Source organism: Carcharodon carcharias, chromosome 23, assembly GCF_017639515.1.
Source record: "Carcharodon carcharias isolate sCarCar2 chromosome 23, sCarCar2.pri, whole genome shotgun sequence".
Taxonomy (NCBI): Eukaryota; Metazoa; Chordata; class Chondrichthyes; order Lamniformes; family Lamnidae; genus Carcharodon; species Carcharodon carcharias.
Window position 1 is genome coordinate 17,325,512 of NC_054489.1, and position 132,993 is coordinate 17,458,504.

The following is a 132,993-nucleotide window of genomic DNA, read 5'->3' on the forward strand; positions in this document are numbered from 1 at the left end:
AGAAGAGTTGAACTCCAGAAGTGAGGTGAGAGTGACTGCCCTTGACATCAAGGCAGCATTTGACTGAGTGTGGCATCAAGGAGCCCTAGCAAAATTGAAGTCAATGGGAATCGGGGGTAAACTCTCCGTCGGTTGTAGTCACACTGAGCACAAAGGGAGATGGGCCTGAATTTTTTGGTTGTTGGGAGCACATGACCAGTGGGCCTTGGAGCGGCCGGGAAATGGACCGTCAAACATGATCAGCCCCAGATTGCGATTTCACGCTGGCTGGCCAATTAACGGTCAGCCAAAGTGAGACACGCACTGAAAAGCTTAGTCCTGCCAGGGTGGGGGCAAGTAGAGGGCTGGCAATGACATCACTACAGGTGTGGGTGAGCACTGCAAGAGAGTTCCCTGGAGACAGACAACTGCCTCAGGGAGCTGCAAACTTGCAAATAATGAATTAAAGCTATAAAAAACTGCAATAAAATGTCCATGCATCACACTCAAGTATCTGAAAGCATGCCTCATTAAAATGCTGTCCCCAGGTAATTATTTTTATTTTATTTCCTAACAGAGATTTCATCCCGCCCTTGGATGAGGTTTCATGAAAAATGCAAAGCCCGTCCAGCCAATTCGCCTGTCCATTGACCATAAGGTTGGACAGGCCACGAGAAATTGCAGGCAATTGCGCCATTATTGGGCTTAATTGCCCTCATAATTATCAGCGAATGCACTTTCGACTTTTGAATGTGCCTGCTGAGCGAAATATCGTGCTGGTGCGTGATGATGACGTTGGGACATTTGCCCAACATCATCTTGCGCGATTTCACCCCTGATTGGGTCAGGTGCCCGCCTGCCCATGGGATGTAACATTCTGCCCATGGGTGTGGTTGTTGCAGGCCAATCATCTCAGTTCCAGACCATTACTGCAGGAGTTCCTCAGGGTAATGTCCTCAGCCCAACCATCTTCAGCTGTTTCATCAATGACTTTCCTTCCATCATAAAGGTCAGAAGTGGGGATGTTCGCTGATGATTGCACAATGTTCAGCACTATTTGCGACTCCTCAGATACTGAAGCAGTCACTGTCCAAATGCAACAAGACCTGGACAATATCCAGGTTTGGTCTGACAAGTGCCAATTAACATTCATGCCACACACGTGCCAGGCATTGGCCATTCAATGGCATTTCTGTTGCTGAATACCCCACTATCAACATCCTGGTGGTTACCATTGACCAGAAACTAAACTGGACTATCCATATAAATACTGTGGCTACAAGGCCAGGTCAGGGGCTAGGAATCCTAGGGCAAGTAACTCACCTCCTGACTCCCCAAAGCCTGCCCACCAGCTACAAGGCTCAAGTCAGGAGTGTGATGAAATACTCACCACTTGCTTGGATGAGTGCGGCTTCAACAACAATCAAGAAGCTTGACACCATCCAGAACAAAGCATCCTGCTTGATTGGCGCCCCTTCCACAAACATTCACTCTCCCCACCACCGACACACAGTGGCAGCAGTGTGTCCCATCTACAAGATGCAACACAGGAACTCACCGTGGTTCCTTAGACAGCACCTTCCCAACCCACAACCACCACCATCTAGAAGGGCACATGGGAACACTACCATCTGCATGTTCCCCTCCAAGCCACACACCATCCTGACTTGGAACTATACTGCCATTCCTTCACCATTGCTTGGTCGAAATCCTGGAACTCCATCCCTGACAGCACTTTGGGTGCAACTATTCCATATGGACTGCAGCGGTTCAAGAAGGTAGCTCACCATCACCTTCTCCAGGGCAATTAGGAATGGGCAATAAATTCTGACCTAGTCAGTGACGCACACACCCTATGAATGAATAAAAAAACATGGTGGAAAGGCTTTTGGGAGTCAGGAGGTGAGTCACTTGCTATAGAATATCCAGGCTCTGTAGCCACAGAATTCATATTACTGATGCAATTAAATTCCTGGTCAATGGTGACCCCCAGGATATTGATGGTGTGGTGGACAGCGATGATAACGCAGCTGAATGACAAAGTCAGGTGGTTACATATTCTTTTGTTGGTGATCGCCATTGCCTGGCATTTATTTGACATTTATCAGTCCAAGCCTGAACATTGTCGTGATCATGTTGCATGTGGGCTTGACTGCTTCATTATCTGAGAAGTTGCAGATGGAACTTAACAATCAACTGTATACATCAGAACTTCTGTCCTTATAATGAAGAGATGGTCATTGATAAAGTACCTTCTGATGGTTGGGCCTAAAGGAGACTGCCCTGTAGAACTCCTGCAGTGATGTCCTGGGGCTGAGTTGATTGGCCTGTAACAATGACAGCCATTTTCCTTTGTACTAGGTATGATTCCAGGAGTGGAGAGTTTTCTCCTCATTCCTATTGGCTTCAATTTTACTAGGGCCCCTTAGTGACCAACTTGGTTAAATGTTACCATGATGGCCATGACTCTCATTATGGTCAGACCTAGGGTGGTAGAATGGGGGAGTCATTTTGCCCATCCTCACATTGTTATAACAACATCATATTAAAAAAAAACAGCTGGATATCCACTTGAAGTGATGTGTCCTACTGGGCTACTTGACAAAGCACTGGAAAGTGGGATTGGCTGGATGACTCTTTCTTGGGCTGGCATAGACACAACACGTTCGGCTCTCCAAATTTTCCTATCCTTCCTGCAACATGCTTGCCATTACCTGGGCTGGAAAATCCCGGCCTATGTTTTGATGTCAACTTTGAAATTCAACTCTTTTGTCCACATTTGGACTAAGGCAGTAACAAGGTTTGCAAATGATAAAGGGAGACAGTGACATAGCAGGAATGTCACTGGAATAGTAATCCAGAAGCCTAAGCTAATGCTCTGGGGACATGGGTTCAAATCCCACCAGCGCAGCTGGTGAAATGAATCTGGAATATAAAGCTGTTCTTAGTAATGGTGACTGCTGTTTTGCATGCATGTAGTCATGTGTTGTAGCTTCTTTGGTTTGGCACCTCCTTTTTGGGAATGCCTGATTCTGCTCCTGGCAAGCTCTCCTACACTCCTCATTGAACCATGGTTGGTCTCTTGGTTTGGTTATTGTAAAAACCCACTCGGCTCACCTATGTCCCTTTAGGGATAGAAATCTGCCACCCATTGCTTGCATGTGACTCCAGATCAAGTTGATTCTTAATTGTCCCCTGAAATGGCCTTCAGCTCAAGGACAGTTAGGCATGTCAGTGATACCCATGTCCCATGAAAGAATGAAGCAAAACAAAAAAACCACGTGGGTCCTGATGGAACCCAAACAGAGCAGTGGTGAAAAATGAGTAAGTGCCACTTGATAGCACTATTAACAACAACTTCCATCACTTTTCTGATAGTTTTGGGCAGGCTGAAAAGGTAGCAATTGCCAGGATCGGATTTGCTTTGCTTTTTCCGGGCAGGACATACCTGGACAATTTTCCACTTTGTCAACTAGATGCCAGTATAGTATTTATACTCAAACAGTTAGAGGCAGGGCTAGTTCTAGAGCATAAGTCTTCAGTACTACAGCCAGGAGGATGTCAGGTCCATAGCCTTTATTGTGTCCAGTGTGCTCAGCCTTTCTTGCTGTCATTGGAGTAGATTGAATTGGCTTAAGACCAGCATCTATGATGGTGGGGACCTCAGGAAGAGGCCAAGATGGATAATGTATATGGCACCTTTGGCTGAAGATGGCTGGAGAAGCATCAGCCTTGCCTTTTGCACCTATGTGCTGCGTTCCACCATCATTAAGAATGGTGATATTCATGGAGACTCCTCCTCCTGTTAGTTGGTGAATTGTCCACCACCATACATGACTGGATGTGAACAGGACTCCAGAGTTTTGATCTGATCCATTGGTTGTGGGATCACTTAGTTTTGTCTATAGCATGCTGCTTCTGCCGTTTTGCATGCATATAGTCATGTGTTGTAGTTTCTTTGGCTTGGCACCACCTTTTTGGGTATGCTTATGCTGCTCCTGGCAAGTTCTCCTACACTCCTTATTGGTTTGATAGTAATAGCAGAATGAGACATATGCCTGACCATGAAGTTGGGCATACCTGTGTTATACCAGAAAGCCGGTGTTTTCAATCTTAAATCTATATTGAAGTTGTCAGCCTTTGCTAGTTTTTTAGATTGGCGTGCATTTCACAAGTAATGTGGAAAATGGTACCTGCAGTGAACATGTCAACCAGGGATTGTAACTAAGCGGACAAATGACTATTTAAAAGATTCAGACCTGTGCTGTTAACATAAATATACAAACAGCTAAATGTCAGTCAGAATGACTGTACTGCAGAATGCGTACTATACCACGATATACATCTTGAGTCAACTCTTGTGGGCACATTTGCAAAGCCTGAGCAAAGCTGTTTGATGCATCAACAAATTCTCTTCTATACAAAATCAATCTACGACCCAAAGTTGAAAAGTTGTACAGGATGGGTTGACCCCATGGTTGATTGTAATGTTAAATGAGGGGTATGATAGGCCATAACATTACAGACTGGGATGGAATACAATTCTGTTGCTGTGGTTGAAACAAAGCACCTCATGTATGCACTATTTTGAACTGCTAGACCTGTTCTAATCTATCTCATTTAGCACAGTGGCAGTACCACTCCTACTAATACTGTCATGTCTCTGTGACAGGTAGCTTGGTGAGGATAAAGTCAAGTAGTTATTTCCTTCGTGTTGGTTCTGTCACCGCTTGCCACAGACCCAGTATGACAGTATGTCCCTCAGAGTTCAATAAGCTCGGTCAGTATTGCAGCTACCAAGTTACCTTAAGTTATAGATATTGAAACCCCCCAGCACAGTACATTTTCTGCCCTTGCCACCCTTCATGCTTGTTCCAAGTGCTGATCAACATGACTCATCAATGAGGGAGGGCAGTAATCAGCAGAGATTTCTAATTAAGCAGGTCTTTTGCACAGACGAAATGAAACTCTCTTTCAACTGAGCCTTAACCTTACATGTAGAAACAAAAAATGCTGAAAAATCTAAGCAAGACAGGCAGCATCTGTGGAGAGAAACAAAGTTAATGGGCGGAATCTTTCTGAGGGGTTGGGGTTTTCACCTGCCAACTGCAGGCTGTAAGAGACCCATGATGCCTCTGTTCAGGAAGGCCAATCAGGCAGCGGGCCTTCTCCCCATAGGGTGCCAATTAGAGGCCAGCAGCTTCTGTGCTCGGCAGCATCACTGGCATCGAGGCATGTCTGCTACTAGAAGGACAGACACCTGAGTCCCAGGGTCGTGGACAGACCCAGGCCACAGGTAAGCAATGTGGGAGACTGTTCGCAGGGTAGGAGTCATGGGGAGAGGGGTTCAGGGGGGTTGGCAGAAAGTGCAGGAAAGTAGCTCTCAGCAGGCACTGCCCGCCACCTCCCTCTTCTCCCCAACACACACCCTTCCTGATGTCCAGTCCCTCAGATCAGATGTCCAGTCCCTTGATCAGGATGTTAAAGTTCATCATCATAGTTTTTAACCTACATTTTTGGAAGGGATAATAACTAATACTCTCACTTTGGCATTCTACAGAATAATGTCACAAAGATTGATGCTGACATATGCAAAAGGGATCAGTGTACGTGATACATGTGGTAACAGCTGTGCAAAAATCTAAGGAGGATGTTCGTGGCTTGAGCGATGAAGCTTTTCGTTGATTATCTGAAATAATTAGCTTCCAGGCTGAAGATAAATGAAGGTCAGTCATTGAAAAAAATGTCAATATGCAGTGATAGCAAAATATTTATCAGAGAATGGTCATGGATGCAGTCAGAAAAATTAGCACAAAACCTCACCAGTCCCATTTCTAAAATGTTCTAAGCCACAACAGCAATTATGAGATGAGATGCTGCTGAGTAATTACTTTCAATTGGTGCTTTCATTCCAGTTCCCAAAGTTCACTTCATTCAGACAGTAGTAAGTACTGATTCAATGCTGTCTAGATGACAGATAGATGACAGTTAGTATAATTATAAAACTCATCTGTGGATTAGCTCCAAGATCATGGTTTATCCCGAACTGTATCTAGCTACAGTTACTGTCTGCAAATATTTGCAAATCCTGGCAAATCTCTTGTTATTCAGCAGCCAATCAAGCATCTCTGATAGTTTTAGAGAAGAACAGCAACATGTGGATATTGATACAAGTCCAACATTGCAAGTAAAATTCTGATTGTGTGAAAATTCACTATTTTGCTGTAAAAAGGTGTCATCTGTATGATTTTACTCTAAGGGGTCAGACACTAGAAACTATCTAGATGGTTCAGAACAGTACACACCAGGAAGAGCCCAGATTAGCATCCTGATCTCTATTAAATTAGCTTGGGTCAGTCATAGGCAGCTATAGACAAGAAAGGGAAGACCAGCCATTGCTCCAGCACCAAACTGCTGTACAGACCTTTAATGTAAGGATGTGTGTGTGTGAAAATTGGTTGAGGAAAGCATTGGGGTTGACTGCAATGTCTTCTCGCTAATAAGATTCATACATGAATTAAGGTCATTGGGCAAGGCACTGGGAACCATTGGAACTATACCTAGTGAATGAGTCATAATTTTCAGAAGAGAAAGGGAGACACTGGAGAGAAAATTAAAGAAAGGGTTCAAGGTTCAATTTTCTGACTGCGCAGTAGTTTTTGTTCTTGTTACTATTTCCTTCAATATGTTAACACTGTCGTTCTGCAACAGCTACTGTTAATTTATCTAGTTGAACAGGGGCAATTATAATATCTCAGTTTCTTCATCTCAATTGCTATGAGTTTCTGTACTGAATAGAGGATGGAGCTTTATTCAAAAGACATGATTGATCCCGAGCTGCATATTTAAAAAAGGACCACTCCAGCTTCAGAAGGACAGGATCAATTCAGGATTGGTGTAAAAATCAGTGGGTAAATCACTCAGGGTATTTTAACTGTCCTGGTTTCTGCCAGCTGGGTAGAGTTTATGGGTGGCATTTTACGCCAATGGGTTTTTCTGGTCCTGCCGAAGTCATTGGACTTTTGAATGGCCTGCCCCCACCACGAAGGGTCACAAAATTTCACCCATAGAATCAAAGAATGGTTACAACACAAATGAGGGCTATTTGACCCATTGTGTCTGTGCTAGCTCACTGCAGGAGCAACTCACTTAGCCCCACTCCCCTCCCTTTTCTCTGCAAATTCTTCCCCTTCAGATAATTATCCAATTCTCTTTTGAAGGCCCTTTTCAACATCCCTTTAAACTTTCTTGTACTCTATATCTCCTCCAGTTGACTTCAGTGAGATTAATAACTCCTACTGAAAGCCTGTAGGCAGCAGCTTGATATTACAATTCAGTAAAAAATACATTGTACAGCCTGAAAATCAACAATTCTTTGTTGGCAACCCCGAAGAGGATTCATTCAAGACCACTTGCTTCCTTAATGATTTGTTAGAGACATTTTTGTAGACCAACAACCTTGTCTCATAGCTGGAGAGTGCACAATATGATGTGGGTGATTTTGTATGTAGTATTCTGTTAGTCATAGAAACATATATAAAAACATAGAAAATAGGAGCAGGAGTAGGCCATTTGGCCCTTCGAGCCTGCTCCACCATTCATTATGATCATGGCTGACTACCCAACTCAATAGCCTGCTCCCACTTTCTCCCCATATCCTTTGATCCCTTTTGCCCCAAGAGCTATATCTAACTCCTTCTTGAAAACATACAATGTTTTGGCCTCAACTACTTTTTGTGAATTCCACAGGCTCACCACTCTCTGGGTGAAGAAATTTCTCTTCATCTCAGTCCTAAATGGTCTACTCCATATCCTCAGACTGTGAACCCTGGTTCTGGACTCCCCCACCATCGAGAACATCCTTCCTGCATCTGCCCTGTCTGGTCCTGTTAGAATTTTATAGGTTTCTGTGAGATTCCCCCTCATTCTTCTGAACTCCAGCGAATATAATCCTAACTGACTCAATCTCTCCTCATATGTCAGTCCCGCCATCCCAGGAATCAGTCGGGTAAACCTTCGCTGTACTCCCTCCACAGCAAGAACATCCTTCCTCAGATATGGTCATTAAATTTCCTGCCTTTTTGACTTTTTGGTTGCTATCCAGGACTATGAATTATGTTCATCTGAAAAAAAAATACTGATTATTGGGACTCATTGATCTAGTTTTGTTTCTCTGTGGACCATTTGATCTTTCCAAGTTACACAGTTGCTGGTGGGTGGGAGTACTAAGATGCTTAATTGCACAATGCAATTGCAACATGTTTGTTCCTTTGCAGTCCTTTCAGACCTCTTTAATTTGTGTGTTTGGGACTGCCAGCATAAAAAGAGAGAAATATATATTGTTGTGTAAGTTGGCATTGTTAATATAATCTGAAGAAAATGTGGTACTAGAATTATTAATATTATAGGACGTTTTCCGCATGAATCTTCATTTCTTTATTTATTCAACTGGCTAATATTTATCCTTCAATCAACATTGTAGAAACAGATTACCCGGCCATCATCAGATTACTGTTCGCAGAGCTTACTGTAGGCAAGTTGGCTGCTGCATTTCACACATAACAACAGTAACTATATTTCAAGAAGTTCTTCATTTGTTGTAAGTCCTTTGAGACGTCTGATGATCATGAAAACTGCTCTATAGATGCAAGTCTTTCTTTCTTTGTCACTTAATATAAATCCATGAATTTTAAGATCTGTGGTGACAATCACCAAAGAAGAAAAGGTAGATCCAGAGTGCTGTTGCTTTTGTTTTGCAGCAATTATGAGGCCATGTACTCGATGAACCCCAATGGCGCCAGCTAATACTAGTGCAAGTTTTTGTTGATGGGGCCTGTGCATAAAATGTACTGGGTGTGTAAAAAGCTCATGAAGGCCTATTATCCCTTTAACCGCCTGCCTCCCCGCCCCCCCAAAACTGCCACTGGAACACCTGAGCAGTACTTCAACTGATAGGATCTATTTGGGCATCAACAAAGGCACATTGGAGAATGTGGGGGGCGGGGTGCGGTTTGGGGGATGGTGGGAGTGCTGGGCTGTGTTACTTCTTTGCTGCTGCTGTTTTAGGCCTTCAATGGTCACATTGAGCAATGAGACTTATGTTCATGGTAGTAGATTAGCATATAACATTTGGAAAGTAAAGGAAGATTTTTAGTCCCCAATGGGGTGAGCATAGAGGCAGGCGGGCTTGAAAATTCAGCCCACTGACCAGCTACATCCCACCCCTGGGTCATGGGGGTTAGCATCAGGGCTCCCCCCCCCCCCCCAAAAGTGGCAGGTAACCAATTCAACTAATTAGTGGTTCATTATTAGAGGCCGACTGAAAATTTCCAGTTGGCTTCCAGGTCCACGAAGGCAGCAGAGAATGGCAAATGCCTGGAGGTGGACTCCCAGTGGTACATCAGGGAGCCAGCCCTCCAGATGGCTTAGAGGCCCTCCCTGCCAGCCTGGCTTCAGGTAGAGCCACATGCCACCCTTGGGGGAAGAATTCCCCCATTCTCCCTGAGCCCACCTTCCACTCCCATCCCTTCCACCAACCCCCCAACCACCATGGCATCCTGCTGCTGAGCCCATCATCTATCATTAATTGGCCAATTTGGGGAAAATCACAGATGAGTGAGTATTCCTCACACATTGCTGGCTTCTGTTCAGGGGTCAGGGTGCTGAAGGCCGTGGGATAAATCTTACCCCTTATATGTTAATTCAACAGCTTTTTACTCACTGCTGGCCGCTGGTATTCTGGCCTTGACCTCTTGATACATCATGTGTTATGTACTCAGAGTGGCAAGAAAATTAACTGAGTTGGGTTTGTGTGTTGAGGCATGGTTAACATTTTAGGTGCCAGGACCTCAGAGGCCGCAGTCCCTGGGGTAGTATTGCTGGAATCACATTAATGGCCATCTATATGTTAATTTTCGAGGATGTTATCAGAATTTATTTATTCTGCCTCATGAGGCAGATGATCTGTCTTGGAGAAGAGCCTGAAGACCTCCATTCCATCGTGACAACCTTTTGAGAATGGTGACTGGTTGTAATGTTACTCGACAGCTCAAGGAAGTAAAACATGTACTCTGAGAAAAGCTGTTGCAAAAGGCTGGTTACTCAGAATGCTCTTGTGACAGGAAGCTAATTGACTGCATGTGACTAGTGGTATTCTGCAAGGATCTGCTTTGAGGCCTCAACTTTCCACTGTATTTATTAATGGTTTAGATAATGGGTTAAAAAGTGACATATCCACATTTGCCAATGACACAAAGATAAGCTACACTGTAAACAGTGCAGACAGAAGCATAAAATTACAAAGACACAATGATAGGTTCAGTCAATGAGCAAAACTGTGGCAAATGGATTTCAATATATGCAAATGCGAAATCATCTACTTTGGACTTAAAAAGAATAAGGACAGGTTACTTTCTTAATAGGGAGAGGCTAGAAAGAGTGGAGATCCAAAGAGATTTGGAGGTCTAGGTACATGTCATGAAGAGGTACAGGAAAAAGTCAAAAAGGCTACTGGAATGCTGACCTTTATATCTCGAGTTAAATGATACAAGAGGGTATAAGCCATGCTTCAGCAATATAAAACTCCACTTAGACGACACCTAGAGTTACTGTGAGCAGTTCTGGGCACCACACCTTGGGAAGGATATGTTGACCTTTGAAGGAGTGCAATGTAGATTTATTAGAATGGTATCCCAATCCCAAGAGTTAACTTATGAGACACAAGCTAGGGTTGTATTCCCTGGAATTTAGAAAGCTAAGGGGTGATTTAGTGGATGTTTTTAAGATATTAGGAGAAACAGATAGCTTAGATTTGGAGATTCGAAGGCGAGAGTCTAAAGATTAGGGCCAGACCTTTCAGTCATGAAAATAGGAAACTTTTCTTCATGAAAAGTTTCTTTTTATTCTTTCATGGGATGTGAGTGTCACTGGCAAGGCCAGCATTTGTTGCCCATTTCTAATTTCCCTTGAAAGGTGTTGGAAGCTGCCTTCTTGAAATGCTGCCATTCGCGTGGCGTATGTACACTCATGGTGCTGTTAGGCAGGAAGTTCCAGGATTTTGATCCAGTGACAGTGAAGAAAAGGTGATAAAGTTCCAAGTCAGGATGGTGAGTGGCTTGGTGGGGAACTTGCAGATGGTGGTGTTCCCATGTGTCTGCTGCCCTTGTTCTTTTAGGTGGTAGAAGTCACAGGTTTGGAAGGTGCTGTCTAAGGAGCTTTGAGTAGTTGTGCTTTGCATCTTGAAGGTGCCACATGCTGCTGCCACTGCACCTCAGTGGTACAGGGAGTGAATGTTTAGCTTGGGGATGGGGTGCCGATCAAGTGGACTGCTTTGTCCCGTATAGTATCACTTTGCTTATGTGTTGTTGGAGCTGGACTCATTCAGGCATGAAGAGTATTCCATCACACAGGTTCAGTGAAGATTGGAACTATCTTCTGCAAATGGAATTGATGCCAGGTCAATTTTAAATTTTAAATCTGAGATTGATAGATCTTTATTGTCCAAAAGTATTAAGGGATCCAGAATGTAGGCAGATATATGGAATGGGGCCACATATCAGCCATAATCTGATTGAATAGTGGAACAGGCTTGAGGGGATAAATGGCCTCCCCCTGTTCTGATGTTCCTATGATATAGGGATAATTATATTCTAATTGACTTATTGTCCTCTGACCAGTCCTTGCTCATCTTTCACTGTGCACTTTTACATCACTTTCCTGTAGCTGTATTCTCCTTCAGAGTTTCTAATGTCAGTGCGGTTCTACAAATAGATCAGAACTGTTTGCTGTTAAGCAAGGGAGTTACGTTTTCTCCAAGGAGGGTCTCTGCTGAGCTGAGGACAGAGGAATCTAAACTCATCAATATATTAGTTTTATGCGGTATAAAAGCTGATGCTTTTTTCCTATTTTTGTCCATTATGTCTCTCACCAAAAAGGACATGAATGAACCTGCTGCATTGTTTCTCTGAGCTCAGCTGTAATGTTGATCTTTACCTTTCACATTTTAGGGCCATATGTTCACTGTAATATGCTTTTCTCCTGAAAGGAGTAAATGGGCAGCCTAGGATAATGCAGTTTTTAGATGGAATCTATTGTTTATTTTAAATGGGTGTTGTTTACTAATATGGAACACATTGGTCCACTGAAGTATTACACTGGACCAATTGATAAAAAGGCAATGGTACTATACAGCGGAATAATACAATACTTGGAGTGACTTATATTAACAGGATCCAAGCTGGTTGATGAAGCAGAAACCAAGACAAAGAGCTTTTCTTTATCAAGAGAGTTTATTGACTTGTTTAGTCTCACAGCTCTCCTCCCACAGAACCCAGTGTCCCAGCTATCCCCTATTTATACTCTGTTAGCAAAATAAAGATCAGTAAAATCAACAAAAATCAATAAATGAGAAGGGGTGGCAGCCCCTGGTGGGGCATTGTAACTATAGCAAAAACATGAATGGAAACTTAACTAATTAAACAAAATATCATTCCTGGGAGTGATGATGACTCATCCCCTGTTTAAACACTCTTTTGTAAAACAAAATCAATAAATTAAACTAAAAATCAATAAATCAGAGTGGGTGACAGCCCCTGGTGGGGCATTGTAACTAAAACAAAAATGTAAAAAAAATTTACAAAATCAAACCAAAATTTCATTTCTGGGGATGCGCCCCACCCCCATCAGTGCCCACTGATCGCAGAAGTGCCTCTAGTGTACAGGTGGACACCGTGTGCTCCCTCTCCAGGGCCTCCTGGCCATGAACATAGCCATGGAAGAGAGGCAGGCAGTTGGGCAGGATGAATCCCCTATTTATTGAACAAAATTAATAAATTAAATTAAATCAATAAATCACTAAGGGAAAGCAGCCCCTGGTGGGGAACGGTAACTAAAACAAAACTTCAAAGGAAACTTACAAAATCAGATCAAAATATCATTACTAGGAGTGATGATGCACCCCAGCCCCCACAGTGCCCACTTATCAAAAGATGCCTCTAGTGTACCAGTGGATACCGCATGCTCCCTTTCCGGGACCACACAGTGGTGAACGTAGCTGCGGAAGAGGAGCAGACAGTCGGACCAGATGAATTCCTTATTTATGTGTGCTCAAAGACATTTTATACCCATCACCTGTTTCTCTTAACCTTAATAATGTAATTGACATTAACAAACCTTAACAAGGTAATTGATAAGTCATTGACAAATATATTATTTAGTTTGAGACTGCTATGGTCAGTGCATTTAATATTATTGTTTTGTGGTTTTCAACAGTTTTTATGCTAGGATATTTCACATAGAACTAATTGAAGTATAAGGATAACTTCAAGTTCCCAATATAAAAAAAAAGGCATCAACATTATTGATAATTTTAGCTGGGTTACATGTTGTGCCACTTTTTTTCCATTTTTAAATGATCATTTAATGAGGGTTTCAGCTTCCCTTGTTTTGTCCATTTTTTCTGATTACATCTTGTGTTTGTTGATTTGCTTCAAGGCCTCCACCAATAATGCACTCCAGCATAATGTGAGGCATGAGAAACTAGCCCAGTGGTAATGTTGTCTTTGATTTCTCTTCCAACTTGCTGGGAGGTACCTGGTTTCTTGTCAGTCCCTTGGTACAGCCGATCAGAAACTCAGTAGAGTGGGGATCTAATCTGGAGGGTATACTGCTGGTGCTTTCTCTAACAAGCCTGAGCTTGCCACTCGAGTCATACAACCTTTACTTCTACCAGAATTGCCATTACAAAGCCCTTTAGAGTGCAGACTCCTATAGTAGTGGGGTCTGCTAGCCAGACTGAAAGCAGATATGTGCTAATGTATAGTCAAAAACAAAAACAGAATTACCTGGAAAAACTCAGCAGGTCTGGCAGCATCGGCGGAGAAGAATAAAGTTGACATTTCAAGTTCTCATGACCCTTCAACAGAACTGTTGAAGGGTCATGAGGACTCGAAACGTCAACTTTATTCTTCTCCGCCAATGCTGCCAGACCTGCTGAGTTTTTCCAGGTAATTCTGTTTTTATTTTGGATTTCCAGCATCCGCAGTTTTTTTGTTTTTATGCTAATGTATAGTACCATCTGTCATTATAAACCTTGTCCACATTGAGTAACCTGCACCTCACTGGTGCTTATGTTTAGACAATGTGAGGCCAGTTAGGGAAAATATGAAACATTTCAGCAGCTCAATGATAATTTGTCCACACAATTATTTTTAGAATTGGGCAACATGGTACAGAACAGTTAAGTTCTCTGAAGACTATTTCACAACAAACTATTGCCTGTTAGTTAGATTGTTCAGATTCCATCAATGCATGCTTCAAGTGATATTTAAATAAGCTTGAATGTTTTATAAACTTCTAGGTGGCTGTAGGAAATTGTGGCTGCTTTCGAGTAATTGGGAACTGAGAAACTGGAAAGTGTCTGTTCAATTACACCCCAGTACAAGTCAGTCAGAGTAAAGAAGCCAAAATGGGAGAATATTAAGTGAAAAGTCATCAATTTTAGGAAAGGAGAGTTACTATGTTAGATCCACTTTACATGGTAGCTCTTTTACTTCATGATGTAAAAAAGTGGTGATTGTATTACTATAGATACCTTAACACAAAGGAATAATACAGGCCCACAAACAATGACCTCTTGTATATGAGATTGTTTTTTATTATGAATTGTTAAGCATTTGCCTACATTAAAAATACAATATATAGAAGGCAAAGATTTAAAGTCTCCTGCGAAGTGTATATTCATAAACACTGTTGTTGCATTGAAAAATTGTAAGCTCAATAGCAATTCTGTTTTTCTATGTTTTTAGTACATACAGATATTACATATATGCTCCTTGCTTCATGCTGATCTCCAGGATACAGTCATATACTTTACCATATACATGTTATCCATTTATCAATTTGCATTCAGAATCAAATTGACAATTGGTGGAAATGTACATTTTGGAAATTTAGATTTTGCTGCAAAATACTTTTTACAAAAATGGAACAGCCACTTTGCAACACTTGCTTTGCATTCAAACTTGCATTGAAATAACATCATAACAATGATCCATAAAGCTAATCTAATTTTAACCAGGAATCTGTGAGATGCAAAGAGGTATCAATGCACATTGGATCACTGCAAATCAGTGTTGTGCATTGATGAAAAAAATGGACAATGAAACATATGCTGTGGAATAGTAAAGACCACTGAAACAGATAGTATAAATGTGACAAATAGCCAATTGGGTATGTGTGTGGTGAGAGGAGGGATTGTGGCATATGGTGAGAGGGCAGCAATGTCTATGTTGACCTATGGAGATGGGTCAGGCATGTTAAATATAATGGCCTTTTCCAATCCCTTAAAAGTCTTCGGGTGTTACACTGTTTCCGAGAGTCAAAAATCATTTAGATCTGAGACAAATTGTGGCGCATTTTTCAAGTACGGTGTTTGGAACATGTTTACTGTTTACAAGTAGCAAAATATATAATTCCAAAATGTTTGAGCTGCCCACTTCCAAATAAAAAAATGGGAGACTGTTCATGGAATCCAAGTTAAACCAATATTTGGAATATCAGCCTTGAAACCATATTGCACAATATTAACTACAAGGATTTAATGCGCTTGTGTGAAAATCCTTCGTCTGTTATTTGAAGAGAGAAAATAACTCTATACCTTAAACAAATTAACTAACCTGTTGAACTAGCAGACAACAGAATTTCATACAAACACATTAAGAATTAATATGCTAATATCATGCAGTATAATTCCAATTTTTTTCTCATATTGTCTGCTAAAACATTACTTATGGTGTTACGCATGGACAGTAAAGACCAAGTATGACCTTTATGGAAAGCAGGATTAATGAGCAGGGGGTAATTAAATCAAGGTGCACAGCCGTAATTTAGTTGTCATTTTAAAGTTATATATTGTGTCTTTATTTTTAAAATAAATTCCTCTGCTCACATTTATAGTGTGCACTGCCAAGGTAAACTTTTCATGCTGTGATTAGACCTTCCTGCTAGAGATGATGCCACATATCTTCTACTGGCAGGAAGATGTCATTACAGCAGCTATTATTAAATGTGCACAAGAGGAATTTGTAATGGCAAAAAGTTAACAGTATGTGCAGATATAAGGTCTTTAATATATTCTAGATAGATGCAAAAATAACCTTGTATAATACTGAATGTAATTAAAAAACTGTAGTGTAGGATTTCTGTTTGTAAAATTGCCTGAAGAAATATAAGTTTAAAAGTATTTGGGTATGGTGCAAAATCTCCTTTGCAGAAATCAAAAGGTTACTTCCACAAATCATCAACTAACTTCTATGATTTATAACTAACTGCTACAGGAAATTGATATAATTATGTATATAAATTTTTAAAATGAATTATTATTATACAGTAGTGATGCAGTTTTAATGCCTGTAACATGCAATGCATTACACCTTTGCCTATTACTATGGTTACTGTGTATAAAAGCAAATTAAACAAAACTGCGAAGGTAAGATATGCCATCTAATTGATATACCAGCTGTATGATGAATGCAGAACATGTTTCACTTTATATAGACAAAAGCATTGACGCCATACAAGGTCTCTCGTTCTCGCTCGTTGGCAAGAGCAATATTTCGTTCTACTTTTAACAAGTTCCATTGCCATAGCAATATGATGCACAATCATCTTCTGAATCATTCTGAATTCGCTGGCCTTCTTTCCACATCCTGATGCATCAAGTCAACTCCTTGTTTGTAACAAAATTAATTTCGCCTTTGCCCTGGCCTGTGTTGTATCAGACAATGCTTTGTCCATACTTTCAGCTGTTACCATAAGCTATTGTCATTTAAAATCAGGTTAGAAAGGCTTTGAGTTACAGTATATCCTGCATTGCTGCTTGATGATTTAGTTCTTGATGGCAATATCTGTTGCCAACTAGAAAACAAAGCAAATAATATCTCATTTTGCACTAAGGTTGACGAATATTTATGAGTTTGTAATTGAAAAAGCTGGCCAGAACATAATCATGTTACTCAGGAAAATTAATCAATAAAATAAGATTATGAATTCCAAAAGAAAATATGGTTGACAGAGTCATAGAGTCATACAGCACAGAAACAGGCCCTTCAGCCCATTGTCTCCGTGCTGGCCATCAAGCACCCATCTATTCTAATCCCATAATAATCTGCATTAATCTGCATAATAATTGAAAAAATCTCATTACCTTTAAAATCTTTAATAATATACAAGCTTCTCCACAAAAATAAAAGTACAAATTGTAAGAATTCTCATGATTACAACTTTCATATCAGTTTGGAAAGCAAGCATTAATTTTGCTGATTTATTTCTCATTTCTGAAAACAAGATTGATCCCCCTCATGTAGGATTATTATTTAATATGTTTATAATTTAGATTAAAAAGCCATAAGTGTACTTTTAGATAGTTGTTTATTCAAACTGAAATGATTTGGAAATGGAATCCTGTTTAGTATTTTAATGGAGCTGGTGACACAAAACTTGCTTTTTCTGATCAAAGCAATGCTTACTGGTAACAAGTTGGAATAATTAAAACCAGGGGATTACCATGTTGCACAACACTCATTTCTTAATTTATTCATACTTTACAATCAACTATTCCCAAAACTTTTTACTCCTCCATTCTGGTTTATTTGCTTTAGCCAACTAGCAAGAGTCTCATGACGTCACTTCCAATAAACAAAGTCATTACTCAATTCCTCTTTTCTGAAGCAGAAGGAGTTCAGTCTCTTCTGAATCTCTATCTTCCTCCAATGATTCCTCAGGGATTTCTTCAATAAGAAGCTCAGTGTTGTCTTCATTTTCTATCATGTGGTCCTCGCCCTGACCTTCCATCATCTCCACCTCCTGTACCACCACATCCCCATCTCTCATCTTCTTAACCCAAAATGTAAATGGTGGAATTCTGTAGACGGTTGTCCGACACCTTGCTGTTTTCTGATGACCTGGTGTAAAGGACTTCTTCAGCCTTGCTCTTGAGTCCTTCATCTTCTCTCTCCTTTCTTGTGTCACTATCTTGTTGCCGAGCTTGTTCATTTTCTTTTCAAATGTGTGCTTTGTCTTTTGCAGGTTTTCCCTTGTCGCTTGTCTGGTCCTCTCCATGTTCTCCTTTGTTCTCAGTCGGGTCTTCTGTAGATTTTCCCTTGTCCTTTGCTTAGCCTTTTCCACTGTCTCCTTGGAGAATGCCTTCTTGAAGTCATCCATACGCTTCATGCTACTCCTTTTCAGGCGGACTGCTGTTGTTTCCTCTTCAATGACTTCGAGTTCCACCTCTTCATCAGAGGAGAGTGAGATCGTTTCACCCTCAGGGTGGTTCTCATTGGTCACAAGTTCTCTTCCTTCGGCACTTTCCTCTGGTGCTTTCATGTGCTCTTTTACAGATCTGCTAAGGCTCAGTTTTGCAGGCATAGGTGTATCATCCTGAAAGATACAAAATACAATATTATAGCAAAGGAAGTTTCTTTGACAAAAATCCTATAAAAGCTATTCAGTTTTAATATTTGATAATATTTTGCCCAAGTTAGCTCAAAGGTTTTCGCTGGTAGTGAAATCCTTCTATCTATCAACATGATATGTTTCGATGAATTATAATATTTTGTCTTCTAGCTTTCCAGCCTGCACACTGTTACAATCCTGTTAGGCACCATTAATGTTTGAAGAGAAATATGAACACCCAATAATTAACTGACAGAACTCTGCCAGGATAGGTTGAACAGGCTGGGCTTATTTCCAATGGAGTTTAGAAGGCTTAGGGGTGACTTGATTGAAGTATATATGACCCTGAATGGTCTTGACAAAGTGGATATGGAAATAATGTTTCTGCTTGTGCGTGAATCCAGTACCAGGGGGGACTGTTTTAAAATTAAGGGGTGTTCTTTTAGGACAGGTGTGAGGAGCAATATTTTCTCTCAGAGGGTTGTACAACTTTGTAACTCTCTACCTCAGAAGGCAGTGGAGGCAGGGTCATTGAATATCTTTAAGGTGGAGGTAGATAGATTCTTGTTAGGGAAGGGGGTCAAAAGGGCAGATGGGAATATGGAATTAGAAATACAAACAGATCAGCCATGATCTAATTGAATGGTGGAGCAGGTTCGAGGGGCCAATTGGCCTACTTCTGCTCCTTTGTATGTTCATACACATATATAAAATATTTCACATTTTTAAAGAGAAACAAAAAGAATTAAACTGAGTAAGCACAATTAACTTAAGACTATAACTTAAATACTTATGCTATAAACTCAGTTCTACTTTTTACTTCCTCCAAGCATTTTCTTGTCTTATGAAATCTTGAAGGTTTATTCACATTTCCTGGGACCAACCCAAAGGTATGCCACAATCCTCTGGAATTTACTTTAATTCTCCTTAATATTCTAGCTATTCCTCGAGGTACAATTTTCATGGGGATCCTTCCAATAGCTTTTGGATGAGCAACATTTCAGTTTTCTTTCAGGACCTTGCAACTTCAGCTCCTTGTTCTGGCTTTGGGCATACAAAAATTGCTTTTCTTTCCCAGTTTTCTTCCACAGCTTCTGTACAGCTCTTTCTAGGCTAACTATTCAAACTGATTGCTTTCTGCCTCAAGACTCTATGAGGACCACTGCAGATTTATCCCACTAGCTGTAAGCATGATTTGGGATGATTCAAGCAGAAATTCAAACAGATTGTTTTACTTTCAAATAACTCTTTGATTCTGCAACCCATATGAATACTTTATATTGCTAATGGAGCTTTTTGACTTTCTTTCCCAGAATTGTGAGCTTTTATTTTCTTCTATGGAGAGAACGATAGACATCCAGGCTCTTCTAAGAGGTTCAGAAATGGGCCACCTCTTTTTTAATGTTTACACTTCTAACTCTGATCTTCACTTAAACATAGGTTATCTTTTAGTTGCAATTAACTTCAAGCTTGTTTGAATTGCATTTACTTCAGGGTTGTTTATCAGTTTCTCAATCAGATGCCCCTATTTTTCTACAGTTAAAATTTTAATTCCTAAAACTAGAAATTATATTCTAAAACATATGACTTATGAACCAGATTTTCACAGCGATGCTATGATTGCTTTTGATTGTTCTTGTAGCCAAGGCAAAGAGGAGGACATGAACAGGCAGAGTATTTGGAGATAGAGAGAGTGAGATGCTATAGCCATTCATACTGTAGAAGTGAAGAGAGTTCAATTCCAGTTCCAATGCCAGATTGTCTCACTAAGATGGTGTACAGTGACCCCAACAATTTCAGTCTTATGTAAGAACAATCTACCCCATCACTCTCCTGACATATTCTGCACTTTCTCAGGTTTGTTGAGCTTGCTTCCAATGGTGCAAAGTGTAGCAGAGTGTTTGTGGTGAAAGGTGAATCTCTATTATAGTGAAACAACACAACTCAGTTTCTCAGAAATATGGGGCACATGCCATTCAGAGTGTCTGGGCCTCCACCTTAGAATAGAAACATACCAAGCAGTTTGCATGCCATGCTGAGAGGCTCATCTCACCAGGTGCAAACCACAACCATGAACAGGGAGAGATAGACTATGGCCAAACAGAAACTGGAAGCACATTGTCACTGTCTCTCATGGCCAACCCAACAACATGACCTCTGCATCTATTGTCTGACAGTTAACGGTGGAAACAATAGGAAAGGGTTTATATCATTGGAATAGTAATCCAAAGACCTGGACCTGGATCCAGAGACATGAGTTCAAATCCCACCACAGCAGCTAAACAATCTAAATACAATTAATTAAATACATTTGGAATTATAAAACCAGTGCCAGTAACATTAAACCAATGTTGATATACAATTGGGAAGGAGTGGCCTTCAGCAGCTTAAAACATTGACCCCTGATCCGATGAAGTCTCAGGGAATCAGGTCAAACATAGGCAAGGAAACCTCTTGTTGATTATCACCTACTATCCTTAATTGACAAATCAGCACTCTCCTGTGCTGAACACTACTTAGAAGAAGCACTGAGGGAAAGCTGGCTGGGTCACATTAATGTCTACCACCAAGAGTTGTTCATTTGCACCACTACCGACCAAGCAGGTCCAGGTCCTGTAGGACATATCTGCTAGCAGGCGAAGAGAAAACCAACACAAGGGAAAACAAAAGCAAAATATTGTGGATGCTGGAAATCTGAAATAAAAACAGAAAATGCTGGAAAAGCTCAGCAGGTCTGGTAGACAGAGAAACAGAATGAATGTTTCGAGTCTTCCTCAGAGCAGGAACATATTTGACCTTGTTCTCACCAATCAATGTGCCACAGGTGCATGTCCATGACAGTTTTGGTAGGAGTGGCCACTACTCAGTCTTTGTGCAGACTAGGTACCTCCTTTCACACTGAGGGTACCCTCCATCATGCTGCGTTGCATTACCGCAATGCTGAATGGAATAGGTTCGGGACAGATCTAGAAGCTCAAAACAACCATCTGTGAACTGTGTGCTATGAGCAGCAGCAGAACTGTATTCTGGAACAATCTGTAACCTCATGGCCTGGCATATCCCTCACTTTCTTGTTACAATCAAGCCACGGGCCCGATCATGGTTCAATGAGAAGAATAGAGAGCAAACCAGGAACAGCACTAGAAACAGCACCGGGAGCAGCACCGGGAACAGCACCAGGAACAGCACCAGGAATACTATTAATGAGATACCAACCTGATGAAGCTACAACACAAGATTGCATGCTTTCTAAGCGGTGGCAGCAACATACTGGGGAGAGAGCTAAACAATCTCACAACCAACAGATCAGGTCAAAGCCCTTCAGCTCAGTCACATTCAGTCATGAATGGCGATGGACAATTATGCAACTCAAAGTAGAAGGCGCTACTACATCACCATGATCAATGATGGCAGAGCCTAGCGCGTAAGTGCAAAAGACAAAGAGTGTTTGCAGCTATCTTCAGCCAGAAGTACAAAGTAGCTGATCCATCTTTGCCTCCTCCTTAGGCCTCTAGCATCACAAAAACTAGTCTCCAGCCAAGGTGAATGACTCCAACTGACATTAAAAAATAGCTGAGTGCACTGGACAAAGCACATTGTAAAGACTAGGGGTTCTGACAACATCCAGCCACAGTGCTGAAGACTTGTGCTCCAGAACAAGTCGCGTCTTGACTCAAACGGTTCCAGTACAGCTACAATATTGGCTTCTATCCGACAAAATGGAACATTGCACAGGTATGTCCTGTCCACAAAAAAAACCACACAAAAAAAAATGGACAAGGGCAACAGGTGCTTGGGAATACCACCACCTTGTAGTTCTTCACCATGTTGCACCACCCTTACTTGGAAAAAAATACCACTGTGTTTCATCGTCACTGGGTTAAAATCCTGGAACTCCCTCTCCCACAGCTCGGTGGCTATACCTTCTCAGGAAGGCCACGCACCACCACCATCTCAAGAGCAATTAGGGATGGGCAACAAATACTGACCTTGCCAGTGACACCCACATCCCGTGAATGTATAAGTAAAAATACATCCCTTTTAATTACTGCCTAAATTGTGTCATTATGTCTGGTAATTTGACTTTGTGAATCAGCAGGTAACACGCTCACAGGGAAAACAATTACAATTTAAACCTAAGGAACAGTGAGCTCTTCAGTGTAACACCAAGGGAGGTGCTGTTTATCAGCTGAGGTATTAAACTGAGATCCTGATCCTCTCAGGTGGATTTAAAATGTGCCATGACAACTTTCAAAGAAGGGAAGTGGAGTTCTCCAGGCTTCATAGTCAATATTTATCTCTCATCCAGCACCACATCAGTAGATTATCTGGTCATTATCCCATTGGAGAAACTCACTGTGTATAATTTGGCTGTATCTTGCAGACTATGAAAATTTTTTGCAGTTGGGACCATTTTTCGGTCCTGACCCCTCTTGTAGCAGTGACGGGACTTCAGGAATGATCTCATGGAGCTGGTCACTGATGAATGTGCCTCAGGGGTCACCGTCCAATTAGGGAAAGTGGGAAGGCTGAGGATGAAGGAGGGTCAATCAATGCCTGCAATATGATGGTGGCTGACATCTTCACGGTTACAGCAGTGAGAGTGCTGCTGAAGACTCTGGGAGACAAGGGGGAGAACAACACGATGAAAGGGGGATGGGGTTGCTGGTGCCAGAAGGCTTCCCTTTATCCCGAGCACCCTCCATGTCAGCATTGTCCATATGAAATTGCTTCTATAGCATTCATGTGCCCATGAATGATCACTGTCTTCTCATTTTTGCAATAAAGATATCAGATTGGTTTCAACCTTAAACATTTAGAAAACCTTTAACTTAAAAATTCAAATGGCTGGTGAAGATGCCTGATAATTTCCTCATTAACAACCTCAATTGCATTCCTGCTGTTGCCCCATGGATATCGGACATTGCATTCAGTCCAATCCAGGGAAAAGTGACCAGAAGCGGGAACCTAAAACAGGCCCAAGGTATTTTTTTCAGATTTTCAGGCCCCATCCCCTCCATACCTGGCTTCAATGGCATGGAAAATAACCCCCCTCCCCCATGTTTCGCTACATTGCTGTACTCAAATGCCCTCTTTGCCCTCAGTGGGGGAGGCGATGGTGTAGTGGTATTGTCACTGGGCTAGTAATCCAGAGACCCAGGGTAATGCTCTGGCTCAAATCCTGCCACTGCAGATAGTGGAATTTGAATTCAATAAAAACCTGGAATTAAAAAGTCAGATAATGACCATGAAACAATTGTCAATTGTTGTAGAAACCCACCTGGTTCAGGTTCACTAATGTCCTTTAGGAAAGGATATCTGTTGTCCTTACCTAGTCTGGTCTACATGTGACTCCAGACACACAACCCCACAGCAATGTGGTTGACACTTAAATGTCCTGACAAACCACTCAGTTGTACAAAGTCACAAAAAAGTAAAGGAATAAAACCGGACTGGCACTGGAAACGATGACGGCAATCTCAGCCTTGTTGACCCTGCAAAGTCCTCCTCAGTAACATCTGGGGGCTAGTGCCAAAATTGGGAGAGCTATCTGACAGACCAGTCAGCCTGACATAGTCATCCTCACGGAATCATACCTGACAGATAATGTCCCAGACACCACCATCACTATCCCTGCCTATATCCTGGGACAGGCCCAGCAGAGGTGGCACAGTGGTATACAGTTGGGAGTGAGTTGCCCTGGGAGTCCTCAATGTCAAATATGGGCAAGGAAAGCTCTTGCTGATTACCACATACTGCCTTCCCGGAGCTGATGACACTTGGATTAAGCAGTGAGGGTGGCAAGGACACAGAATGTACTCTGGGTGAGGGACTTAAATATCCATCACCAAGAGTGGCTCAGTAGTACCTAAAGGACATAGCTGCTAGACTGGGTCTGTGGCAGGTGGTGACAGAACCAACAAGAGGGAAAAGCATACTTCACCTCATCCTCACCAACCTGTCTGCCGCAGATGCATCTGTCCATGACAGCATCAGTAGGAGTGACCACCACACAGTCATTGTGGAGATGAAGTCCCATCTTCACTTTGAGGATACCCTCCATCGTGTTGTGTGGCACTACCACTGTGCTAAATGGGATAGATTTCAAACAGATCTAGCAACTCAAGACTGGGCATCCATGAGGTGCTGTGAGCCATCAGCAGCAGCAGAATCATACTCGAACACAATCTGTAACCTCATGACCCGGCATATCTCCCACTCTACCATTACCATCAAGCCAGGGGATCAACCCTGGTTCAATGAAGAGTGCAGGAGGACATGCCCAGGAGCAGCACCAGGCATACCTAAAAATGAGGTGTCAACCTGGTGAAGCTATAACACAGGACTACTTGTGTGCCAAACAGCATCAGCATCAAGTAATAGACAGGGCTAAGAGATCCCACAACCAACGGATCAGATCTAAGCTCTGCAGTCCTGCCACATCCAGTCGTGAATGGTGGCGGACAATTAAACAACTCACTGGAGGAGGCAACTCCACAAATATCCCCATTCTCAATGTTAGAGGGGTCTAGCACATCATTGCAAAAGGTAAGGAGCATTTGCTGCAATCTTCAGCCAGAAGTGCTGAGTGGATGATCCTTCTCCGCTTCCTCCGGAGGTCCCCAGCATCACAAATGCCAGTCTTCAGCCAATTTAATTCACTCCACGTGATATCATGACATGGCTGAAGGCACTGGATACTGCAAATGTTATGGGCCCTGACAACATTCCGGCAATAGTACTGAAGACTTGTGCTCCAGAACTTGCCACACCCCTAGCCAAGCTGTTCCAGTACAGCTACAACACTAACATCTACCCGGCTATGTAGAAAATTGCCCAGGTATGTCATGTACATAAAAAGGAGGACAAATCCAACCCTGCCACTAACCGCCCCATCAGTAAAGTAATGGAAGGAAACTTAGCTATAACCTGCTCACTGATGCCCAGTTTGGGTTCCGCTATCTTCTGACCTCATTACAGCCTTGGTTCAAACATAGACAAAAGAGCTGAAATCACGAGGTGAAGTGAGAGTGACTGCACTTGACACCAAGGCTGCATTTAACAGAGTGTGGCATCAAGGAGCCCCAGCAAAACTGGAGTTAATGGAAATCAGGGGGAAAACTCTCCACTGGATGGAGTCAAACCTAGCACAAAGGAAGATGGTTGTGCTTGTTGGAGGTTAATCATCTCAGCTCCTGGACATCACTGCAGGAGTTCCTCAGGGTAGTGTCCTAGGCCCAACCATCTTCAACTGCTTCATCAATGACCTTCCTTCCATCATAAGGTCAGAAGTGGGGATGTTCGCTGATGAGTGCACAATGTTCAACACCATTAAATACTGCATCAGTATTTACTCAGGAAACTGGCATAGTGTACAAGGAAGGAAGGGAAACAAGCAGTAGTGTCATGGAACATATAGAGATTAAAGAGGAGGAGGTGCTTGTTGCCTTACAGCGAATAAAAGTAGATAAATCCCCTGGGCCTGACATGATATTCCCTCGGACCTTGAGGGAGACTAGTCTAGAAATTGCAGGGGCCCTGGCAGAAATATTTAAAATGTCCTTGGCTACGGGTGAGGTGCCGGAGGATTGGAGGGTAGCTCATGTTGTTCTGTTGTTTAAAAAAGTCTCCAAAAGTAAACCAGGTAATTACAGGCCAGTGAGCCTGACGTCAGTAGTAGGTAAATTATTGGAAGGTGTTCTGAGAGATCGGATATACAATTATTTGGACAGCCAAAGGCTGATTAAGGATAGTCAGCATGGCTTTGTGCGTGGTAGGTTGTGTTTAACGAACCTTGTAGAGTTTTTCGAGGAGGTTGCCAAGAAAGTAGATGAAGGAAAGGCTGTGGATGTTGTCTACATGGACTTTAATAAGGCCTTTGACAAGGTCCCACATGGGAGGTTAGTTCAGAAGATTCAGACACTTGGTATCCATGGAGAGGTTGTAAACTGGATTCGAAATTGGCTGTGTGGGAGAAGACAGAGAGTGGTAGTAGATTATTGCTTCTCAGACTGGAGGCCTGTGACTAGTGGTGTGCCTCAGGGATCTGTGCTGGGACCATTGTTGTTTGTTGTCTATATCAATGATCTGGATGATAATGTGGTAAATTGGATCAGCAAGTTTGCTGATGACACTAAGATTGGAGGTGTTCTGGACAGCGAGGAAGGCTTTCAAAGCTTGCAGAGGGATCTGGACCAACTGAAAAAATGGGCCAGAAAATGGCAGATGGAATTTAATGCGGAAAAGTGTGAGGTGTTGCATTTTGGAAGGACAAACCAAGGTAGGACATACACAGTAAATGGTAGGGCACTGAGGAGTGCGGAGAAACAAAGGGATCTGGGAGTTCAGATACATAATTCCCTGAAAGTGGCGTCACAGGTAGACAGGGTTGTAAAGAAAGCTTTTGTCATACTGGCCTTCACAAATCAAAGTATTGAGTATAGGAGTTGGGATGTTATGGTGAGGTTGTATAAGACATTGGTGAGGCCAACTTTGGAGTATTGTGTGCAGTTCTGGTTGCCTAACTACAGGAAGGATATCAGTAAGATTGAGAGAGTGCAGAGAAGATTTACTAGGATGTTGTCGGGTCTTAAGGAGTTGAGTTAAGGGAAAGATTAAACAGGTTAGGACTTTATTCCTTGGAACATAGGAGAATGAGGGGAGATTTGATAGAAGTTTACAAAATTATGAGGGGTATAGACAGAGTAAATGCGAGTAGGCTCTTTCTACATAGATTAGGAGAGATAAACACGAGAGGACATGGCTTTAGGGTGAAAGGGGAAAGGTTTAGGGGGAACATTAAGGGGAGCTTCTTCACTCCAGGGAGTGGTGAGAGTGTGGAACGAGCTACCATCTGACGTGGTAAATGCGGGCTCACTCTTAAGTTTTGAGAATAAATTGGATAGATACATGGATGGGAGAGGTCTGGAGGGTTATGGACTAGGTGCAGGTCAATGGGACTAGCGGAATAATATTTCGGCACAGAATGGCCTGTTTTTTGTGCTGTGGTGTTCTATGGTTCTATGGTTCATTCGCGACTCCTCAGATACTGAAGCAATCCATGTCCAAATGCAGCAAAACCTGGACAGTATCCAAGCTTGGGCTGACAAGTGGCAAGTAACATTCATGCCACACAAGTATCAGGCAGTGACCATCTCCAACAAGTGAGAATACAATCATCACCCCTTGATGTTCAATACTATTACAATCACTAAATCCCCCATTATCAACATCCTGGGGGTTACCATTGGCCAGAAACTGTGGACTAGCCATATAAATACTGTGGCTAAAAGAGCAGGTCAGAGGCGATGAGTAACCACCTCCTGACTCCCCAAAGCCTGTCCACCATCTACAAAGCAAAAGTCAGGAATGTGATGGAATACTCCCCACTTGCCTGGATGAGTGCAGCTCCCACAACACTCAAGAAACTTGACACCATCCAGGACAAAGCGGCCCACTTGATTGGTACCACTCCAGAAACATTCACTCCCTCCACCATTGACACACAGCGGCAGCAGTGTGTACCATCAACAAGATGCACTGCAGGAATTCACCGAGGCTCCTTCAACATTCCTTCCAAACCCATGACCACTACCACCTAGAAGGGCAAGGGCAGCAGATAGATGGGAATACTACCACCTGGGAGTTCCCCTCCAAGTCGCTCACCATCCTGACTTGGAAATACATCACCGTTCCTTTAATGTCGCTAGGTCAAAATCCTGGAACTCCCTCCCTAACAGTGCTGTGGGTGTACCTACACCACATGGACTGCAGCGGTTCAAGAAGGCAGCTCACCACCACCTTCTCAAGGGCAACTAGGGATAGGCAATAAATCCTGGCCCAGCCAGCGACGCCCACATCCCGTGAATCAATAAAAAAAACTCAAATGCATCTCAATGGCCGTGAAGCACTTTGACTCATTCTCCAATCCTAAAACCCAGAAGGGAAAAACAGTTCAGGCCAGCACTCTTATTTCCCAGTTTTTACTGTTTTTTCATTCTGGGAAGGCCCATTGTACATGCAAATTTGCCCTTTCTTTCATGATATCACTGAAGGTAAGATCTTCAAACAAAATCTCTTGTTTTCAGGCTGCCTCCGACCTGCATAAGCTATCAGAACAAAGGAGACCTGAGAAACACTATCTCCCTTTCAGAATGAGGTGGCCTTTCGTTTTGTGGTACAAAATGATTTGTTATTGGTTGTTATTGCAGTTGCCCGTCAATTCCACGCCCATCTCAGAAAATTGAACAATCATTTGATCTTTCAAATAAACCCTATGAAGAGAACTTATTAAAGGACATTTGCAAAGAAATTTCCACACATTTTGGCTGATGGGATTTTCCCTAGAGTAGGTGGGAACAGATTTACGGCCAGTGACAACATTACTACTGAGGGGAAATCCCACCCCTATCAGTGAACAATCAAGTTGTTTCAGTACATCAATATGCAGTGATAATCCGCTGTGCTCCTTTGTTACTTATTGTACCCTATCAACTATCTTGGTGGCAGAAGAACAGGATTTACATTTGTTGCCGGGCACATACGCTACACAGTATTAAAATAACCTTTTTAATATTCACCTACACAGAAGGAAACCCACAATCCATCCTGAGAAAGTTATCCATGGGGGGCATGAATATGTCATTTTGTAATCTCGTATTCTGTCACCTTCCTGTATCATGATTAAACTAAGGGCTGGACTGTCCCAATTGCGCTGTGGGGGGGTGGAGGAAGTCGGTGTAGGGCTTCCACTCCCGGTGACATCAATCTAGTTTTTACCTCGGGCATCATTACTTATACTTGCCAAGCCACTTTGACCTCCATCACCAAGAGGGAACCCACTGCTATTGAAAAGGGCCAACAGAGCTGCAGCACTACAGGACAGAGCCTATTTAAAGGGGGAAGAGCACCCATAAAAATGCAGCAAGCTTTTTTCACTTAAGCTGAGCCCTGAAGTGGGGGGAAAGGGGAAGGGGACACTTATTCAGCGCTCCTTCTGCCTTCATCTTTGATGTTATTGGTATCAGGGAATAATTAATAAGTAGAGAAATCAAGTGGGTTTCACGGAATGTGAGAATGGAAGTGCTGCAGATTGAACGGTTGTGTATACACTCAGTTAATCTGTGGTTTACACAAAAGGATCCTTTTGTGTTTTTTCTTCCTCATTTGCTTCCTACCCTTCCCATTGCCCTTGATATCATTGACCAGTTTCCTCTATCAGACTTCCAGGCGTACCCTTCTTGACTGGTCCATTAGGTGACACATGAACGATACTGACATGACTCTATTCATCCCTTGGTGGATTGGCAGCCCACACAGCTAACCCATGGTTTTTCCTTGTCCTGTTTGTGAAGATTTACATTAGGCTTAAAGCTGATGCTACCATTCTGCACAGTGACATTAGGCTTGTCTGTTAAATCATTGTCTCGGGGGTGAAGGCAAACTGTTGTCGAGGCTGGCAAATCTCTAAATGATGGTGAAATTTGTTTTAGTCTGCAGAGAACAGGCAGGGGCCAAACCACTGGTCAAACATCTTAGGCTTGTAGGCGTGAAGCATTCACACTGGGTTTACTAAGTAATGGGCTTACTTTTTTAAAAGCCATGGTTTTTTTCATGCAGAATTCAAACACCTGGCATAAACATAGTCTGGCTTTTTTCACCTTTTCTGTAATTTTTAACCTGATAACACCTTCAGATATACTGAAGCTAATGGTCTCCAGCAAGTATCTGTGGAATCTGTTGAGAAGTCAACAGGCCAAAGTTATACAGCCAGCTGTGGGTCACACTCCAGCCAAAAAGAAGCTCGCTACATGACTGCTTAGTTAATTCTTAATATTGGGAGAGTCTGTTTGCCCCTTAACAATACAAAGCATTGAGAGCAATGAAGTGTCCAGGAGATGCAATGTTTACTTTGCACCAGGATAGTTATACTGCAGCCGGTGAGATGTCCTCCTGAAAGCAGTTCTCACATCTCTTTGCTTCTATTTGTAGAAGTATTTTTGTAGGTAAATAAAAACAAGATAAACAATGTTAAATTGCAGTAGTTCAAGATTTTGAAGTCGATATAATTGCAGAGAATTTCAATCTAAGCGGCAGAGCCGGTCCACACTGCACCCGCAAATCACAAGTGAATTTACACAGCTTACACGCGCCCTCTGCTGACAGTAATTGAAAACTGTCACATAATCCTCATCCTGAGAACTAATATGAAAAAAACTCCAACAGAAAATGCTGGGAAACAGGCAGCAAAAAAAGGTTTTTAGATATTTTCATAGGCCGAAGTGGTCTCTGATTTAAATCCCTTGTACATTGTGATGTTTTCCTCTCTGCGTGGTCAATTTCATTTTTCGTTCTGTGTCATGGCAGAATTTTAAAATGAGAAAGGTTATGTAACAGTTAGAATGTTTTAAAAGCTTTGTCCTGGTGACATTATTTTAATAATTGCTGTGGGGCAATGGGCGTAAGAATTGGATGTGATATATTAACGTCCTCGTTGCGTCAAAAAATTAGCGATGACGCGGCTCAGTTGGTTGCCACCCTTGCTTCAGAGTCATAAAATTCTGGGTTCCAGCCCCACTCCAGGGGCTGAATTTTATGTGCCCCTGACAGGCGTGTTTCCCGTGGGGTGCGCTGCATAAAATAGAGGACGGCACCCAAAATGGGGTGGCGCCCACCAACTTCCCCCATAATACATGGGGTGGGCAGCACCAAAACCAGCACCAGCTTGCCATATTTAAATGAACAATTAAGGGTCAAGTAGGCTTCTTATCAAACCAATTGACCCTGATAATACGCTGCCCACCCATAAATTGTTTGGCACGGGCAGCAGGGTGGGAGCGGACAACCTGATTTTTTTTTACCTCAAGTACTTAAAAGGCGGGAAGGGAAGCGGGGTTCGCTCTTCAGGGGCTGCCCTTTGCCAATCACAGGGTGACCCTCTCCCTTAGGTTGAACAGCAGCCACCCCCCCCACCTTCCTACCTGCTCCCTCCATTAAACCCACCCCCTTCCCTTCCCCTGCCCCTCTCCCTACCCTACCCAAACCCTCCTGGCCCAAGGTCTTGGGCTTATCTGCTCCAGGGATCCAAGGTCTTAGGGTCCTCTCGTCTCCGACGTTCCTGCAGCCACTGATGCCACCCTAGTGCTGTCGGGACGGATGGAGCTGCTGGCTAATTGGATTGAGGGGTGACAGGTCCCAATTGGCCCTCATTAGTCCACCCCGCAGCGCTTTATGGCTGTGGGTGGTTTTCGGGGGGACATGCCATCCACCCCTAGCCCCCTCATCCCCCTACCCCTGCCCCTACCCCCCCAACCCCCCCACCCCCGTCCCTGGCCCCGCCCCTGTGTTATTCAGCTGCAAGTCTGGAGCATAAAAATCAAGGATGACATCCCAGTGCAGCACTGAAGGAGTGCTACGCTGTTGGAGGTGCTGACTTTCAGATGAGATGTTAAACCGAGGCCCCATCTGCCTGTTCAGGTGGATGTAAAAGATCTCATGGCGCTATCTCGAAAAAGAGCAAGGGAATTATGACTGATATTTCTCCCTCAATCAACATTACAAAACAGATTAGCTGGTCATTATCACAGCTGCTTGGTGTTTGCTGTGTTCAAAATGGCTGCTGCATTACAACATGAACTACACTTCATTGGCTGTAAAGCACTTTGAGAGGTCATGAAAAGTGCTATATAATTACAAGACTTTCTTTTGTTTTAAGAAAATTGCAACATCTTTGTCGCCATTCTGGACATAAAAAGGCAATCGGCAGGCATGGATACTCAAATGTATAAATAGACTGTGTGGGTTCAATCAATTTTAGAGTGAGTGTTGTTAACACCAAGTGATTAAGCTGAACCTTTGCAACTTGTACTCCTGCGTGGATTTTAAAGATTTCCCCCTGTAAGACACAAGCACGTACAGACATCATGTCCTTGATTTTAACTCTGTGCTACTGGGTGGGTTTTGAATGAGTTAAGATCTTTTTCTAAAATTTCTGTTTTCATGGTTGAAAGATATCAGGGGTGGAGAATGCTCCATGCCCTTGAGATTGGCTACTTTAAACTTTCTAATTAAACTTAAAACTCACACAAAAGCTGTTGTTTGAACATTAACCCCAGGAGATCAATCTCAAAAGTGACAGAATATGACTTTTGGGGTCTAGGCAGTCGGATGTAAAGAATTTATGGCCAGGATTTTCTTTGGCTGGTCCGTCAAGTTTTCCGTCCGGCCTGTGAAGATTCCTGGCCGATGGCTACAAAGGCCCAAATCAAACAGCAATGGAGAGGGAGGGTACACCCTCATTCTACTTGGAAGCAATGAGATTTTAATTTTCTTTTGCAGCCTTGCCAAGCTCGAAGGCTAGTTGATGAAGGGGATTCCAGGACTGAATTGAATTAACTAAAATTGAATTAACTTAAATTGTCTCATTACTGTACTTGCAATGAATACCGCAGTGAAACTTAACATTTAGCATAGAATTACGTGGAATTTGTAGCATTGTTACAGACCATTCAGCCCAACAGGTCTTTCTAGGTATTTCTACTCCACATGAACCTTCTCACATTTGGTTCACCTTTCTCAGTCAGAATATCCTTCTGTTCTGTTCCCCCTCTTGTGCTTACCTAGCTTGTCCTAAAAGCATCTCTGCTTTGGCCTCAACTACCCATTTTAGGTAGCAGGTTCCACATTCCAACCACCCTCTAAGTGAAGAAGGTTCTCCTGAATTCTTTACTGGACTGAGTTGCCGGTCTGTGGTTCATTGCTGATTGAACGTGAATTTATTCCTGAAAAAGCTGATGATAGGGGAGACAATGTCACAGGACTAGTAATGCTTTGAGGACATGGGTTTAAATCCCACCATGGCAGCTGGTGAAATTTGAATTCAGTGAATAAATCTGGAATATAAAGCTAGCTTCTGTAATGGTGACCATGAAACTATCACTGTTTATTGTAAAAACCCATCTAGTTCACTGATGTCTATTAAGGAAGGGAATCTGCCATCCTTACCTGATCTGGTCTACAGATAACTCCTGGCCCACAGCAATGTGTTAGACTCTTAACTGTCCTTTGAAATTACCTAGTAATTCCCCTCCCTAAAGGACATTAGTGAATCAGATGGGTTTTTACAACAATCAATGATAGTTTCATAGTCACCATTACTGAGACTAGCTTTATATTCCAGACTTATTAATTTATTTTAAATTCCACAAACTGCCTTGGTGGGATTTGAACCCATGTTCCCAGGGAATTAGCCTGGGTTTCTGGATTAGCAGCCCAGTGGCCCCCCTACCCTGCTATCCCCTCTGTCAGCACTTCCAGAAAACGTCCACGAATTATTCTGCCCACCGTTGGAGGCAATATGAAAGAAGATGCCACTGCAGGAAAATTGTTTCTTCTGCTTGTTTTTTTTCAGTCGTTCATGAGATGTGAGCATCACTGGCTGGGCCAGCATTTATTACCTATCACTAATTGCCCTTGAGAAGGTGTTGGTGAGCTGCCTTCTTGAACCGCTGCAGTCCATGTGGTGTAGGTACACCCACGGTGCTGTTAGGAAGGGAGTTCCAGGATTTTGACCCAGCAACAGTGAAGGAACGGCCAATATATTTCCAAGTCAGGATGGTGAGCGACTTGAAGGGTAACTTCTAGGTGATGTTGTTCCCATGTGTCTGCTGCCCTTGTCTTTCTAGATGGTAGTGGTCATGGGTTTGGAGGGTGCTATATAAGAATCCATGGTGAGTTCCTGCACGACATCTTGTAGATGGTACACACTGCTGCTACTGTGGTCAGCGGTGTTTGTGCATGGGGTGTCAATCAAGCAGGGCTGCTTTGTCCTGGACATTGTCTAGCTTCTTGAGTGTTGTGGGAGCAGCACTCATCCAGGCAACTGGAGAGTATTCCATCACACTTTTGACTTGTGCCTTGTAGATGGTGGACAGGGTTTGGGGAGTCAGGCGAGTTAGTCGCCGCAGGATTCCTAGCCTCTGACCTGCTCTTGTAGCTACAGTATTTTTCTGGCTAGTCCAGTTCAGTTTCTAGTCAATGGTAACGCCCAGGATGTTTATAGTGGGGCATTCGGCGATGGTAATGCCATTAAATGTCATGGGGCAATGGTTTGTTTGGAGATGGTCATTGCCTGACACTTGTGGTCTGCATGTTACTTGCCACTTGTCAGCCCAAGCCTGGATATTGTCCAGGTCCTGCTGCATTTGGACATGGACTGCTTCAGTATCTGAAGAGTCGCAAATGGTGCTAAACATTGTGCAATCATCAGCCAACATCCCCATTTCTGATCTAATGATGGAAGGAAGGTCACTGATGGAGCAACTGAAGATGGTTGGGCTAAGGACACTACCCTGAGGAACGCCTGCAATGATGTCCTGGAACTGAGATGATTGACCTCCAACAATCAGAACCATCTTCATTGGGCTAGATATGACTCCAACCAGCAGAGAGTTTTCCCCCTGATTCCCATTGACTCCAATTTTGCGAGGGCTCCTTGTTGCCACACTCGGTCAAATGCTGCCTTGATGTCAAGAGCAGTCATTCTCACTCTGGAGTTCAGCTCTTTTGTCCATATTTGAACCAAGGCTGTAGTGAGATCAGGAGTTGAATGGCCCTGACGAAACCCAAACTGGGCGTCAGTGAGCAGGTTATTGCTAAGCAAGTGCCGCTTGATCGCGCTATTGATTCCATTACTTTACTGATGATCGAGAATTGACTCATCGGACAGTAATTGGCGGAGTTGGATTTATCCTGCTTTTTGTGTACAGGACATACCTGGGTTCCTTTCCATACTGCGGGTAGAAGCCAGTATTGTAACTGTACTGGAACAGCTTGGCTAGGGGTGCAAGGGAAACCTTGTGAGGTACAAGAAATCTCTGATTCAGGCAGTAATACTTTTGACAGATATAATGACAATGCCCTTTCAACTTTTCTTCAGTGAGACAGATGGCAAATCTGGCCTTCAATCAACCAGCTGTGACTACAAATACCTGGGCGTTGTCCAGATGCGAAAACTTAATCCCTGGGAACTAACGTGAACAACCGTAGCCAAAGGCATCATGTTTCCACTCTCCTACCAACTGACCGTCAGCCTAGCCTAGAGATTTGGAGGAAGGATTAAGGAATCAATTCAGCAGTGAGCTGCCTCGTGTTTACTATCCAGTGATTTCAAAGGAAATCTGTCAGATTGAAGTTAATTCAAAACATAAACTGTGTAGATGATCTCCAGACTCAACAAGTGGTGCTAATAAAAGAGACAGAAGAGTACGTGGGAAAATGGAAAGGCATTTGTGCCCATCTGAATGCAGCTGGCAAGCAGAGGGGCCTTTGCCGGAGCTTGGCAGATGTGGGGGCATGGGGAACGACTGGCTCCTGTTCTGAATTGGCAGGGAGGCTGGGCCTGGAGTGGTTAGCGGGGTGAACAAATTCTGGAAGGGGGTGCATGCGTGGGCCGATAATGGACCATTGTACTTTTGCTGATTTGTACTTCAAAATTGCAATCGAGCTCCTATAAGCGCATAGGATTCCAACTTCCATTTCTTACCAAAGATAAAAGCAAAATACTGCGGATGCTGGAAATCTGAAACAAAAACAGAAAATGCTGGAAAAACTCAGAAGGTCTATCAGCATCCATGGAGAGAAAGACAGAGTTAACCTTTCTCTCCATAGATGCTGTTAGACCTGCTGAGTTTTTCCAGCATTTTCTGATTTTGTTCCATTTTTTGCCAGCCTCCCACTCAAACAAAGGAGGTGAGTTATGAGCTCGTTTACAGATCGGCATCAAGTGAATCTTGGCAGTCCAAGAGGCAGTCCAGGATCCTAGCTCTCCCAGCTGCATGTTACTCAGGTGAGAAATAGGCCGGTGACAGATGAAATCCGTTGCCACTGCCTGAGGCCACATCGAATCAGGATTAGGAGCAGGTAGTGCACTCTGGACTTGCGCTGCAAAACCTCTGAACATCTCAAAGCACTTCACAGCCAATTAATTCATTCATTTTCCAAGTATAATTGCTGCTGTAATGTAGAGAAAAGCAACAGAAGGGAGATGGTAGCACAGTGACACTGACACTGGACTAAAAATCCAGAGGCCCAGGCTAAAGCTTTGGGGACTGGGTTCATATCTGACTATGGCACCTGGTGGAATTTAAATTCAATTAATAAAAAAAACTGGAATTCAAAGCTAGTCTCAGTAATGGTGACCATGAAACAATCAATGATGGTTGTAAAAACCCATCTGGTTCACTAATGTCCTTTAGGGAAGGAAATCTGCCACTCTTACCCAGTCTGGCCTACATGTGACTCCGGGCCCACAACAATGTGGGTGACTCTTGGTTGCATTTTTTGCCCTATGAAATGGCCTAGCCTGTCACTCAGTTCCATGGCAATTAGATGTGGGGGACAAATGCTGGCTTTGCCAGCGATGCTTACATCCATTGAAAGAATAAATAATCCAATTTGCACATAGCAAGGCACTGCAAACAACAATGAGATAAATACTCAGATCAACTGTCCTATCAACGATGGTTGATAAATGCTGGTCACTGGGGTAACTTCAATGCTTATCAATGAAGAGTGCCATAGGGTGTTTTACACCCAGTTCAGAGGGAAACTGGCTATTTCACTTAACATTTCACCAGAAAGATTCCCTCTGTACTGAACTGAAGTGCCAGCTTAGATCACAGGCTTACTGTAGATGTAGGTGCATAAGTCGGCCTTTGAAGTCTCGAAAGATCCCTCCAAAATAGGGATCAACTCATATGCCTAGTATAAAAGTGAATCCCAGGCATGGATATGTGTAGTCGCCATTTGGAAATATCATCGTAAAGAATGGGTATGTCCTAAACTCCTATGCATCTTCACGACACAGCCTGTAATGCCTACTTGATCCCTTGTACCTAGTTATGCAGCATTAATAAGTAAAACATGCACGTGAGGTGAAAAATTGAGGCTTAAGTGAATGCGAGTGTAGCTAAAAAAGGTGGGTCGGGGGTCCCCTTATACACTCAGTGTTTGCAAAAACATGATTTTTGGGGCCAGGAGAATGGGGTTGTCTCATTTGCTGGGTTGACTTATAAGCGACGATTTATGGTAATTCTCAGGAATGTGGCTTGAATATGAACTTCTGAGTCAGGTGAGAATGTAACTACTGAGCCAAGGCACTTGGTGACAAGAGTGGGTAGCACACCCTCAAGAATTGTGGAAAGCAATCCAACTTTCCAGATGGCATATACTTGAAGTTTAGGGGGAAGTTCAGACTGAATCTCCTGCCTTAGTGGAAGGGTTTTGTCAGTTCTAAACTCTGCTACTACATGTAGGCTCACACAGCAATCAGTGTCCCACCCCATGGGCAGGAAGATTTTGGACATTGTCCAACTTATCAGTTCCACTCCTGCCATCGAACCAGGTTGTGGGATTGGTGCCAGCCACAGTGCCATCTCTTCATCTCAGCTGGAGGAGGGAGAGGAGCAGGAGCTGTGGAGAACGTGAAGAAGAAATGTAAAAGAAAAAGAAATAAATCTGCAAAATAACATTTAAAAAGTTACAGGAATGTTGGACAGCAAGAAAAAGTGGGAGTGTCCAGAATGGAAGCTTGATGGAGCTGTTATTCATGAAGAAACAGGCGGCCTGTGTGCTGTAGCCCCAATTTCTGATAATTAGATTTTGCTGCATTTTTCCACAAGCTTCTACTCATGCTTTTAGAATTAAACAATTAAAGCAATAGCTTCAGCCCTGTAAGGAATTAATACTTACAGAAAGCAAAGAAATGGACCAACTCAAAGCTCATCAGAGGTAAAGAGCAACCCCATCAGCAAGAGAGAGAGTGAACATTCCAACAATTAAGGTCATTTTAAATCAAATCCACCTGACAGAAAACTTCCCTGGTGGTCTAGTGGTTAGGATTTGGTGCTCTCACTGCCGTGGCCCAGGTTCGATTCCCGGTCAGGGAATGTCAAGTTATTGATCCAACAGAGGATGCTGGTGAGAAGTGACTGAAGCATTCTGGGAGAAGCCACCGTGACTCAGGAGGGAATCGAGGAGAAGGACTCTTGAACTCAACAGGAGGAAGGGCTTCCAACAGTGGGCGCTGGTGAGAAGTGACTGAAGCATTCTGGGAGAAGTCACCGCGACTCAGGAGGGAATCGAGGAGGACCTATTGTCAAAGAACGGAATAGCCCCAAACATTACATTGCTGTAATGTTTCCATCACTCCCTCCTCCTCAAACTTAACAAAAAAGAGAGAGGAAGAGGCAGTGCCTTCAGGAGTGCACCAGACCCGTGAGGGACACTCTTCTGAAAGTGGATTTTAAAGAAAAAGCAGCTGATTGGTGAGTAAATCCTGGGAGCAGACTCGGAGGGAGGAGCACTGGAGCAGTGAGTATAAGTCTAGCTTACCTCGGGGATTTGCAGCCTTGTCTCTAGGGAGCAGATTCAGAGGGAGGAGCACCAGAGCGGTGAGTATAAATCTAGTTTACCTCAGGGATTTGCAGCCTTGTCTCTAGGGAGCAGACTCGGAGGGAGGAGCACCGGAGCAGTGACCTCGGGGCACAGAATAACTGAAGTCAAAACTGAAAAAGTGATATTACAGGAAAGCTGTGACCTGATTGGTTGGTAGGAAATCTGAACCAAATTTGAAAAAAAACTGCAAAGTTAATTAATAAACTAATTATCTAAGTCGAGATGGCTGGGCAGGTGGTGTGCTGCAGCTGGATGATGTGGGAGCTGGCAGATCCCATTGTGAGCCGCAGTGACCATAACTGCAGCAAGTGTTGGTTGCTGGAGGAACTCTGACTCAGAATTGATGAGCTGGAGTCTGAGCTCCAGACGCCGTGGCACATCCAGGAGGGCGAGAGTTACCTGGACGCTTTGTTTCAGGAGGCGGTCACACCCGTTAGATTAAGTATCTCAAGTTCGGTCAGTAGTCAGGGTCAGCAGGGTGTGACTGCAAGTGAGGCAGGTAGAGGGATCCTGTGTTCAGGAACAGAGGAGCCTCAGCTCTTGACCTTGTCCAACAGGTACGAGGTACTTGCTCCCTGTGTGGATGAGGAACAGGGCTGTAGGGAGGATGAGCCAGCTGACCACAGCACCATGGCACAGGAGGCCATTCAAGAGGGGGGAGCAAAAAGACAAGTGGTAGTTGTAGGGGATTCTATAATTAGGGGAATTGATAGCTTCCTTTGTAAGCAGGATCGAGAGTCCCGCATGGTATGTTGCCTGCCTGGTGTCAGGGTGAGGGACATCTCTGACCGGCTTGAAAGGATATTGGAGAGGGAGGGGGAAGATGCAGTTGTTGTGGTCCACGTCGGGACAGGTAACATAGGTAAGACTAGGAAAGAGGATCTGTTTGGGGATTATCAGACACTAGGAATTAAATTAAAGAACAGGTCCTCAAGGGTTATAATCTTCAGATTACTACCCGAGGCACATGCATATTGGAATAGGGACGCGAGAATAAGGGAAGTAAACAAGTGGCTAAAGGAGTAGTGCAGGAAAGAGGGGTTCCATTTCGTGGGGCACTGGCATCATTATTGGAACAGGAGGGATCTGGACCGTTGGGACGGTCTCCACCTGAACTGATCAAGGATCAATGTTCTAGTGAAAAGGGTAAATAGGGTGGTCAACAGGACTTTAAACTAGAAAGTTGGGGCGGGGTGGGGAGGGGGGGGGGTGTGGAGGGAAGGGTAAAACTCCAAGAAGTATGACTAATGGGAAACAAAGCAGCAGGTTAGCATGTTGTGGGGGAGGGGGTGTGGGGGCGGTGGGGGGTGGGGGGGGGCGTGGATTCAACTTCATGGAAAATTATGAAAAAACTGAAAAGAAAGGAGAGCCCAGGAGAGGCTATTAAAGTCTCCAGAACACAAAATAGGACAGAGTGTTTGGAAAGGGCTAGGAATCTAACTTCAAGCATATCAGATAAAGGGACAACAATGAGAAAGGGGACAGGAAATACAGGACTGAAGGTGTTGTATCTGAATGCACGCAGTATACGAAATAAGGTAAATGAGCTTGTGGTGCAGATTGAAATTGGCAGGTATGATGTGGTGGGCATCACGGAGACATGGCTGCAAGGGGATCAGGACTGGGAGCTAAATAGCCAAGGATACACATCCTATCGAAAAGATAGGCAGGTTGGCAGAGGGGGTGGTGTTGCTTTGTTAATAAGAAATGAAATTAAATCGATAGCAAGAAATGACGTAGGGTCAGATGATGTAGAATCTGTGTGGGTAGAGTTGAGGAACTGCAAAGGTAAAAAAAACATAATGGGAGTTATGTACAGGCCTCCGATCGGTAGTCAGGATGTTGGGTACAAGATACACCAGGAGATAGAAAAGGCGTGTAAGAAAGGCAAGGTTACAGTGATCATGGGGGATTTCAATATGCAGGTAGACTGGGAAAATCAGGTTGGTACTGGATCCCAAGAAAAGGAATTTGTGGAATGTCTACGAGATGGCTTTTTGGAGCAGCTTGTGGTGGAGCCCGCTAGGGAACAGGCAATTCTAGATTTAGTGATGTGTAATGAGGCAGATTTGATAAGGGAGCTTAAGGTGAAGGAACCCTTAGGAGGATGTGACCATAATATGATAGCATTCACCCTGCAATTTGAGAGGAAAAAGCTGGAATCAGATGTAACGGTATTACAGTTGAATAAAGGCAACTACAGAGGCATGAGGGAGGAGCTGGCCAGAATTGACTGGGAGATGAGCCTAGCAGGAAAGACAGTGGAACAGCAATGGCAGGAGTTTCTGGGAGTAATTTGGGAGACACAGCAAAAATTCATCCCTAGGAAGAAGAAGCATACTAAAGGGAGGACGAGGCAACCATGGCTGACAAGGGAAGTCAGGGACAGCATAAAAGCTAAAGAGAAAGCATACAATGCGGCGAAGGTCAGTGGGAAACCAAGGGATTGGGAAGCCTACAAAGACCAACAGAGGACAACTAAAAAAGAAATAAGGAGGGAGAAGATTAAAAAGAGGGTAAACTAGCCAGTGATATAAAAGAAGATTGTAAGAGTTTTTTTAGATATATAAAGGGTAAGAGAGAGGCAAAAGTGGACATTGGGCCGTTGGAAAATGCGCTGGAGAAGTAGTAGTGGGGAACAAAGAAATGGCGGAGGAACTTGCGTCAGTCTTCATGGTGGAAGATATGAGTAACATCCCCAAAGCTCAAGAGAGTCGGGGGGCAGAGGTGAGTATGGTGGCCATTACCAAGGAGAAGGTGCTAGGAAAACTGAAAGGTCTGAAGGTGGATAAATCACCGGGACCAGATGGATTACACCCCAGAGTTCTGAAGGAGATAGCTGAAGAGATAGTGGAGGCGTTAGTGGTGATCATTCAGGAATCACTGGAGTCCGGGAGGGTCCCAGAGGACTGGAAAATTGCTAATGTACCCCCCCTGTTTAAGAAGGGAGTGAGGCAAAAGATGGGAAATTGCAGGCCGATTAGCCTGACTTCGGTCGTTGGTAAGATTTTAGAGTCCATTATTAAGGATGAGATTTCAGAATACTTGGAAGTGCATGGTAAAATAGGGCAAAGTCAGCATGGTTTCATCAAGGGGAGGTCATGCCTGACAAATCTGTTAGAATTTTTTGAGGAGGTAACGAGTAGGTTAGACAAAGGAGAGCCAATGGATGTTATCTACTTGGACTTCCAGAAGGCCTTTGACAAGGTGCTGCACAGGAGGCTGCTCAGTAAGATAAGAGCCCATGGTGTTAGAGGCAAGGTACTAGCATGGATAGGGGATTGGCTGTCTGGCAGGAGGCAGAGAGTGGGGATAAGGGGGTCCTTCTCAGGATGGCAGCCTGTGACTAGTGGAGTTCCGCAGGGGTCGGTGTTGGGACCACAACTTTTCACTTTATACATTAATGATCTAGATGAAGGAACTGAGGGCATTCTGGCTAAGTTTGCAGATAATACAAAGATAGGTGGAGGGACAGGTAGTATTGAGGAGGCGGGGAGGCTGCAGAAGGACTTAGACAGGTTAGGAGAATGGGCAAAGAAATGGCAGATGGAATAAAACGTGGGGAAATGTGAGGTCATACACTTTGGTAGGAAGAACAGAGGCATAGACTATTTTCTAAATGGGGAGAGAATTCAGAAATCTGGAGTGCAAAGGGACTTGGGAGTCCTAGTCCAGGATTCTCTTAAGGTTAACTTGCAGGTTGAGTCGGTAGTTAGGAAGGCAAATGCAATGTTGGCACTTATTTCGAGACGACTAGAATATAAAAGCAGGGATATGCTACTGAGGCTTTGTAAGGCTCTGGTCAGACCACATTTAGAATATTGTGAGCAATTTTGGGCCCCGTACCTCAGGAAGGATGTTTTGGCTCTAGAGAGTGTCTAAAGGAGGTTCACGAGAATGATCCCAGGAATGAAAGGCTTAACATATGAGAAATGTTTGAGGACTCTGGGTCTATACTTGATGGAGTTTAGAAGGATGAGGGGGGATTTGATTGAAACTTACAGAATATTGAAAGGCCTGGATATGTGGACGTGGGGAAGATGTTCCCATTAGTAGGAGAGACTAGGACCCGAGGGCACAGCCTCAGAGTAAAGGGAAGATCTTTTAGAACAGAGGTGAGGAGAAACTTCTTCAGCAGAGAGTGGTGAATCTATGGAATTCATTGCCACAGAAGGCTGTGGAGGCCAGGTCATTGAGTGTATTTAAGACCGAGATAGATAGGTTCTTGATTGGTAAGGGGATCAAAGGTTACGGGGTGAAGGCGGGAGAATGGGGTTGAGAAACTTATCAGCCATGATTGAATGGCGGAGCAGACTTGATGGGCCGAATGGCCTAATTTCCCCTCCTATATCTTATGGTCTTATGGAGACTGATAGAATTAGATCGACTGTCCATTGCCCAGTTTTACTTTCCATTGATTTTAGGTTAACTTAAGCTTACAATGGCTATTGTTAGAGTGAAACTCAATACACATAAGTGTGAAACAGTGATATCTCTGTTGATCTTAACTTGCACTGTGGAGCTTGAGCTGTTCATTCCATATTGGAGTTGACTTGCTACCTATGGCTTGTTTTTTATCCTCCACTGAGGCCAGTTTTATGGAGATAGGATGGGACAGCAGCAGGTTACCTGTCTGCATGCGGCCGATCCATCTTGTTAATGGGGGTGGCAGTGGCGTAGTGGTGTTGTCACTGGACTAGTAATCCAGATACCCAGGGTTCGAATCCCACCACGGCAGATGGTGGAATTTGAATCAATAAAAATCTGGAGTTAAAAGTCTAATGATGACCATGAAACTGTTGTTGTAAAAAACCCATCTGGTTCACTCATCCCCTTTAGGGAAGGGAATCCATTGTCCTTAGCTGGTCTGGCCTACATGTGACTCTAGATCCACAGAAATGTGGTTGACTCTGCACTGGCCTAGCAAGCCACTCAGTTGTCACATACCGCTACAGAAAATTGTACCTTCACTACAAGGACTGCAGTGGTTCAAGAAGGTAGCTCACCACCAGCTTCTCAAGGGCAATTAGAGATGGGTAATAAATGCTGCTCCTGGCCAGCGATGCCCCCTCCCATGATGAATAAAAAAAATGGCCGCATTAAAGGGGTTTTCCAGTCGGCCTCCAGTTTCTCGCAGGTGGGGGAGGGGCCAGTTCAGCTGCCGAGAGGTGGCCTCCCAGCAACAGGCTCAGAGGGCACTCACTGGCTGCCCGGGTGTTGCATCAGCCACAAACCACTCGGCAGAAAGACTTTCTCCATTTTGTAGCACCCTCTCCTTTACTTACCTTCCATTGCAGGCTGGAAGGGCCCTGATTGGCCCACCCATTGTCCTTAATTGGATGACGAGCCTGGCCTCTGGCCATTATTTGACTATCCCAGGAAAAATCATATCGAGTGGCTGATGGCTCACATAGTGCAGGCTTCACATTGAGACTGACAGCAGGGTTTAAGATGCAGGGAAGTTCCAGCCTTGAAACAAAAATATGCATGAAAAGATAAAGGACAGAAATTCTTTGTAACTGATTTATGCCTATTACGGTGGAGGCACAGGTCCAACTCCACAGCACTTGCCAAGCATTCCTAATGATTGTTTACATGCAGAGGGATCATTAACTACAATGGAATGGCATCATCCATCCTACCCACTGCATTGCCACAGAAAACAAAACTCATCTTTTACAAAGCGTGCAGCACCCCTGCAAAACCTGTGTGGTGAAAGTTAGCTCTGGAGCAGGTACTGCACCTACTGGAGAACTTACACTCTGGGCAACGTGGTGACTTTCAGAGGTGTCTGTCCACAGCCACCTTGTCCTGAATGGTGATGATCCTTGAAATGATACATTTCTGGAAAATGCTTTCTTTTCTGAGTCTGGCCTTGCTTGACAACTGCACAGACTACAGAGTAAGTCATGGGGAGTGATGGAGAACAGGAATCCTGATTTGCCCCTCCCCACCCACCCAGCACTGGGACACTGAGGGCAAATGTTGTGTAGCTTCTACTTCTGAGTTTTGAAACATCAAAAGTGGCTTTCTGTCCCAATATCTTTTTGCTTGTTTCTTTAGCTGCCCTGGCAGTTTGCCACTTCATAATGAGCTGTTTTCCACATTTTATTAATAACAAAAGAAATGCCTGGGAAGTTTCAGGCAAACTGATTCTGCCAATTACAGTATAATGTACCACTGTTCACCTTGTTCAAATTTTCCATCCATTTCCATCCTATTGACATATTATTTTAGCTGTTGCCTTAGCAACGAAATATGTTAGCCTCCCCTCCCCCACACGATTTTATCTGTGGATGAGTCATGAGACTAAAAGCACAAGTGCAATGCAGTATCTGGAAACAGCCCAGTGTAAAGTGCCAGTCCCATTCCATAGAACTTTCTGATTGTTTAATGTGCCCTTTGCTGCTTTCAAAGTCCATGCACTTTACTATAATCTCAGTTATGATTGGTCAACCGTCCAACTGTGAACAGCACATTTTGAGTGAGTAAAGTGTGTGCTGCTGTTTGCTTGCCTATCACCCGATTCAATAAATAAATTGTCTTCCTTGTGTCCAAATCTCTCCACGGGCTCACCCCTCCCTATCTCTGTAACCTCATCCAGCCCTACAACCTTCCGAGACATCTGTGCTTCTCCAATTCTAGCCTCTTGTGCATCTCCAATTCCCTTCATCCCACCATTGGTGGCCACGTCTTCAGCTGCCTAAGTCCGAAAGTCTGGATTTCCCTCTCTAAACCTCTCTAAGTTTCTACCTTTCTCTTATCCTTTAAGATCAGGCTCAGTGTGTGGTCCATGAGTGTCTAATGTTCTAGTGTTGTAGTAATAGCCTGTGAACACAATGGGAAGAAATCGCTGTGTTTAACAATGTAAATGGGTTCATGAAGATTTCTGCTGGCCTGTGGGAAATTAAAGTGTTGAAAAATATCAACCATCACAAGCCTATTTACACATAAAGCCCTCATTCTCCACCATTTCATTATATGAATAAACTGAACAGATTAAAGCAATTGGAAAATTGCTGGATTTACTTAAATGTTTAACCTCTGCAATACTCAGAGTTACCTGTAAATTCTGTAAATTATTTCTGTGAAAAGACTGTGGAAGACATCTGTTTTGTATTTTAGCATATACTGTTTCTATTTGTTTATGAAATGTCAGTATCACTGGCAAGGCCAGTATTTATTGCCCTTCAGTAATTGCCCTTGGTGATCTGCCATCTTGAACCACTGCAGTTCATGTGGTGAAGGTGCTGTTACACAGGGAATTCCAGATTTTAACCCTGCGACAATGAAAGGATGGCGATATATTTCCAAGTCAGGTTGGTGCGTGACTTGGAAGGGAGGTTGCAGGCAATGTTGATCCCATGTTCCTACTGCTCTTGTTCTTCTAGGTTGTACAGGTTGTGGATTTGGATGTTGCTCTTTTATCTATACTCTTAGGTACTGAATGCTCTTCCATATTCTTGCACCATTATCCCCCTGTAAAACGCTATCTAAGTTGACTGTCTGCTTTCACTATCTTTCTGGTCAGGGTGAGGTGTAGATTGAGCCCACGGACATCTCTATCTAAAGGAGACCACTCAAGAATGGAGCTCAACATTGGCTTTTGCTCTATCTCCAACTAACCACAGCAAGACTGCTTTAGTAATTCTCCTAACAATCAGGAAAGTTATAATTCCCCCTTATAAAATAAACTTCCTGGCTTCTGGAAGCACCAGATGGAAATACTCAAGATTTTCTAAAGCGTCTGAGAATTTTTTGACCTCTCTTGACCAATCTTTGGTTGACCAAAAACTTCTTGACAAAATACACAATGATGTGGAAATTGGTTTTGCTAATCTCTTCTGCTGCGCTGCCAACATTTTTAAATTAAACAGCTTTTCTGTGTTAATTAATGCAACTCATGGAGCTAAGAGAGAGAGGCAAAACTTATGTCTCTCCATTTTGTATGTGGGAATCCCATGTGTTAAAGCAACGGTGCAAAATCATAAGAACATAAGAAATAGCCAATTGTTAAGGAGAGCAGGAGATATTTGCGGAGCAGCTTTTCTATTGTACTCTTCAATTTAAACTTATTGAACCCTTCATTCTGCACCACCTATAACTAATTGCAGTGTAGTCAAGCTATCTTCAGTGTTTGGATATTGAACTGACTAAGCAGCCGCACTTGGTCAGCACAGTGATAGACAGTCGATCTCACAGCTGTATGGCAACACCCCGCTCAGCAGCAGAAAATCCCACCCAGTAAGACAGCTGCCACTTGATCAAAAGTACATCTGAAGTGATGGGAATTCGTGTGCCTCAGATGACAGGCCACAAGAATGTTCAACACGCTTTAACCATAAAGCAGTGTTTCTTTTCTGTATTTATGCCTTTATCTCATACATTTTTTGCACCAGATTCTTGGCTGATGCCCTTCACCATGTTCTCCACCAGATCCAATTTGGAATCCAGAGACTGCTGTCAAAATACAATTCTGTGATTTAATGGACAGGAGGAATGCATAATGCTGGTCCTGTGGGTGTAGTTGTGGAAAGAGGTCCCACCTCTGTAGTCACAGTGGTGCCTCTAATAGATTCAAAGACTCATTCACCGAGGTGAATCAGGTTTTTATGATAAGCAGGCTGGAATTTGGTCCTGATTCTACTGAGAAGGGAAATAAACAGAAAACAGAAGATGCTAAGAGTGCACGGAAAATTTAGTGGACATTCCGGAAGAAAAGGCTAGGAATGTTCTTGATTGCTGATGAAGAGTCACACCCAAAAAAAAATCTATTGTTCCCTTTCATACGCTCATTCACTTGTTGTGCACTCGCCTGATTTACTTATCGATTTCCAGATGTTGTTGATTTCTTTTTTATGCCTTTCTTTCAGCCCTCAAAACTACTGGGTTACCAAAATCTGTGTGTTTAATTTGAAAAGTAAGACGTTCTTAAAGTCAGGAAAGGAATATTCAAGGCTGCAGGTTCAAAAATATATATATTCTTAAAAGCAACGGTATTTTTGAAGCAGCCAAGAGCTACAAACCGAGGAAAGCTTTAAAACATTTTCTCTTCTGTGTCTCGAGGGTCGGGGTTGTATTTTGCTGCCCTCTGAAACCCAATCCCCAAGTGCGTACACTCAACTAACCTGCTTGGCTGACCTGGTCAGTGCTGTCACTGGTTTAAGCAAGATCAGAAGGGGAGTGACATTTGAAGGAGAAACATGGGGATTCCATGTTTATCTCCATAATGATCCAGTAGCAACATTTCATGTTCAGAAATCGTGGGGTAGATTTTTGTCCTTTATACTAGTGTGTTCAGCATCACCCAAGGGGGGGGAATGCGAAGGAATTCACTTGGAGAGGATTGCCCACAAGCCCGTTCAATTTTGCTTCCATCAATGAATTTAAATGGAAGGTAAGTGGAGTGCGCTGTGTTACAGGAGTGCAGTTGTTAGCACACAGTTTTCCTCTCTCTTTTGAAGAAAGAACAGATATTCTCCAAACTCATCAAATGAGAAATTTTACTTTTTTAAGTTATACCCAATGGTTCTAATCACCATTGGCTTCGTTTATAGGTGGTGGGTTAAGCACACAACACGAACAAGCATTTATATAGCGCCTTTAATGTAATAAATATCCTGAGATAATTCTCCGCCGTGCATCAGTCATAATCTAACAGCCTACAGAGTTATATTTTTGAGGGGACTGCCTTTGATATATTAAAGAAAGGGCTGACGTTATTATAAGAAACCAGTAAGTGACTTGAAGTGATCTGCAGGATGCAGTACATACTGATATAAAAGCAAAATACTGTGGATGCTGGAAATCTGAAACAAAAACAGAAAAGGCTGGAAGAACTCAGCAGGTCCAGCGGCACCTGTGGAGGGAGAAACGGGGTCATACAGATTTGAAACGTTAACTCTGTTTCTCTCTCCGCAGATGCTGCTAGGCCTGCTGAGTTTTTCCAGCATTTTCTGTTTTTGTTGCAGTACATACTGGTTATGTTTGCTATTATTATTATTCATTCATAGTTTGTGAGCATCACTGGCAAGGCTAATATTTATTGCTCATCCTTACTTTCCCTTGAGGAGGTGGTGGTGAGTTGCCTTCTTGAACGCTCCAGTCCTTGTGGTTTATTTCATTTAATCTTTCACGGTATGTGGGCTTCGCTGGCTGGGCCAGCATTTATTGACCATTCCTAATTATCCTTGAGAAGGTGGTGATGAGCTGCCTTCTTGAATCACTGCAGTCCATGTGGTGCAGGTACACCCACAGTGCTATTAAGAAGAGAGTTCCAGGATTTTAACCTAGCGACACTGAAGGAACGGCAATATATTTCCAAGCCAGGATGGTGAGTGGCTTTGAGTGGAGCTTCCAGGTGGTGGTGTTCCCGTATGTCTGCTGCCCTGTCCTTCTATGTGGTAGTGGTCGCGGGTTTGGAAAGTACTGTCGAAGCAGCCTTGGTGAATTCCTGCAGTGCATCTTGTAGATGGTACACACTGCTGCTACTGTGCGTCGGTAGTGGAGGGAATGAATGTTTAAGGTGTTGGATGGGGTGCCAATCAAGCGGGCTGCTTTGTCTTGGATGGTGTCAAGCTTCTTAATTGTTGTTGGAGCTGCACTCATCCAGACAAGTGGAGAGTATTTCATCACACTCCTGACTTTGTGCCTTGTAGATTGTGGGCAGACTTTTTGAAGTCAGGAGGTGAGTTACTCACCTCAGGATTCCTAGCTCTGACCTGCTCTTGTAGCCACAGTATTTAGATGGCTGGTCCAGTTCAGTTTCTGGTCAATGGTAGTCCCTAGGATGTTGATAGGGGGGTGGGATTCAGTGAGGGTAATGCCATTGAATGTCAAGGGGCAGCGGTTAGATTTTCTATTGTTGGAAATGCTCATTGCCTGGTACTTGTGTGATGTGAATGTTACTTGCCACTTATCAGCCCAAGCCTGGATATTGTCCAGGTCTTGCTGCAAATGGACACAAACCGCTTCTGTATCTGAAGAGTCATGAATGGTTCTGATATTATGCAATCATCAGCAAACATCCCCACTTCTACCTTATGATGGAAGGAAGGTCATTCATGAAACAACTGAATATGGTTGGGCCTAGGACACTACCCTGAGGAAACCTGAAGTAATGTCCTGGAGCTGAGATGAATGATCTCCAATAACCACAGCCATCTTCCTTTGTGCTGGGTATGACACCAACCAGTGGCGAGTTTCCCCCCTGATCTCCATTGGGCTCCTTAATGCAACATTTGGTCAAATGCTGCCTTGATGTCAAGGGCAGTCACATTCACCTCATCTCTTGAGTTCAGCTTTTCTTTCCAAGTTTGGGTGAAGGCTGTAATGAGGTCAAGAGCTGTGTGACCCTGGCAGAATTCAAACTGCGCATCAGTGAGCAGTTTACCTACAACCACAGTGCTCTTAGGGATTGCCAGGATTTTCAGACAGGTTATATTATTGGACTAGTAATCCCAGATACCTGGATTAATAATCCAGAGACATGAATCTCGAATTTACGCTACCCAACTGACATGGAGGGATTTGAAACAATGCATTGGATTTTACAGGACACTGTGGTTCTCATGTCCCTGGCTAAAAGGTCGAGGGGGTAGACCACTCTGGCAAAGAGTGGCTGCCATTTAATGGCCAATTGGCCATTAATAGACCGGAGACAGGATTGTCCACGCCTCAGGGACAGGAAATTCTGCCTCAGAGAGCTGCCTGCCAATCAAAGACCAGCAGTTCTCCAGTGGGTTTGAAGGCACTTAAAATTCAGCAGGCGGCCTGCCCATCATCTACTAGTCTCCACTGCAATCTTACCAGGGCAGGGGTGGCTTCAGGCAGCCCACCCACCAATGAGCCAACCGAGGCCCTTAAGTGGACAATTAATGTTCACTTAAGGGCCTCATCCTGCCAACCATTGGATTTAACTGGTGGCGGGGGAGGCCTACACCAAGATCCCAGCCTGACGGGTTTCCCTGCCCAGGCTGGTGGCAAGCAGGAGGAAATCCTTTCCTAACAGATACTCTGGGCTCATTGGAGGGCCCCCCCCATCTTCCATAAGATGTTAACGCCCCCAACTTCCCCTCCCTCAATGGCCTCTCTAACCCCAACTGTCACTCTGTTACATTAACACCTCAATAGGAAAACTATAATTCACATGGCTGCAGTGGTTCGAGAAGGCAGCACACCACCACTTTCTGAAGGGAAATTAGGAATGGACTATAAATGCTAGCCTTACTAGTGACATCCACACCTTGCGAATAAATAAAAAAAATACTTTTTCAACATGGTAGTAATCATGTTATGTTCTTGGGTTTAGTAAGTTAATTGAATTGATCACTAGACTAACCTAACTAATGAAATTGGCACCAAAGTCATTGTGATCAGGGTGGGGTGGACACAGGCTGAAAGGAATGTTCCAACTCGTACAGCGCGTACTGTATAACATCGTACTCTGGGCTTGGCTTTGCTGGAAACATGTCAAGTATCTGTCATTTGGAAGACATCTGAAGCAGCTGATAAAGCGAGAGCTTTAGTGACTCCATTCATCAGCTGACATTTCCATCTCACTCGTGTCAGCTTTGAAATCCCTGTTCCACACAATCACCGAATTTATATCTGACTTAACTCTTTCAGTACTGAGAATTGAGGTCCTGATTTGGGGTCGCTTTTAATCTCCCATGCAGGAAAGCAGCCTAGCAATCAGGTTTGACTGGTCCAGGAGCTACGGGACGGAGGCCTGGCTCATTTTAAAGGGTCATGGTTCGTTGGCATGCCACTCACGAACATCCCTGACCAACATAGTCCCCGGCTCAAGAGAAGTGGCTGTAAGGGCTCGAGGAGGTGAAAGCTGATCGGATACAGGGGGAAAGACTAGGACGCAGCAGGCCAAGCTTTTCTTGTGGGGCTTAAAGGACCAATTCTCGTGGCCCTTAAGGAATCCTTCAAAATAAATGTAAAAATATACAATGCTGCGCTTTTTATTCACCTGGCTCCTATTCCCAGCAAGTTTGACCTGCCAGGCAAATTGCCATTCCTCCCTGACTTAGGCCTCTGGTAAAAATAGATAGGCTGCAATGATGTAATTGGAGCTTCATCTACATATTTAAAAGGGCCCCACTGTCTTATGGTGAGGAGTATCCTTTGCATCTGCAATTTAAAATTACAGTTGGCCAAATCTGGCTAGTAACACCAGTGGGTAAATCCACCATTCCATAGTTAACAGCCAATAGTTTCCATTGAGTCAAAAGATCCTGCCATTGACTCTGAGCAGAGTTGGTTAGCTCATTTGCCTAGATGGCTAAGGTATGGTTCAGACTAATGCCAACAGCACAGATTCAATTCCCAATCTGGCCAAGGTAGACTTGGGATCTGCCTCCGTGCCCTGCCCCATGCTTGATACAGAGCAGCGCCCCTCAAGCTGTGTAGCCACTTGTCTTCCTTTCTCTCTCGAATAGAAAGATGTCCACAGTCCCTTGTGGACTATGGCTAATTACCTACCTACCGACCTTTGATTCTAAAAAGACTTCTTAATCCAATCAAATAATACTTATTACAATAAGCAAATCTGCAAAAGTTAGGGGTTTTATTTTCCAACAGGAATATTCATTTTTTTAATTCACTCATGGGGTGTGGGCTTCGCTGGCTGGGCCAGCATTTATTGCCCATCCCTAGTTGCCCTTGAGAAGGTGGTGGTGAGCTGCCTTCTTGAACCACTGCAGTCCATGTGGTGTAGGTACACCCACAGTGCTGTTAGGAAGGGAGTTCCAGGATTTTGACCCAGCGACAGTGAAGGAACAGCAATATGTTTCCAAATCAGGATAGTGACTGACTTGGAGGGGAACTTCGAGATGGTGGTGTTCCCATCTATCTGCTGCCCTTGTCCTTCTAGATGGTAGTGATCATGGGCTTTGAAGATGCTGCCTAAGGAGCCTTGGTGAATTCCTGCAGTGCATCTTGTAGATCGTACACACTGCTGCTACTGTGCGTCAATGGTGGAGTGAGTGATTGTTTGTGGAAGTGGAGCCAATCAAGCAGGCTGCTTTGTCCTGGACCGTGTCAAGCTTCTTGAGTGTTGTGGGAGCTGCACTTATCCAGGCAAGTGGGGAGTATTCCATCACACTCCTGACTTGTGCCTTGTAGATGGTGGACAGGTTTTGGGGAGTCAGGAGGTGTGTTACTCATCACACCATTCCTAGCCTCTGACCTGCTCTTGTAGCCACAATATTTATATGGCTAGTCCAGTTCAGTTCCTAGTCAATGGCAACCCGCAGGATGTTGATAGTGCGGGATTCAGTGATGGTAATGCTATTGAGTGTCAAGGGGCGATGGTTGGATTCCCTCTTGTTGGAGACTGTCATTGCCTGATACTTGTGTGGTGTGAATGTTACATGCCACTTGTCAGCCCAAGCCTGGATATTGTCCAGGTCTTGCTGCATTTGGACTGCTTCAGTCTCTGAGGAGTCGTGAATGGTGCTGAACATTGTGCAACCATCAGCGAACATCCCCACTTCTGACCTTATGATGGAAGGAAGGTCATTCATGAAGCAGCTGAAGATGGTAGGGCAGAGAACACTACACTGAGGAACTCCTGCAGTGATGTCCTGGAGCTGAGATGACTGACCTCCAACATCCACAACCATCTTCCGTTGTGCTAGGTATGGCTCCAATGAGCAGAGAGTTTTCCCCCTGATTCCCATTAACTCCAGTTTTGCTAGGGCTCCTTGATGCTACACTCTGTCAAATGCTGCCTTGATGTCAAGGGCAGTCACTCTCACCTCACCTCGGGAGTTCAGCTCTTTTGTCCATGTTTGAATCAAGGCTGTAATGAGGTCAGGAGCTGAGAGGCCCTGGAGGAACCCAAACTGGGCGTCAGTGATCAGGTTATTGCTAAGCAAGTGCCGCTTGATAACACTGTTGATGACCCCTTCCATTACTTTACTGATGATCAAGAGTAGACAGATGGGGCGGTAATTGGCCGGGTTGGATTTGTCCTGTTTTTTGTGAACATGATACACCTGGGCAATTTTCCACATAGCCAGGTAGATGCCAGTGTTGTAGCTGTACAGGAACAGCTTGGCTAGGGGTGCGGCAAGTTCTGGAGCACAAGTCTTCAGGACTTGCCAGAATATTGTCAGGGCCCATAGCCTTTGCAGAATCCAGTGCCTTCAGCCATTTCTTGATATCACGTGGAGTGAATTGAATTGTCTGAAGACTGGCATCTATGATGCTGGGGACCTCTGGAGGAGGCCGAGATGGATCATCCACTCGGCACTTCTGGCTGAAGATTGTAGCAGATGCTTCAGCCTTATCTTTTGCACTGATGTGCTGGGCTCCCCCATCATTGAGGATGGGGATATTTGTGGAGCCGCCTCCTCCAGTGAGTTGTTTAATTGTCCACCACCATTCATGACTAGCTGTGGCAAGACTGCAGAGCTTAGATCTGATCTGTTGGGATTTGTGTGGTATCGCTTAGCCCTGTCTATCACTTGCTGCTTATGCTTGTTTGCACGCAAGTAGTCCTGTGTTATAGCTTCACCAGGTTGACACCCCATTTTTAGGTGTGCCTGGTGCTGCTCCTGTCCTCCTGCACTCTTCATTGTACCAGGGTTGATCCCCTGGCTTGATGGTAATGGTAGAGTGGGGGATATGCCGGGCCATGATGTTACAGGTTGTGTTAGAGTACAATTTTGCTGCTGCTGATGGCCCAAAGCACCTCATGGATGCCCAGTTGGAGTTGCTAGATCTGTTCAAAATCTATCCCATTTAGCACAGTGGTGGTGCCACACAATACAATGGAGAATATCCTCAATGTGAAGGCGGGACTTCATCTCCACAATGACTATGTGGTGGTCACTCCTACTGATACCGTCATGGACAGATGCATCTGCGGCAGGCAGGTTGGTGAGGATGAGGTCAAGTATGTTTTTCCCTCTTGTTGGTTCCCTCACCACCTGTCAGAGACCCAGTCTAGCAGCTATGTCCTTTAGGACTCAGCCAGTTTGGTCAGTAGTGGTGCTACCGAGACACTGAAGTCCCCCACTAGAGCACATTCTGCGCCCTTGCCACCCTCAGTGCTTCCTCCAAATGGTGTTCAACATGGAGGAGCACTGATTCATCAGTTGAGGGAGGGCGGTACATGGTAATCAGCAGGAGGTTTCCTTGCCCATGTTTGACCTGATTCCGTGAGAATTCATAGGTTCTGGAGTCAATTTCAAGGACTCCCAGGGCAACTTCCTCCCACCTGTATACACCTGTGCCTCCACCTCTGCTGCCGATGGGATAGGACATACCCAGGAAAGGTGGTGGAGTCTGGAACATTATCTGTAAGGTATGATTCCATGAGTATGACTATGTCAGGCTGTTGCTTGACTTGTCTGTGAGACAGCTCTCCCAATTTTGGCACTAGCCCCCAGATGGGCTTTGCAGGATCGACAGGACAGAGATTGCTGTTTTCATTTCCAGTGCCAGGTTGATCCATCCTTTTTTGTGATTTTGTAGCAGTTTGTTACAACCGAGTGGTTTGCTCGGCCATTTCAGAGTCCACCACCTTGCTGTGGGTCAGGAGTCACATATAGGCTAGACCATGTAAGGACATCAGATTTCCTTCCCTAAAGGACATTAGTGAACCAGATGGGTTTTTAAGACAATCAGCAACGGTTTCATGGTCATCTTTTAATTCCAGATCTTTACTGAATTCAAACTCCATCATCTGCCGTGGTGGGATTCAAACCAGAGCATTACCCTGGGTCTCTGGATTACTAGCCCAGAGCCAATAACACTGCACTATCACCTCCCCTCTTTCCATTTCTCTTGGCTGCCAGCAATGCTCTTACCTCCTTCAGCCTGAACCTGAGGTTGCCAACTCTCCAGAGTGTCCTGGAATCTCCAGCAATTGAAGATTAATCTCCAGGGCACTGGGGCCAGTAACTCCAGAGAAGAATCATACAGCTATTAAAAAAAATGTTTTAAATTTCTCTGAATAATTTCATTTATTTTTAGAAAGGTGCTGAAAATGGGGAAAAAGTGATATTTTATTAATTGACAAATTGACTGATTGACAAAGAAATCTGTTCACCTTCTAATTGGTTTAGGGAAGGCAGTATGCCTGGAAGATGGACCAATGATGGGAGTGTTGGGGAGTAGGAGGGTTGTGGGCTGTAGGTCATCTGATGAAACCTCCAGAACACACCCAAGCAGAGTTGGCAACCCTACCGAATGTTGGGCCAACAGCCATCAATGCTTCTTTGCAGTTGGTTGAAGGATAGCAGAGTTAACTTCAACTGAATGAACTTGAATGAATCTCAGCTCATTTTCTGTGAAGGACACACTTCCCGATGAGAGAGGATGAAACATATTTTTTGAAATTAAATGCTCGGCACCAAGCAAACGCTAAAGAAACCTGATTGGTATGTGGGCAAGGAAAACAAAATGGTGTGAAACATTCCAAGGGTTCTCTGATGAAATTACAAATAGTTTCAACTTGTCAAATGCTGTTACACATTTTGCGATATTTCTTGCTATACGCATCAACATTAAATGTGTAACTTGCAGAAACAGCAGAATTAGACACCTGTTAATGTTTTTTCCGAAGCAAAATACTGCGGATGCTGGAAATCGGAAATAAAAACAAAAATTACTGGCAATACTCAGCAGGTCCAGCAGCATCTGTTGAGAGGACCAGAGTTAATGTTTCAAGACGAACTTTCATTTTTCAGAAAATTCCTAACTCCGCAAACCTGACTCGGAAGAAAGTGTCCCAGACAGTCAGACTTTCATTCTGGGGATGGTGGGTGATAACTGGAGATAAGTCCACTCCCCCCCACAAAAAGAGTTCAGGGACTTCCAGTTCCTGAGGCAGGCTAGTTAAAAGGCCTGTAAAAAAAACCCCAATGAAACTCAAAAACAGCCTTCTAACCCTCACCACACACACTCCCCAATCTCTGTCCATGCCAACTCATGCCAGCTCATGCCCCACCCAAGTTCCATGGCTCCTCATACCTTCCATGTCAACCTATGCCCCTATACCCATGCCCATGGCCCTTCATACCCTCTATTCCAAGCTTTGCCCCTCTACCCATCCTCATGGCCCATTATAGTTCCTTTGCCAACTCAGTGCCAACTAATGCCAACTCATGACCCCCACCCACCACCCTTTGTCCTTATGTCTTCCATATCAACACACCCACAGAATCAGGAGCCATGCTGAGATTACATGAAATGAAGTTCTAAGTGTCTATTGATGACTTCACTATTAAAAAAACACTCTCATTGATAAAAAAAACGCATTCAATACATTTCAATTCTTTCAACGATTTAACCCTTAATAAAACAAAAATGCAATTCAAGTACCTAATCTTCCATAAAAACAGGCATTTGTATTCATAGCCTCATATGACCTGCCAATCAGTGAACTGTGGCCTTACAGACACCCCACTGTGATAATGATAGGTTGTGGAATCAATCATGCAGCACAAATCCTATAATGATAACCCTCAGGCTTATGTCAACAGATATAGTGAAATTGCAAGCAGCCACAGCAGGCTGTTTTTTTAAATTTAATGGACTTGGGGATTTAAATGCCTTGACAGCTTGACAGTTCCCATGAGTTTATCCATTTTTATGCACATTCATGTCTAATTTTAACAATCCCAAAGGACACCTCTTCTAAAGGGTACCATACTTTCTCCCAAAGGGTTACCTGGACCTATCCAAAAGGGTCCCTTACATCTCCAAGTGACTCCGACAGCTTTAGAGATTTTGTTAAAAGGTATAAAGCTCACAAGTCTTGTGTTGCACATCCCATTAATGACAATTGCATCTGTTTGAAGGCAGCTGCCTCCATGGAACATGGATGTGCAAACAATGACCAGCCCCTTTACACCCCATCCCCTACCTCCTGCCCAGTGAAAAGGGTAGGTGCTGGTTTTGGGGTGGAGCTTCTGGAATTGGGGCTCCAGTGCCATTTAAGTAAGAGACCCCTTCCACCTCCATGAAAATTTGGGCCATGATCCCCTACCACTGGTAAACATCCTAGCCCCACATAATAAAATTAGAATTTAACTTATTCATAAACCTAACTTTAAGCAAAAGGATTGAAGAATGCAATCCCACATGACTAGTGAAAATTCCCTGAATCTCATGTGATAAAAATGAAGTTGACTAGTTCCATCACAGTAAAGTCCCCGGTTATCATAGTTGTGATCACAGAATCACAGAATTGTTAAAGCACAAAAGGAGACCATTCAGCCTGTCCTGCCTGTGCTAGTTCTCTGAATGAGCAATTCACCTAGTGCCATTTCCATTCTTCCCCCCATAACCCTGCACATTCTTCCTTTTCAGATAATGATAATAGAATTTGCTCTTGAACGCCCCTATGAATCGTACTCAATATTCTCTTCAGAGCTTAGCTATCAACAGCTGGGTTGTTTATGTTTTTAATTATAATCCTTAGCTAGAAGAGCAAGTTCATCATCAAGATGAAAAGGCACATGAGAGAAGGTGATATAAATAAAAAAAACTCTGTGGTTAGACTGTTCTGCATTTTAAATGCTTTTAGATTGTGAGAGGAAGGAAAGACAGAATTTCAGTTTGGAGGTCATGGAAAAGGATGGTTTACAGTTGGAGACTACAAAGAATTTTGAAATACCTGTGGATGCTTGCAGCAGAATGAACTTGTAAGTGATGCATTTGGAGTTTAAACCAACAAGAGAGGGAAGTTTGGAGGAGCAATGACTATGCGAGGGGTGGGAGGAGAAATTTGTGATTGAGAAAGGAAGGTTATAGCGAAGAGAAGGACCAGCTACTGGATGACAAGCTATCCTGAGCTATCTAATTTGCCTAATTGGTATTATGTAAAAGGTTTAAATAACATCAGGGAAACACTATAAACAGGTATATGATCTTAGTGGGGGTGAAAAGGGGATTGTTGTTCATTAATCCCTATTTAAAAATGTTCCGTTACTGCCTTAAGTACATTTTGTTTGAGATAAATTAAGCTGCAGTAACACAATATCACACGGTATCACCAAAATTACTTCTAAAGAGTAAACCCAGCCTCCATCCCCCAAAAAGCCCCTGAACACGGGCCACATACAATGTAATTCAAGGCCCTTTACTGCAATGATATATTTAATGGTTTATAAATAAAATGGCAACTGACTTCTAGAGCTGTGCAATTCTTTGACCAAGTGCATTGAAGTTAACTTCAACATTAAGGCCCCGCTGTTTGTTTTTGATTCTTAACACTGCCACAGCAAATCCCTGAAAATGCCCCTTTAAGGGAGTATCCATGCTGGTTTTCTGGCAGCTGAATTAGGCCCATAAACCAAACAGTCTCACTCACAGCATGGAAAAAATTACTGCTCTTGAATCCCTTGGGCCTCTTTGATAGCCTGATGGAAATAGAACTCGCAGTCGGCTCACAGAGTATGTGTATTTTTCTTTAAAGTTGAGGTACAGTTACTGGAAACAGTGAAATGATTTGGCACAAGAGAGCACTGCTTGGTCTGTTTGTACAAAGAGGTGGCTGCTGGCAGAACATGTCACAAGGAAAAAATTACACACCTTTTTTTCAACAAAAAAAAATCAATTTATGGTGTGCAGCATTTAATACTCTTTTGTAAATTTACTTTTGCCCCAAAGGCAATGCAATTTTACTTGGCATTTTCTTTTTTTTTTGTTCTCTTCTTATGAAAGCACAGATTCTTCCTGGCTCCATTCTCTAGTTGCTATTCTTTGTGCATGAACCTAGAAAGTGCTGGTTATGTGACCATGAAGGGGTGTCACAATCAAGTCCAATCCTGTTCTCATGTGTACAGATTTTCCAGAAATGGGCCACTGAACAAGGATGTTGATCACTTCTCCCCACCCACCCACTTAACCCAAAGACATGTCACCAGTACTATCACTTAAGCTGAGTTCAATTCTTTCAGCACAATTTGTTCCTTGAACCACTGTTGTTTGTTTTGACCTACTTCTATACTAGTGTAAACCTTAGTGGGAGTGCAACAAAAGGTCACTAGATGGATTCCTAGGCTGATGAGATTGTTCCAAGAGGAGTGATTGGGGAGAATGGGCCTAGATTCTCTGGAATTTGGAAGAATGCAAGATAATCTTATTGAAACATAGGGCAGGATTTTCTGCTGAGTTGGCGGGCACGGACCCAACCCACTCGAGCGTTAATTGCCACATGATGACATTAGGCAAGCGTCCCGATGTCATCGCGCGTTCACGCGATATATTGGCGGGCGCACGTGCTAGTTGGCAGCGTGCTTGCTGACGTTTAACAGTCCATAAAGGCCATTAAAGTAATAATTAAATGCTCTTTTTCAATGCCCATCCAACCTCATGGTTGGCGGGCAGGCAAATTGGCCAGGTGGCCTTTGGGTTTTTTATGAAACCTCATCCACGGGCAGGATGAAGTTTCCAACAAGAATTATAAATAAAATAAAGATGTTTGAATCTCATTTATAGAAGTCCCTGCTCATGTGACAGAGTCACATTAGGGGACATGTTTTTAACATTTTTCAATTTGTTATTTATGTTTTCAAAAACCTTTAGCTCCCCGAGGCAGCTCTGAGCCTTCAGGGAGATTTCAGTGTGCACACCCGCGCTCATGTGCAAACTTCCACACTCGCCCTCGTCCTGCCCCCCACCCCGGCAGCGCTAAGTGTTGCAGCGCAGGATTCACACTGGCCGGCCATTAATTGGGCAGCAGTCGGTTTCACAACCGCAGCCGGGCCTGCCCTCCACTGCATCCCCCCCCCCCCCACCCACCCCCCCCTCCCCACCCCCCCAAACCCGGTTAAAATTCTAAGAGAACGAGGCCGGGTAGATGCTGAGAGGTTGTTTCCCCTGGAGAGGCTAGAACTAGAATGCATAACCTCAGGACGAGTGTTCGACAGTTTGGGACTGAGAGGAAGAGAAATTACTTCACTGAGAAGGTTGTGAATCTTTGGAATTCTCTACTCCAAAGGGCTGTAGATGCTCAATTGATAAATTCAAGTCTGAGATTGATAAATCTTTGGGCACTGAGGGATCAATCACATGGGGATAGGCTGAGAAAGTAGAGTTAATATTGGAGTTCAGCCATAATCTTAATGAATTCAGCCTCGAGGGGCTGAATGTTCTTCTGCTGCTCTTATTTCTAATGTTCTTAAACAACTGACAAATTTGGGATTCAGCCTGTACTTTGGATTGACACTGACAGAAAAATACTCACAGGTGAAAAATTAAGTGTATGAACATCTTTCCTTGCCCACAATACAAAATGGAGGGAGAGCATTTTGTATAAAGTATGCCAGACTCTGGTTTTATTCAACACATTTTTAACTTTCTCTTTACCCTTCTCTTACCATGCTTAACACCAGTGCTGTATTGATGTAAATAAACTCTTCATTGAGAGCTCAAAGCTGGTATTGTGGTAACAATTATAAGATGACAAAACACAGTCAAATATCTCTCATCTGTTTTGCAAAACAGTTACTGCACTTCAACATATTACACACATAGAATGTACATCACAGAAACAGGGTATTAAGCCTAACTGGTTGTTGCCAGTGTTTATGATCCACAGGAGGCTCCTCTCACCCCTTTTCACCTCATCCCATCAGCATAACCTTCTTTTTCCTTATCACTCATGTGTCTATGTAGCTTCCCCTTAAACTCATCTGCGCTATTCACATCAACTGCTCCCGTGTCAGTGAGCTCCACATTCTCTTTACTCTCTGGGTGTACAAGTTTCTTCCTTTAAATACCTGTATCAGGTCATCTTACCAGCCTTCCCTTCGCTAGAGCAAAGAGCACTAGGTTTTAATGTATCTGAATTATACACAGGGTGAAGGCATTGTTTAATTAAGTACTTAGAGCACTTATAAAGAGAGACTCTGCAATTTGATTAATTTTATTTTGTTTTATTTGATTAATTTTGTTTAATTGTTGTTTATAAAATAGTATAAAGAAAGGCTACCTCCTCGTAAGTCCACTCCTGGGCTTGGCTAAGGTGGCCTTAACAGGTCCAGGCAGTGGGCAGTCAAAGGGGTCACTGGTCCCTACTGTCTGCTCCTCTTCTGCGGCTACATTTGCAGCCGAGCGCCCTTGGAGAGGGAGCACACGGTGTCCTTTGGCCTTCCGTGGATGGTGGAAGCCATGGGGGCTGGAAGGTTTCCTCAGCCCCCAAAATAACATCTTAATTTAATGCAGCAAGGTTCCTTTAAAGTTTTCTTTAGTTACAGTGCTCCTTAGGAGCTAGAGATTGATTCAATTGGCTTTTTGTTTCAATTGGTTAATTTGTTAATTTGTTCTATTCAAAAGAGTATAAAGAGAGACTACTGGGACACTGGCTTAGTAGGTAGGAAGCAGACATATGTAATGCTGTGATAAAAACAAAAAAACTGCGGATGCTGGAAATCCAAAACAAAAACAGAATTACCTGGAAAAACTCAGCAGGTCTGGCAGCATCGGCGGAGAAGAAAAGAATTGACATTTCGAGTCCTTGAGGACTCGAAACGTCAACTCTTTTCTTCTCCGCCGATGCTGCCAGACCTGCTGAGTTTTTCCAGGTAATTCTATTTTTGTTATGTAATGCTGTATTCTGTGAATAAACCTATTTTCAAGTATGAGTGTCTAATTTCATACTTCACCAACTGGCTAGGGACTGAAATAACAGCCTTTTCAATTTTTCCTGATAGGTATATTCTCACAATTCACCCTTGTATGCTTTTTTGCATCTTCACCTGTGCCTCTATGTTCTCTTCATTATATGGAGATCAGAAATGTTCACAGGACTCCAAAGTTCCATACAAGCTTAACATACCTTCTCTGAACCCTAATGATTTGTTTGCTTTTTTCGTTGCCTTATTGAGCTCTGTCAGTAATTTTAATATTTTATGTATCTAAGCTTACTCCTTTACATCATTTAGACTCTTAGGGTGGAATTTTCAGGTTGGCCGGTGGGTCCAGGAGCAGCTGGGGAAGGGACTGCCGGCTGTGATCTCACGCTGGCCGGCCAATTAACAACCAGCCAGCGTGAAGCAGGTGCTGAAACACTCAGCGCTACTGGGGGGGCGGTGGGTGGGGGGGGAGGTGGGGGGGGGGCTGTGGGGTGGAGGGCAGGTGCGGACAAGCGAGGAATAAAAGCTCCATGAAGGCAGAGAGCTGCCTCAGGGAGCCGAAGACTTCAAAAGTATTAAATAAAGATCTTAAAATCAGAACAACAATGTCCAAGCATCAGAAACAGTCACCTGATTATAAAAATTCTGTCCATAGACTTTTTTTACATTTAGTAACAGAAACCTCATCCCGCCCTTGGATGAGGTTTCATGAAAAATGCAAAGGCCGCCTGGCCAATTCGCCCGTCTGCCAACCGTGAGTTGGATGGACCACTAAAAATTGGGGACAATTACAACTTTAATGGGCTTGATTGCCCTCTTAATTGTCGGTGGACGCATTTCTGATGTATACGTGCGCCTGCTGACTAAAATATTGCGCAAGCGTGGGATGTCATCGGGACGCTTGCCCGATGTCATCACGTGCTATTTTACGCTCGAGAGGGTCGGGTGCTCACCTGCATGCCAACCTGAAAATTCTGCCCTTATTTTCTGAGGAGTAGTGGTCTTCCTTCCTCTTCCCACCAAAATGCACCTCACACTTCACTGCATGTGAAACTTGTTGAGATGTTTCTGCGAAATATGGGAATTTGCTGTATAAGTGAAAGTCTTCTGTTGCACAGGCCTGACTGTGGCACTGATTTATATGGCTCTGTCAGATAGGTCACTTTGCCCTTGATCTGGTAATGTTAACCTCAGCAGTGAAACAACAGCATGAGTTCCTTCAGGGTCGCCTGAATACAAAACAGTGTATTGGAATAAAAGGTAGCAATAAGAATTGAGATATTCATTCCTTTAACTGATCTCATTTTTCAGGTTAATCCATAAGGCCTTCATAAACCATTTTCATCCCTACCTTTTTGCTTCTTGCATAAATCTGTATTTAGATAATGGGATTTAAACTCTGCTGTGTGAATAGAAGCATTGACGCTATTATTCACACAATGGGGATAATCTTGGCTTTGGCTGATTTTCATTTCTATTGACTTGGATGAGAATCAGGGAAAATGTATAACAGGTGACTGAATCAATACCACCAAATACTAACGCCCAAAGTCAAAATTATTCCCATTATAATTTCAAGACTAATATATGGATGATACAAGTGTAGGCAGAATCCAGGTGAATTGTTTTGTGAGTTCTAATATTCCCGGGCCTCTTTGGTGGCAATATTTTAAATCAGTTGCATTTTTCTGAACACCAAGGCCATGAATGGCTGGGATTCTGTCCAAAGTTGCTAAGCAAAGAAGTGAGAAGTTCGCCTTAACTTTTCTTTTAAGTATCTGCACTATGAAGCCGGCATCAAGTATTTGTGAGTTTGTCTATTTAGCCGAAGTGGTGCATTTGAAATTTATCTCATCAAGAGTGTCAGAAGCGGCTTAATTGATTAACCCCTGATGTAATTGTGTTAACCGTTTGGTGCAGGAGCATTGCAGTAAAAATCCATCAGGGCAACTGATTCCTTCTCGCAAGAGGAAGTGTGAACAGAGAAGAGGAAAGCTCTCCAAAATTTCACAAGTTATTCGCTTTTTATGAAGGAGAGGCTGACAAGGACTTGTGTTTATAGTGCAACAGAAATCCAGAAGAAAGGAGAGAATTTTCAAGTCGGCGAGCAGGGGTGGGCCCCGCACACCGACGCGTAAAATGATGTGTCCCGACGTCACTGTGCATCATTCCGATCGTCCGTTTGGCGGGCGCACAACAGAGGTGGCTGCGCGGCCACTGAACTGCCAAAAGCTTGTTAAGGCCATTAGCAGAGTACTTTAAATAATTAACAGGGCTGCCCGTCCAACCTTAAGGTTGTCGGGCAGGCCAAGAACTCAGGCGACCTTTGCGTTTTTCATGAAACCTCATCCACGGGCGGGATGAGCTTTCATGAAGGTTTTATTAAATTAATAAATATTTTTCACGCATTTCATAAACATGTCCCAGCTCATGTGACACTGTCACATGAGGGGCCATCTCTAAATAATTTTAATTTGTCTTTATTTTAAACTTTCAATTTGAACTTAATCTCCCTGAGACAGCTCCGTGCCTCAGGGAGATTACTGGGTTCTTTCACCCGCATGTGCGATAGACTGCAGGCCCTGACTCTCCCTCCTCCCTCCGCCCGCACAGGGAGTGCTGAGCGCTTCCAGGCACACGTCACGCTGGGCAGGCCTTAATTGTAAAATGGCGGCGCGCAGCCAATCGCGGGCAGTGATCGGCTCTGCACCTGCCCAATCCCGCTCCCAACCAGCCCGCCTGACAGGCAGAAGATTCTACCCATAGTCTTTAAAGAAATGCGCAAAGATATTCAAACATCAGCCTTTCATAGTAGCCATCATTACATCGCTGTGAATACAAGGAAATGCGAAGGGGCAAAGAACAGATTCCGGATGCTTTACTTTAACTAACACTGTAGGTCTGGAATTTTACTAATGGATGCTAATTTATGAAAGCTTCAAATAAATGGGTAATAAAATTACAAAGAGAGCAATCTCAGCTAAATGCACTACACATGTGTGTACAAAAAAAAAGACTTGCATTCATATAGCACCTTTCACAGCAGGATGTCCCAAAATGCTTGGAACCAATGAAGTACTTTGAAGCGTTGTTACTGTTGTAACGTTGGAAATATGCCAGCTAATTTGCGCACAGCAAGCTCCCACAAGCAGCAATGTGATAATGACCAGATCATCCATTTTGGTGTTGTTGGTTGAGGGATAAATATTGGACAAGGCACTGGGATCCCTTCCATTCTTCTTTTGAAACAGTACCAACAGATCTGTTACGTCCCACCTGAGAGAGCAGAAGGGGCCTTTATATAATAATAGTACAGAGCATGATTTCAGGACCTGGAAATAGCTACACAACTGATCATAGGTAAATGCACTGCCTCATGTAAAACCGAGCCACGCCAACTCAGAAGATCCCAAGTTTGGCCTGCAGCGTGTGCTTGATGAGTTACTTATACCTGGGTGCCACTGGGGTTCTTATAATTGACGAATACCCCTGAGTGAGGGTCTGGGTAGACATTAGGCATGACTTCTGTGCTCATTGGTTATTCAGTGACCATCCATGGATGTCAGGTGAGGATAGGATTAGGTTCAGCTGGAAAGCCTTTATGGAGGATAGCCTCGGTCTGAGCTCATATCCGCAAAATTACTGTCCCCTTTTGCAAGTTAGTGCCATCAGAATCGAAAGGGCAAAGGAAGGCTAGAGGGATAAGAAGTGAAGAAATAGTTCATAAAACTAGGATTTGGTGCCTCATCACAAGCTCTGCATATCTGGATCCTGCCTAAAGTAGTATTAGGGAAGGTACGCAAGTGGAATATTTTGTCCCTGAGCTATAACTGGTTACCAGAGGCATTGCCCAACCTCTTGAAATGGAGTAAGAACAAAAAAAAAGCTGGAAAATCTCAGCAGGTCAGACAGTATCTGTGGAGAGAAACAGAGTCATCATTTCATGTCGATAATCTATCATCAGAACTCCAGACTGTTCTGATGAAAAGGTTGTTGACCTGACATGTTAACTTTGTTTCTCAGATGCTGCCTGACCTGCTGAGTATTTCCAGATTTTTTTTCATCTTTGCTGTAGATGCTGGAAATCCAAAATATTTTGCTCTTGAAATGAAGAGTCCTTTCATCTTTCATACAGAAGCTATTCAATTAAAATCATATATGTTATTGCGTATTTTTGCAGTTGTATTTCTGTGTTTGCAGTAAGTGGCTGGGGAAGCAGTCTGCTTCTACTTTAGGAAGACCAACTTCGAAGGACTTACCTTTTTAACCAGCTCCACTGTGTTAATCTGCTGGATGAGGAGCTCCTCATTAATACAGTTGCAAGTAATTTCCTTTCAGCTGCTACAGTGACATGTTCAAGATGGAGTTTATGTCTGTCTAGATATTGTGTTGGCAGGCTAATTAAACAGAGGGATCACAGACAAGCCCAATATCTGCATATGCAAAGAGTTTGCTGCCTGTTTCAGGTGTTGGGCACTGCAAACCAATTGCTTTGCCTTTGTTGGTATGGCAGGTGGCACACTTTTTGGCATGTAGTGAGTCTTTATGTACTGTCTGCCCTATTAGAAGCTTAGGAGGCAGATTAACAACCGATAAACAGACACTGCATGGCTGAATTTTGATGACAAGGGATCCAAACTAGAACATTACTGATTTAAATAGTTCAGTCCCACACTGGCAATTCACATACCAACTGAGACATAGATAGGACCGTCTGTCTGTCCCTCATTCTCTTCCCTCTGTCTCGTCTCAGACTCTGTACTTCAAACTGTGCATGCAGCAACTGTCGACCTTGGCCTCTGCCAATCTCATTAGCTTTTTCTCCATTTACTGTGTTATCTCCAAGCCAGACAACCCTATCAATATGACAAGCAAGGGTTTGAGTTCAGGTATCTCAGGCTGATGGATAGTAATCTAATATTTTGTGATAAATTAATTGAATTGCAATGGACGGCAGTGACACGGAAAAGCCCTTTTTCCCAGAAAGCTGCGTCTGAGATTTTCCCGGATAAGTTCTGTGCTAACAGAATAACAGAATATCTTATGAATGACAGTAAACTCTAGTCATTCCTTTTATTATGTGAAAGAACCTCAGTCACTTACCGTATGCTATCCTCTATATCTGTACTCATGACACAACGGCACAAAAATAAGCTTGAAGCATTCCAGTAAGCTATCAGGCAAACAGTATTCTCTGTCAGTGCATTAACCACTTTCACATCCAGCAGAAACCATTTAAGCCAAATATATTGGCTACTTACCAGTGCCTGGTAACCTTACAATAACCTGTTTAGGAAAATCAATGATGATTGTATGGAATGACTCATATTTGATAAGTAATGATGTTAAGTATACTTACAATAAATGTAACTGCAAGAATCCCCTCCCAAGTGTCTTTATAGTTGATTTTTTTTAAAATAGGTACCACTGATGGAATCATTTCCTCCCTTCAAAAGATGTATTTTTATCATGCAAATATAAGAACGACATTGTATTACATGAAACAAGGTCTATTTTAAGTCAATAATGGAAAAAGATATGGTTTTGTTGTGTCATTTGTGCAGGTACATCACCAAAGTAGAGATTTTAATTCACAATATTATTTTGCAATGAACTTTGCTTTGCTTCAGATTAATCTCGATGACTCACTACCTCCGGTTGAACACTTGAGTTTTTGTCAGCTTGTTCAATTCCTTCTCTAAATGAAATGGCTTAAATGGTCCTGAAAGCATCTGAAAATGATCATTCCTAAGCCTAAGATTAGGCAGCTGACTAACATTCAAGTGGACAAACCAGAAATGGCTAAAACTTTTAAACTGGACACAAAACATTTTCCAAACCTGCTTCTGCATCTTGCAGTTAGCTGCCTATGTTGTTAGGGAATTCAATTAATTTCTGTCAACAACAAAACAAGTATCAGAACCCAAATCATGATCCAACTATTCTGCTCTGACCCAACCCTGCACACCTCCACCCCTGTCGCACCCCCTTGGATTTGATGCAAAGTGGGAAAGCTATCTGAGGTAACTGAACAAGAAGGTATCATATTCACAAGTAGTATTTTGTTCATTAATTTGGCTGTGACATAAAACCATTGTCGGTAAGAGGATTTCTTTCAGGCAAATGGTTAATCCTTTGGCTACTTTGATGCATTCAACCATTCTTTAAAATTGTAGAATTGATTTTTTTCTCTATTAATTACTATACAAGGGGCTTATGGTTCAATGTTCTCTCAGAAGAAGATCTAGTATCGCTTCCACTGCAGTTTACCCTCACTGTCCAGTATGATAATGGGACCCAAGGGAATTATAGCAATTAGATCCTTTGTTACGTGAACTGAATAGTGTAAACTCACATGTGGACTTCTCCAATTTTCAGAGAAGTGGGTAATTAACACTTTAATGAGATGAGATGCGTTAGAAATTGTCAAGCTTTATTTTACAGGAAGTGAATGTATAGAGCAATACTTAGAGTAAACCTCTATTTAGTTCAACTTAATTCAATCCCTTGTAGTAGAGAAAAGTAATAAATATGCCACATTGTCCCCATTGGCAGGCTAAGCATTTTTCTGGTCAGTCATACCTCTGATGCTGACTAGCTTTGAACTGAAGGTGAAAGAACCTTCTCTTGCTATCTGCTTCTTAGACCTTACCAAATTGGCCATAGACTACATGCTTCTCTCTTTTCCTTCTGAGCTGAAGATTAAGACATTACCTTTAAAGTGTTTGCATCCCTTCCTGTCCAGGTTTTGGCCAACAGACTTTCCAAATAACCTGGCTACCACTCACTGTCTTGGGTTCCATTGCACCTACTTCCTGCTTCTCCCAAGTGAAGGAGCATCCTGACAGAATACCTTGATTCAAAAATAAAATGGTGGCAATAGCAGGGAAAATTAAGCATTGTGGCCTATACTGGCACTGCTTTTCTCCCTTTGTGCCTGGTGGAATTGCTGCTGGACGCCCACCAACTTTCAGGTTTTGGCAGGGTAGGCGGCACTTCATTTTTCCCCTGTATACACCCTGTATGCTGCCATGAGAGAGGCCAGGGAATGGAACACCTGGAGGACAAGATCACATGTATGTCTTTGGAGATCTGGGCCCTGTTGACTAATACCTTTTCAACATTAACAACTAGAGTTAATTGTTAAGGGAGTATACACGACACAAAATCTGGAGTGGAGTCCCAGATGGTTGGGTGTTTCCCGCAAGTTAGCATTTCTAGCAACTCCTGCAACCAACTAGGCTGTAGACAAAAAGGCATTCATCATACCATTGGCTACCAGCCTATGAGATTGAGAGGGGGATACAGATGCTAAGCAAGTCTGCATCTCCTAAAACCATGCCTAGGCTATACAGCAAGCAGAAGTAACCTTTTGGCTTGCAAGCTGGAATGTGAGGACTATGTGCCCCAGCATGAACAACAACCTACATTCCACAGCAAGTGCATGCATGACAGTCTTGATTGACAGTGAACTATACAAGCCTGATATCAACATTGCTGCTCTATGAGAAGCCGGATTAACTGACTGATGCTCTGTTTGAGAGGCTAATTGCACCTTCTACAGGCATGGAACGGGCACTGAAGACCACCACGAACATGGTGGAGGCTTTGCAATGAGCATTCGGCTGACACAGTTAACTAAGTCACCAGTAGCAAGCTTGGAACACCTCATCTCCCTGCAGCTATCTTCTGATGGGGGCGCAGTCAAAATATGTACATATGCACTAACTCTGTAAGCCAACGTCTCAGGCAAAGAGCATTTCTACAGTTCCCTAGGTGAAGTTCTAAGGACCATTCCAAATGGTGAAAGGCTAATCATCCTGGGTGACCTCAATGCATGTGTTGGGGCAGACAGTGATTCATGGCCAATGAACCTTTGTTGTCAAGGGGTGGGCAAGATCAACTCAACGATAATGGACAACACACTGAGTTTTGCGCCCTGAGTGAACTCTGCATCACCAACACCTTCTTTCAGGGCAGAATTCGCCACAAGGCATCATGGTGCCACTCAAGGTCTGGACATTGGCACCCACCAGACCTGATCATCACAAGAAGGCATGATCTTCCCAGTGTACTGCACACTCGCACCAACCACAGCGCAGATTGCGACACTGACCCACTGTCGTGTCAGCAGCAGAGTAAAAGTGCACCCCAGAAAATTTCATACTTCCAAGCACGACAGCCCCGACACACATCAACATCTCTTGCACAAGTAACAATGCTAAATGTCAGCTGTACCTGGTATACCAGGAAGCACTGATGTTGGTATCGATGAAGCTTAGGCGTTACTAGGTTCAATCACCTGTGAAGCAGCAGAAGCATCATTTTGGAAAGGTAGAACCTGCAATAAGGACCTAGTTTGAACTTACTCAGTGGAGGTGACACTCATCATCGATGCAAAAAGCAAAGCCTACTTGATGCACAACATAAACCCAAGACCTAAAACACTGCACAACCTGAAGGTAGCCAAGACAGCCATGCAGAAGATAAGGAGATAATGTGCAAATAAACACTGGATCAGCTTATGTCAAGAAAGCCTGGAGGAAATCTATGAGCTATGTATGAAGGGATCAAGAGGGTGCTTGGTCCTATCATCATCAAAATTACCCCCTTTGAGTCAGCAGATGGTGGAGTACTCACTGACAGAGGTAAGCAGATGTCCGACTGAGTGCTGCGAGCTGTACTCCTGAGGGATTATATCTCCCAGTCCGCAATTGGTGCTTCCTGTCATGGGTGAGTTAGGTGAAGAGCTTTCATCACATAGCTCAAGAAGGCCATGGACTGTTTCGCGAACAGAAAGACACCCAGCAAGGATGGAATCCCAACTGAGCTGCTCAAACACGGAAAGTCCCATTTATTGCCACAGCTTTATCACCTTATCCTGCTCTGATGGAAGGCAGGTTCCCTTCCATAGGAGATGTGTAATGCAAAAATCATCACACTATATAAAAACAGAGGCAAGAGAAGAGACTGCAATAACGACCCAGGCATTTCACTCTTTAGTGTCAGGGAGAAGTACTTTGCTAGTGTCATATTTAACATAATCGATCTACTTGCAGACCAAGTGTATCCAGAAGCATCGTGCAGTTTCTGTGCCGACAGATCTACTGTGGACGTGATATTCTCCAAACATCAGCTACAAGAGAAGTGTGGGGAACAGGGTTTACACCTTTATCTCACTTCTATAGATCTCACTAATTTGACACCATCAGCAGAGCAGGACTTGAGGAAAATTGTCCACTAAAGCTCCTCAGTCTCATCTGCTTCTTCCATGACATCATGCACTGCACTGTACCATTTGATGGCTCCACTTTCAACAGTTTCAGAGAGAAGAATTGAGTGAAACAGGGCTGTGTCCCAGTCCCCACTCTCTTTACGCCTTCTTCTCCATGTTCCTGACCTTTGCCTTCTCTGCAGATATGGAACAAGTCTTTTTGCACACTAGGTCAGACAGCAAGCTCTACAATCTATCACCGCATTCTGATCACAGACTGTGCATTCTGATGCATTACTCGCGCACATGGAAACACAGCTTCACACACTCACGGACCGTCTCTTCCATGCCTGTAACTTGTCCTCCCTCATCATAACCGTCAAGAAAACCACGGTTATGGGACAAGATGTTGCATTTCCATCACTGATCAAACTAAGTAACACTCTGCTAGAAATGGTTAGCAAATTCTGCCACCTTGGGTCTGTGATGACAGACAATCTGTCCCTTGATGCAGAACTTACTGCACACGTGGGGAAAGCAGCTTTGGTTAACTCACAAAATGTGCATGGGGTAACATCGAGCACCTTAGGACCAAGCTGATTGTTTACAAGGCCTGTGTTCTTAGCACCTTGCTGTGTGACTGAGGAATATGGGTGACTAACAGCTATCAAGACAAACTAAGCTTAACAATTTCCATCTTTTGTGTCTGTGGCGCAGTTTGGGTACATCCTAACAGGACAAATTCGTGGATGAGGCATTCCTTTCAAAGACAGAGCTCCCAGGTTTGTTAGGTCTCATTAAAGAGAGGCAGCCTTGTTGGCCTGGTCTTGCCTGCAGGCTGGATGATGGTCATGCCCAAGGACTTTCTGTATGGTGAGGTAGTTGGAGCCAGATATCCAATGGGATACCCAAATATCTGCTTCAAGGATGCTTGCAAGTGTGACATGAAGGCCCTAGACATCGACTATCGCAACTGGGGTTCACAAGCTGATGACAGAGAAAAATAGCGACACCTCCTATGGGCTGGTGTGCACCACCATTATGATCAGTGGCTACAGCAGTTTGGCAAAAACCTGTCAGCAAAGGTGCATGACTGGAAGACACCCCATCTGAAATGGATTGTTTGCTGTGTGTCCATCATTTCTTATAGATGGAAGGATGCCCATGACACCCCTAGAACTCCCAGATGAAAGGTGATTTTAGGCCTTGCATTTTGCTCTAAATGGCTCCAAATGATGTAAATGGAAAAGATCTAGTAGAGACCCAAATGCCTTGATTCTTTACCTATTGAGAACCGTTGGCCTTAGCTGTGGCTTCCTGTAAAAGATTTCATTTTCGTCCTCCTATCCCTGTGGCCCCTTTAAGTTGTCTTCACACTTCTTACACTGCTGCAGTTGTGGCCCTAATTCCTGGGGTCATCTTACTGGTGGGGATTCTGCTGGAAACCTGACATGAATACATGTGTGTGACCTAACTCCATGGACACAGTGTTGCTGTAGTTTACCCCTCCTTCATTGTGTTACATAAAGAAAGTGCACTCTGGGAGACATTATTGATTTTTTACAAAATGCATTTAAACTACAAAACTGAATGTAAACATATTTTGGTCAGAATGGCAAATGAATGTTCAAACTGTAAACAATGAACTAACCTAAAAATGTAAGAACTTATAATAGGGGTTGAGAGAAATGAAAAATTGGAGTTGAGAATTTGTTTCCACTGTAGTATTGAATGCCTTCCAGAATTCCCATTGGATCAGAATAATAACAATTTCCAAACTATCCACTCTCTGCACTTTGTACCCAAAATAGCAATGCTTCTTCTGAACTTGACATTAAAAGCCCAGAATGGTCACAAAGAGATGTTATTCTCCCCCTTCTACTTAAAAGGGAAGGTGAAACTCTGTTCATTCACCCCAGTATCCAACCTATTATTTTATGGATACATTACCTAAGAAATGGATCAATAGTCATTATTCCTCCCCTCCCAGATGTTAAAAGGTTTGCTTAACATGATTCCCTTGGCATTTTGGAACACTTGAGATCTCTTGTGTATATTGACTATTGCATGACCACAGCTTACAATATCCATTCAAAGACTTTACTTCCTCTTATTTACTGGTCTGTTTCACTTGGTCTGTTAAACTTGGTGTTCACAATTTATGAAGTCTGCTGCATAAACTGACTGCGTATGTCCTGTGTAGTGTCCTGTGTCACATTGGGAAGCCACACGTACATTACCTGCCAATGTATGTACCATATTTACTGGTACACTGGACTTTACAATGGGAAGGAAGGGGTGCAGAACTCCATGTTAAAATCAGGCTTCATTTCCCAACCAATTGAAACACAAATTAAAAAATAATATGGGTGGGAATGAGAAAGCCTTGTGGTGTAGTGGATGGTGTCTTTCTAAGCCAGGAGCTCTGGGTTCAAGTTCCACTCCAGGATTTGATGGCCAAGAAAGGTGTCTTCAATATGTAGCCAATCAGCTTAAGTGTCAACCTGCAAATCCTTCCAACACACCAATGGCAGATGGTGAGAGTAGGAGAGGTTGCTGGTCAGCCATGTGATGGAAAGAACATTGGAGCTTTGACTATCAGTATCCACTCCAGACTACAACATGCATGTAAAAAGCAAATGTTGCAAAAGCAACTGAGTGAACTGTAACACACCACCATATGTGTTAATTATCCTTTGACAAATGTGCATTTTGTTTTTGGAAAAATTATGGTATCTTTTTTACTGCTCCACCTCAACTTTATTGGTACTATTTGTAATTTATCTTAGCCAATAAAAGAAGCTTTGAAATGCACCCCCCATCTTGTTTGATGTCCCTCTTAAAGAGGCCCTGACACTATTGCCTTAGTGTTAATGCTGTTCTGACAATGAAACAATTTCTTGAGCAAGGCTGATCCAATGCGCCATTTTGTGTCTAGACCGAAGACATACATCCTGGCAAGCTCAAAGCATTTTAGTTAATATAACTGGACATATGGCCAATATTTTACAGCCTATTTACATGTGAAAAGAATAAACTGACATAATTTAGTTTGTCTAGAGATGGAAGATTTTTCTCAGGCCAAGTTTAACATCTCTTTAATAACATTTGCCTTTGGTTTACATATCATCCTGTGATTCAACTGCTGAACTAAAGAGTGGAAGAGAAGTGTATCCTTTCAATTAGCTGGAGTGGAAAGGCACATTACTGAAAAGAACAATATCAGGAACAGGCAAGTGTTCTACTGGAAAATTAAATTTGCTCCGCAGAGGAATTGATTGTTTAGCTTTTCATCAGTATGATTTTTCCACAGTTTGGAACATGAGCTTTGCCACAGTGTTATGGCGACCAGAAGTAAACTGTCTCAGAATAGGAAATCACACTGCACGTATAGGCCAGTTTGCTGACTGGCCTGTGAGGTCCCCCTTTGCCCATTGTTTTCAATCAGACAATGCAAATTGGGTGCAATCCAATGCACTTCCTTTTCAAAACATGAAACATTACGTACTACAATATCTTGCACTGTTATATTTACATATTTGTTTTCAAAGTCACTTTCCCCGCAATACTTAGGGTCCATCGTTTCAGAAATAAGTGAGACCCAAATTCCTGTTGATATTAATTTTCACATGAGCAGCAAATACCATCTGTCAGCCCCCAATGAATCACTTGAGGTTGAGCCAGGCTACAAATAGACTGCTGTTGGATGAGATCTGCAGCTGTAAGTGAGTCCACGCAATGGGCTGGCTCTGGGATTTATTAGTCATGCACATTTCCACTGAGGAGGGAGGGCTTGATGAATGATAGAGGCACAGAGCTGGAAAACAAGAGCTGAACTGTGGCTTTGCTTATCAGACCAGAGGCAACATTTGTTGGAAATAGAATCCTTTAAAGGATTCCTGCATTGTGTCCAAAGAAAATACAAGAGAAGGATTTTCTAGTTTTCTCAGGCATTACCCCAAAAAAGCTATGTCAAGTGCCAAGTCAAAATGCTTGTTGTAATGTTTGGTGCATCTCTGTGAAGGGGAAAATTAATACTTTGTTGTACTGTAATTGAAAAGAGAGAATTAACATTCTCCGACGTTGTACGAAACACAGATCAAGATTGATTACTTCCAATTAAATCTTCAAGGATCTGTGAGAAAATTACAAGAGAAATGTATTGGTGGGAAAGTGCATTGAGCTGATGAGAAATGAAGGTTGGCAAACAATGGGAATGGGGTGCTTGTGTCAAGGAACATTGGGAAATGGTATGGTGCCTGTGATTGAGAAGAGTGTTGTGATCTGAGATGCATGAGGGCAGATTTGGGTATGGACCAAATTATTTTTATATATTTGTTCATGGGATGCGGGCACCACTGGCAAGGCCAGCATTTGTTACCCATCCCTGATTGTCCTTGAGAGCAATTAAGAGTTAACCACTTTGCTATGGATTTGGATTCACATGCAGGCCAGACTAGGTAAGGATAGCAGGTTTTCCCTAAAGGGTATTGGTGAACCAGTTGGGTTTTTACCATAATCCATGATAGTTCCATGGTCTCTTTTATTGAGACTAAGGGCGGGATTTTCCACTGGGATTGTCTGGTCCAACCGAAATTCAATGGACTGGCTGGCTCGCTGCATATCCCACCGAGAGACCCCCACGATGGGGCTGGAAAATCCTGGCCTAACTTTCAAATGCAAGGGCAAAATTTTGTCCTTGGCAGGTAGGCTTGGCAGGGGTGGGCGGGGGCAGTGGGGAAGCTGACTGCTACCCGCAATCAGCAGCGCGCCGCAATTTCATGCAGGCGGGACAATTGAGGTGTGAAATACAGCTGGGGAATCAGCCAGAAGTGGTGGGCGGGGTCATGATGTCCACCGGGCCCAATGGCGACCCGGCAGCCCAGGCAGCCTCTGGAAGGCTGCTACGGAAGGACGTTGAAGGCTCCATGGGTCCTGTTGCGGTGGTACACGGCAGGTGGGAGGGCAGGTCAGTGGGGCGGTCGGCCCTGCGTTTCTTGGACGGGTGCCTCGCAGCCCCCCCCTGAAGTAGATTTCAGTCAGGAGGGAGGAAGCCTCCACATCTCACCAAAAAGGCCTGGGAGGAGGTGGCATCCAGGGTCAACAGCCACGATGTGGTGAGGTGCACGTGGGTGCAGTGCCGGAAGCGCTTCAACGATCTGCTGCAATTGGGAAGGGTGAGTACCGTGTTGGCATGGGCCAGTGTGCAGAACAGTTAAGGGCTGCCCATCCCCCCATGGACCTCAGGGTGATAGAGTGTGAGTGGCAAATGTCAATGATGCAGGAGCTGGCCAAGGGGGTGAGCCTGGCTGCTTGGACTGAGTGCCTTGTGGCACCAGGGTCACGAATCGGCTCCACACCTCCTAATCTTCATGTATTATGAGCAGGAGGCCCTAGACCTGGAGAGGCGCCATGCACCTTTGTCAAGCGGCCGCCGTGAGGTTGGGGTGCCAGACAAAGGTAAGAGTGCAGTGCACTGAGGTCAGAATGTTGGTTATTGCAACCATCCCAGTGTGGTCTGTAAATTGATGTGAGCCTCGAAACTGGAGTCTCCATTGATAATCAAAAAACAAGGGAAACATGATGCATATCCCTGTTTCACCAGGGTGTCTGGCATGCACAGTGACAGTGTCCTGAATTAAACTAATGACATGTCCTTCTTGTCCCTTTTAGGCTCACCAGCAGGCGGTCACAATGAGGAGCCTGAAGGCCCACCCCTGACCCTGGAGGACACCATGCTGAGCACCTGCATCACACCATCTCTGTCAAGCAGACACCAACGCAGATACCAGCACCTCGCTGGGCATAAGATTACCGTCTATAATCTCGGTGCACATTGGTGAGGGCGCTTCATACTCACTTGAGGCGCAGGCGGAGGCAGAGAGTGCCCATGGTGCCAGCAGTCGGAGGACTGCTGGAGACCAGGACAATGCTCAGTCGATGGCTGATGATGAGCCTCTGGAGTTGTCCATTAGGAGGCAGATGCTGGAAATCAGGGTGTGCGGGAGGATCTGGCGGAGATAAAAGAGGGTATGAGTGCCATGGTCTCCATTGTGGAGGAGACCCTGCAGAGCATGAGCAATGCGTTGACCCTCATGACCGAGCGCACGGCCTCCTCCATAGAGAGAGTGGTGACTCTCATGGAGAGGTTGCTCCAGGGATTCAATCAGGGGTTCCTGGGGATGCACTCGGACCTGCAGCCCTCACACCAGTAATGACCTCAGCTGGTCTCTGTCAGTGTGTGAGATGGATGAGGCACCTAGTATCCTAGCTCGGCGCCTGTCCATCAATGGTGAGCAGGGGGGTCCAGAGCAACCTCATGTTGGTGCATGAGCTGCTGGTGTCTCTGCGGGCCCCTCTCAGGGTGCTCTGGATGATGGCAGCAGCTCCTCCGCCCCTCCGCCAGTGACTGTGGCATCCGATGAGGCTACTGTGACTGGGGAGATGCCAGGCATGGCATTGGCTGCTCCCTCCCAGGCGGGGCCAGCACAGGCTCCACTGGCCAGGGGACACCCGCCAAGGTCCTCAAGGCCAACAGGACAGCAGAGTCAGCAGCTGTCTCCAATGCTGGTGCCAGCGAGGGGGGGAGCACCTAGACATAGCACCCGGAAACGTAAATGTAAAGCACCTTAAGCACAAGACAGCCTTATCATGGGTGATATTTTGTTTCCTAATTTTGCTTTAAATTTTTTAATGGTGTGATTAAATACACTGGTTAATGTTTATTTCAGATCTGTTTCACAGTCGCAATTAAATGAGATGTTATTTTGTGCTATTGGTCTCTGGATGCTTCATTTGTTCTGTAGGTGCAGGATAAGCCATTATGTAATGATGGGCGTGTGTCTCCTGAGACTTTATTGCACAGACACAGAGTGTATGTTGTTGGCCAAAGAAGTGGTCCTGTCAGGGATCAGGTATGGAGCCTGCAGCCCTGGCTTGTGGTGGTGGTTCTTATTTGGTAGGTCAGCTGAAGGAGCGTTGGATCAAAGCGTCCCGGGTATCCCTGCCTCCCTGGAAGTTACCCAGGTCAGCATCCATGCCCTCAGCATTCTTCTGACCATGTCCATCCTCAGACTCACTATTGGACTCATCATCTGTTGCCACTGCAGTGGTGTCAAGATCTTCTTCCTCCAGTGGGTCCCCCCTTGCCAGTGCCAGATTGTACAGAGAGCAGCATGCAACCACTATCAGTGACACCCACTCTGCGGAGTATTGCAGTGCACCCTTTGAACTGTCCAGGCATTGCAAGTGCATCTTGAGAAGATCTATGGCTCCCCCTACCGCCGCCCTTGTGAAGGAATGGCTCCTGTTGTAGCACTGGCTGCTCCCTCCCAGGTGGCGCCAGGACCGGCTGCACAGGCCCGAGGAGGACCACCAAGGTCATCAAGGCCAATAAGACAGCAGAGTCAGCAGGCTGTCTCCAATGCTGATGCCAGCGAGGGAGTTGGCAGGGGGTGGGGGGGGGGGGGGGGCGCACAGTTGCTGCAGTTACTGCTGCTCGGCCTCTGTTCTTGGATGGCGAGAGGCGTCATGAACCACCTTCTGAGGGGATAGCCCTTGTCACCCAGCAGCCATCCATCCGGCTGGGCTGAAGCACTGAAGAGCATTGGCAACTGGGAGTGCCTCAGGATGTAGGCATCATGGCAGTTGCCTGGGTACCTTGCACAGACTTGTAGAACATGTATCCTGTGATCACACACTATCTGCACGTTCATGGAATGGAATCTCTTCCTGTTGACGAAGGGACCCGGCCGACCCGCTGGCTCCTTGATGGCCACGTGTGCAGTCGATTGCACCCTGGACACGGAGGAACCCAGCAATCGCTGCAAAGCCTCTGGCTCACTCAGCCGGGCTGGCTTCGTCCATACAGTAAAGAATAAAGGTCAGTACCGACCTGAACAGAGCTTCTATCACCAGCTTGATGCAACTGTGGACAACTGATTGGGAGACTCCACACAGATCCCCCATTGACCCCGGAAAGAGCCAAAGGTATAGAAGTTGAGGGTCACTGTGACCTTCAGAACTACTGACATGGGGTGTCCACCCACACAGTTGGAGCTGATCTCAGGACCGATCGATCGTCTGACAAATGGAGGTCACTGTCCCCCTTGAGAGGCGGAGCATCCTTCAGCATTGCACCTCGAACATATTGAGGTAGCTGCATCACCGCCTGCAAACCCTGGCAGCAGGATAATGGCATCTTCTGCGGCCCCTTCTGCCTTGGACTTCCTGCTAGCCCTGCACCCCTTGTGCCTGCGCCTCTCCTCCCACAGGTCCCTCCCCTGGAAGCTGCATTGGGGACACCTGGCCTCTTCTCCCTTTTGCCCCTCTCTTCCTCCTCAGAGGAGGTGCCTCCAGTGGAGACCACAATCCCCATTCCCAGGGTAACAGGAGGCTGTCTGATACCTGGAAGGGTCCACACGGCCTGAATCCTCCCTGCCCTCCCCTCCGAGGGAAAAATCCAGCCCCAGATCTTTTTTAATCAATTGAATTTTTTAATCAGGTGAATTTAAATTCCACCAGGTGCCGTGGCAGGATTTGAACCAGGGCATTAGCCGGGACTTCTAGCCTGGTGACATGAGCACTACACCCCTATCCCCACTGAATTGTACCTTTGTGAACTTCCCCACCCCTGGATGTTTTGGCAGCATGGTTTCATCACACTGAGCTGGAAGCCCAGTTTTAGTTACTTAAGGCCTTTAACATGCTTCTACCATGATTAATAATAATATGTTAATAATCACAGTTTAAAAATGCTTTAAATAACGAAAGCTTCTGACTCAGTGCCAGAAAAGTTGTTGGTGTAAATATGCAGCCATGAGGAAAAGCCTAACACCAGGTCCCCAGCCAACTGCCTCAGTAAATGGGTGCAGATTCTCGAAAGTGCTCACTTTTTAAAACTCGAAGCCAGTTCTCAGGACATGGCATGAAAGAATAGGATTTTTCTCCAAATTTGGACTCAATTGGGGGTGGAGAGCAAAAGAAATGGTACCAGGGCTCAGGCCTGAATCAGCCAGCTCAGGAGGGAGTCGGAACTGGAGGCTGAGGGGATGGTGGGTGGCTGCAAACGGGCATCAGTGCTTGAGAAACAGGAAGAAGGATTGTTGGCTGAGAGGCAAGTTCTTCAAAAATCTCAGGTGGTTGCTGCTGTAAGAGTAGGACTGTCTACCTTGGGATCACATCATTTAACAAATGAGTGACACTATTCATTTGTCAGCAGCCATACAGTAATCTCTCTTTTGCTTCAAAAGGCATTAAAAAAAATTACCTTTTAAACATTTTGACTGTCCAAGGACTCAAGGTTGACAGCAGCCTTGGTCCCTCCTTGGAGCTCAGTGTAAGATTACAAATATGTTTGCCAACAATAATCTGAGGGTTTCTCTGAGCAACAGGAACTATGGGGGCTTTGCTGCACTGTTAGACATACCATATCATTCAGATGAAATTTTAAATGAAGTCCATCTGCCCTCTCAGGTGAATGTAAAAGATCACATGTCGCTTTCTGAAGAAATGCAGGTGAGTTCTCCCAGTGTCCTGGCCAATATTTATCCTTCAAGCAACATCACTGAAACAGCTTATCTGGACATTGCTGTTTGCAGGACATTGCTGTGTACAAATTGGCAGTTGTGTTTCCCATGTGACAACAGTAACTACTCTTCAAAAATATTTAGCTGGCCATGAAGTGCTTTCGGATGCAATGAGGTTGTGAAAGGTGCTACATAAATGCAAGTTCTTTCTTTCCTCTTTTCTTTTCCAGACCTTCTAAACCTGATTCAATGGCTTTCTCACTTTGAAAAGTATATTAGTAGTCTATCCTTTTCTCTTGATGAGGAAAGGATTAGGAATGTCCTGACAATCAAATAGCTTTATAAACAAAATGTCCACACAAATGCACTTTTCATTAATGTATTTTAATGAGATGTGGGAACTGTGGCTGATGTTTTCCCCACTCAATAGCCCATGTGTTTGGAGGACACTGGCAGCACCCCAAATGTTAATTAGTTAACCTAGCGCAGGCTGGGGATCAAACCTGGGATCTTCCTGGTTTCTCTGGCTTTTAGAGGGGGTTTTTGTTCTATGTCCAGTGAAGCTCTGAGGAAATTCCCAGCATGTATGTTCCAGCAGGATGTCACTGAATAGTCATCGAAGGGGGAACTTTAGCTGACTTTCCTCTTCCTAAGTATGTTGAAGCCAATTATAGTGCCACAATTGTTGCTGTGGTTCATGCCAGTAGTTACATGCTCTTTGTGGGATAATAATTGGCCAAGACACCTGGACTACTCCCTCACTGGTCTTCGAAATAACCCTGTGGGATCTTTTACGTCTGTTAGAGAGTCACCTTGGTTTAATCTCTTATTTGAAGGACAGCACCTCTAACAGTACAGTGCTCTATCAGTATTGCACTAGGCCATGTGCTTGAGTCACAGGAGTGGGATTTGAAGAAGCATTGACCCACAAAAATAGAAAACGTAAGATTTAGATTTTAAGTGATCAAAGACACCAGCTGCGCCATCAGCCCTATCAACTGGTTCCCATCTCTTTTCCCAATTCACACACATGCATGGAAACCAAATTAGAATGCCAAGTTCTAAGGCAGAACATGCAACCCTTGCAAAACCAATGGGACATAACACATGAACAAGCTGCCAACCTGCAATCAGTGATCGCCTGAGCATAGCATCCGCAGCCAGTTAGAGATTACGGAACAAGCAGGTCATGATTATAGAGAGGCTTTCTTTACAAAGAATGTACAATGCTTACAAAATCTGCAATAGAAAAAACACCAGGCTCCACCCTACATTGAAGCTTAGACTTGGCGGTCAGATTGCAGCTGAAACCTGGTAAATGTTTACATAATTTTCCGTGACCTATTATGTTTGGATGGGGATCTGTGTACAGGGTGAGTAAGAATGATGCATTGGAATTTAAAAGGTGGATCAGTATTATGTCTGGATTATGCAGGCATTTTTATCTGGACTAGTTTGTACCAGTTTGCAATGCCTGTAACACAAGTGTATTTGAGAAATGCATTCATTTGATCTATGATACGAAAAAAACTCTACAGAGACAATAAAAACACTTCAAGGGGTGTATGCAGGTAAGATTGGTTCCTGGAATATCCAGCTCTATAAACTCTGATAAAAAGAACCAAATTATGAGTGTTGGAAAATTTAAAGAAAACAAAATGCTGCAAGTATACAGCAGGTCCATCACCCTCTGTAAAAACAAGACTGGCTGTGGTTTCAAGTACAGAAGCTTTGTTAAAACTAGAAACTAGAATAAAACCAAAACCCTTTCATAGGGCTGAACAAAATAAAGAGGGGAGGAGAGAGCAACAGATAAAAGTCATGATTTAGATATGCTAATTCCTGTCACATTAAGCCAGTTGATGGGTTTAATAACTGGCAAACAAGATTTTTCAACAAGTATAGTATATGCAAAAAATGTTGAAAATACTCAGCTGGTCAGGCAGCATTTATGGAAAGAGAAACAGAGTCAACATTTCAGTTCTGTGAAAGGAACATAAGAAATAGAAGTAGGAGAACCCCGGATGTTCACCTGAGCAGTTCCATCATTCAATAAGATCATGGGCTGAATTTTCCCCCCACCGTTGGGGGGCTGTGCAGGAGCGAGTGTGAACTCAGTCAGCGCCCCCGATCGGGTGCGCACTGACATTTTACGTGGGAGGGTCAATTAAGGCCCGCCCAGCGTGACGCACGCCCAGGAGAGCTGTGCGCTCCCTGTACGGCGGGTTGGGGGGGGGGGTTGGGGGAATCCCTGAGTCGGGGCCTGCAGAAATTTCCCTGAGGCATGGAGGTGCCCCGGGGAGATTAGTTTAAGTTCTGAAAAATTTAATAAAGGGAAAAAAAAATTTTAAGGACATGTCCCCTCATGTAAAACTGTCAGATGAGCTGGGACTTGTCCACTAATTTTTTCAAAAAATGCTATTTAATTAATAAACCCTTCTTGAGACTTCACCCCGCCCGTGGTTGAGGTTTCATGAAAAATGCGAAGGCCGCCTGGGCTCTTCACCTGCCCGACAACCTTAAGGTTGGATGGGCAGCTTTCTTAACAACTTTAATCACTTTGTTAATGGCCTTAATAGGCCTTTGACAGTTCGGCGAGTATGCAGCTGAGTTGGCTGCGCAACCCCCTGAACTGACAATCTAAATGATGCGCGGTGACATCAGGATACCTGCTCGACATCACCGCGCGTTATTTTACATGTCGGCGAACAGGCCCCACCCCCACTCGCCGACTCGAAAATTCTGCCCCACGGCTGACCTACTACCTCAATTCCCTTTCCCTGCCTATCTCCCTATCCATTCATTTCCTTAGCGACCAAAAAAATAAGGGAATGAAGGATGAGACTGGTGCAGAATCCTGTTCTGATGTTTACCCCTTCTTTGAATGTCAAGAAATTTGAATGGAGGTGGGGGTGTAATTACATTGACAGGGTATCATCCTGGTGGAAATGGGACCCACAATGCAGGATTCCTATTGCTACCTCAAAATAGATCACTTCTTTAGCAAATTCTGCAATCTTTGGTTGAAATAGTCTTCATCAACCCGAATGCAGCAGGCAGTACAGAAGTCCGGTTCTTCAGGAATTTCGGGCCAAAATGTTTTAGTAGCAGATATGGTTATTGTAAACTTATCCATCCACCACCTTAAACATTCACTCCCTCCCACACTGAAACACAGGCTGGGATTTTCCTGTCCCCCCCTCCCCCGTGGTGGGAGTTGTCACAGGCTGGACGGGGTCCGTTGACTTTGGTCAGGAATTTCCAATCGGGACCAGAAAATGGGTTCGGACACAGCAGCAGCGTGTGTACTGCCTACAAGATGCACTGCAGCAACTAACCACAGCTCCTCCAACATCTTCCAAACCTGCAACTTCTACAACCTAGAAGGGCAAGAGCAGCAGATGCATGGAAACACCAGCACCTGCAGGTTCCTCACCAAGCCACACATCTGACTTGGAAATATATCGCCGTTCCTTCACTGTCGCTGGGTCAAAATCCTGGAACTCCCTCCCTAACAGCACCGTGGGTGTACCTACACCACAGGGACTGCAGCAGCTCAAAAAGGCAGCTCACCCCCACCTTCTCAAGGGCAATTTGGGATGAGCAACAAATGCTGGCCCAGCCAGGGACACCCATATCCCATGAAAGAATAAAGAAAAACCATAATGATGTCATCATATCACTAATTGTGCCATCACAATAACTTGCATTTATATAGCACCTTTAACATGGTAAACCATCCCAAAGCACTTCACAGGAGTATTAACAAACTAAATTTGACACTGCGGCACATGGCAGGTGACTAAATGTTCGGTGAAAGAGGCAGGTTTTAAGGAGTATTTCTCAGAGAAGAGAAAGGTGAGAGATGTAGGGTTTTAAGGAGGGAATTCCAGAGCGTAAGGACTAAGCAGCAGAAGACATAGCCAGCAGTTGTGTAGCAATGAAAATCAGTGGTGTGCAAGATGCCAGAATTGGAGGGGTGCAGAGATCTTGGAGACCCTTCTGTTTACAGTTCCAGTATTATGTCCTGTAGAATGTTTTTAACCAGGACTTTGATTGATCTTAGATTTCCCTCTTAGTATCTGGTTATGGAGGAGCACTGATTGTTCATGTGTAGCCTGTGCCCTTGGTATGTGAGGTGTCACAAAGAGCAAGTGGAAATTTAAAAAAAAACAAAGATCAAGTGATTCCAAAAAAATGAATCATATCGCAGTATACTGCATCAACAACAATTTGATTTTCTGTTGCCTGAGGAGCACTGTGCAGCTTGGCCCAACTACTTGTTAGCCAAAGATGTGTAGGTGAAGATCAAAGAACAAGGTATGTGTGTTCCTTCATGGTTTGCTGTCCCCAGGGATTATGGTCATAGTTTGGGTCTGAAGTGCTCACGGGTGGAGTCCAGGTTGAAAACCATAGTTCCAACTGTGGTGATTTGACAACCTCAGGAACACCATTAAGAGCAGCCAGCAACACATCCCTCAAAACAGGCTGCTTGCCCATTTCTCCTGCCCTTAAATCCGCCCATAACTTGGCACTGACTGGCAACTTCAATGGAAAGTTTCTAACAATGGCTGTCTTGAAAGTTTTGATTAGTGTTAAAGTTTCTGTGACTCAGGTCAAGGTCCATTGGTGAAAAAAACCTAAAACATAAGGACTTACAGAGGTGAAGGCAGTTTAAACATGATAGTACCAGAATCCACAGGACCTGAGTCTGGTAATAAGAAGGTCACACAAAACTTCAGTGAATTTTTCAGAACTGGGGTTAGTCATGTTTTTCCACAGAACTTGCTGCATTAAAACAACAATGATAAAGAGCCTGATGCATTCACTGGTTTTATTGTGGCAACCATAGCCAGAAACACAGAAAACATAGCTCCACTCATGATAAATCTGCCCAGCATGACATTTATTTTTTTCTAAATCAAAGTCTAGTGACAAACAGGGCAAATCCATTCATTGCATTATATCAAAGCTAAAGACTACAGTCACTGTTCAGGCCAAGCCGTGAGAGCCAACCAGTCACAACACTTACAAGCTCAAATTATGGAAATAATGTATCTCAGTTTCCGCAGTACAATCCTAGCTCTTCATATCTCCTCCTTATATGGTATTTTCTAATAACGCTTATATAATGTTTGATCATGTTGAAACATCTCAACGTGTGTCAAAGAATGAACTACTTTTGAAGAGTAGTTACTGTTGTTATGTAGGTGAAAGCTTCCAGCCTAATATCCTTCCAGTCCCACTCCAGGGTCAGAATTTCCCGGTCGGCGAGCGGGGGTGGGGCCCACTCGCCAACGCGTAAAATGACGCAGGATGACATCTGGCGGAACTCCCGATGTCACCCCAGGTCTTTTCAATTTTCAGGTAGGCGGGAGTCAGCTGTGCGCCTGCCAACCTGTCAATGGCCTATTGAGGCCATTTAAAAAGTAATTAAAGTAATTAATGGACCTGCCCATCCAACCTTAAGGTTGGCAGACAGGTAGGGACCCCTGGCGGGCATTGGAAAAAGCATCAAACTTCATCCACGGGCAGGACGAGGTTTCATGTAGGTTTGAAAAAATGTAATTAATGTGTGTTTAAAAGTGATGGACATGTCCCAACTCATGTGACAGTGTCACATGAGGGGACATGTCAGGGAAAATTTTTTCTGTTTTTAAGAGTTTTTACTGTGAAGCCGATCTCCCCGAGGCTGCACTTAGCCTCTGGGAGATGAGTGCGCTCTTTCCTGCGCATGTGAGAAAGAGCACACTCTCAGCTCAAGGAATCCCACCCCCCCCCCACCACCAACCCCCCGCCTGCATTCGGCTTCTGTGTGGACGTCACGCTGGGCGGGTCTTAATTAGCCCGCTCACGTAAAATGGCAGTGCGCCCGTTCCTGAATTTCCTCCTCAACGGGGGGAAAGTTTTGCCCTAGGACTTGAGCACAAAAGTCTAGACTGACGCTGCAATGCAGGACTGATGGAAAGCTGCATTGCCTGAGGTTCCGTCCTTTAGATGGGACAATAAACCAATGCCATGTCTGTCCTCTCACGTGGATGTAAAAGATCCCATGGCACTATTTCAAAGAAGAGCAGAGGAGTTATCTCTGGTGTCCTGGTCAGTATTTATCCCTCAATCCACATCAAAAAAACAGATTATCTGGTCACATTATCACATTGCTGTTTGTGAGATCCTGCTATGCCCAAATTGCTGCTGTGTTCTCTAAATCACAACAGTCGTTACACTTGAAAAGCACTTGATTGACTATAAAATGCATAGTGATGCCCTATGGCCATGAAAGATGCTGTATAAATACAATTTTTTCTTTTTCTCAGGAGACACTCCTAAGCTTGCCCTTTATCTCAGCAGTGGGATCATGGACGAACAATTTCTCTCAAACTTCAGCAAGTTTAGACATTCAAGAAAATTTTGCTTTGCTTGGAAGGCAACTTTGAAAGGATATAAAAACAGAAAATGCTGGAAACATGCAGGTTAGATGGGGTGTGGCAGGGGGGCGTGGGGTGTGTGTGTATGTTTGTGTGTGTGTGTGTGTGTGTGTTGTGTATGTGTGTGTGTATTTGTGTGTGTGTGTTGTGTGTGTGTTTGTGTTGTGTGTGTGTGTGTTGTGTGTGTGTTGTGTGTTTGTGTTGTGTGTGTGTTGTGTGTTTGTGTTGTGTGTGTGTTGTGTGTTTGTGTTGTGTGTGTGTTGTGTGTTTGTGTTGTGTGTGTGTTGTGTGTTTGTGTGCGCACGTGCATGCGTGTGTGTATGCAAGCATTGGACACACACGCACAAATAATCCAACTCACACAAACAATCCAACAAATATACACACACCAACACAAATACACATATATAATCTAACACAGATGCCAATATTTCCATAAAAGTTAAAGCTTACTGTTAATCATAGTTGTCTAATTCACTTATATTTACATTTCTTAAGCTTGCAATAAGATATTAAATTTTGCTAAAGTGCATGGAAACTAAACTGAAGAACTTGATAACTTATTAATAGTATCTGGATGATAATATAAAGCAGTTAATTGTTGCAGATGCGCATGGACACGCTCTGAGAGCCTCAGGTTCAGACAACTCCTGCACTGAGCAGGCAGAGGCAGACAAGCCAATTCCCCTGAAGTAAATCCAATATCAAGTAACATTATTTCATTATAAACCCAACTATTGGCAAGAACATTACATTTGTATATAACGGTTGTGGGTGATGAAAGAATTCAACACAGGGAGACAAAGAAAGTCTGTTTAGTTTGGTATGAAGTTAAAAAGTGGGTGTATCAGTCAATACATTCCTCCAGCAAGCACTGAGCAATCAAATGTGCCATGGCTTCATCCAACCAGTAAGTGAATTTATACTCGAATAGACAATAGCTTCATCAAATATGTGCAAGAACATATATTTGAATGGAAAAAGAAAGCATTTGAAATTGTGAAAGTTGTGGTAATAATCAGCCCTGCACTGCCAAGTTCATTACAAATAAACTCAATACACAGGGGAGACATTTGATTGAAAACTCATTATCAGTCCCCGCTGGATTCCTGTATGGGGTGCAGATATTTTAATATTAAAGGCACTTGGGAGATGTGATTCAACTTTAGCAAGAAGTAATTGTGTTGGCCATCTTTTACAATCCACACCCAATGTTAATTTCTTTTCCATTGACTCCAAAGGGGAAAGAGGATGGGGTGGGGTGTACAATGGATGTCTCATCTGCTATCATCTAGTCTGCACCTTGGCCAAAGCTGAATTTCACCCTCTCAGGCTTGGTGACATGCATCGGTTGTTATTTAGCTTGTTTACCTTACAACAATGACTACACTTCAAAAGTACTTCATTGACTGTAAAGTTCTTGGAAAGTTGTACATTTATGAAATGATGAATACAATTTATTTTCTTTTATTTTTACATGAGGAGCATAGCACCCTGGATTATACAAACTGGCCACTGGATTCTCACAAATTACTTGTGTGACATTTCTGTGTCCAACATAAAAATACATTTATACTACAAATAATATTTTTAAAAATTCAGTAAATTTTCCCTGTGCCTTTTTGGTGTCAGGCATGGTTCAGTACGTTGTCTTCAGGGCGAGACATTCACGTAGGTTCAAGTCCCACTCCAGGACTTCAGATGGTCTGGGGATGTGGAAAGCTCTAAATGAATGCAAATTCTTTCTTTTCTCTTTTTGATACCTTCATTAAAGTTTTAACTTGAAGGCCCAAGGCTTTCTCAAAAATATGAACTTGGATTTGATATTTTTGCTTAAAGACGTGGCTCTATTGGCTGAACATGAATTGTTCAGAGTGCCTAATTTCCCAGGATGCACCACTTCCATTCAGTTTGTTGACAATACGAACATATGAAATAAGGGCAGAAGTAGGCCTTTTGGTCCTTCGAGCCTGCTCTGCCAGTCAATAAGATCATGGCTGAGCTGTTTGTGTTTCGAGGTTCACATTCCCATCTACCCCCAATGACCTTTGATTCCCTTGCCTAACAAGAATCTATTTACCTCTGCCTTAAAAATATTCAGTGACCCCACCTCCACTGCTTTCTGAGGCAGAGAGTTCCAACGTCACACAACCCCCTGAGAGAAAAAATTCCTCCTCACCTCTGCCCCAAAAGGGGGACCCCTAATTTTAAAACAGTGTGCCCTAGTTCTGGACTCATCCACAAGAGGAAACATCTGTACTGAAGGAATATTTTTCTTTAGCTTCCAGCACTTTCTATACAACATGTTGACCAGGATGGCAGGGTTTCCCTTCCAAGTCAGTGGGGAACACTGCCGACACTGTTTGCCCCGCAGCGATTTCAGGCTCCAAGGGTTAATTGGCTGTAAGCGGGACTTTTGCCCCTCGTTCGGGAGGAAGCTCCGCCTTAGAGCTGCCTGCCAAGCTGATTGGCTGGCAGCTCTCTACTCCCTGCAGCGCCAGAAGCTGCAGTGGACAGGATTGGGACTGCGTGCAATCTCTGGAGTCTAAGACCCAGGAAGATTCCAGGAAGAGGTAAGTTTTGGGGGTCTTAGGATGGGGAGGATAGGGGAGGCCTGGGGAGAGTGGGCAGTGGGGTATTGGGGTGTCAGGAGAGAGGGGGAGGGAGGATACTGGATCTTAAGGGAGGGGCTGTCCGAGGTTAAAAGGGGGGCTGCTAATGAGGCGCGTCACCCCACTTCACACCCGAGGCCTGAACCTGATTATTTTCAGTCTTCCTCCATACCTGGGAACTCCTCCTGCCAGCTTAAAATTGAGGCTGGGCATGAAACAGCCCTTAAGTAGTCAAGAATTGGCCACTTCAGGGCCTCAATTGATGCAAAGGCAGAGGGGCTGAGATCTTGCCTGTTCCAGTTTAAAATTCTAGCGAGGTCAGGGCAGGCATGGCCCCAGCAGGAAGCCCACCCTAGGAATTTTCCGTTCACCCCCCCCCCCAACCACCTACAAGCCCACTGGTGGGGGAGCAAAAATTCAGGTAATTGTCTTCAAATCGTTTTGCAAAGTAAGAGAAACAAAAGAGATAAGAAAGACTAAAAATGAGACATTCAGAGATGTCAACATTGGAGAGTGGAGAGTCACCATTTTATATGATTTATTGTTTGCAACACCATAAAGGATGTAGGCAAAATAAAAGCAAAATACTGCGGATGCTGGAAATCTGACACAAAAACAAAACTTGCTGGAAAAACTCAGCAGGTCTGACAGCAACTGTGGAGAGAAAGACAGAGTTAACGTTTCGAGTCTGTGTGACTCTTCTTCAGAACTAAAGAGAAGTAAAAATGTGATCAAATTTATACTGTTAAAGGAGGGGGGGGTGCGGTTGTGGTGGAGTATGTGAAGCTGGATAAGAGGCAAAGGAGAGATTGGCAGAGATGTCATGGAAAAAAGGGCAAAGGGGTGTTAATGGTAGTGATGAGGGCTAAAGGAGCTGCTGATAGTGGCATTAAGGTCAGAAAGCAGAATGTGATAATAGCAAGACAAGGGTAAGCACTCTGGAAAGAACAACATGAACAAGTAACAGATGGTCCTAGTGGGGGTGGGGTGGGGGAGGGGATGGTAGTGGGAAAAAAGATTGAAAATAGGATAAAAGGTGGGGATAAAACAATGAATAAAAATGAAAATAAATAAAAATAAGTAGATAAAAAATAAAACTTAAAAAATCAACATGAGTATTGAAAAAAGGGGATAAAAAAGGGGGTGGGGATGGAGGAGAGAGTTCATGGTCTAAAGCTGTTGAACTCAATATTCAGTCTGGAAGGCTGTAAAGTGCCTTGTCGGAAGATGAGGTGCTATTCCTCCAGTTTGCGTTGTAAGACTATAGAAAGTGTGCTAAATATTAATAAATTATGAAAAGTTCCTCAGTATATAGTCTGTGTTTTGTTGAAGAACAACTCCTACACTGGGTATTCTGCAACAGACCCCAAAATAAACAATAGTGCACACAGCAAACTTTCCCAGTGTGTCCCTGATTTCTTTGCAGTTAATTTGGCTGCTGAGCATTACAAGGGGAACTGACCTCCATAGAAAGTGTGGCAGGTTGGACTGCTTCTGTATTCAGGACAGAGCTGGTGCTAAATTAGGGAAAACTTTATGTGCTCTTTTCAAAATCAAATTATTTTAAACTGCTGTGGAATAATTATTTTTTTCCGTTGTGGGATTAGAAATTTATTTCTCCTTAGGTCCTGTGCAGCTTGCAGTTAAATACAGTCTGGTCATGACAGGGGTAATTCCCCAATGGGATATCTCCTGCTGAGGAGATGCAAGTCAGGAAATTGAGAAACAAAAACAGAAAAAGCTGGAAAAACTCAACAAGTCTGACAGGATCTGTGGTGAGAGAAACAGAGTTGACATTTCGAGTCCATGTGACTCTTCTTCAGAAGAGTTTTCCCTGTTGAGCATTTCCAGCATTTTCTGTTTTTGTTTCAGATTTCCAGCATCCACAATATTTTGCTCTTATCAGGAATTGTGAGCCTGACAGTGCCTAATTTTCTTTCCAATAACATAAACGTTGGAATATCAAGCCCGTGATTTCCAGATTAGTACCATTCTGTAAGGAGCATCTGATTGGAGAATCACTCCTGTTGTCTTAAAGTTAATATTGATTATTGACTTTCATTTTTTAAATTTTGTACTAAGTAAGGTGAGGGATGCTTGTGGTAGAAAATGGAACATTTTCGATTTTGTGCATTCAGTGTTAACATCTAGGACTCCCCTGTATGAGTGCAAGTACAATTAGATCCAGAGATCAATCGAAACTGGCTCAACAATGTGCCCCAACTAACTTTAGAAGAGGATCCTTCACTGCATCAATATGAAGTTTTTCTATTTGCCACACCAGCTAATCCATGGCCTCTCTGAGTGAGATGACTAATTTGTAGCAAATTGCCAGCATCTTAAGGTGGTAAGCCCAAAACTACTTTGAGTGTGAATGCCTGAACTCACTTGATGGGGTAACTCTTGCATTTGATTGACAGAAATCTTCATCCCATTAGTCTGGACAGGATTTGAAACCGAGGTGAAATTTTGCATGTTGACCCATGGCATCAGCCATTCCCCGAATACTTTAAAGCTGATAACAGCTCTGAGTGTTGTTGGGTGTTGGAACATGGGTCTTCATCAAGAACCCCATGTGGGTTTTGATCTTTTTTGAGCTGGCCAAGGGAAACTCTGAGCAGAACTGAAAGGCTTCTCTGGTGGGAAAGAAACTACAGGTTGGATCAACAACCTGTGTCCCTCTCACACTGGTTTCAGCCATCAGCTCAGAACTATACAGGAGGAGGCTAGATGACTCATTATGAATCCATTGTTGGGAAATGAAACCAAGAGCTTTTAGAAAGGACAAGCTTTTTTTTATAAAAGTCACAATATGCATGCAAATCCCACTTGAATATTTTCAAAATTTCCCTTTCAAAATATGATGCATGCAGATTTGCATGATAGATAATTTTCATCTACATAACCTTTTCCTGCAGGAACACACCCTGCTGACTAAGTCCAGAGAACTTAGGCACAGGTTTGAAAGTTCATGGCTTGGGGACACTCTGCTGTCCAACTGATGATACTGCTAAGTTTACCCAGTGATAACCTATATTGGATCAGTGAAGATTCTCCAGCTTGGACCATCTAACTCTTTGTAGCATCGGTTTTCAAGGGCACCAGGGTCAAGCGGGAAGGATGCCAGTTCCAGTGGCAAGTCTCAGATCTCAGATCTCAATAATGAATCAGTTTGGTTGGCCAATCATCTACAGCAACCTACAGTTTGTGAACGTGTCTGAGTCAGATTATCAACTCTGCTGCAAGTGACAAACTAGGTTCCTGTCTCCCATCAGAGGACATGATCATCGATAGTTCAGCACATAAATTCCTGAGCATGCTGAGTGCTGCTCCAAGTTTCGGAATAAGGCTGGAACACCTCATGTGTGGTGGAGAAAATATCCACAGCGCAACTAAGGCAGTGATATGCGGCACGCTTCAGGAGTCGGAACTTGAGTTGGCAAAAGCATAAGAAATAGAAGCGCGGTAGGCTATTCAGCTCCATGAGTCTGCTTCCTCATTCAATAAGATAATCCATCTCAGCTCCACTTTCTTACCCTATTCCCATATCCCTTGATTCCCTTAGTGTCCAATATAAGGTATATGAGCACTTAACTAGTTTTAACTTAATTAATGTAGAAAGCTCCCTGCAAAAGGAGTTTTCTCTCTCTACCACTAACTTGTGATGGAATGTGTAATACGATGAATAAGTTCGATATAGGAAATGTTCACTGAATTCCTTCAGTAAGATGACCTTTTGGAAAGCAGTCTTGGCATTTTTTCGAAGGTGGGTGTCTGGCACAGGTCCTTGTTTTGAGGTTGGCTGCAGCCCCTGCTACTAAATCCAGCACATTCTTTTCTCAGTAGCATTATATTAATCCCTTGCCCCGAATTTCCAGCTCGGCAGGTGGGTGCAATCGGCAGGCCCAGGAGCAGTCGGGGAACATGCTCCCGCCCGCGATCGGCCCCCACCTGCGATTTGACGTTGGCTGGCCAATTATCTGGCAGCCAGTGGGAAGTGCGCGTTGAAAATCTCAGTGCTGCCGGCTGGGGGGGGGGGGGGGGGGGGGGGGTGGGGGGGGGTGGGGGGTGGAGGGGGTATTGACGTTCCTGCCGGCACGGGCAGGCATTGAGAGAAAGCTCCCTGAAGGCAGAGAGCTGCCTCAGGGAGCTGCGGACCCGAAAACCAATGAATTAAAGTTTACAGAGTCTGGAAAAAAAATGTCCAAGCATCGCAATCAGGCACCTGAACATATGGATGATAAAAATGCCATCTACAGATTTTTATTTTTATTTTATTTAATAACGTAAATCTCATCCCGCCCTAGGACGAGCTTTGGTGAAAAGTGCCAATTCGCCCGTCCGCCAACTGTGAGTTTGGACCTATCACGGAAAATCGGAGACAATTTTAAAATTAATGGGCTTAATTTCCCTCTTAATTCCGACTTTTGTGTGCACCCGCCGAGTGAAATATCGCGCAAACGTGGGATGCTTGCCTGACATCTTCTCACGTGATTTTACACCTGATCGGGTCAGGTACACGCCCGCCCACAGGGCACAAAATTCTGCCCCTTGTGTCTATTGTCATACAGAGGAACAGAACATTTTCTTATCTGAACAAAACTCATACGTCAGATGCAAAGATAAATGAAAAAATTCATTTCACTTTCAGACGAATATTTTTCTCTGGAGCCAATCATGTTTTCAGCCATATCCTGCATACTAAACATTTTAAGCTATTGTGGACCCCACAGTTATCAACAGCCTCGTAACAAGATAGAGCCATAAGTGAAATGGGGAACGGCTGTGTACAAGTTTTCCGAAACGAATCCAACATATGTTTTTCATGGATTTCTGACAAAGTTCCAATACCTCTTTTGAACTGTTTCAGTTCTGAAGAAACTTGAAAGGTATCAGGTCAAAAGCAAGGACAATCAAGGTTGATTTTATTAAAATAACATTATTGAGCATTTTACTTTTCTCAAAAGCATTCTTATACAATTATGCTGTTATTCATGTTCTTTTTCTCATATTTCTGAGCAGTTTGGACATATACCAAACAGAGCATGTACAGTTGGCTTATTGGCTTTGCCAGAATAAACTGAAAACTGCTCTGCTCTCTGACAGTGCAAGGTTTCACCAGGCTTGAATAAAGTTTGAAGACAGTATATAGAATTAGGTGGGAGACAGCAGCAAAGCGGTCCTATCACTATACTAGTAATCCAGAGGCCCAGGTAGTAATGGTCTGGGAACATGGGTTTAAATCCCACCGTAGCAGCTGGTGGAATTTAAATTATAATAAATCTGGAATTTAAAGCTCGCAGTAATGAAACTATCATTGGTTGTTGCAAAAACCCATCTGGTTCACTACTCTACTTTGGTGAAGGAAATCTGCCATCCTTACCCAGTTTGGCCTACATGTGACTTCAGACCACAGCAGTGTGCTCGATACTTAACTGCCCCCTGAAATGGTGTAGCAAGCCATTCAGTTCAAGAGCACATGGGGATGGGCAACAAATGCTGGCCTTGCCAGCAACACCCACATCCCATGAAAGAATTTTTAAAATTACATTAAAGCACAGAAACAGGCTGTTTGGCCCAACAAGTTAATGATGTTGTTTGTGTTCCACAAAATTTATGTTCCCTCTCCACATGACTGCATCTCACCCTTTCAACATATCCTTTTCTTTCTTTCTTCCCCCATATATTTTTCTAGTTTCTCCTTCCAATGCATAGTAATTGCCTAAACCGTTTCAGATAGTAGCGAGTTCCACATTCTCACCACTCTCTGAGTACAGAGGTTTCTCCCAAATATCATATTGGATTTATTAGTGATTATCTTATATTTATGGACCACAGTTTTGGACTCAACTACTGGTGGAAATATCTATTATCAAATTACAAAACAACACAATTATTTTTTTTATTATGGATGTGGGCGTCACTGACTAAGCCAGTATTTATTGCCCTTCCCTAACTTCACTTGTTCAGAGGGCATTTAAGAGTCAACCACATTTCTGTGGGTCTGGAGTCACATGTAGGCCAGACCGGGTAAGGACAGCAGATTTCCTTCCCTAAAGGACATTTGTGAACCAGATGGGTTTTTACAACAATCAGCAAGTTTCATGGTCACCATTAGACTTTTTAATTCCAGATTTTTATTGAGTTCAAATTCCACCATCTGCCGTGGCAGCATTCAAACCCAGATCCCTGGGGCATTACCCTGGCTCTCTGGATTACTAGCCCAGCGACAATGCCACTATACCATCGCCTCCCCTTTATTGTATTCTAGATTACTCAAAGTCTAATTTCTGTAAAAAGGAGCACCCTAAGATTAGATAAAGGGTAATTACTTGTAGGGACATGCTGAGACCAATGAAAGTATATTTTCACTTACTGGTAGATGTCTCTGTTGATTGACAGGTGCATTGCTGGCTCCTGACAGTAAATAACTGCTTCCTTTTTTTACACATAATTTGGCACAGAAATTTGTACAAAGTGTGACATCTGAAATGTGATTGTTGTGTTTCAAAACATCTTTATAGATCAATGCTATGGCTGTAATCAAACCATCAAGGTTAAGGCACAGAAAGAGGCCATTCAGCCCATCTTCAGCTGGAGCTGACTTTTCTAATCCCATTCCTCTGTCCTTTCTGTAAATACTTTTATTTTCTTACTTTTTAAATCCAATCCAATTGCCTTTTAATGATATATTAAAAGCCATCTGTAAAACCTTCTGTGAAAAAAGATTTTCTAATTTCCCCTTCTTTCTTCCCATAGTAATTTTAGTTCTATCCCAATGTTATCAATTCATCAACCAGCGAAGACAATCTTTCATTACATTATTTTTTTTTTCATTACATTTCATTTTCATTACAACAGTGACTACACTTCAGAAAAACACTTCATTGGCTGCAAGGTGCTTTGAGATTCAGGGGTCGTGCATGGTGCTATATAAATGCAAGTTTTTATTAATTTTGTTGCTTCTCAAAATCTATAGTCATTTTGAAAACTAGAAGCCTTATATTCTGAAAAAAACCTGAGTTTTTCAAGCCTGTCTTTAAATATAAAATCTTTCATTTGTGGTATAATTGTCGTGAATCTTCAATGCACCCTTTCCATGCCTTAGTTAGCGCTGCTAAAATGGGAGTCACATACAATACCCTGACTGTTGGCTAATTAATGTCTGCACAAATTTAACAATCATTTCCTTTCATATTCAGTGCCTCTGTGAATAAAACCCAGAGTCCCACTTGCCTTTTTAATGACCTTTGTTTCCATTCAGTTTAATTTTAAATCCTCAGCTGCTACAAGCGTTAGAAGTGGATTTCTCTTTGTTAAATCTAACTGCTTCTTAAAGGGGTGCTTTAGGTGTTTCTGAGAATCAAATCTGAACAACCATTTATTTACATTGTCGTTGGATTCCCTATTATTTTTTGCCCTTTATTTGAGCTCTTCCCAGGCCAGGCACTGCTGTCCAGGGGAGGGGGGCAGCTTGCAGCCTATTGCCAGGCTTTTGCCACAGACTTTCTATAACTGAGTACGAGAGGTTGTCAATGATACAAATGTTCATTCTTTAAAAGTACCCCAGGAGCAACTTGCTGGAGAAAGTGTGAAATTTTATTTTTTGATAATTCATTCACATTAGCTATGCTTTCTAGTTTGCATTGGATTTATTGAAAGAATGTCACAATAATGTCTGCAGCTAATGATTCTCTTGCTGCAACACCCAACACAAACACACGCGCACAGGATCACAGTGCAATGAGGTTGCTGTGACATCTTGGAGGAGATTCCCTCCGAGCATTGTGATACTGAAATGGGACAATTTCCTGATTTTGGCTGTGTTTAGCAATGCCATAAGTAGGAACATTATTACAGTTTCCCTCAAACCAGTTGAGAATGGAAATCTATGTTGACAATAATGTCTCTGCTACATAGTGACCAGACGATATCATCCACCTAATAACCTGGTCACCGCTCAGTGCACTCATGCTGCCTTGATTTGAATTGTCTGATGCACACGACTAAGTTTTGTTTTTTCATACAAGAAGATTGGAGTAATATTGTTAGCTACGCACAAAGGGGTCACTGTGAAAATAGCTCTGGTAATTGTCATCACACTGACCATCAATTAATCTTCCTACATATACAGTTAGATCTCACTCTAACAAACAAACAACCCCACCCCAGATCCTGGGTGAAGCTTTATTGGCTTCATTTTTGGTAAATGTCAAAAAGTTAAGCATTAGATAATAGGAATTGGTTTCCTGCACCAATTTTTCCTTCAAATCATTTCAGCACGTATAGAGCCAAATGAAATTGGTATCAAACTGAGCTCTAAGCTCCCAAAATATCAACATCACTCTCATCAACTTCAGCTGACTTCAGTGAAAGACTTACCTGGTAAATCATTACTTTGAAGTTGTTCCGTTTCAGTAGGGTGGCCTCATTGGTCTCGAGCTTCTTGATCTGCGCACCCTGCTTCTCCATGTTGTGCTTGATGGTCTTCACGTTGACATTGACTTTCCGAATCTTCTCCAGCATCTTGTCAACGCTGTTGCTGGTGGTCGCGTGCGACTTGGTCAACTTGCTCAGCTCGTTCTGGATGTTGAACACAGCATTTTCCATCTCCAGATGCCGCTGCTCCAGCTGCTGCTGACTGGTTTGGATCTTGTCGACCATCCCCATCACTTTGTCCAGGAGGGTGAGCACCAGAACCCCGTTGAACTGGGGCTCCTGTTTTGGGCTTTCATCCTGCTCTTGTGCCTCAGGAACCTCAGGACTCTCCTGCTCTTCGGTCTGCATGGAGTCTGCCATGGTTAGAAATGTCAAACTGGGATTTAAAATACCAACTGAACTCAGGCTCGCTGTGCTGGGATGTTAGCCAGTGAGTGGAGAGAGAGAGGAGAGCGTATGTGTGTGCTCTCACTCAAGTTACACAGCTGCTCAAGAAGCGTCCAAAAGAATTTGCAAGCTTAAAAGGACATGGGCTAACTCCACCTAGCTGTGCAGAACAAGACTGCTAAAGTGTATGTCAGCACCCTCCCTAAATTATTAGAATAGTTGGGAGGGAGTTGAAGACTTTCAATACAAGCACAGGCACATTTAATGAGGAATGCACACTGCTAACATAAAATATCTCAGATCTTAGACAGGAATGTACACAGAGCTGGGTTCTGCACTTTGTATCAGAGATACTGTAGAATTCCTGATAGATAAATCCAGCTTTGAAACAGACTGCTGCGTAAACTAGTTACGTAGAACCGGGCATACAAAGAAACAGCTGAATTTCCATTGTTGAAAATCTACTTGGCTAAGCATTTTCTGTTTGTAAAGAAAACTGGATTTTAGTACAGAGTCTAAGCCACTGTTTAATCCAGCCACAGTTAAAATCCTTTCCATACTTTACTGCAACCTTGAACTGATTTCCTTCAGAATGGGCATAATCCTATATTTAGCTTCTTGCAGTAATCTGTGTTTCTCTGCAGTTGGTAAAACTTCACATCTGGGTAACATTCTACAAATGAAGCAAGTTTGAAATAGCTGGAAACACTTTTCCAAGATTGCTTCCTTTTTAAATAACTCAGCAAAAGCAGCATCATATAAACTGGGGCTGTGAGCTAGAATACGAGCTGGTGAGGGGACACTTTGGTTAGTAAAGGATTTAGCCGGAATAATGGATTAGGACTGAGGAGTAACAAGGGGAATGTGTTCTTCCTGTGATGTTTTGTAAGCTGCAATGATCATGATATGGCCCCTTTTCCCTAACACAAGCCAACTGCGTTGCAATTTATTCATATTTTTTCCCTAGTTTTCTCTTCCATTTCTCTACCTTCTCCTGTAGGGACTCATTCTCGCTGATCTATGGTTCTGTCTTCTCAAAGGTAATCGCCATTTTAGAGCGATATCAGAATTTTAAAGTTTTTTAATCATAAATATCAAGCCTGTTTCTGAACACACTTGAGGGGGGGATTTCCTCTGTCTACTATTTGTGGTGATATCCCAAATGGATCTTATATGCTAAGGAAAATTCTTTGATAAATAGTGTACAAAGTCTTGGGGTCAGTTTTCCTGGACTTCCATATGAACATACAACTTAGGAGCTGGAGTAGGTCACTCAATCCCTCGAGCCTTCTCCTCCATTTGATAAGATCATGGCTGATCTGATTGTGGCCTCAACTCCACTTTTCTGTCTACCCCCAATATCATTTGACTCCCTTCTCAGTCAGAAATCTGTCTAACTCAGCCTTAAAAATATTTAACGATCCTGCCTCCACTGCTCACTGGGGAAGAGAATTCCACAGACTTACAACCCTCTGAGAAAAATCAATTCTCCTCATCTCCATCTTAAATGGGAGACCCCTTATTTTGATGCTCAGTTCCCAAGTTCCAATCTCTCCCATAAGGGGAAACATCCTCTCAGCATCCACCCTGTCAATTCCCCTTAAGATCTTATATGTTTCAGAGTGTGCCACACCTATCAGGGCCTCCCTGGGCCTTGTTTTCATTGTCCAGTTCATTAACATAACCCAGCCATACTCCCAGCACAGCCCAGATCTTTGGCCTTCCATTGGGAAATGGCGATGGAAAGCAGAGCACAGTCGAAAGCCTGAGAGGCCTGGAGCTGACATCTTGGCTGCTGGAGAACAAATACTGTGCGGGATATTGAGAAAACCCAATTTGTCAGACTCCTTTTACTTGCTGACTCTTCATCAGAACTCATACGAACTCGAAACGTTAACTGTGTTCCTCTCCGCAGATGCAGTCAGACCTGCTGAGTTTTTCCAGCTATTTTTATTTTTGTTTCACATTTCCAGCATCCGCAGTATTTTGATTTTATGGACATGGATGAAGGGCATTTGTATTTCATACCCTCAAATTCTTGGGAACTGAGAAATTTGGAGAATTATTTTTCTAAATTTATGAGCTGAAGAGTTTATTAGAAGTTTTTGATATTCTTCTCCTTTTGGACAGTCGCTCTGATGTAGATTTGCTGAGGCTGGACCATGTGATGTTGCTGTGATACTTGTAAAGGAATTTTCCCAATAACAGTGAAGAAACTGACAACAATGCCTCCTGTTGGCTACGGTCTGGGAAATCTGCATCAAAATTAGTCATAGAAAATGCCAATCCTCCAGTCATCCAACGTTTAGTTGTTTAAAGCTCTGGCATATTTCACAGTTGTGTCACCAAACACTTCAGTGCCAAATATAACTAATGCTGTCAGTTCATGTAAGACAGCCAATAGCAACTTAATCCAAACATTATTCGCTGTGTTTGGCCCAATACACTTGTATCTTTGTCTCTTGGGGTAATGAGGACAATTCTAGCTTCAAGCTTGACACTTTGTCCTCAGTTAGTCCTAGGGTCATAACGGAATAGAAGAAGGCCATTCTCTCTGTAGAGCAATCCAGTCAGCCCCATTCCCCGCATGTATCCCTGTAGCCCTGTACGTTTATTCTTTCAAGTGCCTATCTAATTTCCTTTCAAACTCATTGATTGTCTCCGCTTCCACCATTTTCACAGGCAGTGAGTTCCAGGTTACTACTACTATTTGCCGTGTAAAAATATTCTTCCTCACATCCAGGACAATCCTGGAAGGTTGGAAACATTTCCATTCTAGTGAGCGATTCCACTGCAGCTCCCCCATTCTGAGGGAGTGGGGATTTGTCCGATTCTGATGCATGCTGACCAATGATATCCTGTAATGCCCAAAATCTGAAATCTGTGTCCCCTAGTCCTTGGACAATCAACTAATGGGAACGGCTTTTCTTTGTCTACCCTATCTAAATCTGTCATCATATTTACACCTCAATCAAATCTTCCCTCAATCTCCTTTGCTCCAAGGAGAACAACACCAACTTCTCCAACCTAACTTTGCAGCTAAAATTCCTCATTCCTGGAAACATTCTGGTAAATCTCCTCTACGCATTCTCAAGAACCCTCACATCCTTCCTAAAGTCTGGTGACCAGAAATGAATTCAATACTCTTAATTGTGTCCTAACCAAATGTTCAGCTTTTGTACTTAATGGCTGAGGTTTCCCAGCCCCGCCAGGATCTTTTGGTCCTGCCAAAAATCAATGGACTTTTGGTTGGCCCACAACATCCCCCACAGCGGGGCTGGAAAATCCCGGTCAATGCCTCTATTTATAAAGTCCAAGATCCCATATGCTTTAGATAAAAACAATCCCATATGCTTTGCTAGCCTTTCTCTCGATATGTCCTGCCACCTTCAAAGACCTAAGCATATAAACCTCTAGGCCCATCTGTCCCTGCACACTCTTTAGAACATTGCTCAGTGTCTGTTGCTCTGAACTTGATCAACTTGGACAGCAATCAATTCTGTCTCCTTTCCTTCTGTGGCATTTAGTTCTAAGCTTTGATCTCTGCCTGCTTTGGAGTTACTCTACATTTTGTTTCCTTGTTAACAATCCTCATTTGAAATGCAACTTTTGGGCACATGTTAACTGCTGGAGAAGAATGGGCAAGAGTGGCGGGTGAGGGGGTGGGGAGCAGATTCATTGCCCTGTCCATTCTTGCACCAGCCAGTTCCAGACCCAGATAGGTTTGTCAACTCTGGGTGGGTGTATTCAAGGAGGTTTTGTCACATGACGTCCCACCTCAAACTGCTCAAGCCCCCTACACCCACCATTGGTCCATTCTCTAGATACCACTGCTTTCCCACAGCTATTTGGAGCAATTGTCTCATGGCTAATTGGGTTAATATTGACAGTTGGCAAAACAGTCCTTCCCCCCTCCCCCCAATTGCTAAAATTTACTAATTATAAATGAAAGTGATCAAAGAAATGTAAAAAATAGACACAATTTTGCCCAGTCCCCCAATGACTTTTCTCTCTGTAGCAGTGTCCTAGAGATTTATGTTCACTTCTTGGAGATCCCAGGACAATCTGGACGGTCGGCAACACTAGGGCTTGGGTAACATTTCCATTCTAGTGAGGAATTCCACTGCAGCCCACCCCCACCCCCCCACCCCCATTCTGAGGGAGTGGGGTTCTGACCAACCCGTGAGCCATGCTGACCAATGATGTCTTGTAGTGGGGTTGGGCATAATGCCTGGGGAGGGGAGGGGGTGTCCATATCAGACACTATTGCTTCTCCTGACCACATCCAAACAAAAGTTAAATCTTTACTGAATCGTTTTCCCCTTTAAGGAGCACTAGTTAGGCCACTTGCTGCCCAGTACAAATGGGCAGACGGAAAAAGGTGCACACTCCAATCAAGTGTTCCTTGAAATGCCAGTCAGGACCCTTTGTACCCTCATTAGCATGAAGCAGTGCAGTGATGCTTGCCCTTGTGAAGGGCCGAGGTGAAGGGGGGAAGGAGTTGTGGGGTAGATCAGAGCAGGAACAGGGGAATCCAATACCGTGATTTCAGGGCTATGACCCTTTTATCACTGTGTTGTCGAACTGCCAATTTTGTCACACATTGGTTGAAATTTTAGAAATAAATTTTAGCATCTGGATAATAAACCTGCCCAGCTTTCCTGGTCCAAGCAATCTCCAAATCCAACTCAAAAAAGAAATGGCTTCATAAGTTACACACAAGCCCAGTAGCTCAAGGCTGAAACAATTCTGTGCTTCTTGAAGGAAAGAGGTTCTGCTGAGGGAATACGAGCAGCTCGGGGCTAAATTAAAAAGCAGAACCTAAAAGGTAATAATCTCCAGATTACTACGTGAGCCACGAGCTAATTGGCACAGGGTCAATAAGATTAAAGAGGTAAATGCGTGGCTCAAAGATTGGTGTGGGAGAAATGGGTTCGAATTCATGGGGCACTGGTACCGGTACTGGGGAAAGAGGGAGCTATTCTGTTCGGACAGACTCCACTTGAATCAGGCTGGGGCCAGTGTCCTGGCGATACGCATAACTAGGGTTGTAGATAGAGCTTTAAACCAAATAGCTGGGGGGAGGGTTCAGTTGCATGGAAGTATAAAAAAATCAAAGTTTAAGGAAAGGGTAAGAGTGCAGGTTAGTGATGAGGCTGATTGTTACCAAAAAGTGAAAGGAAGAGACAGAATGTGTGAACATCATATTGCACCAAAGAATCATATAAGTGTAGGGAAAATTGGCAATAGGGCAAAGTTAAAGGCTTTGTATCTGAATGCACATAGCATTTGGAATAAAACTAATGAGTTAACAGCACAAATAGAGATAAATAGGTATGATTTGGTGATGATTACTGAGATGTAGTTACAGGGAGAACAGGTTTGGGAGTTGAATATCCAAGGGTACTCAGTGTTTCGGAAGGATAGGCAGAAAGGAAAAGGAGGTGGTGTAGCTTTGTTAGTAAAGGAAGAGATCAGTGCTATAGTGAGGAATGATATAGGCACTGGAGAGCAAGATGTAGAGTCAGTCTGGGTAGAAATAAGAAATAGCAAGGGAAAGAAATCCCTGTGGGAGTAATCTATTGGTCCCCAAACAGTATTTTAGCAGTAGGGCACAGGAAATACTGGAAGCATGTAAGAAAGGCACGGCAATAATCATGGGTGATTTTAATATGCATATAGACTGGACTAATCAAATTGGCAAGGGTAGCCTTGAGGGAGAGTTCATAGAGTTTATTAGAGATTGTTTCTTGGAGCAATATGTTGTGGAACCAACCAGGGAGCAGGCTATTCTGGATTTGGTTTTGTGTAATGAGATGGGATTAATTAATGATCTCATAGTAAAGGATCGTCTAGGGGAGAGTGATCATAGCATGCTAGAATTTCAAGTTCAGTTTGAGAGTGAGAAACTTGAGTCCCACACCAGTGTTCTGGAGTTAAACAAAGGTAACTACATAGGTATGAGGGCAGATTTGGCCCTAGTCGACTGGGCAGGAAGACTACAAGGTAGGACAGTTGATGAACAGTGACAGATATTTAAGGAGATATTCATTTTTTCCCAAGTAAAATATATTCCAAAGAGGAAGAAAGATGGTAAGAGGGGGAAAAAGCATCCATGGCTAAGCAAGGAAGTTAAAGATAACATAAAGGCAAAAACTAAGGCATACCAAATTGCAAAGGTTAGTGGCAGGCTGGAAGATTGGGAAACTTTTAAAGATCAACAAAGGGTTACTAAAAAAATAATAAAAAGAGCAAAGGTAAATTATGAAAGAAAATTAGTGCAAAATGTAAAAACTGTTAGCAAAAGCTTCCACAAGTAGCTAAAGTGAATGTTGGTCTTTGGTGGATGAGACCGGGGAGTTAATGGTGGGGAATGCTGAAATGGCAGAGGCGCTTAATCAATATTTTGCCTCAGTTTTCACAGTGGAGGACACTAGTACCACCCCAATAGTAACAGGTAGTGCAGAGGATATAGAGAAGGAGGAACTTAGAACAATCACCATCACTAGAGAAAAAGTACTGAGCAAACTATTGGGATTAAAGGGTAACAAGTCCCCAGGACCTGATGGCTATATTCCAGGGAACACCTTTGGTCTGTCCGCAAGCATGACCCATACCTCCCTGTCGCTTGCCATTTCAACACTCCACTCTGCTCTCATACCCACATGTCCATCCTTGGCCTGCTGCAATGTTCCAGTGAAGCTCAACGCAAACTGGAGGAACAGCACTTCATCTTCCGACTAGGCACTTTACAGCCTTCCAGACTGAATACTGAGTTCAACAACTTTAGATCATGAACTCTCTTCTCCATCCCCACCCCCTTTCCGATCCCCCCTTTTCCAATAATTTATATATATTTTTCTTTTCCCACCTATTTCCATTATTTTTAAATGTATTTCCATCCATTGTTTTATCTCTACCTTTTAGCCTATTTCGATCCCTTCACCCCACTCCACCCCAGCCCCACTAGGGCTATCTGTACCTTGCTTGTCCTGCTTTCGACCCTTAATGTCACCTATTAGCACAAATCTTAGCTAATGTCACCACTGTCAACAGCTCTTTGTCCTTTTGTCTATAACATCTTTGGCAATCTCTTCTTTGCCTCTACTATCACTGGCCCACTATCCGGCTCTACTTGCCCCAACCCCCCTTAAACCAGCTTATATTTCACCTATTTTTCCTTGGTTCTGTTGAAGAGTCATACGGACTCGAAACGTTAACTGTGTTCCTCTCCGCAGATGCTGCCAGACCTGCTGAGTTTTTCCAGGTATTTTTATTTTTGTTTTTGTTTTGGACCTCTTTGCCCCTCTGATTCTGGCCTCTTGAACGTCCTCGATTTTAATTGTTCCACCATTAGTGACCGTGCCTTCAGTTGGCTAAGTCCTAAACTAAGGAATTTCCTCCCCTAAACCCCTCAACCACTCTTTCCTCTTTTTGAGGAGCCCCTTAAGACTATCTCTTTTTACCAAGTGTTTGGTAATCTGCCCTAATATCAAAAATATATGGCTTTGTATCATATTTTGTTTTAAAATGCCTTTGTGAAGTGTAGTGTTCAAATGTTCTGCAAATGTACAACATGAAGCATTTTGGGATGTTTTATTCCATTGAAAGTGCTAAATAAATACAAGTTGTTGTTGAATAAATAAAATAAATGAAATAAATACAAGTTGCTATTGAATGAGAAAGCAAACTAGAGCAATAGAATAATTCTAAAGTGGTGGGACAAAAGTCACAGTACATTCACACTTTGCTAGATTTTGCCTGGGGATAAAGCTAAAATGGCCTTGCTAAAATGCCACAATACCCTTCAAGTGTAAATCAAATATCAAGGCCCAAACTGACCTTAAAGTGAATTGCAATAAATTACATTGTGCTTTCACCTTCCAAAAACTTGGTCATGGATGGTTAGCCTTTGAACAGAGCAAAAACTGATCAGCTGGACAGAACATCTGTTCTGTAGATGACAGTGGGGTTCACAATGGGGATTTGAGTAACATAATATCAGTAGGTTTTAATCACAAGATGGCACCATTGTGAGTAGCATTCCTAAAACTAACACTGAAGAGGTGGCCATTAATCACTTGAAAAAGGACATGTGGAAGAAGCATCTGAATGAGGGTGATGAGGTGGAGTGGAGTAAGAATCCCTCTCGACGAAATTTCACTTTGGCATTGTTCTGGTGTCAGGTCAAGACCAGACTTTTGATTCAGGATGCTCTTAGTAGCTGTGTCAAAAATGACTTCACACTAATATTATTCACACTACTATAATTACTGTCCAGTTACTTCAACAGCACTTTTCAAACCTGCAACCTCTATCACCACTACCTTCGAGTTTCTCTCCAAGGCATATGCCTTTCTGACTTGGATCTATATCGCTGTTCCTTCAGTGTGTACAACCTTCAAGATGCAGTGCAGGAACTCACCAAGCCTCCTTAGACAGCACCTCCCAAATCCACAACCACTACCATCTAGAAGGACAAGGGCAGCAGTCACATGGGAACACCACCACCTGGAAGTTCCCCTCTAAACCACATATCATCCTGACTTGGAAATATATCCCCATTCCTTCACTGTCACTGGGTCCAAATCCTGGAACTCCCTCCCTAGCAGCACTGTGGGTGTATCTGCATCACAGTAGCTGAGCAAGTTGGCTGACCACCGCCTTCTCAAGGGTGACCACCACCTTCTCAACAAATGCTGGTCTTGCCAGTGACCATCGCATCCTGTGAACAAATAAAAATTGTGAATCCAATTTTAAACAACAAAACAGAAGATAGAAATCTTTGTTAAAAATGATAATCAGCTTGAGTTTGTTACCAGGGTGTTTTGATGAAGATAGGATTTTCACTGACTTAATTCTCTCAGTTTGTGCTGGAACCTAAATGGCCTTGGCTAAACGACAGCTTGACAATACCCAAAACTTGCTGCTTTACTTAATGGTCTTTCCTTGAGACAGAAAATAGGGTTTCTAAAAGAATTAATACATTCATCGTGAATCTATTTCCAGCACTTTCCGCCCTGCTCCGATAACTTAGTCCAACGTTTTTCACTTACCTCACAACAGCCTTTGAAAAACTGATTTCCCTAACTTCCCGTTTTGCTGCTAATGAATTGACCGTGAATTAAAAACACTTCCTATTCTTGATTTTTGCAGGAAATGTAATCAGATGTAAGGTCACACTAATCACCAGGCTCATGCAAACATCCATCAAATGGTGAGAATGAGGAAATATATGTTAAGTAAATATTTATAACACCCTAAACAGAAGTGAACTGATTAATTCCACACTGCTGTTCTCTCCATTGCCACAAGGAGATGATATCACACCTGTCTGCCTTTATTTGCTACTGTAATTTATTTCTGTATGTTTAATCCAGTTGATTTATTATTTAACAGTTTAAGTTATAATATATTAATTCACCAATTTTGCTGCATATGCATTGGAAAACAACACCCACCATGATCCCATTTTGTGACACACGATTAATGTTGCCGTTTCTAAATATACTGAGTTAATTATAGATCCAGTGTCAAATTCTGTACACTGATCGCAAGTCATACCATGCATTGTGAAGATCAGATAAATGCAAAGAGATTCACAGCTATTGAAAACCTTCACTTCATTATGTGAATAACTGATTCCTCTTGCAGTTCAGGTTGCTTATCTGAATGGCTCAAAATCTCTTAGTGAAGGCCTACCTAAGTGGAATATTAAAAGGGAGTTAATGAGGTGGTTCATAGCTAAGCAGCAGAGTGCGATGTTCTCATGCCTTGTGATGTTATCAGGAAAGTTATGCTCGAATCCCAGAAACTGCTGACACTTGCCTTTGGCTTCCTGCAAGCAGGAGTCTTTAAGTGTCAGCTATGGCTCACTTGGTAACACACTCACTTCGGAGTTAGAAAGATATGGGTCCCAAGTCCCACTCCAGATTGAGTACAGATGCCTTGCTGACGCTTCAGTGCATTACCGAGGAAGTGCTGCACTGTCAGAAGTGCTGTCTTCTGATGTCTCTAACTCTGGGCAGGATCTTCCGATCCCACCAAAGTCAATGGACCTTTGGCTGGTTCACTGCATCTGCTGGAAAATCCGGGCATCTAATTCCAGCAACTACAGACAGTCAGTTTAACTTCAGTGGTGGGGAAATTTCTAGAAACAATAGCCAGAATCTTCCAGCCATGCCGCGGCGGGTTCTCCTGTGGTGGGCCCAGCAAGCTATTGAAATCTCCGTTCACACCGGGAGATACCGCTGGCGTGAGGGGCTGGAAAATTCTGGCCAATAATTCTGAACAAAATTAATAGTCACATGGACAAAGGCAGGTTAATTAATCTGTCAGTGCGATTTCCCAAAGAACCAAGGAAAGACTTTCCCTAGTTATAGTGTACCTAGACCTAACCACAGGATGCACAGAAGCAGAACATTTGGCCAACCTAGAAGTGGTTCTAGAGGGATTTTTGGAGGGCTGGCGATTGTTTGAAATAAGAAAGTGCACTCCTCTGGCAAAGGAAGTTACATATTTGGGTAATTGAGTAGATGCCCAAGGATTGCATCCATTAGAGGAGAACGTCAGGGCAATAAAGAAAGTCAAGTTGGTAGTGTCAATGAAGCCCAAGTCTTTTTTGGGCATGTTAAATTATTATGGTCACTTCTTGCCTAATCTATCTACAGTGTTAGCCCCTTTACCCTTATTATTGAAGAAGAACCACAGATGGTCCTGCAAGAGGAAGCCTTCACAATGGTCAAGAAGCTCTTACACTCGTCATGTCCACTAATGCACTATGACCCATCTAAGGAATTGATCCCCACTTGTGATGCACCTCCCTAAGGAGTGGGAGCAGTACTGTCACACAAAATGGAGGATGGATCTGAAAGGCCAATAGGATGTGTGTCCAGAACCCTTTCTACAGCCGAGAAAGGATACTCACAAATTGCAAAAGAGGCTTATCTATCGTATTTGAAGTAATGAAGTTCTATCAATATTTGCACAGGCAACACTACACCATAGTGTCTGATCACAAGCTGCTGTTTGGTTTGTTTAGTGAAAATAAGGCTATCCTGCTGATAGCCTCTGCTAGAATTCAAAGATGGGCTTTAATTTTGTTGGCATATGATTACACTTTTATGCACTGTCTGGGTGTTCATATAGCAAATGCTGATGTCTCAGTTGTCTTCCTTTGCCACGTAGCATTACACATGTTTCAGTACCTCAAGAGGTAGTACTTGTGTTGAATTTCCTGGACCCTCACCAGTTTGCACTAAACAGATAAAGAATTGGACAAGTCAGGCTCCAATTTTATCAAGAGTCAATGAACAGGTACTGCAAGGATGTTCAAATGCACATGTCTCTGAAGAATTAAAACTATTCTATGCTCATAAATCTGAATTGGGTTGTCAAGTATCTTGTTATGTGGAGCAAGAGTCGCCATCCCTGTGTAAGGAAGAGAATCATTATTGACAGAGCTTCATAGAGCACATCCTGATAATTCAAAAATGAAAATGCTTGCACAAGTTATATCTGGTGGCCAGGTATAGACAGTGATACGAAAAAAAATGGTTAAATGCTGTCTCCAGTGTCAGCAACAGCAGAATTTGCCTGTTTCAGTTCTACTGCACCTGTGGGAGTGGCCTGGTCGACCCTGGGTTAGACTACATATAGACTGTGTAGGTCCATTTTTAGGTACCATGTTTCTTGTGATTACTGACGCACGTTCAAAGTGGATGGATATGTTTGAAGTGAGATCACCTACGTTGTGTGCAACTATTGAAAAGCTGTGCCAATGTTTTAGTGTACGTGGTCTACCTGAAGTTATTGGGCAGATATTTTCGCACGGTGGGCAAGCATTTGCCCAACCCGCTTGAACGTGCAATGGCGCAGACTTCAGCCACGTGTGCCGACATCAATGTGCAATCGTGTGACAGCTCGGTCAGCGGGCAAGTGCCAAAGCCAGCAGCGCGCCTGCTGACAATTAAAAGGCCTGTTAAGACCATTAAATTATCAAGTTTTCCCTGCCCGCCCAGCCTAACAGTTAGCGGGCAGCCGAAAAGGCCAAGTGGCCTTTCGCATTTTTTTAGAAACCTCATCCAAATGCAGGATGAGGTTTCCAAAAGCTAATAAAAACTTTAATTTTTCATTAATAATGTGTCCCTGCTCATGTGACAGAGTCACATGAGGGGACATGCTTTATTACATTTTAATTTTAATAGTTTTTTTTACATATCTCTTCATTGCCCTGAGGCAGCTCCGTGCCTCAGGGAGATTATGCAGCGCTCACTCGCGCGTCCACACAAACTTCATACTCGGCCAGCTCCCCCTCCCCCTCCCCCGCACAGACAGCGCTACCACTCGCATTTGTTGCTGGGCAGACCTTAATTGGCCCACCAGCATGAAACTGTGATGTGGTGCCGATTGCGGGTGCTGACTGCCCCCACCCGCCCCCACCGAGCACCCCCGCCAAGGGCAAAATTCTGCCCATTGTGTCAGATAATGGTATGGCTTTCACTAGTACTGAACTCCAAAGATTCGTGAACCTACACGTCAAGCGTCGTCCCTCATCCAATGGGTCAGCAGAAAGAGCAGTACAAACCCTTAACACAAGCAGGAAGAAACTATCCGAGACAACATTAGAGACACGGATTTCAAAATTTCTGTTCAACTTTTGCACAACCCCAGGTTCAACACCTTCTGAATTGCTAATGAAACGCCAACTTCGTACAAAATTGAGTCTAGTATTCCCTAATTTAGAGGGGAAGGTGGAGAAAAACCAATGTAGTCAGAAAGTGAATCATGATGTTCACAGAATTTACTGTGGGAGAGATAGATTTTGTACAAAATTTTGCAACCGGACCAAGATGGGTTCCTGGCACAATTGTCTATGAAACAGGACCTTTATCATATCAATTGAAATTGGAAAACAGGATTGTTAGGAAACATGTGGGTCATCTCAGAAGTCGAGACGCACTCCAACAACCAGTTACTCCACCTGAAATCCAAGTCGAATCTTTGAGCCCTGAGGTGCCAGATCAATAAAGAACTGACATACCTGATGTCTCTGTTGAAGTAAATAATTCCGAACTGCCATTATCTAAAGATGTCCCAGCTGCTGCAGTTCCTGCTCAAGTCCATCCCATTGAAGAATCTCCAGGTGTAGAGTTGTGTCGCTCTACCCAAATCAGGAAACCACCTCAAAGACTAAATCTACAATTGCATGAACTGTATATATTTGTATATCATATGGATTAAGATATTTTTGCAAACAAGAGTGTCGAAACAAAATTAAAGGGGGAGGAATGTAGTAATTGTAAGTTAAACCTTTTCTTACTTTTATGGGGATCATGTGACGGTGTAGATAAATCAGCCCCAAGCACAGGGAATCTTAGGGCTTTCTAGCCCTGGTCTTGGAACAAGCATGTAGCTTCATCAGGGGTCTGTAACTAAAGTTTACTGTTTCTTACAAGGAACCCATCCTGCACTCCAAGTTTATTACAAGGGCATAGACAAGTTGGTGGAATGGTTGGACTGGTGGCAGATGAAGTTCAATGTGGAGAATCACGAAGCATTTCGTTTTGGTAAGAAGAAAATGAAGAGACAATATAAAACAAAAGGTACAACTCTAAAAGGGGTGCAGGAGCAGAGGCACCTGAGTGTATATATGTATAAGACATCAAAAGTGGCAGGACAGATTGAGAGCACAGTTAATAAAACATACATTCTCCTAGGCTCTATTAATAGGGGCATAGAGTACAAGAGCAAGGAGGTTATGTTGAACTTATATAATGTATGGTTGACTCTTTGTTCACGACTGACCAAGGACCACACAGGCACAGGTGTGTGATAGGTAAGCAAAATGGATTTATTAAGTTTAATATGGTAAGTACAAAAACATGATTCTTAAAAAAGTATATGGTCACATCACTCGGACAACGGTGCTTGCTTCCTGATCGACTTTGGCACCTGTCCCTTCAGGGTAACTGAAGATCTTGGTGCTCATTCTCATGTCCTCTTCTTTTTCTCAAAGGCGTGCACCATTCTTGGATTCATGCCTTCCTTTCTTACCTCCTTTTATCTTATTTGGTTATTGCCTATGTGACTGGCCCCTTGCCTCTTGGCCCAGTGTTGCCATATTGGGTAAAACTCATGTCCAAGCAACATGACTGGGTTAAATTACTTCATTGTCCATCCCTAATCCCTACTTAGGCCTGCACAGGTAGCTTATACCTCTGATAATAACAGCTTACAGATCAGCTTGCTACATCTTTTAACTAATAGCTAAACTTGACTGTCATGCTTTGCAGTTAGATTCAACATTCTAACATATATTTTTAACAAACAGATTCTGAACAATCATTAGTCAAGCAAAAGAATTAAAAAAGAATAAAATAATTAAAACAAGACAAGGCACAAGAAGAATGATTTAAATTAATAATCATACATCGTGATGATTGTTTTATACCGAGTAAACACATATAACACGTTTCTTAGCCGACTCTAGTTCGTTAAGACACTAGTTCAGCCTCAGCACAATACTTTAGAATTGATGTGAAGACATTGGAGAGAGTGCAGAAAAGATTCATGGGAATGGTTCCAGGGACAAGGAACTTCAGATATGAAGATAGATTGGAAAAGTTGGTACTGTTTTCCTTGGAGAAGAGAAGGCTGAGAGGAGACTTGATAGAGGTATTCAATATCATGAGAAGTTTGGACAGAGTACAGACAGAGACATTTTTCCTGGTTATGAAAGGATTAAGAAAGAGAGGGTACAGATTTCAAGTAATTAACAAAAGAAGCAAAAGCAACATGAGAAAAACCTTTTTCACACAGTGGGTGGTAAAGGTCTGGGAGGCACTGCCTGAGAGTGAGATGGACGCATGTTGATTTGAAGCTTCAAAAGAGAATTCAATTATTTCCTGAAAAGGAAGAATGTGCAGGGTTACAGGGAGAATGCAGGGGGATAAAGGAATTGCACATTCAGAAAGGCAGTGCAAACATGATGGACCAAATGGCTTCCTACTATGTTGTAACGATCCTGTGATTCTATGTTAAACCAAGGCACCATTCTGCTTGCCAAGTGGACATACTAAAGATACCACAGCACGATTCGAGGAAGAACTGGAGCGTATTGGCCAATATTTACCCCTCAATCAATATCACAAAAACAAAATTATCATTGATCATTGTTGTTTCTGGTATCATACTGTGTTCAAACTGGCTGATACATTTCTGTGGTCCAACAATGACTGTGCTCCAAAAGTGGTTAATGGACTATAAACATATTGAGATTTCCTGAGGTTGTGAATGGAGCGATATAAATGCAATATTTCTTTCCAGTGCAACCTGTCAGTTGCAACACAAAGGCAAAGTCATGGCTCCTAAGTGACAAAAATTGGAGGAAACTCGTGTAGGCCAAAGTAATTAAACCAAGAGCTTGGAAATTCCTATTCCTGTTTGTATTCCTATCAGGAGATCTGCTTGTCAATTCCAATAATTGTATGTTGTGGAAGAATGAGTCTGAAGCTAGCCTGTACCTCCAACAGGGTATATTCCAAGACAGCAAAGCAAAGTCACCGGCTCCCCCAGTTCCTCATCTCCTCACTGTTCCAGCTATTCCCATGTATACTCTTTTTTTGAGGTAAAACCAAAACCAAATGGGGTCAAATTAACAAATCAAATTAAACAATTTAAGGGAACAGTCCTTAAAAGAGACACTGTAAAAAATGAAAACATGGCAGGTTTTGGAATTCCATTCATCCAATAATTAATTCTATAAACACCTGATTGAAATTAGGAACAATGAGAACTGGAACCAGCAGGATTTGAACTTACATGGGGAGGACTCCATGCATTGCAACTCTTTACTTAACCACTTGGCTGCTAACACAAGGCATCTGTCCCCATTTATACTTTTTTTTTGCTGCTATTGTTCTTTCCTCTGGCATTCTGGGATACAAACCCAGCAGCATGTCCTTAGAAATACTGGAGAAGGCCCTAACATAGACCAAACTCCTTACAGCCCTGCTAAAGGAGCACAGCCAGCAGGCACTCACTGCCATTTATATTTGGACAATACCCATCACCTGTTTAACAATGCAATTGCCTTAACAATGCAATTGCCTTAACAATGTAATTGCCATTATGGCCATATTAGCCTGAAAACACCTGGTCTCGGAAGTTAAGTGGACTCAGGCCTGGTTACTACTTGGATGGGAGACCACTTAGGAATACCAGGTGCAGTAGGCTTTAGTGCAGTGTTTCTGTAATGTAGCAGTTATCACAGAGTAGGATAACTTAAAATAAGGAAGATCCCCAGTTCAAAACCAGACAGAAACACCTAAACATTTACAGTGTATTTGCCACTTAACAAAGCGATTGCCATTGGAACTTACCAACATAATTAATAAGACATTGACACTGCCCTCATGGTATGTCATGTTCATCTTGTCTTATGCCATTCTCACCCATCCGTTGTAGTTTATCTGCAGCCGCTGTGAGATGCTTAGGGATTGCCTGAAGGAAAAACAAGGACAGGATTTTCCCCACAGGATTCAGGACCACACCCCCATGCTCAAGTAAGGGTTGGAAGTCCGCACTGTGTGGGAAACAATCACCTGGCTGAGATTTTCCCTGAATTTCCATTAAGTGGCTAGAGGGCAGACTTGCTGTCCAATCAAGGAGAGTGACAGCCGCTCAAAGTTGGAGGGCCAAATGGGTGCTTTGCAGAGGCGTCAAAAACAGAATATGACTCCAAACCACATATATTAGGGTAGCTGACCAAAAACCCAGTCTGAAAGGAAGGTTCTTAAGAGGAAGAAAGTGAGGCAGAGTGACTGAGCTTTGGGGAGGGAACTCCAAGCTAAGGGTCTCGGCCTGATTCAGTCATATCCTTGATGAGTTCCATCAGGTTACTCTGTAACTCTAATGAAAAAGCCCAAAATGTAGACATTATGCCCTAATATTCATTGTGAAGAGGGAGGGACTGCATTTTTGTGAGGTGGGGGATGGAGGCACAGGAGAACTGGGAATTTTCAAGAATGTGAAAACCCTGCCAAATTTAAGAGCAGGACCTCAAATATAGGTTTATTACTGAGAATCTGTCTGGCTGCCAGAACAGCAAAGCCAATGGTTGAGGATGGTCCCAGCAACTGTGAAAGGTGAGCGATGGCGTGGCAGGATATGGGAAGGTAGCAATGGCAAACGGGTGGGAATCAGAAGAGATTGTGGGCCAGAAAAGGGAGAAGTGTGTTTCCCATCACCACTGGAGGGAGCGCTCCTGCTTCTCCTGGCCCACAGGCAGTGCTATAAAAAGCCCTTAGCTGCTTTATGCTGCTTTTCCCACCAGCCCCCTTCAGCTGCTGGGTTTCCTGAGCCTTGGGGAACACCCACAGCAGCCATTCAATTTAAATCACTATGGGAACCTGATTTAAATATCACAATTATGAACCTGCTTCTTAAGCGCAAATTACTTGAAAGCCCGCAATATCCATTGCGCTTAAATCAGAAATAGCTGCACGTGTGACTGAATTGGAGTCGGGTTTCACAAATTGACAATCTAATCCTCACACCACTCCTCACCCATCATGGATAGTTAAAGCTCCCCCTTTGGGCCTAAATGTCCCTATCATTGTGGTTTTCCTGCAGAATGGGAATTCTGCCTGCCTCTCCAATACTTCCCCAACCCCGACCTGTTTTCCAGGGTTGGGGACCCTTACCGAAACATGCTGGGCTCTCAGTGGAATTCCGGCCATCAAATGGGAACTTGCCAGTGACAATGAGGAAAATGGGTCGGTGCTGGCATGTGGACATCGCCTTGGCAGAAGAAGTGGAGAACAATCTCTGCCAATGTCCCCACTGGCATTGACATATGGCTTCCAGAGAAAGCACAGCCAACAGCAGGCCCAGTGGGGCAGGGTTGGGAAAATCCACGTTGGGACAGCGAGAGCCGATGGTTGGCCGCACTGACCTACATTTCTGTCGTTTTTGCTGACTTTCAGTGAATTCAATCCTACAGCTCTCAACTGTTCCTGTTTTCATTTGTGCATTCCATCAACAACCACCTTTGATCTAAACAATGGCATAGGTGTGCAAAACTCCAAAAGCAGTAAGATTTTCTGGTCCTTCAGAAAACCATACCCAACATGAACCTGAATTTCACCCTTTGAGCACTTTCTGGTTTGAGGTGATTAGGACACTATGTAAAGTAGATTTTCCACCTTGATTATGAATGTATGGGAAGTTAGATGCAACCCTTAATGCTCTTTTCAAAAACTATTCCCTTACTTGTTGCTCCAAATATGAAACTAAGACTCATTACATCATCTCTTAGGGCTGCATTTTACTGGGATTAAGGGTGAGGGAGATGGCTCACCCTCCAACCCCCCCCAACAGAAAATCAGCTGGAAGTTGACTCGCTCCATGCAAGCCCATCCTGCAGCCATAACGCACTGTGGATGGGCTAAAATTGGCTGACAATGGGTCTCCACCCCTCACTGGGGAGAAAGACCCGCCCTTAGCAGCTGCTGGCCAATTGGATTGCCTGGCAACTCTGGCATTCCTGGCAGCACCAAGAGCTCAGAAGTGGGGCACTGCCATAACTGTAACCAATCCCAAAAAGAAGGCCCCAATTGATCATGGAGTAAGGTACGTATGGGTATTGGGTGGGAAGGGTTTGGCCAACTTCAGGTTGGGGGCTGGGTTTGGAGAGCAGGTGGGTAGGAAGGAAGGGAGTGTACTATATTTGGAATGTCTCTGATGCGCAAACTTTTTTAAAAAATGGCCTTCCCACTCCCATCGCCTGCCTAAGCCAATTGTATTATGGCATGAGCAGCATATTATCGGGGTTAACAAACTCAATTGTCCCTTAATTATTTACATACACATGGCAGGCAGGCTGCTGATTTCGGCATCTGCCCACCTACTGTGTAATGGGGGTGAGCTCAGGGATGGGTGGGAAGGTGGTGGGCTGGGCACCCACCCTCTTTTACATGCCCCACCCCCCTGCCCCCTCCTGGCGGGGGGCATGTAAAATCCAGCCCTCAGTATTCCTTTTCCTGCAGTCCAGAGTCTTTTGGCTTGATGCAGCTAAACTACTACTTTTGCTTTGTGATATCTTCTCTTTCACTCTTTTCAACTTTGAAGATCTCCTGATCTATAAACATTGACTTTTATATAGATTTCTCAGTGCTAGTAAAAAATACAGACCACAACATACAGGGTGATGATAATAGTTGACTTTGTTATATATGTAATTATGGAAAGCAGCATCACAATAAAAACAGAATTACCTGGAAAAACTCAGCAGGTCCGGCAGCATCGGCGGAGAAGAAAAGAGTTGACGTTTCGAAACGTCAACTCTTTTCTTCTCCGCCGATGCTGCCAGACCAGCTGAGTTTTTCCAGGTAATTCTGTTTTTGTTTTGGATTTCTAGCATCCGCAGTTTTTTGTTTTTAGCATCACAATAAAGTCTAACAGTCCCACAGGATGAGTCAGCAAAGATCCCTGCTGTAGATGGATATTATTGTTAATTGTTTTCAGCCTCATCAAGAGTATTATTTTGTCCTCGGTGAATCACAATATTTAGCTTTAGAACTCTTCTATTGCAATATACTGAAATGAACTAAATTAGAACAAGCCACAGATTGAAACAGGCATCTAGATGATCTGTACAATTCAGGGCAGACCGAATGAATGTGGTGCATTTATCTGATAACTGGTGAGGTGAAGCAAGAGAGAAGGTCCAATGTCTATGTTTATTTTGCAATCAAGACTTATCACACCATTTTCTTTCCTGCCACATTCTTCAAGGGCCTTAAAATGGTGCAACTGTGTACCTCCCTCAACATACCCTTCTCCACAGTGCAACCTGGCATTATCCAAGCGCTACTTCTTTACTTAGCTTTTATAACACCTTTAATGTAATAAAACATCCAAAGTGTTTCACGGAAATGTGATCAAACAATATTCGACACCGAGCCACATAAGTAGCTATTAGGTCCATTTTGTTCATTGCAACTGCACATTTTTTAAAAGTCATTTTCAGTCATTTAAAATTGGGTTACTCATAGATGATGGATTGATATAATGGGATTAAAGATGCTTACCTTTTGAGATGAACCCATTTTCAGCTGTATTAATCAAACTGCACCTGGGTACCACTCCTAAGATGTCAAGGAATTTTTTTTAACACAATTTTTAAGATTACTTTTTAAGGCACTGCTGAGTTGCATGGATTGTGTTTGGCGATATGCAAATGAGCTTGAGTGGAAACTAGGTGGGGAAAGAGTCATTTTACAGAATGGACAGAATTTAAGGCGCCTGCTTCACTGATTGTACTCAAAGCAAAACCTCTAACCCCTCTTGTGCATTCCTGGGATCCCAGCATCATATACAGAAGTGAGAACTGTTGCAAAGTATCTGTTTATCTCACCAGCTTTAACTTTATATCTAATCCTTCCTGACAATTCTCAGTTTCACATTTGTTTTGATCTTTCTGAGTAATACATGTTATCAAAGAAGCCCACTGTTGAGAACGTATTGAAGTTGCTGAAAATGTTTTTATACTTTGTTGAATTGTTCATAAATTAAATATCATGCCCTTTGCTTGTCTGAACCTTCAGTACTTTCTTTATTAAACTGACTTTAGTAGGTCAACGGGACCCTTTATTTGAGAATGCAAGAACTGCACAACCTTTGAAGGACTGTAAAATGCCATAAATGCCACTAATTCAATTAAAATAGTTTACAAAGTCTTTGTTATAATGATAGCTGGCTTTATGCTGCATGAGTCTAACTTTGACACTGCATGTTTTGTGCTTACTATGTCTTCAGTTGAACTATATGGATGCCTAGCACCTGTCGTGGGTTAAATACTAAATGACCTTCTTAAGAAATTTTCAAGAGCTCAGAAAAGCCCAAAGTGAAAATCAGAAGTTCTGATGAATATATTCCTCACTCTATCCTAATCCTCAGGTCACTATAATTATGTTTTGGACAGAACAGTTCTGAGAGCAGAATTGTGTTTATTTAGTATCTTCACAACCAGGATTCTTGTAATAAGTGGGCTTAGAAAACAATTGACTGCATTAAATAACTGGTCAGAAATGATTATGTCCATTAGAATGCTGACTTGATGTTATCCAGGCCCTATATCAGGGAATAGCACAAAATTCAGAATAGACAACTTTACTGATCATCACTATTGCAATATGAAAAGTCTTGAAGCAATAGGAAAAACTGGAAACTGTAATCCTATCACCTGACCTACTGGCTCTTAATAACTCTTAATAACTGCACTACAGTTGCCCCTGTCCACACTAATAAGAGTTGCTTTGGCTAGCTTCAGTTTTTAGGGCAGAGAATGTAGTTAGCAGGAATGAATTCACAGGTTTAGATTTTCCTCTTGTTGGCAGATTAGCATTGGGGTGGGCTTTCCACTTACTGTTATGACCTCATCATAATCCCAATCCATTTTCATTTAATGGGGCTTTTAGGCAAACATGATAAGCTCCCAAGTGGATCTTTGTGGGAGCCAATTAGAGAGATCAAGAGAGTTAATACTGGCACCATGTGTGCACCATAACATTGGGAGAAGGTTTACAGAAACCCTGAAGAAATGTGAGAAAACGCACAGGCCAGGGTTTTAAGGCCTCTGCTGACTGGCGGGATATTACAATCCTGCTGAACTGAAAGGAGATTTCAATGGCTTACCACATCCGCTGGCGGGGAGACAGGACACAGTGGGGCCACATCCGCTGGCGGGGAGACAGGACACAGTGGGGCATAAAACCCTGACCATAGTCTATTTCTGTAGGGTTTCCATGGATCTTCTGCCAAAGTTTCAACAAATAATTGGAAGAGCTCCTCACCACATAAACTCGTGTATAAAGAATAATCGATAAGGCTCAGTACTGATCGATGAATGGCAACACCAGGATGCTGCTCCAGCAACCAGTCAATCCCTTTGAGGAGAAAATTGACTGAAAAATGAATCCTAGGTTGAGACAAATTTTATATCAAATCTAGTTATTCACCAGTATTTAAAGATTCCATTGATAAAAGCAAAAAACAGCGGATGCTGGAAATCCAAAACTAAAACAAAAGTAATAATACCTGGAAAAACTCAGCAGGTCTGACAGCATCTGCGGAGAGGAACACAGTTAACGTTTTGAGTCCGTATGACTCTTCAACAGAACTAAGGAAAAATAGAAAAGAGGTGAAATATAAGTTGGTTTAAGGGGGAGGGGGTGGGACAAGTAGAGCTGGATAGAGGGTCAGTGATAGGGGGAGATTGCCAAAAGATGTCATAGACAAAAGGACAAAGAGGTGTTGACGGTGGTGATATTAGCTAAGAAATGTGCTAATGGGTGACATTAAGGGTAGAAAGCAGGACGAGCAAGATACAGATAGCCCTAGTGGGGATGGGATGGGGGGAAGGGATCGAAAAAGGCTAAAAGGTAGAGATAAAACAATGGATGAAAATACATTTAAAAATAATGGAAATAGGTGGGAAAAGAAAAATCTATATAAATTATTGGAAAAAAGGGTATTGGGAAAGGAGGTGAGGATGGAGGAGAGGGTTCATGATCTAAAATTCTGGAAAAATGTATTAATTTTGCTTCCAATCTCCACCCCTCCATCATTTTCACATTGTCCATCTCTGACACTTCCCTTCCCTTCCTTGACCTCTCTGTCTCAATTTATGGTGTTAGACTGTCCACCAATATTCATTACAAGCCTACCGACTCCCACAACTACCTCGACTACAGCTCCTCACACCCCGCTTCCTGTAAGGACTCCATCCCATTCTCTCAGTTCCTTCGCCTCCGTCACATCTGTTCTGATGATGTCACTTTCAAAAACAGTTCCTCTGACATGTCTTCCTTCTTCCTTAATCGAGGTTTTCCACCCACGGTGGTTGACAGGGCCCTCAACCGTGTCTGGTCCATCTCCCGCACATCCGCCCTCACAGCTTCCTCACCCACCCAGAACCATGATAGGGTCCCCCTTGTCCTCACTTATCACCCCACCAGCCTCCACATTCAAAGGATCATCCTCCGCCATTTCCGACATCTCCAGCATGTTGCCACCACCAAACACATCTTCCCTTCAACCCCCCAGTGGCATTCTGCAGGGGCCATTCCCTCCGTGATACCCTGGTCCACTCCTCCATCACCCCCTACACCTCAACCCCCTCCCACGGCACCTTCCCATGCAACCACAGAAAGTGCAACACCTGCCCCTTTACTTCCCCTCTCCTCACCGTCCAAGGGCCCAAACACTCCTTTCAAGTGAAGCAGCATTTCACTTGCACTTCCCTCAACTTAGTCTACTGCATTCGCTGCTCCCAATGCGGTTTTCTCTACATTGGAGAGACCAAACGCAGACTGGGTGACTGCTTTGTGAAACACCTTCGGTCTGTCCACAAGCCTGACCCAGACCTCCCTGTCGCTTGCCGTTTCAACACTCCACCCTGCTCTCATGCCCACATGTCCATCCTTGGCCTGCTGCATTGTTCCAGTGAAGCTCAACGCAAACTGGAGGAACAGCACCTCATCTTCCGACTAGGTACTTTACAGCCTTCCGGACTGAATATTGAGTTCAACAACTTTAGATCATGAACTCTCTCCTCCATCCCCACCCCCTTTCCGATCCCCCTTTTTTCCAATAATTTATATAGATTTTTCTTTTCCCACCTATTTCTATTATTTTTAAATGTATTCCCATCCGTTGTTTTATCCCCACCTTTTAGCCTTTTTCGATCTCTTCCCCCCACCCCATCCCCACTAGGGCTATCTGTATCTTGCTCGTCCTGCTTTCTACCCTTAATGCCACCTATTAGCACATTTCTTAGCCAATACCACCACCGTCAACACCTCTTTGTCCTTTTGCCTATGACATCTTTTGGCAATCTCCCCTTATCACTGGCCCTCTATCCAGCTCTACCTGTCCCACCCTCTCCTTAAACCAGCTTATATTTCACCTCTCTTCTATTTTTCCTTAGTTCTGTTGAAGAGTCATACGGAGTCGAAACGTTAACTGTGTTCCTCTCCGCAGACGCTATCAGACCTGCTGAGTTTTTCCAGGTATTCTTACTTTTGTTTTTGTTTAAAGATTCCATATCGTCCACCTATTTATCACAGATAAACCAGGTGACAGAGAAATAAAATAAAGAAGCGAACGATGACATATGCATCTGGTAAAACACAACGGGACCATTTCCACTTTGCCAAATTGGCATCAATCGGATGTTAACACAATGAGTTTAGTGGGCTTACTGCAGTGTGGTACTGAGGGAGTGCTGCACTATTAGGAATGCTATCTTTCAGATGAGACACTAAACCACGGCCTTGCTTGCCTAAATGTGTGGACGTTAAAGATCCCATGACACTCTTGTGCAGGGGGGTCATCCCTGATGTCCTGCTCAATATTAATCCCTTAATTGACGTCGTCAAAGTAGATTATTTGGTCATTGCTGTTTATGTGAGTTCACTGAGTGCAAATTAGCTGCTGCATTTCATACATTACAACAAAGATTACACTTCAAAAGGACTTCATTGACTGTAAAGTGCTTTGAGACTTCCTGTGGTCATGAAAAGTGCACATCTTTCTTTTATATATTTCTGTAGAGGTAGGAAGGGCAGGAGTCCTCCTTCAGGCTCCACAAAAGTTCTGTGAGGTTGCTGCTGACTTGGACGACTCCTCCCAGTAGGAAAAACAAGTCAAACTTGGGATACTGGTCCGAACTGGACTTGTACACATTAAAATGGAACTACAGTTCAGACCAGTACCAGTCATTTCCAAGTTTTACCTTTTTTCCTTTCTAGATACTCATCACTCCCACATGCGTTTGCTTCCCCATCTTCCCAGCGTCCAGAGGATGGTGTAGTGCCCAAGCACCTTGGAGCTGACAAGCTGCAGTAAGATGGCTGCTTGGAGCATGTGGCTTGCTGGCAAGATTTAAATGGGACCTCAGCTCAGATTGGCTCATGTCTCCTCATCCACCTGACCATTGAGTGCTTGTCACACTCTGTTCGACAGCCTTCCAAAAGTGGCCCCAGTGTTTCAAATCACAAAACACCCCACTGAATGTCTTAGGCATGAAGCAAGTCATGAGGCATTGTGCCCTAACAATGGGTTATCTATTAGGTTTTTTAGTATGCATATCATGTGTCTGAATGCCTGAGGAGCTCCTTTGAATGCTGAGAGCACCAGTGTAATGGGTCATAGATCTTTTTTTGAAGTTAATCAAGCTAAAAGGGAGTATACAATTATATTGCAATGATTCAAATTCAATGTTAGTGATGAAACGGAGAATTGCTACCTTGATCTCAGAAGAAAGGACATATTTTTGATGGTTATGCATTTCTGCAAATTGGTCCTCAGGAATACCTGGGCAATTTCAGGACCACCATGGTTAGCTCTCAGAATAACTAATTCTTTCATTATTATATAAAATGATGACATATGAACATATGAATTAGGAGCAGGCGTAGGCCACTCAGCCCCTCGAGCCTACTCCACCATTCAATAAGATCATGGCTGATCTGATTGTAACCTCAGCCCCACATTCCTGCCTACCTCTGATAACCTTTCACCCCCTCGTTAATCAAGAATCTATCTACCTCTGCCTTAAAAATATTCAAAGACTCTCCTTCCACCACCTCTTGAGAAAGAGAGTTCCAAAGACCCAATACCCTCTGAGAGAAAAATATTCTCCTCATTTTTGTCTTAAATGAGCGCCCCTTTATTTTTAAACCATGAACCCTAGTTCTAAATTCTCCCACCAGAGGAAACATCCTCTCCACATCCACCCTATCAAGACCCCTCAGGATCTTAAAGGTTTCAGTCAAGTCACCTCTTACTCTTCTAAACTTCAGTGGATAAAATCCTAACCTGTCCAAACTTCCCTCATAAGACAACCTGTCCATTCCTGGCATTTCCCTTCACATGCATTTTCATGAAATAGAATGTTTTCCTTTTATTAAACCTGAATAAGCATTGTTAATGTAGGCTGATAAAGATGCCATCCGGCTATTATGTGGAGAATTATGACTGTTTGGGGAACATAATTGATTTATCTCTGCCAAATGCTCGAACCTGGCGATGGTTGAAGGGCATTTCATCCATGAGTCTCTCAATACCCTTTGATTGGACATAGTTTAAAAAAGGCACATTATTGAAGGTAGAGAACAATTATCATAAGATATAGGGTACATGATAATAAAAAAATACTCCTTGTCTAAAACACATCAAGACTCAAATAGTGAACTTGAATAGATTTCCTCTTCCCTTGGGATTGATGTCAGTGCAGCAGCTCCTAGATTCAAAAGTATAAGGCAGCAAGTTATGCAAGGTTTCCCGACTGCTGAGGAATGTATTTGAACAAATCAGCCATTTATCAAAACAGCTGTCAAAAAAATGATACACTAACATCACCCACAGTAATTTGAAGGCTTAGCCAGGTATGGCAAGAAACAAAAGTAGATTACTACAATATTTATGACTCACGGTTATAATGTGCAGTCAGGTTAGTTATATTTTCTCTCCTATATAGTAATGTAATGTGCTTTTGCTTCATATTCATGTCATCACTTAGATTGCCTATTCCCATCTTTGTAATGTTGCCCTACATCACCCCTGTCTCAGCTCATCTGCTGCTGAAATTCTCATTCATGCCTTCATTAGCTCTGAGCTTGACTGTTCCGATGCACTGCCAGCTGGTCTCCGACATTCTACACTCTGTAAACTTGAGCTCATCCAAAACTCTGCTGCCCCTGTCTTAATTTGCAGCGAGTCCCATCCCCCATCACTCCTGTGCTCACTGACCTACATTGGCTCCCAGTAAAGCAATGATTTTAAAATTCTCATTTTCCTCATTTTCAAATCCCTCCATGGCCTCACCCCTCCCTATCTCTGTAATCTCCTGCAACCTCACAGCCCTCTGATATATCTGTGCTCCTCTAATTCTGGCCTCTGGCGCATCCTCAATTTCAATTTCTCCACCATTGGTGGCTGTGCTCTGGGATATCCTCCCTACATCTCTCTGCCTCTCTACTTCACTTTTCTCCTTTAAGCCACTCCTTGAAATCTATCTCTTTGACCAAGTTTTTGGTCATCTGGCCTAATATGTGACTTGTTATTATACTTAGTTTTACAATGCTCCTGCGATGTGCCTTGGGCCATTTTATTATCTTAAATATGCTATATAAATATGTTGTTGTGCACATCAGTGCACATTTATATGTATAGAAATATATATTGCAAAATGCTGTGAGGGGAATGCTCCAGACCCTGTTTAAACTATATTCTATAAATGCTCAATATATTCACTTCTCCAACAACATTGCCGTTGAATCGTGGTAGTAATGAGAACTGGTAATTCAGCATGCTGTTTTCACATCACATCAGCGATGCTGCCAGACCTGCTGAGTTTTTCCAGGTAATTCTGTTTTTGTTTTGGATTTCCATAAGTTTGTCGGTATTATTCCACTGGGTGGGGAAGTATACTTTCGTAGTGCAAAGAAGGGCTAGTTGGAGTTTCCTCGCCCACGTTCAGAAAGCCAATTGTTTTGTAAATAAAAACAAAAAAACTGCGGATGCTGGAAATCCAAAACAAAAACAGAATTACCTGGAAAAACTCAGCAGGTCTGGCAGCATCGGCGGAGAAGAAAAGAGTTGACGTTTCGAGTCCTCATGACCCTTCGACAGAACTGAGGGTCATGAGGACTCGAAACGTCAACTCTTTTCTTCTCCGCTGATGCTGCCAGACCTGCTGAGTTTTTCCAGGTAATTCTGTTTTTGTTTTGTTTTGTAAAATCTGGTTTCTGGAAGAAATGGGGCTGTAAATTTTATTTGAGACTTTATAGTGGCTGCTGAGGTTATCTTTATTATATTTTACAGCAGGTTTGCAGTTTGGAGATCAGAAACTAAATCTCAGTTTGACAGCATAACATTCCTGAAGTATTAAACTTCAATTTTCTTCAATGAAGTTTGACTGAAAAGTTAGTATGACAAACTATGATCTTATCTTCACTTGGGCAAGGTAGGTTAACACGAAATAAAGGGAGGATTGATTTTATTGGCTTCTCGCCTTAATTATTGCTAATTTGTTGCTTATGAATCAATTGGGCGACTCCCATGGAATGATTTACATCAATTTGCTTCAGAAACAATTTTGCCACATTTGACTGACCTTCTTCATTCCAGTTGTGCACACGTTCTCCAGGGCATTCTGCACTTTTTCCTAATAAATCAATACACCCATTCAAACGGATGTTTATTGAGGAAAATAAATACGTTACTATCTCACTCACCAGTCTGATGAAGACTTTAGTTTGAAGCAAATGTCATGCCTAGAAGACATGAAGGAATATATATATCTATTTGTCTATATCATCCTGGCTACTTTATAAAATTACTATTGAAAAAAGAAATGGACAAAGGCTTTACACTGACTGAAGCCTGACTAGCCATGGCTCACACAACAGGAATTTCTAGCCTTCAGAAAACTGCAAAGATTTTGTTATCTCTAAAGTGGTGCTAATACCCACTATGACTGCAGAAATCAATTCGAAGGAAATACACAAAGACTCTTTACATTTCTAAAGCAGAGCTCTGGCCGGCGATATGTCTGTGAAGACAAAGGGATCCTGCTGAAACTTATTAATGGATGCAACATTAACCATCTCAAGAATCCAGACCAGGAATATACATCCTTTGTCTGAACCAAGGGGAAGTAGTGGGAGTTATGTCACATGACTCCCCAGCTGCTAGAACCTGTAATATTGCCTTGTGGAGCTGAATCCAAGCAGTCTGCCATCTTCCATCAACAAAGCAGCAGCAGAAACAGAGCTGTGTTCAGGTGGAGGTCAGCACTGCTGGAAAAGTGGATCATCAGCATCAGTTTCAGCCAGCTAATCTCTCTGAATGAATAAACCTTTGTGCTTTTGATTCTGGACCCTGGGCTCACATGAAACAATAATAATTATTTTGTTTGTAGTCTTTGCCCTGTACTTCTTTCTTTTCCTTATCCCTCTTTTATTGTGTGGCTGTACCGGAGGCTATGTTGTGAACTCCCTTCCTGTGCTTTTGAGTGTGTGCAAAATAAACTAACCATCTGATTTTACCCTACGTTGAATTTGCTGTGGGGTTATTAATAGAGGATTAGATCACTCCAAAAACTGAAAAGTTGGGGAAAATACACAATCACTTATAAAGGGGGAAAAAAAAAATCAAAAACACCTTTCTGTTTATGGACGGGTGGTGAGAGGAGAAATCAGGTCTGCTTTTAAGTCAAACCCTCTCCTGTCTGTAACACAAACTTGAATTGATAATGGACTTTGATTGAAGAATTAACTTTTAGAAAGTTACCCTCAGGTTGTAAGCAATAATAGTAAGGCCGTATTTGATGTCCATTCCTAGTTGCCTTGAGAAATTAACAATGGACCTCCTTCAATCACTGGACTTTGTGTGCTGATCTTCCTCCAATAATGGTATAAAGCAGAGAATTCCAGGATCTTGACCCAGTGTAGACAGAAGAATGGCAATATATGCTCAAGTCAGGTTAGTTTGCGGCTAGGAGGTGAATATGGATTTGATAATGTTCCTATGGTATTGCGTATCTTGCTGTTCTTTGTGATAGGCATTGTGGGGCTGAGACGCGCTATTAAAGCAAGATTGGAAGTTGCTGCAATGCATCTCATTGTTAGTAGATATTGCAATCAGTACACAAGCAGTGAAGGGGATGGCTATTGACTCCAGTGACAAAGGCACCTATCAAACTCACAGTTCTGTCCTTAATATTGTTGAGTTCCTTCAGTGTTACACACATCCAGGAGAATGAAGCACTTATTACCCATCCCTAATCACCTTCAGGAGGTGTGGTGAGCCACCTTCTTGAAGTGCTGTGGCATAGGTACACCCATAGTGTTGTTATAAAGAGAGTTCAAGGATTTTGATCCAGTGATGGCGATGGAGTGGTGACATAGTTCTACATCAGGATGATGAAGCCTTGGAGTCTTGACGAGTTGCTCCAGTTCATCTTGTCGATGGCACACACTGCTGTCCCTGTGCATCGATGGTGGAGGATTGAATGTTCAAGGTGCTAGATGGGGTGCTGATCAAGTGTGCTGCTTTCTCCTGAGTGCGTTCAAGCTTTTAGAGTGTTGTTGGAGTTGCAGTCATCCAGACAAGTGGAGATACTCATCACACTCCTGACTTCTGCCTTGAGGACAGGCTTTAGGGAGTCAGGAGGTGAGTTACTTACCACAGAATTCCGACTCTTATAGCTACAGAATTTGCATGGCTTGTCCATTTAGGTTTCTGATTACTGTAAACCCCAGGATGCTGATAGTGGGGGATTCAGGGTTGGTAATATTGTCAAATGTCAAGGGAAGATGGTTAGATTCTCTCTTTTTCGAGATGACCATGGCCCAGTACTTGTGGTGTGAATGTTACATCCCATTTATCAGTTCAAGCCGGAATATTGTCCAGGTCTTGCTGCATGCAGACATGGACAGCTTCATTGTGAATAGAATGGAACAATCATCACTGCTTCTTGTATTGAAGGGAAGGTCATTGACGCGTAGTCCATTGATGAATGGTCCACCATGTTGTGTCTTGTGCCTTGTAGATACTGGAGAGAGGATGATGTTGGCTAAAGACGAATTCTTTCAGTGATGCTCTGGGGCTTTGATAATTGGTATTGAAGAATCATGGCCATCTTTCTTTGTGTAAGGTATAACTGCAGCCAACGGAAAAATTTCCTATTGACCTCAGTTTTGCTCGACTTCCTCGATGCCATTCTCAGGCAAATGCTGCCAAGGGCAGTAAGTCTCATTTCTCCTCTGGCATTGGCATGAGGTGAACTAACTGTACACTTAGTGAAACTGAATTAAAAAAATGCATTGCCTAATTAAACATAGTGAATACTCTAGCTGACTCCAGATCAGATTTACATCTGGATCCATTCTTTGCAAATATTCCATGCATTTTGGACTCGATGTGCCACTGCGCTTCAATTATGTTTGTTTCTGTGCACGGAGATTCACAACAGCACATTTTATTGGAGAAATAAAAAGCACCTCTGTGTATTTAATGTATGACTGCCTACCACAAGTATTTGTACCATAAGCTCTGTAACTGAAGAAACATTTGTTTTATGGTTTAGTAATTTTATACAGACCCTATATGAAGAAAATTGGAACTTTGACTGATGAAAATCTCTGCTGATAATGATTTAAGGAAAGCAAAAAATTAGTGAATATTCAAAGTGTGGAAAAATTGCTCCATTCTCAGCAATGTGTGAAAAAAACATTGGTGGGGATCAGTGAGCTGCATATCTGAATGATGCATGAATAGGAATATTGAAACACTGGACAATAAATAATTTAAAAATGTGCAGGAAATTATGGCATCCAAATAACACAGATGTTTGCCTCCTTGGTTTGAGATTCATGGCTACCAGCCTGTTATGCTTCCCTGCTATTGTTTCAGCACAGAGGAAAAGCATTATGAGATAATTTAATCAGTCCCCTAGCCTCTAATGCTAAGGAGTTGAAACTATTCCCAACTATATAGATTCCTATACTATTCAACACAATTTAAAATAAAAGTTTTTTTAAAACTTATTTTTCTTTCTGTTGTGATGCAGTAAAGGTAAGAGCCACAACAACAACTCTGGTTGCACTTTCTAGGGTAGCTCAGTCACAGGCACACAGCACTGTTAGAAAGTAAAATTAACATGCTAATCTTTGGGATTTGTCCTTTCATAGTTGAATCGTAATTGCTCAGAGTCAGTGCTTCAGAAAGCACACCTCACGTTGCTTGATTTGACCACATACATGGTCTCATTAAAACTACAGCTAGTGGCTACTGAGCTGATGCAATTGCACTGCCCAAGATTTTGCAGCAGGCAGAAAGAGATAAGGCTGCACAGCCCGTGCAAGTTATCTTGTAAAGTTGCACAGTTCAGGGGATGAGCTTCACATCTTGCAACCGTTTCAACATCTTCACTATTGACTTACCAAGGGAGAGGTTTCTGTTTTGTTCCTAGTTTTCATGGAGAAGATTGGATTCCAGGCTGACATGAATTGCTTTGAATTTGTATCATTTCAGATCTAACATATTTAAAATAAAGCAGTTGAGTATTGAGTTGCAAATTACATTAGGCTAACTTAGGGCTTCCACACAAGCACAATAAAAGCCATACCAAGCCCATTGAGAAAACTTGCAAAAAATGTGTTGGTCCAGAGACAAAACCAGAAGCATTTCTTGTCCTGTAAGTTAAGAAATCTAAAGGCTAGCCCAAAAACTCAAATTTCTACATGTTCAAAAATGTATCAACATATTGTTTGTTGATAGTTAAAGCAGATGTAATTTTTTTGCAATCTTGGGCCCTATACAGAACTGAGTCAAGGTATCCAATTTTTTCACATTGTCATGGATAATTTAATGAAATATTTTGACGAATGAGTATTTGGTTGTAGTAAGGGCCAAAGTAGACTTGAAATATTATTGGGATATCGGGTGTACCTTTGCCTTTTTTCATTCTTTCAAGGATTGTAGGCAGACACTGGCAAGGTCAGCATTTGTTGCCCATCCCTAATTGCCCTTGAAATGAATGGCTTGTTAGGCATTTCAGAGGGCATTTAAGAGCCAACCACATTACTGTGGATTTGAAGTCACATGCAGTCCTCTGCAGTCACCTTCGCCGTGAAGCAGTCTGGGAAGAGTGTCCTCTGCAATCACCTTCGCCGTGAAGCAGTCTGGGAAGAGTGTCCCCTGCAGTCACCGTCACCATGAAGCAGTCTGAGAAAAGTGTCCTCTGCAGTAACCGTCACTATGAAGCAGTCTGGAAAGAGTGTCCTCTTCAGTCACAGTTGCTGAGTGGAAAAAAAACAGAGAGTGACATCACAGGAAAACTGTAAGTTCATTGGTTGGTAACTATTCTAAGTTGATTTCAGATTAAAGGTGACCGCTGGGGCCCAGGATCGGAGGCCTAACACTTCAGCTTCAACTCAGCAGAGAGAGCGAGTGTATTTTGAAACTCTATTCTAACTTGCTTTCAGATTAAAGATAAATAGGAGAAAGATTTTACACATTGATAAACTAAAGACCAGTAGGAAATCCATAAACAAATTGAAAAACTAATTAAATAAAATAGAGATGCAGGGCCAAGTGATGTGTTGTAGCTGCATGATGTGGGAGCTGGTGGACCCCATTGTGGTTCCTTGTGACCACATCTGTAGCAAATGTTGGTTGCTCGAGGAACTCCAGCTCAGAGTTGATGAGCTGGAATCTGAGCTTCAGACACAGCAACACATCAGGGAGGGGGAGAGTTACCTGGACGCAGAATTTCAGTAGACGGTCACACCCCTTGGATTAACTACCTTAAATCTGGCCAGTGGTCAGGGACAGGAGGGTGTGATTATGAGTGAGGCAGGTAGAGGGATCCAGGAAGTAGCACTGCAAGAGCCTCAGCCCTTGCCCTTTTCCAACAGGTTCGAGATTCTTGCTCCCTGTGTGAACGAGAGCGAGGACTGTAGGGAGGATGATCAAACTGACCATAGCATCATGGTACAGGGAGCCATTCAAGTGCGGGGAGAAAAGAGAAACGTAGTTGTAACTGGGGATAGTATAGTTAGGGGAATAGACACTGTTCTCTGTGGGATCTTTGGGATCGAGAGTCCCAAAGGCTGTGTTGCCTACCTGGTGCCAGGGTTAAGGATATCTCACCTGGGCTGCAAAGGAACTTGGAGTGGAAGGGGAAAGATCTAGTTGTCGTGGTCCACGTAGGTACCAACAATATACGTAGAACGAGGAAAGAGGTTCTGCTGAGGGAATACGAGCAGCTAGGGGCTAAATTAAAAAGCAGAACCAAAAAGGTAATCTCCGGATTACTACCTGAGC

General features: G+C 43.3%; 1 protein-coding gene and 1 non-coding gene across 2 annotated transcripts; one reads left to right on the forward strand and one right to left on the reverse strand.

Moving 5' to 3' along the window:
* Positions 1–14,609: 14,609 nt before the first annotated feature.
* Positions 14,610–99,224, reverse strand: LOC121269006 (caveolae-associated protein 1-like). Its single transcript, XM_041173355.1, has 2 exons — positions 98,650–99,224; positions 14,610–18,414 (listed from the first exon to the last, which is right to left on the reverse strand). The coding sequence occupies exons 1-2, from the start codon at positions 99,064–99,066 to the stop codon at positions 17,683–17,685; spliced, it is 1,149 nt and encodes a 382-aa protein (XP_041029289.1). The 5' UTR covers positions 99,067–99,224; the 3' UTR covers positions 14,610–17,682.
* trnae-cuc lies at positions 38,304–38,375 on the forward strand. Its single transcript has one exon. It is a non-coding gene; the product is annotated as a tRNA-Glu (tRNA).
* Positions 99,225–132,993: the final 33,769 nt, after the last annotated feature.

Coding starts and splice junctions, on each gene's coding strand:
- LOC121269006 (XM_041173355.1), bottom strand. CDS start 99,066: ATGGCAGACTCCATGCAGACCGAAGAGCAGGAGAGTCCTGAGGTTCCT. Junction 18,415..98,649: donor TCAAAGTAATGATTTACCAG/GTAAGTCTTTCA, acceptor TGTATCTTTCAG/GATGATACACCTATGCCTGC.